We start from the raw sequence: 144,179 nt of genomic DNA on the forward strand, positions 1-144,179 counted from the left end.
TCCTTCCTTGGTTTCGAAGAAACTCCGTTCCTGACCAGGTAAAGTCCGAGACCCATGCATGTGAGGTGTGGCGGCGCCAGCCCGGTGGCCCTAAGCCCCTCTGCTCCCTTCACGCTTCAGTTTTTGCCGCTGTTTGCGCGCAGATACTTTCCCAGCCATGCGCTTTCTCACTTGGAAGTCTAGCGACCGAATGGCCTCCTTGCGGTTAAGGGACGGCGACTTCCCGCCCTCTCCGTCCGGAGTTGGACCTAGAGAGCTGCAGGGTGCAGATAGAGCCTGGGCGGAAGTTGCAACACTTGAGTTTCGAGTGGCCTTAGCGCTCTCTGTGAACAGCAAATTATGGACGACAAATTATGCTTTGTAAACCTTGGAGATTAACATACAGTTTGCATCAAAGAAACTTTTCAAATTACTACGCGCTGTCTCACCAGTACAAGTGAGTAGACTGGGCAGCTTCGATAACCTGGTCAAGTCCACTACACTAGGACACATTCAGTGGAGCTAGCATCACCTCTACCCCCAAACAGGGTGTGTGTGTGTGTGTGTCTCTCCCCCCGCCCCCTCATGTCTCTCTCTCTGTGTAGCCTTGGCTGTCCTGAACTCACTCTGTAGACCAGGCTGGCCTTGAACTCACAGAGATCCACCTGCCTCTGCCTCCCAAATGCTAGGATTAAAAGCGTGCGCCACCACTGCCCGGCTTGCATCACCTATCTTTTGGCCAAAACTATTCCTTCTCACAATCCCATGAAACTTTTCTGAGTTCATTTCGGCTATCTAAATCAAGGTTTTCATTGTGCGTCAATCAAATTATAGCGATTTTAAATGTTGCACGCTGTAAAGTTGCCTCTGTGAATGTTAGCACATACCTATACTCATAAGTTTGGAAGATCACTTATGTTTTGTGTTATTCCTTGTTTATAGTCTGAGGAGAAAGAGAACGCTTCCCTGTCGTTACTATTAGGCTGCTAGTCACGACAGCTTCTCTATGGTTACACACAGATTGCACCCTTTCCCTGGTTTTAGATTCTTAGGATTCCTAGTAAATCAACTCCTAACAGACAATAAAAGAAATAAGCAGTAGTGTTAAGTATCTGCTCATTGAAGCACTGCAGTGTCTCCTTTAGCTTTGTGGGAGAATAAAAATAGAGCATTGTTCTATGTATGACCTTATGTCTGGCTATTGGTTTACATGTAAAGTATGCCTGAAGTTAAGTGTAGGCTTTAATTTCAGTTTAATTGTTCTCAATAAGCTAAAATTTCATTTGAATGAGGTTTTGGGAGGTATATTGTGTTATTGTTTTTTTTTGTTATTGTTATTTGGGTTTTCTTAGATACTTTTAAAATAGTGTTACATGTGATATGAAGGTAGAAAGGAAAATACTGGACTTGAGGGTGGATGGTTTAAACTATCATAGGAGACAGGAGATGGGGAGAAAGCTAACCCAAATAGTAAAACACTATAAGAACTTTCCTACATTGTAAGGTAATTTAAATATAGTGTCAGCCAGACAAGGACAATGTGGGAAGTAAACTTCGAACCCCTACCTGGATGTAGGCAATTGACAGGATATTCTCCACCGTTGAGTGGAGAGTGCGGTATGACTTTCACACAAACTCTGGTGCCCCCTATTTGACCACATCCCCTGGATGGGGAGGCCTGGTTGCACTCAGAGGAAGGATAGCAGGCTACCAAGAAGACACTTGATACCCTATGAGCATATACCGGGGGAGGAGGTCCCCCTCAGTCACAGTCATAGGGGAGGGGAGTAAGGGGGAAAGCGGGAGGGAGGGAGGAATGAGAGGATACAACGGATGGGCTAACAATTGACATGTAATATGAATAAATTAATAAAATATTAAAAAATATAGTGTCATAGTAAGCTTTTTTTTTTTTTTTTAAAGAAGACTTTAGCTTTTAGTTCTTTGGTTCTGTGCCCTTTAGTGATAAATCTGAAAAAAAGATCTTCAATATCATGGAAATAGTATAAGATGATCAATATTGTATTGTGTTTTGCATTTCTTAGAAAAGGGATTATCAGTCCTTACTTTGAGTTGCCAAAGACATTAAAAATGGAACCACATTTTGGAATGGAGGATTAGTGAATGGCATGGGAAAGACATTAGCAAAAATGTGTTGTTTATGTACAGTTTCCCTTCCTTGCAATGGGGTTCCTGAGGAAAGCTGCACTTAAGATAATAGAAGAATGTATACATACACATTATCACATTATTTATTGTGAGGCACTGGGGTTTGAGCCTGATTCTCCAAGCCTCACTTGCAGCATCTGCTGAGAGAGATAATGAAAGTACACAGACTTATGAATGTTTTTGTCACAGTATCTGGTACCTGGTTGGCAGCAAATGTTAATATGGTTAATTATTAATTAATGAAATATTGGATACTGAATATATTTGGCAGGTTTTTAAAAACAAGTATCAATGGCTAGCAGAGGCTGGAAAAGCAATGTCTGTAGGTCAAAGAGAGGTAGGAGCTTTAGTTTAGGGTCTCAATTCTAAAGCAGGAAGTCGAGTGTAGACTTGTAATGGCTGACCTGTAAGCATCTGTGGTTACTACTACTAGTTTCTATTCTGCAGTCAAGGGCTTATTTAACTACAGGCTTTCAACAAATCAGCTGACTAGTTTTCCCATAGAATACTTTGCCTCTGAGTATCATGCATGAATACATTTAGTGCACACACTGGGATATTAAACATTTCTGACCTCTACTTATAATTTATTAATAGTTGTTGGACATTTTCTTTCTTTGGAAGACTGACGCAGATCAAAGCCTTTTAGGATGATATCTGAATAAGGATAGTCATTGAAGTTTGTTTCTTAGGAATAAAAATATAAATGATAGCTTATTTTCTTAAACATTTCAATCATTTATATGTTAAAGTTATTTGAGGATTTAATAATCTTAAATAGCCACAGTTTACATTATAAATGCCAAATTTGGTTAATTTAGTGTTTGATAGTGTCTAATAGTTCATTAGTTTTTAGTTTATGGTGATATATATATCTCACAGATATATACCTGTAAACTATATTTTCATTAGCAAATGAATATGTGTGTTTTAATTTTTAATAGCTATACACTTATTTTTGAGATTCCCAAACAATTCAACTATGCCAGTGAAGTTTTCTTATTCAATAAACGCGAATGAGAAGTGATTACATTTCAAGAAAAATGTTATATGGCAGTATTGCTCGAGACAAATGTTATATGGCAGTATCGCTCGAGACAAATGTTATATGGCAATATCGCTTGAGACAAATGTGATTGGGTATGAGAACATTCATACTTTCAAGTCACTGTAACTTCATGTATGAGAAATTGCTTAAACATAAAACATGGGCTTTTTTGGGGTTGTTTTGAAAATATCTTTGAAGCTTAACAGATTTTATCCAGGAAACACAAAGAGAGAAGCAAGGCGACATCTAGTGTCCATAGTACATATTGTCATTGACACGTAGTTCTAATTGATTTATCCAGCAGACCTTCACATCTTAGCATAGAAGTGTGACAGATGCTAAATGATGACCATTCCTACTGTTTGAATTACAGTGAAGTAATAAGAGCAGACATTAAATCATCACAGCCAAATATGGAACCCACAGATCTACCACTAAGCTAAGTCCAAAGCCCCACATACACCTTTTATTTAATCTCACAGATGTTATTAATAGTCAAAAACTGAAGAAAAAACTAGTTCAGTGTTTTCCAGTTTGGGATTTGTTAGCAAAGATGCCTTTGAGGATGAAATGTGGTAATGGTATGTGACGTATGGGAGTTCATTTTTAAGAGTTGCCTTCTGATCTCCACATTTGTGCATGTGTATATGCATGTGTGCACACACTCCACAAACACACCCATGCACACAGGAATCTTTGATACTTTGTTCACCCTATGTTCTCTTGGAATATAAAAAATGTATCTTACAATTTAACCCTTTGTCTCATTTTATTTTTTTAAATTTGCTTGTCTTTGATAAGCACATTTTTAGTGTCTCTTTCCTTTTTATAGGGCGTTCTCCATCCTTGTTATATTTGATTCTTCAGACCAGGAAGAATAAGACGTGTCTGTAATTTTCATCTTTCGTATTTTCAGATCAAGGTCATTATATATACATAATACTGCTTCCAGGAAGAGAAATCTAGTATTTTCTTTCTTTCTTTATAGATACATTTGCCAACAAAAACAAAAGACAATTTGAAAAACATTCTTGTGGTCACTTTGATCTTTGAGGTATAATGGTATACTGTCCGACAGTATTATTTAAACGTTTTAATTTGCTTAGTTTTCTTTCTTTAGTACTTATCAGACCTCTGAGAGCTCGTCTTGGTATTATTTATTTATTTATTTTTTTTTTTAGGGACATACAATTTGTATTCAGCGAAGAAATAAAACCCTTATATTGATTCAGAGGAAAAAAGTTTATTTAAGTACAGATTTTCTGAAGCACGAATGAAATTTAACTTCTTATGTGTTACTCAGCAAAATGGATAGAATGCATGTTTTCTGCTCAGTTTGTTGCTACTTAAGAGAGTCAGGCAAAGCTGGCTGTGGCGGTGCACACATTTAATCCCAGCACTCTGGAGGCAGAGGCATGCAGATCTCTGTAAGTTCGAGGCCCCCCTGTTCTACAAAGCAAGTCTAGGACAGACTACACAGAGAAACACTACCTGGAAAAGAGTCAGACAAACCCCTAAGCTTATTACAAAAGTAAAAAAGAAAAAAAAATTAACTCACAGAAATTTACCATTGTAAGTAATTTAATAAATATAAATTATAAGAGTAGAAATGGTGTTGTGTGGGCAACCAAAAATGGTGTGGATTATATTTTCTGGGTTATTTAGGATTTCCTGTGACTGAGCCTAATGTTTAATAACTTTTTTCTGTGTTCCTTCGGTAATTTTTAATTGTTTAGTAAGTAACTGAATTTGTTATAGTTTATCTGTCCTAATTGAACTCTATTTTTGCTTGGTTTATACTTTAACATATATTTTATTTCAGTATTATCAAGTTGTTAAACAATTTTTATTGTTCCATTTGTAAATGAAAGGCCAGTTCTAAGCTGTGTAGTGTCCTCTTACCTGGCCAGTGTGTATGACAACCGTCAGGTACGTGAAGGAAAAGTCCTCATCAGGCGTGCCCAGCTTGACTTGTTCTTCCTTCAGCTTCTCTGCAGGTAGCAGAGACATTCTGGACATGCTGCTGTTCTTTGCTTTGGGATTGCTTGTACATTTCGTGTTCTTCGCCTCCATCTTCGACATTTATTTTACGTCTCCTTTGGTTCATGGAATGACTCCTCAGTTTACACCTTTGCCTCCTCCAGCAAAAAGATTAGTGTTATTTGTTGCTGATGGCCTGAGAGCAGATGCTCTTTATGAAATAGATGAGGATGGAAACTCTAGAGCGCCTTTTATTAGGTAAGGATGCCAGCAGGGTCAGGGCATGTCTTAGAGTTTTTAGCTTGGGTTAAAAAAAAAGGCATTATACTATGAACTGATGAACAGTTGACAATCTTTAAAGCTTTTTAAAAAAGGGGTTTTATTTGTTTGCTTTTTTGTTTTTTTGAGACAGGGTCTCCGTACATAACCCTGATTGGCCTGGAACTTGGTATTTAGACCAGACTAGCCTCAAACTCAGAGATCTGCCTACTTATGCCTCCCAAGTCCTTAGATTAAGGCCATGTACTTCCATGCCTGGAATTTTTTTTTTAACCACTTTGAAAATATTTGAGGTTTTTTTTCCTCATACACACAGCTGTGAATGTGCATACTGTAGAATTTTCTCCCCCCCCACCCCGAACAATTTGAAAATATGGAAATGTGGGATTTCTACACCAAGCACTATATTACATATGTTAAGAAAGGACTTTCTTCTTATATAGCCATATCCCATCCTCAAATCAAATAAATTTTCACATCAAATAAAATTTAACAATATATTTTGTATTTCAAGTTTTTTTCTGTTTAACCAAACGTATCTGCTTTGTAGCTTGACACACTAGGTTGTAGTTTGTCTCCTGATTCTCTGTAGTAGGGCAGTGATTTCTTTGTTCCTATTACACGGGCTCCTTCGTGATACTGCACTGAATTGGTGGGCAGTATATGATCGGGCTCAACTGGATTTTGAGATTCCTTTCATCTTACAATTTAACTTTTTGTATTGATTCCTTCTATAAAAATCTTTCTTAAAGCCTTATGAGAGTTTTAATACTAGCATGTATTAACCGTTCATCCCAATTGTCTTTTAGGAATGTCATAATGCATGAAGGCAGCTGGGGAATATCTCACACACATGTGCCCACAGAATCTCGGCCGGGCCATGTAGCCCTGATCGCTGGATTTTATGAGGATGTCAGTGCAGTTGCCAAAGGTTGTGTTCTTAAACGGTTTTATCAGATAAAATGCTTGTTATATAAACACTCTTTCCCTACCATTGAATCATGATATCCATTGAAAAATCAGTGTGTTTTTCAAAGTGTGTGTGTGTGCGTGCGCACGCACGCTTGCTTGTCTGTTGGTGCACAACATGTGTGCAGTTGCCCCTGGAGGCCAGAAGAAGGTATTCAACCCTGCAACTAGAGTTACAGACAGTTGTGAGCCACCCAGTGCTGTTCTGGAAATCAAACCCGGGACATCTAGGTTTGCCAGAGCAACAAGAGCTTTTAACTTCTGAGACATGTCTCCAGTCCCAAGACTGCTTTGAGATCCTTTTGACAAGTCTATGAGCATGCCTTAGTTACATGAACACATCCTGGTGTTGATTCTGGAATTAAACTTTAGTCTGTCATCATCCTGTGCTACTGAAAAAGTATGTATGTATAAATATGGCTTTGTTAGAGATTACAATCAAGAGTTTAAAAGTGATTATTTAAGAGGTGAATTATCTACCACTTACTTTAAAACAGGCATACAGTATGCCTAAGGAAGTCTATGAGTTTTATGTGTTGTTTTCAATTACTATTTTAAGAATGTTTCTTCAGGCCATATTTTGCTGTGTACTTATTATGGTATTACTTGCTTCTTTTCTCCATCACCCAAAGGATGGAAAGAAAATCCTGTTGAATTTGATTCTCTTTTTAATGAAAGCAAGTACACATGGAGTTGGGGGAGTCCTGATATATTGCCAATGTTTGCAAAAGGTAAGAGACATTGATTATATTTCCTTAGGTACCAAATAAGTCAAATATAAGTCCTTTTATTCTTGTAGCATTGAAGATTAGATTCAGGGCTTCTCACATATTAGGCTAGTCTGTTCATTCAACCACATTCTACTCCTAGTGTTATTGTTTTGTTTTGTTTTTATTCTTCCTTTCTTTTTTTGTTTTTTTGAGATATTATGTAAAAAAGATTATTTAGCTAGGCACAGTGGTGCACACCTTTAATCCCAGCACTCTGGAATCAGAGACAGGTAGATGTCTCTGAGCTTGAGACCAGCCTGCCCTATGTAGTGAGTTTTAGGTCAGCCAAAGCCATGTATTTTGTGTGGTCATGGTACACAGGGTACTCATCTAGAAGTCACAGGCAAGTATAGGAGTCAGTTCTTTCCATCTACCGTATGGATCCCAGGGATGTAACTCAGATTGCCAGTCTTGGTAGCAAGGGCCTCTACCTGCTTAGCCATCTTGGCATAAATATATAGATATATACATAAGTGTGTGTGTATGGTGTTGTGTTGTGTTTATTACTTCTAGAGGTTTTTATCACCTCTGAAAACAGATGTATGGCCTACAATGGATTTGATTTTCAGTTTAAAAGACAAGATTTCTCCTTTGTTGTATTTTAAATATTGCTATATAACACTTGTTATCATTTTTGAATTCAGTGAAATGATCTGTAGTTCGATATAACAACCTTACAGACTTGAGCTCTAGCTTTCCTTTACATAAAATGTGTTGTAAAAGCTACAATAGTAAATACTTTATGAGTTTCTTTTAATTCATATAAATCATTATCAGAGTGCTTGTTCTCTTTATAGGGACAGTGTTGGTGTCTGGTTCTTCATAGTTAAATAATTTGTTAAAGAAGCCAGTAGATAGTCACATAAAATTTTAAATATTCAAACATTTATAATGACTAGTCTATTTACTGTGCCATAATTTTGTCATTTAATGTATATCATACTTTGTGGCATTTAATATATTGAAATACCACATACAGATCACTGCATTGGTGTTTTGATTTGTTGAATTTGTTTATATGCACAAATCCACAAGTATTAGGGCATCTCTTGATTAGAAAATTCATTTATTTAAAAAGAGGTCAGTCAGGTGAGGCTCTTGTTGCTGAACTAGGAGCAAAATGACTGATGACTTCATTTAATGGACAGATTTTATAACATTATACTTAGCATTGTGTCTTAGTTAGGATTTCTATTTAAACCAAACACCACGACCAAAAAGCAAGTTGGGTAGGAAAGGGTTTATTTGGCTTACACTTTCAGGTTATAATCCGTTATTGGAGAAAGTCAGGACAGGAACTCAAGCAAAGCTGGAACCAGGAGGCAGGAGCTGATGCAGAAGCCATGGAGGGGTGCTGCCCACTGGCTTGCTCAGCCTACTTTCTTATAGAACCAGGATCACCAGCCCAGGATGTTACCACCATATTGGATGGTCCCTCCCACATTCATCACTAATTGAGAAAATGCCTTACATCAGATCTCATGATGCATTTCTCAACTGAGGCTCCTTTCTCTCTGATGACTCTAGCTTGTGTCAAGTTGTCACACAAAACCAAGCAGTACATCTGGATATAAGTGCAACTACTAAAGAAAATATGTTCAGAATTGTACTTAAGTTGTTCACAGACTGGTATTTCACTGGACAAACCCCATTTGCTATTTATATTTCATTCTTTAGGAAGCAGTGAAGGATTATTAAGTTACTGTGGCTTGCCAAATTAATCTTCCTACTTCTGGCCACAGTTGATAAGACAGAAGTGATGCTTGGTGAGACACAACTTGATAGGAATGAGCCATTCTGCATAGTAGGTAAATAACAACTGCTTCAGGTGTCTGCATCTGTGATGTGGGAGGTAGGATGGCTGAGCTCAGGGGATGCTGTAGATGTCACTACTTTATGATGTGTTGTCCTCATGACCTATGTAAAAGTTTATCCAGCCCAGAAGTTGATTGTAGAGTCTTAATACAAGTCTTATAAATTCATAAGATTAGCATACTGGTCCACCTCGTTGTTTGGCAGTAAGGAGCATCTGGATTCCTTTCCCCAATCCTTGCTTTTGAGGCAGTGTCTGTCTGGCTTCAGACCTGTGATTTTCTTTCTCCACTGATACTAGGATTACAGATATACACTAAAATTCCAGGCTCTTTATTTCCTTGTGTTGAGACAATTACATATCATTTTAAGACAAGTGAAATGTTTGTGTTTGCTTTAGGATGGATGATGCTAGCCATCTTCATCTATCTCATACTATAATCTCTTAAGAGGCATATGTTTAAATGGAAAAAACTTTAGAACTTATTTTTATCTTATTGCATATTAGGATTTTGACTTTAGCAAGTTAAGTACGTTATTTGAAAGACCAAAGGAATATGTTGATGTATATAACATGACTCATGGCATGTAAAATAATTGTTAATTATTTCTCCTATCTATCCTTTCTCTATCATAAAGCACTTTGTAATTCATCCTGGCTATTTGTAAACTTCTTGAAGCAGAGCCATGTATGATGGGAATGTGGCTGTAATATTAGAACTCAGGAAGCCTAAGAGCAAAGACTAGCATGGCCAATACAGCAAGATGATCTCAAAACAACAACAAAAGTACTTGATTGTTTCATGTTTTATGAAGCTTAAAAGTTTATTTATTTCTTTTTAATTTGTGTTTTCCTCAAATATCCTTCTCAGGTGCTAGTGGTGACCATGTTTATACATATAGTTACGATGCTCAAAGGGAGGATTTTGGTGCCCACGATGCCACCAAACTGGATACCTGGGTTTTTGATAAAGTTAAGGTGCGTGTTGTTCTGCTTTGTTTTGAAAGAGGGTCTTGTTCTGTAGCCCAGGCTGGTCATGGTGCTGGGCCTTCTTGCTTCAGCGACCAAGTCCTGGTTTACATGGGAGGACCACTACATCTGCGGATGTATTTTCTATGCAATGATTTATAGCTGTATACATTCTTATTTAAAGTCTTGAAAGGTTATTTCTTAGTGGACTCATCTCAGGTTTAGTTTGCTGCCTATGTGAACTTGATTCAGTGTTGCATCATGCTCTTTTAAAGGATATTACCTGGTTAGTATCTCATAGCTTCCTAAACCTTATGTCCATGGCTAGCTATGGAAAAATTATAATTTAACTCAAGTAAACTATACATGGAAGTTTAAGGGTAGTTTTAGCCTTGAATAGTTTCTCTTTATTATTTCACTTATACTTTTACATACTTTAAATAATTATTTTTCAGAAATACTCATCTTGATAAAAGTTAGCATCTTCTATATACAGTTATATATATAATAATGATACCCATTAATGTAATCTGTTTATTAAAAATAATTTTAAAGCACTCTCCATGGGTACTTGCATACGTGCTCATGAATGTGAGTGGGAGAATTCTGTGTCTGCAGGGCTTATGAATCCAGTTTGCTACTGCAACATTAACTTCAGAACCTCTGAACCGTCCTCCACTGTACACCAGGAGCAGGTCCCAGTCATGGAAGAGGAAGTTCTCATAACCTAAATGAGATGTCACAATTTGAAATGGTGGTGGACAGGTTAATGAAAAATGATTGATTTCCAAGTATATTTAAATGCAATAAGTATTCTTGAACTGTTCCCACCACTACTGTTTGACATATGCTTCTTAACAAAATATTTCTTCAGTTTTAAAAAACTTATAATAGATCTGTGGTAACAATGGTATGAAATTAAACTTCCTTTCTATAATTATTTTGCCTCATTATATCAAAATAGCTCAGTGATTATTTGGACAAAAATGTCTCAATTGATCACAAAGATTTCATGCTAGTATGTTTTGAAGACAAAAATGAAACAATATAAGATGATTTCATTTTATAGTTTTTATAATTGAAATAAGCAACTATTTTTCACCTGATTTATTACATATAGGACTTCTTTGATGCTGCAAGGAACAATCAGTCTTTATTCTCAAAAGTAAATGAAGAGAAAGTAGTTTTTTTCTTACATTTATTAGGAATAGATACAAATGGACATGCTCATCGACCATCATCAAGGTAATATTAATGATGTGTTCTATTTGATCTTGTGTGAAACTTTGTTTCAATTTTTTTTGTAGTATGATATTTTCCTTATAATTATGACAATACAGCTAATACTGTAATACTCTATGTAACTGTTACTCAGTGTAGTGTTTTCAATTATACAATGTATAATTCTATACTGGCTAAATCCGTTGTGTTTTGGCCATACTGCACAGTAAAATAAGTGAAATAGATCTTACACTTACTCCACATTCTTCATTTATCAAGGCAGAGAAAAAAAATATCCATAAAATACCCATTTTATGAATATTTTCAATAAATTTCAAAAGCACAAACATTTTATGGTATAGATTTTTATAATAGAAGATGTAATTACTTTGGGTGTTTATTTAATGGGCATTATACCCACAATTGCATAAAGTTTTATTTATTACTTCTTTAGTGGTATTCTCAGCTTTGCAGGCCATAAGAAAGAAGAAATTATTTAAACTTGTATTCTTTATTTTGAATTGATTTTATATTAACTGTAATGTCAGTTGGTTTAATTACTAGCATAAATATCTCAAATTTCCCTAATTTAACAGGATGCACTGTTTCTGCCAGTGAAATATATGTTTATTTTAAACTGGCTTTGTTCAACTCTGTGGGAAGCTGGAATATAGTTTGTTCTCAACACTGTAATAGATGTAAATCACAGATATAAATCACGTTATAGGATGGAAATATTCCGTACTTTAATATTGATACTGTCGTAGTAAGGTCATCAGAACAGTGCAGTTTATAAGGGACACAAACTTGAAAGTCTTCATTATCCTATTTAGGATTTAAAAGGTGTTCACTGAAATATATTTCGTAATCAATACTTTTCTTTTAAAATGTCTGTGAAAACTATTTCAGTTTTTAAAACCCATTAAAGGAGAAAATATTAGTTTTACGAGGGTGCTCTATTTCAAAATAGTAAAGATTAAATCTGAAAGCATTTCTTTAGTTCTTGACCTTAACTGTAATGAGTCTAGGTTGGATACATTTAATTTCTCTACTTTTTTTTGTCTCTTTGTAAACAGGGAATATAAGGACAATATTAAAAAAGTTGATGACGGAGTGAAGGAAATTGTTTCACTATTCAAGCATTTTTATGGAGATGACGGGAAAACAGCATTTATCTTTACCTCTGACCATGGAATGACAGACTGGGGTTAGTCTGTCTACCTTAACCTTTCAGTGCTGCCTTAGTTAAAGTAGTGGCAGATGTAGCTTGCAATTACTATGTTCAGAAGATCAGGTGTAAGCACATAATTGTATGTTGAAAATGTCCAACCTTCTTTAAAAACAACTTTTTTTCTAATTGTAAAAAGAACACATGTTCATTTACAAATGAGAAAGTAGGAAAAAAACCTCAAGTATTTAAAATTTTTCTTCACACTTTTATATTAGAAAACAAATTCCACCTGGAATTTACATGTGAAAGGAAAGGGAGTGAGGCTAGTTAAGAGGAATTGCTGAGCACTGCCTAGGATTAGGTAAGTCTGCTGCCTTTGAGAGTCCCAAGGCAAATGTAGTTTGCACTCAGAGAACAATATGACATAAAGATGAGGTTTGAGCTCTTGAATCACAAGATGAAATTCTAGTGAGCTGGATTCCATTTTATAAAGGACAGCTTTTAGTTGCCCTATCTATAGTGAGGTGAGAAGAAAAGGATTCTGTGTCATTTACTTGTGCATAACTGTGACCAAAACGTGGGAGAAACTTAAGAGGAAATACTGACTTTGACTCATTGTTTTAGAGGCTTTGCTGTGTTTGGTTGGCTTGGGCAGAACTCTATGTGGCTGAAGGTGATTGGCAGAGGAGGTTGTTTTGTTTTTACCTTTAGCAGATAGGAAGCAAAGATAGAGCAAAAAGGATGAAGGCAGGTTATCACCCTCAAAAGCATACCTCTGGTGACTGAGCATGACCGCTACCCCTGTATCCTAATGCTTCTACAGCCTCCCAAAGTATCGCTGCCAGCAGAGCACCAAGTATTTAGTACGTGAGCCTGTTGGAAACATACTATGAATCTGTACACCTTGCTGTTATGTACATACCACTTGTTCCCAACTGAAAGATGGTATCTCTGAAAATTTCTTCCCTACTCTTTCTGTCTTTCTCTGCCCTGACCCTTTCTGTGACAATCCCTGGGTCATGGTGTATGTGTATACAGTGATACAGATGTCCCATTAATGGCCAGATGTTCAGTAGCCACCTGTTTTCATGACTTACTGGTTGTGTATCACTGCAGTTACTGCTGCTCATTTTAAGAAGCAGCTTCTTTGGCTAAAGCTGACAAAAGCACTGATCCATGGATATTAGTATAGTTATTGAGAATTTGACAGTTACATCATATCTATTTATCAAAGTAGCAGTAGCCTCCACATTTGGCCTATGACTTTCCTGCCTATATGTGGACCATTTCTTTAAAAGAAAACGTTTAGAGATTATTTTGCCATTGTCAGTGATTTTATACTTACCTAATGACTCTTGATGTCTTTGCTGCAGGTTCCCATGGGGCTGGTCATCCTTCAGAGACTTTAACTCCTTTAGTGACTTGGGGAGCTGGAATCAAATTTCCTCAAAAGGTATCAGATCAGCAATTTGATGATGAGTTTTTAAAAGGTACAAACATTTGTCTTTATTGTCACAAATGGCTATATAGCTAGCTTTTAAAATAAAACTAAAATTAAACTAAGTTGACTTTTTCTCTTAAAAAAAACTTCAAGTTGTTTTAAATCCCTCATTTTATTGTCTGTCTCGTTATGTTTGTCACTGTATTATCAAATTCTCTAAGTCTAGTTGGTTAGTTTTTTCTTTCTCTCCACACTTCACCCCCTCAAGAACCATTTGTTGAACATTTCACAAAATACCACTGGTAATAGCTATTTTGGCCTTTCTAAATGTCTATGAATTGGAAATTTTAATCTTATTTTTATATAATTATAGTTTAAAAAAATTGAATAGGAGAAAATAAGAATAAAACAAGAAAGAATACACAGTTGATTACAATTTTCCAATGTAAGCAAAACAAACAAACAAACAAACAAACAAAAAACCCCATACTATTATTTATATACATATTCCTTATACAAGAAGGAATATAATACCAAGTTATTTCTGTCTGGACCCGGATGAAGACAGAACAGCATGTCTTCATGTAAGTCATGGTGCGTATTTCATTATGCACTACATGTATATATGTGCACTCTATATATCAGTGCTGCCAGAGAGTACCAGGCCAGTTCACAGGCCCACAGAGGAAGTATTTGACAAAGGGCCAGAATACAGCAGTAGTAAACTGTTATATGATTCTTCCAGACTTATTTAAGCACAAATGAATAGAATTTAGACAATTAAAAAAAAAAATCTACTATGCTGTCTTTGGGATGGTTGTGTGCTATCACCGGGTGTTCAGGTTGTGGTCCACATGGGGCTTAGGATTGTTACATATGTTGCCCAGTACAAAATCATAAGCTTACTAGTAGGTGTTGGGATTCAGACCCAAGAAAAGGGGCTGAGGTGCCTATTTAACATAACAAAGAGGACTATGTAATCCAGACCTTTTGGTCCCACCCCTACCCCCCACCCCTGTCTGCATGCACTTTCTCTCCCTGCCCCACTCCCCTTTTCTGTCTTCCAATCTGCATGGTAACTTCTCTCACTTCCTCCTGTGACATCAGTGAACCCTCCTGAGAGCTACCCTGAAAAAGCCTGTCTTTATATACTTTAATTTGGTTGGAATTGATGCATTTTGTTGGTGGAGGTAACCTATCAGTAGGCTTGCATAAAACGTAAGTTTGTTTGTTTGTTTGAACTCAGTTGAGCCATTCTTGAGCATGTTCTTTGTAGAAGATGACATTATGTCCCAGTGGTCTGAAGCAGATATATGTTTGCACTCATTTATGCCATGGAAACTCCTGCCTTGTAGGAGATTAAAGCTATTATAAGCAGAAGTTATATATTATGAATAAGTACCGTGAGATTAAAATTATGAACAAGTTATATGTTATGAGTTAGTGCTGTATTAGTTACTTTGTATTGCTGTGATAAACACCGTGACAAAAGCTGTGTGGCAAGGACTTCAAACTAAGATCTGGTACTGACAGAAGGTAGGGAATATGCTTGAGCATAGGCACAGAAAGGACTTTCTGAACAAGAGTCCAGGAATGGAAGCCTGAAGACCAACAGCTGCCATTTGGATAAAGAAGCAGCCTACAGAATGGGAAGAATCTTTACTAATTATATATCTGACAGAGTTAGTAGCTAGATTATATAAAGACCTCAAAAACTAAATAACAGCAAAAACAAAGACTGGGACATGAAATCAAATTCTCAAAAGACGAAGTACAAAAGACTGAAAAATAACTATTTTTTTTAAGTTCAAATGCTTAGCCATCAGTGAAATGCAAATCAAAGTTACTTTGAGATTTCGTCTTAGCTGGCAGATGTGCTCCAAAACACAAACAACAACAAATGCTGGTGAGGATGTGGGGAAAGGAAACACTCACCGCTGGTTATTCACTTACTGAGAGCAATAAGGGGCTTATGCTGGAATGCAAACTGGTACAAACACTGCGGAAATCAGTGTGGGGTTCTTCAAACAGCTAGAAATAGATTGAGCCCATGAAGGGAATTTTAATAGTCACCTAATATACTGTTTTAAAATTTTGGGGCTAATGATCATAGGAGTATCAGAGTTATAGTTTTAAATACTTTGCTAACAGCTGTTAACCTAGAATAAGTGAGAGAGGGTGTGTTGTCTGCTGTGTTGCAGTTGCCTCAGTAGCTGATACACAGTGGCAAGTTAGCAGCCTTGCAGACAGTTGGCATTGAGCTTACACTTGTTTCCTTGGATGTTTTGAACATTATTTCTCTAAATGGACATGTTAAGAGCTTAATAAATCACAGAAAACACTAAAGATTTATTTTTCAGCTTTTCTTTTTAAAAATTCTCTAGAAATACTCTTCTGCTTTTTAAAACGTTTCATACATGGCTTGAGAGGTTTCCAATATGTGTCCTTTACATGGAGTGGCCAACACTCCTGAAAATAAGACAATTTGTTCTTGCTAAAAATCTTAATATGTTTTATGTCTATGTCTTTCAGAATGGAGATTGGAAAACTGGAAGAGGCGAGATGTCAATCAGGTATTCCTGTAAATTTAATTATGTTATTTAGTATAAGTAATTTTGAGGAAAATAGGCAATAATAATAGTAGTAGTAGCAAAAGATTTTCCAACATGTTTCTGTTGTGGAGGCTACTTCTAGTGCAAGTGCTTTAAAACAAAAAATACCTACAACAAAGACCAAGTGAGATTTTGAGATGGCCAAGTAGGTAAAAGGCTTGATTCAGAACCCTCACCACTTGAGTTCAATCCCTAGAACTGTAAAGTTTGTAGAAATGAACTGACTACAAAGTTGTCCTCTGATCTCCACATGCATGTTTCTGCATATATGCTTCCCTCCCATCTTCCATCATATATGCAATAATAAATAAATAATTTTTAAGCCATCAGTTGAAAACAAAAGACTCTTTCCAGGGGGCTGAAGTGAGCAAAAGTTCTTACTATGAGAATAAGACCTGAATACAAATCCCTAGCACTCACATAAAATCCCTGTATGGCTTCATGTACCTGTAACTTTAGATTTGGGAAGTGAAGACCAGCAGATCCCAGGAGCTTGCTACACGGTCAGCCTGCTCAGCAGACAGCAAGTGTCTGCTTAAGTGAGAAACCCTGTCACAAAATACAAGATGGAGAGCAATCGTCCTCTGACTTCAACTTGTCTATGCGTGCCTGCGGTCCACTTAACACATGTACATACACCACACCTTCCATCCAATAGGCTCCTTCCAAGTAACAGTAGTTAGTATTATGTAAATTGAAATGTACATGCTTATTACATTTCTTTGATTTCTATAATGGTAAAATTGTTTACATTAATCAGAGGTACACAAAAACTACTCTTAGGAGTTTCTTTCCTTTATTAATATGTACTTTGCTTTTTCACTCTATGGTAGCCTAATAAATATCCTTGCTAATGCAATGGAAAAGGTGTGACAAGAATATAAATTACATAGCCACAGATCTTTCCTTAACAAGAGAATTTATGTGGGACCTAAGAAAGCTAGCATTGGCAGTGGTGGCGCACACCTTCAATCCTAACACTTGGGAGGCAGAGGCAGGTGGATCTCCGTGAGTTTGAGGCCAGCCTGGTCTACAGAGCTAGTTCCACGAGCGCCAAAGCTACAGAGAAACCCTGTATTGGGGGAGAAAAAGCTAGACTGAATATTACCATATGATTATAATAGTGACACATAGCTTGTCTTTTAGGTCAAGTACAAGGTGACATTTTCTTATTACAGAGGGTAAACCAAGGTTTGGGGATTCAATTTCATGTCTATCCTTTGAAAATATGTTTCTCGGATAAAAATATTCACCCTCCTTAGGATCAATGCATGGTACCTAAGAAAATGAATATATATATATAATTAAAATAATAAATTTATGGAACTGGAGAGATGGCTCAGCAGTTAAGAGCACCGCCTGCTCTTCCAGAGGCTCTGAATTCAATTCCCAGCAACCACATGGTGGCTCACAACCATCTATAATGACATCTAATGCCCTTTTCTGGCATGCAGGTATAAATGCAGATAAAGCACTCATATACATTAAATAAATAAATCTTCAAAAAATGGCAGTTTATAAAAAATCAATTTACTAATTTATAATTTAAAAATTAGTCTAAAAGCTAGAAATGTTTGAGGACCGTAATACAAAAACATCCTACATTTATATCAAGAGTAGATTTTAGTAAACAACTGAATGTAGAGTTTGTTTTTCAAACCTCTAGTCTGTTGGTAATATTGGTGTGCATCTACATTAGATAAGAATCTTTGTATTCAGTCCTCCAACCAACACTCATGTGCCCACCTGTGCCGTGTGTCAATTGGGGTAGTTGTGAATAAAGGCAAACGCAAACGGTGACCTGGGATGCTTCCACTGTATAGGTGAGAACTGATGCCATCAAAGCAGTGTAGAACCAAATGTGAAGCTAGAACTGCATATACTGTAGGAGAGGCCCATAGCCGTGAGAGCATGGGATGTGTGTGTCTGGTAAACTCCTTGGGAAACGTTTCCTGGAAAGGTTAGAATTGAGCCGAGATTGAAGAATAAGCGAGAGTAATAAGGCCAGGGCAGCAGCACAGCTCTTCAGGGAGAGGAGCACCATGAGCAGAGAGCCCGGCATAGAAGGCATTTCACATCCTGTCGAGCCTTAGAAGAGGCTTGTGTTCAGAGTCTCCTGCCATATGATGTCAGGCAGAAGCAGCTAGGCACAGGTCTAGTAGGACATGATGGCCCTTGGGGACTTAATTCCAAAAGCTTGAGGAAGCTCTTGAGGTGTATGTCCTCAGCCTTCAGGGTGAATAGATGAAATGAGCAGGAGACAAAAGACTTACGGAAGGCTTTGAATACTGACAGTTGTCTTGAACTGGCATGAATCTGTTACAAACTTTACAAACTCTTATATTAAATGAGGTACTTTAAAAGGAGCACCAGAGAAACAAGAGGAAGTTAGCAATAGGTATTAATGGGGCCAAGAAGAGAATTTATCCCAGTGTCATTGAGAGGGAAGCCTGGTAAGAGCAACTGTTGGACTTGCCCTTCATTGTGTGCTACTGTGTGCTAGATACATTGTAAGTTTATCCTGCTTTCCCTTAGTAAGGGAGAAACGTACATTTAACTGATAAGAAAACTGAGGTGGGGCTAGAGAGATGGCTCAGTGGTTAAGAGCACTGACTGCTCTTCCAGAGGTCTTGCGTTCAATTCCCAGCAACCACATGGTGGCTCACAACCATCTATAATGTGATCTGATGCCCTTTATGGTGTGCAGGTGTAAACACAGGCAGAGCAATGTATACATAATAAATAAATAGATGTTTAAAAAAAAAAACCAAAAAACTGAGGCATTGGGAAAGTCTAAAACCTTGCTAAAGTTTTCCAAGCTAGTAAGCCAGGATTGAAGTTGTCTCATCCAACTTATAAATATTTTACTACTTGACAAAATTTGAGGGTAATATAAACACAGCCAATTAAATTTAGAAAAATAGAGGTTGTTAGCTCCCTTTCAGAGATTAGTCTCTGGATGATAGTAGGTCAAAGCTTACAAAAGGCTGGGGAGTGGGTAGTGAGACAAAGAGTATCAGCAGAAACATAAACCACTCTCTAAGAAGGTGGAATAGTAAAAGAAATAGCCACAGTGCCATTTGGGCTCTTTTCTTTCTCCATTGGTTAGCCAGACTTCCCTCTGATGAGCTTACCTCTTTAATGCTGTGCACATTTCTCCAGATAAAATCTACTGCTTTTTCTTTTATGTCTACCAAAGCATTCTTTTACAAGATACTGAAAACTTACACAAAACAGTCAAGTTCTCAGCTAATAGTGCAAGTAATTTTTTTTTTGTTGGATTTTGTGTTGTATTGATGACCTTTAATGGTTACTTTTGAAATGAATTTTTTGTAGGTTCATGAATTTCTAGCAATTTGCATTCAAAGGCACTGGTATATAACATAAATGCTTAAAGGTTTTTTGATTGTAATAAATAATGGTGATGTATTTAGCTGTATGAGAGGATACAATTTGCTGGTTATACATGTAGACTCACTAGAATTGAACTCCTCTGTTTCTAGGCTGATATTGCACCACTGATGACGTCCCTTATTGGAGTTCCCTTTCCTCTTAATTCGGTGGTAAGGAATAACATGTGTTACCAATGCTCCATATAAAAATAGAACTTTTTATGTGCCTCTGTATAATCTTTAGCTGTATTTAAAACTGTATTCCTTCCTGCATATCTATATCTAAATAGGTAATACCTCATAACTGATTATATGCTATATAACATGGAAGAAAGTTTCCCTTTAAATGTTTTATTTATTTTAAAAAGATAAGATTTTTATTTATTCTAGTAACACAAGCAACAGAAACTGAGTTCTTTTAAAGAAATATTAGAAAAGATAATGATGATTTGCTAGATCACATAGATGCTTGAAAATCATATTTGGCAGTCAACAGCCAAGAGGGCTCTGCCATGGCTATGCTGTTCACTGCCCCAACCCTAGGGTAGAACAAATATACTTGCTGCCCTCTGACTGTCAAGAACTAAATCTAGATTGTCTTCCTTGGGTATTCCCTACCTTTCCACAGAGAAGTACAGTGAGTGCCTATGATTACAGTTCCAAGCAGGAAGTAGTAACGCTGCTAAGAATGGGTTTGAGCAGGGCTGTGCTGTTGGTGCACGACTTTAATCCCAGCACTCTGGAGGAAGAGGCAGGTGGATCTCTTTGAGTTTCAGGCGCCAGCCTGGTCTACAAAGTGAGTTCCAAGATAGCCAGGGCTGTTACACAGAAGAGAGAGAGGGAGGGAGGGAAGGAGGGAGGGAAGAACTTCCGGCACTTCCTAAAAAAGAATGAGTCCAAGTGGTGAAAGCCAAGAAAAATAGAAAATACTGGTTACAACCACCAAAACTTTCTTGGTTTTCAAAGTCAGATTTATGTTAAAAATGGAATATAATCAGAACTTTTAAGTAATAAGATCTTGAGTGCCATAAGTATGTGTGTATGGCAATTTTACTCATAAATTAAATAGAATATCCTTATGTGTCTTATATAAGTCCTATTTATTTCCTTTTGTCTTAAAAACTAAAACAAAAAACATTATAGCTGTGGCCATTACAGTCATTATTCTTTGTGTATAGCATACTTAATTTATTGAGCACATAAGAATATACCCAACTTTAACAAAGTTCCTAGATACTCATTTTAGAAATAGCAACAAAAAATATTCAGTTTTGCCTCCCAGCCTTAAAGGTTTCAGTCTGTGGTGACCTATTGTGGCAGGAATACGTGCCAGACCACACCCAAAACTTCTTGCTTTTTGACAAAGAAACAAAAAGACCAAGATGTGGTAGTCTTATAAGAAGGTATATCCCTAGTATCTGAATGACCACCCCCAAAGTTTCTGTCACTTCTCGTTAGGTCTTACCTCTTCAGTCTTGTGCACATCACTGTAGTAATCTGCCAGTGTTAGACTTTAGTTGACTTTAATTCATCTCATTTCTTTATTTAATTCATTTTATCTGCTTTGTGAGAAAATTTTTTTTTTTTTCAGTTCTGGTTTTTAAATTTTTTTTCACTTAATCCAGTAATTTATTTTTCTGTGTATCTTTTTTGTTTCATTTCTGCTTTTTGTTTTGTTTAATTTTAGCTTTGTGTGTGTGTATGCCACATGTGCACCTGTTCAGGCCTTTGTAAGCTACCCAATGGGAGTTCAGGAAATTGAAGTCTCATCCTCTGGAAGAGTACCAAAAGCCTTTAACCACTGATCAGCGTGCACTCTTTTTAGTTTTTAAATGTTATAAATGTGTAGGTTAGTGCTTGCATGTGTGTCTGTGCAGCACATGAGTGCCTGATGCTCTCAGAAGAGTCTATCGGAGCCCCCTGGAACTGAGGTTTGAACATGGTCATAAGCCCCAAGTGGGTGCTGGGAATTGAGCTCAGGTCCTCTCGAAGAGCAGCCTCTTAGCCACTGAGCCACTTCTCCAGATCCACGTCAAGTGCTCTTATTTGCTGAGTTATCGCTAGCTCCTAAACAGAATCTTACTCTGTATCTCAGGCTGGTAAGGAACTTAACCACCTTGGCCTCCAAATGCTAGGGTTAGAGGGTTGTGATTTTTTTTTTTAATTTTTTAATTTTTAATTTTTATTTTTTTACAATTAGAGCTTCACAGTCTTTATTAATATTGTTATATTTTTGCTTTTTAGGGAACACTTCCTGTGGATTATCTTAACAACACTGGTCTCTTCAAAGCAGAGAGTATGCTTAGCAACGCAGTACAGATTTTTGAACAGTTCAAGGTGAAAAACAAACAACTGAACTATAGTATAATTTTTATCTGTGCTAAGTAAAGTATTTGGTTTTATATTCTAATGAATAATTTCCTATAACTTAGTATCTTAGGTTGTGAATATTTGCCTAGTGTCATAAAGTTTTTATTCCTGAAATACAGGTTTTATGGGTCAGTTAAAGGGTATAGAATTGCCTTTGAGTAGTGTCACTTACTATCAGATTGCCATATATGCTTATAAAGAATGTAAGTCAAATCATTATTTATTGGAATATGCCCAAAAAAGTAGGTTAGTCATGCCAGCGTTACAGACATGACTCTCTAACTGAAACTTTGCCTGTCTTTATTTCCAAAGAATTAAGGAAGAATTGTAATTACATTATAGTACACTATTTTTGCAAGATTGATGTACTTAATTCTCAGCTTACTGAGATAGTAAAATAGTATTTAATTTTTAAAAAATATTTGTTAAATAATGTAACATAACACAAAATTCCATTTATTTCCATAAAAGTTAATCATCCCTAAAGAACCATTTTAATTGATACCTATATTTCAGAATGAAATTCATTATTTTTTCTCATAATAAAATAAGTATTTTCACGCTTGCTTCCCAGGTGAAGATGACTCAGAAAAAAGAATTTACTTTACCGTTTTTGTTTACACCTTTTAAGTAAGTCTTAAATATTTTTTATTAACTTAAAGGGAATTCTTTTCACTTGTATTTAATGCCAATGAGATAGAGTAATTTATGTATAAACATTGTCATTTTTGTGTGTAGTAAAGCAAATGTCAAACTGAAGTCCTCTTCTTTACTTTCACTAAAGAGCCAAACATTGTATACGTCTGAGTGGCTAGAGGAGTATGGGAATGTGTGGTCCTGTAGTGACTTACATGGGAAGGTGTCAGCTCATTAGTTATACATAGGATCTTGAAGATTGTTTTTCATTTCACTTTTTAAGGAAATATGCTTTCAGCAAGTATTTCTAAAATGGCAGGTCTGTAGGCTACTCCAGTCATTTTGTACCAGAATAATAAGAATTGGTTAGACTTGGCCTTGGCCCCAGATGACACAAATTTAGCATTGCTGTGAATATGTTATAAGAACATGTGTTCCTGGGAGGCCTGAATGCCACCTACTTGGAAGTGTGCTTGGGAAGGCCCGAGCAGCGTAGGCTTCCAGGCAGAAAAGAGTGAAGCGTGGGATCAAAGGTTCTGTCTCTCCCAGGAACACTGGTGTCTGAGACGAGAAGGGTGGAACATGGAACCAAGATCCATGCTAGAAGATCTCCAGTTCAGCTGGAGGTTCAGGAGAAAAGATTTCTCTGCAATATGCATTACTGCGCTTTTAGCTTGGCCGCCAGCACCAGGCCAGTTGTTGCGAGAAGCTCAGGACTCCGGAACTGAGCCAGGTGACAGCAAAGGCCTGGTCTGACTTGGGCAAATCAGTGGCTGCTTTGAGAACAGCCAGTAAGGGAGGTTCAGAGTTCTGAAATCAAGAGGCAGTGGCTGGAGCCCAGTTTGGTTTGGGTGGGTAGAATGGTTGCTTCGAGAACAGCTGGCTGCTTTCACAGATGGGCACTGTGGTAGGTGGAGTGGTGCAGGAAAGATGGAGGCAGCATTCCCTGCTGACATGCCAGTGTATGGTGGAAGCTTGGGAGTTCCAAAACCAGTTGGGATCCCACAGTGCTTCAGCCCTTCCTTTAAGCTGACATACTAATGGCAGAAGGTGCTACTGAAGCCTTTGTGCCAGGTCAATTTACAGCCAGAACACAAGTGCAGTGTCTGTTCTGTGGCGGGCAGTGGTCAAGCAGGCTTCAGCAGCAGCTGAGGCAAATATGGCTGCCTGGGAGGGAGCCAAGCATCGAGGTCCAGCAGTAGATCCTCAGGGATGAGGGAGCTCTTCTCTCCCCAGAATAAATGACAAGTCTCAGATGATCTTTGGTGAAATATATAATGGTGCCCTCCCCTGTATTTCCTGTAAAACGGACTTACAAACCTTGGGACGTGGGAGGAGTTTTGAAGTGAATGTGTTTGATTTGCTGGGGTTAGGAGTTCCAGGAGTACTTTATTTACACACAGCATCCCAGTCCTATCCTAAGAAGGGGAATGCAGTACTTAATTATCCTATGGGTAGCAGGGCATGGGGGAAGAACTCCCGGTATCATTAGAGGTATGGAAAAAGGTCATTGGTCATTGGTTGAAAGCTAAGGTACCAAGACATCTCATTAGCATGGAGGATATTTCCAGGAATCCCCAGGTGCACATATAGTGAGCTTCTTATGAGGAAAGGGTGGGCCTGTAAGCTTCCTAAGGGCTGTGTGACACTCCTTAGAGGATCTGGGGTTTCCCCAGATGAGGTCGAGTGGAGAGAGCACAGCTAAAGAAAGGAGTCCCATCATTTTAGCACTGAGATCAGGGCCTATCCAGTAATGCTAGACTTTGACCTTAATAGCAGGGTGCATTATCAACGTGTATGTATTAAGTGTTTCATGTGAATATATAGTACTCAACCTGTTTTTCTTGTTTTTTAAAGATTGGTTGGTTGGTTGGTTGGTTGATTTATACAGTGCTATGCCTGCACCTGCATGTATACCTGCAGGCCAGGAGACGGCATCAGGTTACATTATATATAATTGTGAACTGCTGTGTGGTTGCTGGGAATTGAACTCAGGACCTCGAGAAGAGCAGTCAGTTCTCTTAAACTAAGCCATCCTCCAGGCCCATGCAACTCCTTTTTCAAGAAACACTTGTTGACTGAACACTGTATTTGGTTAGTTTTAATTGTTATCTTGACCCTATCTAGAGTCAGCTTGGAAGAGATTCTTAAGGAGGAATTAGCTAGATCAGTGAGCATTTCTGTGGGATATTAACTTGATTATTTTAATTAGGAGAGGAACATCCACTCACTGTGGGATGGCACCATTCCCTAGGCAGGGGATTCTGAAGGTTGTACATACTCCTCTAGAAAGGCTGGTCATAAATAGAGCTTTCTTCAAAGACATGTGCATTTGTTTTAACCTTCTTCTACTTGGCTTAATGTCTAATGCTAGTCATTACTTTGATGCTCAACTCTTGTGTGAATGTGATTATCTGTATTTAGAGACATTGCTTCATGCCATGTTGGGTTTATCCCAACCATTGGCTCATCTGTCTTGGAGCAAAATGATGAGACCTGTCTCCAAACCTGTTTGGTAAAACATCTCTTGAGATGTTTCTCAAACTTTAGATAGATAAAAATGTCAAGAACAGCTTAACTAATACTGAAAAATAACAAGATAAAGAGATTTTCTTTACTAGCCAGTAAGTCCATTCTAAGCTACTTACAAAGCAATGTTGGCACATGTATGGCATAAAGAGGTTGATATGTATGTAATATCTTATTTTGATTACAAATGGCATCTTTGTTCAATGTGAAGAAGACTTACACACAACACATTACCTTTGTACTGGAAAAATATGGCCAGGTCCTCCACTTTACTTCAGCTATAAATTAAATTCCACATTGATTAGAAATGAAATAAAATGCTTTTTAAAAAGCAGAGCGTAAAACCCATAAATAAAACAAAATATAACAGTAATAAGAAAAAAACAACTGGATAATATCAGAGCTAAATGTTGTGTTAGATAAGATAAATTGTAAAAGATTAAATTATTTTCAGATTTGGAGAAAAAATATATATAGACTATGTAGCAAGCATTATAATTTATGCTCTATGGAGAATTTTATACATCAGGGAAATAGCTCAGACAGTAGAGTGCTTACTATTTAAGTCTGAGGCTCTGAGTTTGATTTCCAGAACCTGTGATAAAGAAGAACAAAGAATGACAGGCCAGTTAGGCAGTTTGTGTTTACATTGTCAGCACTGTGACAGGCAGATTCCTGGGACTTGCTGGCCAGGTATCTTTTGCAGTCTTTCCAGTGACAGACCTTGTCTTCAAAACAAAGGGAAAAAAGATTGATCTCAGTCCCTCACCTCTACCCTTCTATACACTCCTGAACACACAAAACATTTTATACAGCAATAAAAAATATGTTGCCTTAATGAAGTAGAAAATTATACTCAAGGTCCTCTGAAAGACTCCACGGAGCAGGGAATCAAAGCAGATGCTGAGACACACAGCCAAACTTTGGTTTGGAGCACAGGGAGTCTTATGACAGAGTCGGGCAAAAGAGGGGCCTGGAGTGGTCAGGAGCTCCACAAGGAGACCAGTGGAGCCAACAAATCCAGGTGGAGGAGGGTGTGCAGAGACTGATGCACAAACCAAGGACCATGCATAGTGTGGATCTAGACTCTCTGGTCACACGTAGGAATGGCAGCACAGTCTCCTTGTGGGTCCCCATAATATGGGGAGTAGGGGTTACCTCTGAGATGGACTCTGCTACACACTGGTTGATCACTTCCCCCTGGCGGGGCAGCTTTGCCTGGCCACAGAGGATACAGGCAGTCCAGATGAGACTTGATAGGTTGAGGTCAGATGTTAGGGGAGGAGAATGCCCCCTTTCTGAGGAAGGGGAGAGGGGTTAATAAAGGAGGGAGGTGATGAGGGAGGGGGCTGCAATCTGGATATAAAGTGAACAAATTAAAAATTAAAATTAAAAAGCACTGACAAAAATATTTCCTCAGTAATTTATAAAAGAGAATATATAGATGGCTGAATGAAAAGAATATCCATATCATATTTATTGAGCATTTACTAGTCATTAAATATTGCTTTATATTTTACATGTATTTAAAAAAGATTATATTCCCTAACTCCATGAAACAGTTCCTGTTATTTTCCCTACTTTACAGGTAAAGAAATTGAGGCACAACAAAACGACTTTTCTGAGATTTCTAACCCCATTTCTAATCCTAACCTGAAACTAAACAGAGTGGCTTCAGAGCCTCCTGTACTTGTGACTGCTTGGTAGTGCCAGCTCAAAGTACATAGACCTAGACTATGTGCCTGAAGGCTTACTTATGACAGTCTCTTCTGAGTAAGTAAGTATAAGTAGAGAAATTATAGTGAGAACTGGAAACATTTATCAATAGGAGGAGGGTTAGATGACAGTAGCATTTCTATTGTGAGCCAGTTTATGGCAGTGTAAGGAAAGTGTGGTAACTGCAAATGTACTTACATTAAAAAGTTCATAAGTTGAGTACTTTGGTATATTATATAATTAATTTTAAAAGTATGCAACTGTGACTGTAGAGGAAATGCATGAAATATACATGCCTAGCTAATATTATCATGAGTTAGCATTTTAGTAGGAATTTATTAATGAAATATCATGAATAATACTATATTGAAAATGATATTTCTGTTATTTGGGCAGTTGCACAGGAGACAAGATAAGTTATACTTTAAAAGAATCTTTATTTTTATGCATTAAAACTTTATTCCTGTCTTGAGGCATTTTGAAAAAGATTTATTTGAGACCGTTGACTATATGTGTTAGCATGGGTTTAAGTGTTCAATATCTCCAGAAAAGCATTGAATGTCAGCACCTGAGTGCAATAGATGTTTTTATTTTTATTTATTAAATCCAATAAATGTCCTATATCCATTCTTTTTAATCAGTATATATAGAATGTCAATGTTGTCTTATAAGCTGAATAAAGAAATGTTTATTTATAAACATAAAAGATGAGGGAAAGTTGAGGATATCTTTCTTTTCTATTCTCCTTTTGCCCTGAGAAATACAGTGTACACACCAGTGTGTTCTTTCTGGAAGTGAAATCATTTTGTTAGTATTGACACCTGAACATTTTATAATCTTTATATTTTCACTTAAAAGTTCGATTTCACAGCATCACTTTTTTATCTATTAATTTTTGTTTACAGGGGTATGAAGTTGATGAACAGTAAAATAATTCTTGGGATAATGGAAGAACAGAGGTTTTTGTTTTTTTTTTTTTTAAACACATTTTTATTGAAAAATAAAATAATTCATATTACATCTCATTTTCTATCCCATCCCATACATCCTCCCATTCCTCCCTCCCTCCCACTTTCACCCCAATCCCCCTTCCTTATGACTGTGACCGAGGGGGACCTCCTCCCTCTGAATATGGTCCTAGGGTATCAAGTCTCTTCTTGGTAGTCCACTATCCTTCCTCCGAGTGCCATTGGGCCTCCCCAACAAAGGGACATGGCCAAATATGGGGCACCAGAGATCCTGTGAAAGTTAGTCCCCAGACTCCACTTAACTGTGGAGAATGTTCTGTCCCTTGGTTAGATCTGGGTAGGGGTTTGATGGTTGGTGCCTTTGGTTGGTGCCTTTGATCAAGCAGAACCCCTGGGCTCAGATCCACCCATCATAATGTTCCTCTTGTAGGTTTCTAGGACCCTCTGGATCCACCTACTTCCCTATCCCCTATATTTTTCTCACCTAGAGTCTCAATAGGATAGAACAGAGGTTTTAAAACAGGAAAAATAAGATTGCTAAAGTCTTATGTGTATTTTACATTTTTTTCTAAGAGTCCAGTAAGTTATTACTGTAATTGTATCTTCTATTTTATCCTAAATAGGTAGTTTTTATATTTAGTTTCAAATACCTCGGAAAAAAAGGATAAAAATTATGAAATACTCCTTTTGACAAATAGAAGAAATAAGAACAAACCCACAGGCTAGTGCTGGATGCTGTGTGTGCTGGTTGTACGTCAAAGCATGACCAGCAGGTGGCACTACATGATTAAGAGAAAATTTGAAGCGCTCCACTCACTGCCCTCAAAGCAGGACATACCTTGTATTTCCAAAGTGCTCAGTTTTTCTGGGCATGGCAGTGCAGGTCAGTGATCCAGGGCTGAGGATGAGCAAGAAACTTGCTACCAGTCCAAGGCCAGCCTGGCATACACAAGATAACCAAAATAATCAAAACAACCCAAAATTTGAAGTAAAAATAATGCCATGAAATGAGAAAGAAGACTTAGGGTTCTCTTCAGAGGCTGTTGGGGAAAGTGCAAATGGGCAGGAGCTGTGCACCCACCACAAGAGAACAAGCATCTAGAATGCCTTTTTCTTACTTTGAAACTTCTTGCAGTAATTTTCTTTAAAATGTAAATTTTATTTTAAAAACTTTTAATGTATTTCACTCTAACATGGTCAGTATTGCTTCCTTGAGTCCACAGATATTGGAGTCCCTCACTCAGCTCACATGCATACACTGGTTTTGAGAGGAGCCTTGCTTTGTATCACCAGTAAGATTTACTAATCATTTACAAGGTACACCATTTCCTCATTAAAACTGAAGCCAGTTTTTCAAAAACAGCTTTCACAAGTTACATATGTGCTTGGGAAATGATCCATTCACCTAGAAATGAAAGTGTGATTCTGTACCATTGCTCATATTAAGGAAAGAAACTTGGCCCACAAATAATTTTTGCCTTTTTTTTTTCCAGCTTTTATTTTCATAAGCTGTTTCCCCTCTAGCTAGAAAAATATTCTAAAAAGGAATGAGTGGTTGTTATAAAATATTGACTACTGCGATTTACAAGTGAAATAATTTTGTAATAAAATTTTGAACAAGAAACATGTGAAACTCCTTTTCCTCCTTCAGGTGAAATACTAATTCAGCCTGAAGAATGGACAACTTGATTATAATCCTAAAGTATACTTTACTTTCTTCTACAGTGCTCAAATAACTGTGAAAGGGCCTAGGCCCTTGAAGATCCTTACCACTTTCTAACAGTGTGAAGCTAAGGACCAAACACATATGGGCCTTTGGGGACCACTCAGCACCTAAGCTGCACCAATCTTCAAAGACTCTATTTGCAAATAAAATTACTCTCCTGAGTACCAGAGGTTAGGAACACAACACAAGGTCTTAGGGTACACAATGTGACTCCCAGCAGAGAAGGATAGCTCACATTTGTCATAATTTAGCCATTGCCAAGAAATAGTCTGCAATGCTTTTTAACTACATGAACAATTAACTGGCATTTCTGGTTTGCCTGCTTTGTGCCAGAGCCTTTACTTGATGCTAAGAACTGATCAAAATAGCATGAGCGCAGATTGTTTTTAGAAGAACCCTTGCAGAGCTTCAAACCCTCTAATAGATGAAGATGTGTAGAGACTAACTAAATATAGTAAGGTTTTGTCCCAGGCTTTGTTCTTCTGGAGAAATGTGAAGCAGACATTCAGGAAATGTAGAAAGTCTTTGCCTGTGACAACCAGCATGCAGTAATGCAGTAGCACCTTTTGACCCCCTTGTTTAGAAGTGCTACAGATCACACACACACACACACACACATACACACACACACACACACACACACACACATACACACACACACATATACAGTGTGGCAGTAGTACCCAGCTGAGGACACAGCTCTCTCTAAGGAAAAGAAAAAAGTCCTGAGTAATTTCCATGGGTAAATATTCTCATTAGTACTTGGAAGCCACCAGGATGGATCCAATAGGAAGTAGGCAGTGTAATACCATCAGTTCACTAAAGAAGGTAGGAGGGAGCACCCACTGAGAGGGGGGGCAGTAGAATCAGTAGTTGAGGTAGAGAAGACAGCAACTGCATCAGAAAGAGAAAATACATTTAATATTTGTCTTGGGTCATTACTCCTGGAAGATAATTTTTTCAGTAAATGAGAGAAACCTGCATTTGAAATGAAGCATTCCTAAGTATTTCTGCCTTAATAATGCCTTGTAATGACTTCTTGCTGTTAGCCAAATAGAGGGAAAATGTGATCCTGTTTTTGTTTTGTTGTCTCATGTTATTGCCTTAGATCGCCCTACCCCTTCCCAGTGACCCACCCGCCTGCCTCTCTTTCTTGTTTGATTCTTTAATACAGGATCTTACTTTGTATCCTAAACTGCTTTCCAACTCCTATCCTGGCTCTGCCTCCTGAGTCCTGGTATTACAGGTTTCTACCATTGTCATTCAGCTAGCCCCCTCTAACTTTTATGTTTTCCCTCCCTCCTTCCTTCCTTCCTTTTGACTTTAAAGTTTAGTAATCACGTGCTTATCTATGTATGTGCATATGTGAGTGCAGGTACCCACAGAGTCCAGAAGATGCTGTCAGATCCCTTGCAGCTGTAGATATAGGTGGAGTTCTGAACCACTTAATTTGTGTGTGGGAATCAAACTTAGGTCCTCTAAAGAGCAGCAAATGGCTTATCAACCCTGAATCACCTCTCCGGCCATATCTTTCATATTTAAAGTGTGTGTGTGTGTGTGTGTGTGTGTGTGTGTGTGTGTGTGTGTATGTGTACACATGTGTGCTGCAGGACAAGTATGGTGGAATCAGAGGACAGCCTGAACAAGTCTGTTCCTCCACCATGTGGATTTGTTTGTGTTTGTGTGTAGGGGGTGGATTTCAGGTTATCAGGCTTAGTAACAAGTGGCAAACCATCTCACTGGTTCTTAAAAGAAAAGATCTGTATATCAGAGAAAACATGATGTTTGTCTTCTGAGTAAGACAGCATTTATTCTTAATTTCCTCTTTTTTTCTTTTTTCTTTCTTTTGTTTTGTTTTTTTTTTTTTTCAAATGGCATGTTTATTTCTTCTTCTTGGCTGAATAACCCTTCATTTGTGACTGTAACACATCTATATGTAAATCAATCAGTTGTTGATGAGCATTTTGGGCTGATTCCATAACTTGGCTGTTGTGAATAGCCCACTGATTAGCACAGATGCGTTGGTATTTGTGCCATATACTCTTGATTCTTTCAAATGAATAACCTGGAGTAGTGCAGTAGATCTCCTTCTCCTTCACCTTCTTCCTCCTCTTCTCTTCCTCTTCCTCCTCCTCTTCCTCTTCTTCGTCCTTTCCCCCCTCTCTCTTTTGGGTGAAGAACCTTTATGCTGATTTCTATAACCAATCTACTAACTCGTATTCCAATCAACCATGTATAAGTTCCTATACCTCATTTCCAAATCCTAGCCAGCATTTATTGTTTTATGCTTTAATGACACTAGCCATCTAGACTAGAGAGGGAAGGATTCTCAATATAGTTTTTGTTTTTAAGATTTATTTTTACCTTCTCTATGTCTTTGTCAGAGTGTCTCTCTCTCTCTCTCTCTCTCTCTCTCTCTCTCTCTCTCTCTCTCTCTCTCTCTCTCTCTCTCTCTCTCTCTGTGTGTGTGTGTGTGTGTGTGTGTGTTTGTCATATGTATGTAGGTACCTACCTGAGGATGAAGATTGTGGTGAATCTGGTGATAGCTTTTGGTAATATAAGCATCTTAACACACACACACACACACACACACACACTCACTCACACACACACTCTAGTATTTGCTGGTTCTCTAGCTGTCATGAAACTTTTGTAACTTATTCAGAATTGTTCTGGTTTTCCAAATTATTTGTTCTCATTTATGTACAAAAGATGACAACATTGGTTAAAAGGTAAATTAATGTCTTATTAGGGGCTGAAGCTGGAGCTCCACTATATAATGCTTGTCTAGCATGTATGAGGCCATGTCCAACTCCTAACTCTACAGAAAAGGCCACAAAGATCTTATCAGTGAGTACTTACAAGCACAGCTTGTCTGTTGTATATACTTACATATGATGGAATTTATTATCTTAAATTTGTGGAAATTAGAGTAGAAATTCATTATAGTAAAGAATGGGATTCATTTTTTTTTTCACAAAAAAAGAAAAAATAACATATGTTTTCTGTTGAGAAGAAATTTTTAATTGAAGTATTGCTATAGATAAATTTTTGGAATGTAATTTGTGAAAGGAAAGGAAATCTTATTAACACAAAATATAGCTAAGATATAAAATGAATTAATATTATTTAATCTATTTTAAACATTTTTCCCCCATGGCACAAAAGACTGAAAAGAAACAGAGTATTTCAAAACTGTATTGGAGCAGATTAAACATATATATATATGAAGGGTGAAATGGCAATAAGCAGGAGGCAGAATCGTCCTTGTGTGCAAGTTCAGAACTTGCACATTGTCGGCAAAATTGTAAATTTTAGGCTTTGGCCAGATCTATATCTTACAGCTATATTCATAGCAGCCATCACATAGAGTGAAGCATGGTTCTCTTGACTCCTTGGAGGATAAAATCATCTACAGAGTCTTTTATTAGTGCACATTATGGTGTAGAGCTACTTGAATCCAGTCGGTCTTTTAATTGCAATACACCTTCCATCATCCCCTTTGCCTCAAATGTTATACTGTTAATACTTTTCATTTTAAGGGCTTGCTATCAGATGTTTTAATAAATATAATGAAATTTAAGTAGTTCATTGAGTAGTATTGGGTCTTATATCTATTTGTGAAACAGTTACTAAATTAACATCAGTTTTGTGGCATGACTGGTCTTTCTAAAATATCAATTATGCTTTGGTCTTTCTAAAACATCAATCTATGATTGCTGATGTTCTGTGGTTTATTTGCTTATTTTTCTCCAAGTGGATCTTAGTGACACTTGAGAATCATGTGGACATAACTGTAGTAAGTGTGCACTGTATATAATTATCTCATTTCTGGACAAATGCATATTTGTACATTTGTGTGGGTGCCCACAGTGACCAGAGGTGGTAGATTCCTGTGGAGCCAGAGTTACAGATTGCTGTGATGCTGTGAGCCACCTCATGACCATGCTGGGGACTGATCCTTTGAAGTCCAGATCTTCTGCATTCGCACTGTGTGCCCTTGACTGCTGAGGGAGCTCTCCAGTCCTTCAAGGTGTTTCATACAGAGTATTTTGATCACTGTTTGCCTTCCTGTTAACCTTACTTAAGCACAGGTGCCATACCTAGCAGTAGATATCTAACACAAAATAAACCCAGTAGTGTTTCTGTAGACTCTTTAGCTCATATTGCTTGTTTTGGACACTTTTTGTTAACTAGTATTTTGTTTGCATTTTATGGTTTCCAGTTTTGTATTTTCATATGTTTTGTTTTTGTTTATGTATGTTTCTTTTTTTAAGTTGTGTTTTTCTTTTTGTTTATTTGTTTACTTGTTTGTTTTCTAAAGAGATGGGGAGGTAAAGAGTAAGGTGGGTGTGAGTTAAAGAATTTAAATTTAAAAATTATTTTATATGTGTAGGTGTTGTTATGTCTCTGTCGTGCTTGAATGCTTGATGCCCATGGAAGTCAGAAGAGGCCATCCGGCCTTCTGAAACTGGAGTCACAGATGGTTATGAACCATAATTTAAGTACTTAGAATTGAACCCAAGTCTTCTGGAAGAACAGTCAGTGCTTTTAACCACCAAGTTCCCTCTCCAACCCCCAACAAATTCTATATCATAACTTGATAGAATTGTTTTTTGAAGTGCTTCCATGGAACCCAGGGCCTCGTGCATGATAGTTAAATAGTCTGCTGCGGTCCAACACTAGGCCGTAAGAGAAAATGGCAAATCCTCAGATCTATCTACAAAGCTCTGATATGTTAGGCTTCGTGGTTAGTTCATGACAATAGAATTGTAAAAGTCTTTAGAGTCTTAGCTTGACCTTCCCCAGCTTTCTGTTCCCTAAGATGTGATGCATTTGGATTTGCAGCAGATAGTAGTTCCTCTCCAGCCCTGCTGCCTTTCTTCACTGTCGGCATTCAGAAAACCACCGCTACCTGAAGTTTGACTCTCCCAACTGTTAGCCTAATGTAGGAAGCAATCATTTAGTTTTAGCTGTTTCTCACTATTTAAAGGACCTCTTTTAATACCTAAAACTAAAACACCAAATCTATTAGACACTCTCATATTCCCTGATGACCCGACGTGCTCGCAGATTCTCACTTCTACGTGCAGTAGTCTTTAGCATCACTCAGTTTTCTAACTCTTTTTTCACCATGATGTGGAAGCTCAGTTAGGTTTCTGGTGTAAATGCAAATGCTCTTTGGCAGGCTTTTTAGCCATTGAATTTGGATGTGCTTTGCCATTGTTCCAGGATAGTTTAATTTCACTCTTCAGTACCAGTGTCTTTTCTCTTCATTGAGCAATGCATTTTTCTCGTCCTGTCACTTGTTAAGGATTTAACTTCTTTTTCTACTAGAAAAAGTCAACAAAAATGTACACTACAGGTTGGGATGTAACTCAGATAGGTGAGTCTGCACAAGGTATGAGTATCACAAGAAAATAAAATGGGCAGTTTGTTCTGTCATTTGCTGCCCCTCTTCTTCTCTTCCTCCTTCCCTCCTATTCTTCCTTCTTTACTTCCTTCCCTTCCCTCTTCTTCCTTATCGCCCTCTTCTGCCCCTTCTTCCTGTCCCCCTTCCTGTCTTCCTCTTTTCTCCCTTTTCCCCTTCTCCTCTCTCTCTCTCTCTCTCTCTCTCTCTCTCTCTCTCTCTCTCTCTCTCTCTCTCTCTCTCTCTTTGTTTCTCTTTTTGTAGCAGATCTCACTGTACAGTGCAGGCATTACATAGTATGGAACTAACACATTTGTCTCCTTCCTAAGGGTCTGGGAACTAAATACTTCTGTTAATATTGTACAGATTTTAAACATCACTTATCAGAAAGTAGTATTAAAACTAAAACTTGTGTATTCCAGAAAAGGTAGAAACATAGTAAACTTGAAATAATCTGTATAATTGTCTAAACTCTTAAGTGCTAATGCTCAAGCTACTTTTTTGAAATGAAAACTGGAGTCCCTGAAAGAAAATTCTTATACCAAGTGTTTTAGTTACCTTTGCTGTCACTGTGACAAAATACCTGACAGAAACAATTTATGGAAGGAAAGATTTATTTTGCTTCATAGTGTGAGAGGGTTCAATCTATCATGTGAGCGATGTGGCAAGGCAGAATGGAATAGTTCATATCATAGCAGGTCAGGGAGCAGAGAAAACTCAACTGGCTTTCACTTCCCTCCTTCCTAACTTCCTTCCCTCCCTCCCTCCTTCCTTCCTTCCGTCCATCCCTCCTTTCCTCTTTCTTCTTTCTTTGCTTCTTTCCTTCCCTCTCTTCTTTTTTCTGCCCAGGCCCCTAGCCTGTATAATGATACTGGTAGTGCCCACATTCAAGGGTGAGTCTTACATGTTGTTCTCTCTCTTTCTCGCTCTGTCCCTGTTTCCCTCCCTCTCTCCCTTTCTGTCTCTCTCTCTGTCAGATGGCCTCACGGATACACTCAAGTCTCCTAGATGATTCCAAATTCAGCTAAGTTAGTAACAAAGATAAACCATTATGCTAATGATGTCAACTTACTTTCAAAAGTCAGGTTGGCTAATCAAGGTCTTTCTCCTCCATGTGAATATCTGAGAACACATTTCTGCTCCTAAAGCCTCTTCCCTCTATTAAATTGTGTGTCTACTTTAGTGTTTGCTTAAGGAAAGTTGATTTTTCACTCCTTTAATTGATCTTGCCAGTGCTCCGAGTTTCCTCCAAATCTAAACACTGTTTTGTGCTGTCAACCTGGAGCCACAGAAGTGATAAGTAGATGTATTTCTGAGCAAGAACGTGATAAAAACATAATACTGGACTTTAAGAGCATCATGAAAGAAATGTTTGTTGAAGTAAAAATAATATATTAAGGAAATAAAATAGAAATTTAAATTGCATGGCTAGTCTAGGAATTTTGAATTGAAAACTTTCTAGACATCCATTAAACAAATAGAATTTCTTCTAAAAAACTTGTGGCCAACTGAGCTCACTGACACAGGCCTATAATCATAGCTACTTGGGAGGCTGAGGCAGGAGGATGGAAAGCTGAATGCCTGCTAGAGCGACAGAGTGAGTTCAAGGACATCAAGTCAGTGAGGCCTAGTTTCAAAATAAAAAGTAAAAAGACAATGAGGATGCATGAGGCCCTGGGTTCAATTCACATGGGGGGGGGGGGATAAATCTGTGGTATACTCCAGGGTAGCAAGGAAGCATCCAATTAGGCTATATGCTTTGGTGTTCAGAATAGAGTATGATGCTTTGAAATCTTGTAAGAGTAAGGCTTGGAATGGCCTCTTTGACCTCTATGCCTGGCTGGACGAATTCTAAGGAAGTCTTGGTACTGTGAACCTCGCTCCTATGTTACTTATTGTAAGAACTTTTCTTAAGACCATGGTGCTTGGCCTCACGTGGTGCCAGTGCCAGTGCCAGTGCTACACAGAAAACTCTATCTTAAAAAGAAAAAAAAAAAAATCATGATGGCATTATTACTACTGGTAGTTCTTATCCCCCTTTTCTTTCTCCCCAGAAATAGCCCTGGCCTTCAACTGTGCTTTCAGTCATTTCTGAGCATTGTATTGTTAACCTCCTTATATAGTGCATCACAGAGAGTCTCTTACCCATCTCTTTCCCTCCACAAACACTCCTTCCTCTGTCTTACATGCTTCAAAGTTGATAAAATTGCAAAAATAAATTTAATATCTACAAAGAAAAGTATACAGCTCATAGCTGTATTTCTTACAAAGTATATAAACCTTAAAACAGCATCTGCATCCTGAACCCCATTCTATAAGCAGCAAAGCCAGGTCAAATATAGTTACTCAAGTTAAAAAAGAAGAAATAAGCCGATACAATACTGCCAATGTCCTTTGTTACCCTCCTGGAAACAAGATAAGGGTTGACTGCTTATCTTGAGTCCTGCTGTCCTGTATGGAACCTTGCACATAACCACTCAGACTGGCATTCCCATTGTTTCAGCTTTGTTTCCCCACTGTTATATTCTAACATCCACTGTTTAATTGCCATGCTTTGGTGATCTTCACTGCTTTACAGGATGTGTGAACCTATAATTTATTTATGTATTCACTACTGATAAACATTTGCATTGCATTGCGACATTGCATTATGTCAGTTACATATAGTATTGTTTTTTTATTGTTTGGTTTCAGGGTTTTTGTTTGTTTGTTGCTGTTGTTGATTGGACATATTTTCTGTGTAAGCTCAGTATGGCATGGAACTTGCTTTGTATCACAGACTAACGTCAAACCCTCACAATTTTGCCTGCCAAATTCTAGGATTGCCAGTACATTCCACTATGTTTAGCTTTTATTTTTGGTGTACACATAAGCACATGGGATAATTTGTTGAATCATTGTGTTAAGATTGATTTATTTCATACTTTGACTTTTCTAAAATGATTGTGCCATTATATATTCTATAGGGTAAGCAAAAATGTTTGCCTCTATTTTTAAGGTTCTGGTATTCTTGAGTCTGAATATTAAATTGAGGTATATACTGAATTTGACAAACAATAGTAAATTCTAAAACTGTGACAAGGCCTTGAGGCTCAACTAGGCTAGTTAATTTGGTGGAGAGTATCTAGAGGGATACAGACTCATTTAATGAGGTGTTTTTACATACATTTCTCTGTCCTCAACTTGCCATCTTAGTCAGAATCATGCCCTTTCTAGGTGTAATGTTATATTGCAGAACTTGCTTTTGGAATAGGGAGATAGGATATTTTCTCATGGCAATTTTCATTTTTTTGAAACAGCATAGTAATCATTTGTTTTAGGCAGGGTCTTACTGTCTAGTCCTGGCTGGACTAGAACTTACTATGTAGACCAGGCTAGCCTTAAACTCAACGCGATATGCCTGCCTCTGCTTCCAGAATGCATCACCATATCTGGCAGCATAGATATCTTTATGTTTTCTGTTTGTCTTTAACTCACAATAATCATTGTAGTAGCTCCCATCAAAAGTATGTAAGATTTGCATTTCCTCTGTCTTCCATGTAAGTTTCTGTGTCAGTCTGCCTTTTTGTCACTGTGATAAAGTACTAGAGATAAGCAACGTCAGGAATGAAGAATTTGTTCTAACTCATAGTTTTAGAGGTTTCAACTAATGGATGGTCTGCATGGTGGAGCACTGTTGCTTATCTCTTGGTTGCCAGGAAGGAAGATGGGAGGGAGAGGAGAGAATTTGAGCATGAGAATAACTAAAGATAAAGAGCTGGTAATAAAATATTTTCTAAAAGCCCAATTCCAGTAACATGTTTTGTCTAACTTGGGTCTACCTCCTAATTGCTTATTCATTTATGAACATATCAATGGCTTAGCCCATGGATGAAATTAGTACACTCAAGATCCAGTCACTTCTTGTTAGTGATACTGTATTGGAACAAAGCCTTCAACACACTAGCCTTTCAGAGGAGGTACACTCGAGCAACCATGACAGTAAGACCATTGCTTGATGAGGTTTTGCAAACTGAATACCTCTTTATAGTACCAGCCACTATGCCATTTGTGAGTTTGATTTTACTGTCTTATTTTGGTTGTGCCTGGGTTTAGAAGCTCTGAATCAGAAAGGATTTATGTTCAGACAGGCGCAAAGAATGATAGCTGTTTAGAGCCAACTCCAAGTTGATGCTGACCTCTGGTCTGTTTCTGCTGTTGGGATGCAGCTTCGCCGAGGCCCTCCTTCAGCGTTTGGTTTCTCATCTAGGTCTTTTTTCCCTGGAGATTTCTGAACATTGCTTCTCACTTTGTTTATACATCTTAACACTGGGGAAGCTCACATGGTTCTCACAGACATTGTTCATAAGCCACTTCTCCTGCCTGCACAGATGTCCCACCCTGTCCCCAGGACCTTTGCCTTGTTTCTTTATTGAATCATATTGTATGGTAAGGTATGTAGTGTTTCTTAGACAAGTTCCTTTTTCACTTTTCTTGAAACTACTTCAGAATTTGTTTTAAAGTAAATCTCAAATAAATAAATAAATAAATAAATCTTGAGACTACCTCAGAATTTGTTTTAGAATAAATAAATCTCAAGCAAATAAATAAATACATAAATAGGTAAATCTCAAAAATAAGTCATTTAGGATTGCAGGCTGTCTGGATGAGACTTGATAGATAAGCTATGGTCATATGGTCAGGGAAGAGGTCCACCTCTGTCAGAGGTCTAGGGGAGGGGAATAGGGAGGCAGAGGGAGAGAAGGTGGGAATGGGAAGATAGAAACGAGGGGATATCAATCTGGATGTAATCTGTAATCTGAATAAATTATAATAAATTTTTCAAAATGAAAAAAAGATTTTTCTTTTTTTTTTAAAGAATCTACATTTAAAAAGATCTAGGCTACATTTGCAGCCACAAATTTTAATTTTTATCATTCTCATCTCATAAGCTCTCTGAAGACCTCCCCAGATTCTGCTATACCTTCTGTCAGTAACTGTATGTTGAATTCTCAGCCTTTTACCATATCCCAAGAATAAAAAGGTTGGATGTCTTAAGAGTGATACTTGTAGAAAGTTCAGTTATTTCTTTGGCTTCCATCTCCCTGGGCTCTTAGCCCTTTAGTTCTTGATTTTCTTCATGCTCTCAGATTAACTTTTGTTTAATTTATAACTTACCACACTTTCTTGTTTCTGGTGGCCATACTGATATTCCAAAATTCACTGAGAGCCTAAAACTGTGATTAACCTTCAATATTTTAAGGATTTTTATTAAATCTTATTAGTAAAATATTAAAAAATAGCACATGTATACATTTCAAATTACAGAAGAATGATAAAAATGTTGCTCTTTCTGCCCTGTGTGCCAATCTTAGTCTTTTTCTCGAGAGAAAGCTGCAGTTTTTAAAATGTCTTTTTATACGTGTGTGTGGGCCTTCACCTCCAGGTGGAGGTAAGACACCCCTAGTAAGCCCTGAGCTCAGAAACAGGAGGGCATCTCCACTCTGCTGGTGGCAGTTCACAAGACCCTGGTCCAAAAAGTATCAAAAGGCACTTGGTGGAAAACTAAAAGGAAAAAAAAGGAATTTTAATATGAGTCTTTGTTATTAAGGTACCACAGTGAGGTTTTGATGAATCCCATAGTCTATTAGGTAGAGGTCTCTAGGGAAACAGAATCAGTACAATGCATATACTATTAAACAGGGTTTGATAAACTGGCTTACAGGATGTCCCAACAAAGGCAGTCTACATAGTGGAGAGGCAGAGAGACCTCTTAACAGTTTAATCCATCAAACTGGATGTCTCAGCATTTCCAATTCAGTCCTTAAGGAAGACCTGGAACCTCCCTGGAGAGTTGCTAGTGTGTGGTAGAAACTGGAATTTGACTGAATGCAGGACAGTGACAGCAGCAGTAGACATACTTCCTGAAAAATAAAAAGCAAAGGCAGGTGACATTACTTCTTTTCTTCATGTCTCTGACATATATTAGGAAATACCACTCACTTTGAGGGAAGGTCTTCCATCTCAGTTAATACTCCCTGGAAACACCCAGAAGGGTATGCCTTAGGTCAGTGGTTCTCAACCTTCCTAATGCCGCGATCTTTTAATGTGGCACCTCATGTTGTGATGACCTCCAATCATACAATTCTTTCATTGCTACTTCATAAGAGTAATTTTGTTTCTGTTATGAATCACCATATGTTGTCATCCCCTGGCTCCTGTTTCCTTACCTGAGTACCCCTCATGTACTGTAAAGAAGCACAAATACTTCCCCTTCAAAATGGTTTTCCTCATTCTTCTTAATTTTCATCTTTTTACTTAGTTTGTCAAATCTTTAGTATTTTTAGAATGACAATATGACTATTTCACTCCTTTTTCCTACTTACAGGTATATAGCATTTTGATAGCTTTATAAACAAAACAAGCAAGTGAAAAATCTCACGTTGTAGCTTATTCTTGCCTGAAACCTGCTATGAAGCCTAAGTTGGCCCCAAGCCTGAGATCTCTTTTCCTTTGCCCTGAGAGCTACAGGCATGTGCTGCTGCAAGAGGCTTTCTGATAGAATTTTTTGTCCATTAAAATTTATTGATTCATCCTGTGCTTAGCACTTTGCTAAGTATTATTGTGAAAATTAATGGACGTATCAGATATTATCTTGGCCCACATGAGGTTAAAACGTAATTGAATGGGAATAAACTGATTATTAACCCACAGTCAAGTAGTAATGGTATACGGAGGGATCCGGGATGGGTCATAAAGATTTGATTTTGGAAAGCTTAAAGACCTTTATGGACCAGAACTCAGATGTGAATGCAAGATAGATAAAAAAAAAAGTGTGTGTGTGTGTGTCTGGGATAATGTGGGATAATGAAGAACTAAGAGTAATAGACGTAGATTATGGAAGCTAGAACTATCAAAATAGATAAGACAAGCCATATCAAGTGCTAAGAAGTTGGAGGATGCAGTCAGTATTCACGACCAGAGTAGGTCAGAGCAAGGAAGAGGAGGCTAGTTAGCTCAGTAATTCAATTTCTAAAACTTCCAAGAAAACATTCCAAATGTTTGGTGATAGAAAGAAAGAAAGAAAAAAAAGGATTAAAGTAACATTTTGAAGTAACTTTTTTCATTTTCTTTGTATTTCTGCCTCTTGTTGCCTTTTCTTTACAAATCTAAGGAAATTTTCTGGAGGGTGGGGATGGGAGGTGCTTGGGTTCTCAGTTGAAGGAGCTGGCAGATCTTAGAATCAGAACAAGTTACTTTTCTTTATAAGTTTATTTGTATTAGTTTTAATTGTGTGTTTGTGTGTGTGTGTGTGTGTGTGTGTGTGTGTGTGTGTGTGTGTGTATGTGTATGTGTCTGTCTGTCTGTCTGGAGGCATTGGATATCCAGAATTGTTAGTTATAGGCGGTAGTGAGCCACCAGACATGGAAGAGTAGCAAGTGCTCTTAACCACTGAGTCGTCTCTCCAGCCCTCGACACAGATTCTTAATCAGGGTTTCTTGTAGAATGCAAGAAAGTTTATAGGTAGTCTTCCGAGGTTCATGAACTGTCTGGAAAAACATACAACATTTGGTATTCTGATAATTTTCTAAAGAGGAATCTCAAATAAATTTCAGACTGTCTCACCTCAGGTTACAAAAAAGTTTTACTTCTCATTGGAGTTAAGTCTCATCAGAAGTGGGAAACCACCAATGGAAGAAGACAAGTGATACGATGTTTGAAATGTATAAAATTACCATAGTCCTTGCCATACATCACACAACTTCCAGTAGCCTCCAGTAACATTTTATACGTTGTTAACTGTGATGATGCTCACTTTAGGAATGTAGGGTTAGTTAAGCAGTATAATTCAAATTTGCATTTAAACATATTTATTCAGTTCACAAAGGCAATTGTTCTGATGATAGTTCATTTCTTCTATAATGTTAATAATGCCTTTGGGTTTATATAGCTTTGGGGTTTTCTATATTTTTTAGTATTTTCTCAACACATTGTAGCATAAGAATGACGAATAGTTTGAAACTACTCATTAACTCCCATTGTGGGTTAAACTCTGCCAGAGCACTTCTGTAATGTGGCTTCTTAGACCCTGTTTGGATCAGGCACAAAAACTGTACTGATGAGTTACCCTGCTACCCTAGTTCCATGTCTAGCACACACACAGGAAGCCACTGTTCTGTTAATTACCTTGCCTTCATCCATATTTCTTTGTCATGGCCTTAAATGTCTTTAGAATGATGGTTTATATAGACTTCATAAATGTAGTTGGTGTTGGAAGCTTTGTGTCATGATTGAGGTTCAGCTCATTAGTGAGGCACTTGCTTATTATGTCCAAGGCTTTGCACTTGATTCCTAGCACTACCAAAACAATTTAAAAAGAAAAGGAAATCTGGGGTCAAGAAAACTTAAGTTTAATCATAATCTTTTCTTAGAGGCATTCAGATAGCCAGCCACAGTAATGTTTAACCTAATGTTTCCTTTCTTTTTCATTTTTATTTGGCTTTGTTTTCTGATTTCTTATTTTTTACGGTCTTATTTTCAAATAAGAATACAAAGTAAGAAATGATAGAAACCAAATGAGGAAACACTAAAACCATTCTTTCATTTTCTTTTGTAGGTTGCTCTCTGATTCTCAACAGCTGGACATTTTAAGAAAAGCAAGATCTTACATAAAACAAGGAAAATTTGATGAAGTAGTAAGTACATAAGTCTTGCGGTCAGGACAGGGTGAGCTCTGCACGCTGAGCACATCAGGCGGGCTGGGGGTTCCTTGAGGAGGGACGTTAGCCTCAGACAACCTCCCCTTACTTCAGGTAACCATGGCTACGGTTTTCTATCTTGGTTTTAGAATGGAACTACATTGCCCCCCCCTTTTTTTTTTAATTTGGAAAAACAGATTTAGAGTAACCATCAGGAGGGTATAAAGGACCACGTTTGCCACTTAATGCCACTACATTCATACCCGAACTTTGACTTTAGTCACCTTTACCCTTCTGGCTTTTGTATTGTATTGTATTGTATTGTATTGTATTGTATTGTATTGTATTGTATTGTTTGTGTAGTATTGTATCATGTTGCATCTTATCATCTCATATTTTTAATTATGATTTTGAATTTTAGACTTTTTCCCTGGTAGTCTTGAACCCAGGGCCTCTCATAAGCTAGGCCAGCCCTCTTACCACTAAACTACATGCCCAGCTCACTGAACTATTCTTATCTTCTAACATATTGTTTTTTTGATGACATTTTATAGTATATTTGCATAATCTGATATGAAAGTAAAATATAATGCATATGCACACATGCTTAATATGTATATACATATGGGCATTTCCATTATTGGGGATATATACTAGAGAACCTTTATTTCTTGTATTTTTCAACTGAGGATCATTTCTGCATAATGAATTACTTTAAAACAGTACACAGATCACAGATAAGATAATTTCCATTAAAATGCTCCATCCTCCCAAATTAAAAAGTCTGTTCTACTCTGGTACTATTTTTATGATTTGCAAGAAAATCCTCTCAGTTGAATCTGCTGCTAATCCTCCCACCTACAGTTACTTAACTCCAATCTACTGTAGTGGTATGCTTGTATGGAGCACCACTTTCCTTGCTTTCACTGTTTCACTGTATAAGTTCTATATATGTTTTGTCCCCATAGGTCTCCCTCTGTGAAGAGCTGATTGACCTAGCATTGAAAGGATTGTCCTATTATCACACTTATGACAGACTCTTTCTGGGCATCAGTGTTGCAATTGGTTTTGTGGGATGGACATCTTATGCTTCTTTGTTAATCATAAAATCTCATTCTAATATCCCAAGAGGCACCAGGAAGGAAGTTAAGGTAAGTTCAGATCTAACAAAGATTCAGACAATAGTGTCAGCAGGACTACAGACTAAGAAACTGAATCAAATCATGTGTGCTGAGTTCACTGAAGATTGTAAGCCTAAGTGAACTGCTGTGTCTTTGCTTTGCTTTTGTTGTGTCTGTTGTTTTTAGTGGCTAAGAGGCTACATTGCTTACAGTGGCTCTGTAAGTTAAGAGAAGCATAAAGAAATGGATATGAATAATTTAAGTTCTTCTGTAGTCTTAATGATGCTGTTACTGTTTTTTCAAATAACTACTCAGCATAAGCATTCCATATACTTCTAGAATAGGTTATTAGGAAGCTACCTCAGGGCTGAAGAGATGGCTCAGAGGCCGAGAGTGCTTACTGCCCTTGCCGAGAACCTGAGTTTAGTTTCTAGTGCCCGTATCAGGTGGCTCACGAGTTCCAAGGAATCTGATGTCTTCTGGCCTCCCGGGACATCTCATTTACACATGCATGGCACACAAACTTAGGCAGGCTCATACACATGCACATTAATAAAAATAATAAATAAAGCCACTTCAGGCTGGTGTGGCAGTACACACTTTTCATCATAGCTCTCAGGAAGCAGAGGCAGGTGGATTTCTAAGTTCAAGGTCATGCTTGTCTACAGAACAAGTTCCAGGACAGGCTGGACTACACAGATAAGTCCTATCTCAAAAACCAGAAAAACAAAACAAAATAAAACAAACCACTTAAAAACAGTATACTTATTGTTATATCATATTAAAAGCTGGACAAATAATAAAATCATTGTTTATTCTTTTAAAGTCATATTTATGCTTTTCTGAATTTTTCCCCTTTCAGCTTTTTGACATAAATTCCCAGAATGTTTTTTTTTTCTAATTTTTTAAAGAATGATTTAATTATTCCAGTGTATTTGAAGTTGGTTTAATGGGAATTACTTCTTACATGTTAGAGGAATACACAGAAATGACTATGGTTTGGTAATAGAGAGCTATATCCAGGGATTCTGAGTCTTTAAAATATATACTTTTTTAACCTTCATTTAAGAGTAAAAATTTACTGTGCTATCAATGAAAAGAGGTCAAACCTCTAAACAAGTGCTTGTCAGCCTTCCTAATGCTATGATCCTTCAATACAGCTCCTTGAGTTGTGATCACCAACAATAAAATTATTTCCATAGCTACTTCATAACTGTAATTTTGTTACTGTTACAAATCATAATTTAAATATCTGTGTTTTCTGATGGTCTTAGGCAACCCCTGTGAAAGGGTCGTTCACCCCCTCACAGAAGTAATGACCCACAGGTTGGAGTCACTACTCTAAACTGAGAATGTAACAGTACATATATAGTTTTATTGCATTAAAGCACTTCCCCATCTTAAACTATATTGCTGACTATCATTTACCAGGCTGCACATCCTACTTCCATTTCCTTTGCTTCATTCTTTCTAATGATTATTACTGTGTCCAAATCCTCTGAAAATTAATGTATTCTGCTAGTATATTTTTAATAATAATAGTCTATAAATAACGTTTGTAAGTAGCTTTTAACATCTTGTATTTTACTTGTCTATAATGTAGGGAAGAACATTATTGCTTAATTTCAATTGTTTATAGTTCTATAATGCATCTTAAATAATTTCTTCCAAGTAATTTTAATAATTTCAGTATATTTCGAGTTGGCTGTAGTGGGAATTATTTCCTACATGTTAAGGAAATAAACAAAAATGACTGATTTGGCAATGGAGAGATACATCTAGGAATTTTATGAGTTTTTGAAATGGGTTTTTGCACTCTTCACTTCTAACTGTGCGTTCTACCTTCTGTTAACAAAAGATGACACTGAGCTGAGGGGAATTAACTGACTTGGTAACAGCCTCCCAGCCAGCATGTGGAACACTGAGATCGGAGCCTTGGTGCCAATGATAGCTCTCCTCTTGCTGTTTAGAATATTTTTGTTAAAGTATCAAGAATTCATAGTTGATAGTTGTTTTTGTTTATTAGTTTGGTAGTATAGTCAGTATTTAATTGTATTTACAGTATTTACAGTAAAATGCTATATGTTGTACAGAGAAACACAAGATTCAGATTTTACTATAAAAAATGGTATTAAATACAGTAGGTAAGAAATTAACACACAGCCGTCTTCCATGGTATTGGTCACTATGTATCATACTAAAAATGACACTCTTAATGTATATGTTTAAGATGGTACAAGGGCTTTCATATTTTAAATAGAAGAGAATCCGTCATATTGATAACAGTAAAATAGTAAGTCCTAGTGTGAGATTATTTTATTTTTAAAGACTTATTATTAATTATGTGTATGTATGTGTCGGAGAGTATGTGCAGCTGCCTGCAGAAGCCTGTAGAAGTCAGAGGAACCAGATCTGGAGCTAGAGTTACAGGTGGTTGCGAGCCATCTGGAACTTGGAGATCTTCTGCAGGCGCAGTGTACACTGTTAACCACAAAGTCACTTCTCCAGTTTTTGCTGGAAGTTTAGACTATAGAGAAAGGGGTAAATTCAAGGAGATTGGGTTGGAGAGATTGCTCAGCAGTTAAGAGCACTGTCTGTTCTTCTAGAAGTCTGGAGTTCAATTCCCTACAACTACATTGTGGCTTACGACCATGTATACTGGGACCTGATGCCCTCTTTTGGCACACAGGTGTACATGCCGATAAAGCACTCATATTCATAAAATAAGTAAATCTTAAAATTAAAAAAAAAAGCAAGCAGATTGAATGGTACAAGCAAAAAGTGCTGGGAAGCGATATGTTTGTGCTGGGCAGCAAGTCGTCTTGATTGATCTCCATCTTTTCCAAGTATACCCTACCCTGGATGCTTTATGGATGCTGTTCAGTTAGGGTTAACCTCACTGCAGCTCTGATGGTTATGATTCTCATAATATGGAAGGGAGATTGAGGCTTAAGATAATTCTACCATATTATAACAACTGTAGGATATTGAATTGTGCTTTAGACACTCTCATATCTTTCGTTTATTATTTTACTCTTTTAAAAATGGTGTAAATAAGTTCTTATCTCTTAGAATCAATTACAGTCTTGCCCTCTTTAAATTTTAGAGCTCTCATCTATTCACACTTACTTAAATTTGCCCTACTATCCCTCATCATTTTGTTATGGAATCTCTATTTTCTTTAATTCTAGTGCTGCTGACTGAGAGATTCTGTAATTGCTGAGATAATACAAAGAAGAATAAAAATAATAGCCATGGTTTATTAAGCAACAATAACATTCTAGTTACTTTGTTAAGCCCTATGTAATCTGACTTTTATTACCAACACTGATAAACATGATTAAATTTATTGTTGCCATATTATGGATAAAACAAAACTTTGTCTAAGGAAAGCTTTGTACTTTGTCAAAATTATTTATTTATGCATTTTATATATATGGCTACTTTGTCTGCATGTGCATCTGTACACCAAAAGATGGCATCCTACAGGTTAGAGTTGACATGTGGGTGCTGTGAATTGAATTCAGGACCTTTGGAAGAGCAGTGAATGCTCTTACACTGAGCCATCTTTCTAGGCTAAACCCCCACCCCACCCCCAATCCCTGCCCAAAGGTTTGGACTGATTCTTTCCATATTAGTTGTGTAATCATGAAAATGCTGCACAGACATGCCCACAAGCCAATCTGATGGGAGCAGTTTCTCAGTTGAAGTTTCATCTCCCCTGGTGTGTAAAGTTGACAACCAGATCACCCATCACAGTATCATAGCCAGTTGTGGAAAGGAAACAAAAGAGCACTCACTCCCTCTCTCCCCTCTCCTTGCCACCCAGTTCCTTTTTTCTCTCTAGGCATAATTAACATCTTCTGAAGTCACTTTATACCATTTTGTAACCGCTGCTTCAGACCCTAGATCTCTAATTCTTATCATTGTTGTTCCCCAGAATGTGCCCTTTTCCCCTTTGGGGGACTGTGTGTCCCTGGCTCTTGCACTTACACCTAGTCCAGAACATCAGGAGGCCTTGGTAGTCTGGTATATGCGGCTAGCATATAAGGAATTCTGTATTCAGCAGGTAGTTGAGAAGAGTAGGTATCGCTGAAGGAATCAACTGTGTTTAAGCATTTGGAGAGAGGTGAGTGGGCAGCATGGCAAGTTGGAGCTTGAAAAAGCAGAAACTGTTCCAAATGAAGAGTGGTTTATTGTGTGAAATTGAGTGGCTTATGTGCTAGCCATAGAAGCCAGTCATGAGTTGTACGCATGTACGTATGTACGTACATACATACATACATATAACACACACACACACACACACACACACACACACAATGTTTCTTAGAGGAACTATGTTCTAAGTTCTCAATGAGTTGTTTACAAACCAACTTTAGGACCATTGCCAGTCTGTAGCTGAGAATTGCCTACTGGTAACCATTCTATGATGGCCACTTTCTTTGTTTATAATCTGTCACCTTCAAATAACAAAATTTTCATTTTGAAAAAACTCTAATTAATCATCTAGTTGCAGAAAATATGAAGAATGTATTTTTCCTCTTCATAAACTCTTAAAGCTATTAATCAATATGGGTTTGGATGTATTTGAATACTCTGTTTCATTTTCAGAAACCACACCATCTCCTGCCATGTAGTTTTGTAGCTATTGGTGTCTTAGTAACATGCTTCCTGCTGATCCAAGCCTGCCCCTGGACTTACTATGTGTATTGCTTGCTGCCAGTGCCAATATGGTATGCAGTTCTAAGAGAGTAAGTAGCATGCCTCTCTGTCTTGCTTTCTTCTTCACTGGCACTAGACTTCTATAGCGTAAGTCATAAAAGATGGTTGTAACACTCTCAGATGTCCCAGCACTCATTTCATTTGCAACTGCATAGTGCTGCATATTAAACATCCCTTCTGACTTCGCCTTTATTTCCTTGAGGAAGCAGCGACCCCATTTCTTTTTTTCAGTGTTTTTCAAACAAAAGTATAGAATAGAATAACATAATTATTATTACTGTCTTATGTCATGAATACTTTGCATCTTGAATTTGTTTTGTCATCTGGTGTTTCAGAGTTTCTTAATGTTTTTCAAGGATATTTATGTATTTTCTTTCCATACACTTACTTTTTCTTTCTTAGCCATAAAATAAATGAAACTTTGTAATTATTTCAAATATTATATTAATGTGTAGTAGCAGAGTCCTCACACTGTTCCCTTGTACTGTGATTCTGTCTTCATGTACTTCCTCACTGTGGTATAAAAGTGGCTTCTTACTATTACAGTCAACCTGGAAAGGAAGATGCTCAGTCAGGTTTAAGCTTACTGAGGAGACAGAAGCAGGATAACCTGCATTTCTAGGTCTGGGCTCTACAGGGAATGGCTGCCTAAAAAATGCAGACAAAACAAAGCAGCCAGCTACCATGTGCATCTTGACACTGTATATTTTTATTATAATATTTGTTGATTCTAGCTGTGACTACTTCTCCTAAAATAAAAGTTTAAGAATATTGAGATATTAAAATATGGAAATGCTTCAAATATCTTTAAATATGAAGAAAAAAAGACTGAGCAAAGAGCACACTATACTTCATCTGAAGGGAACAAAGCTGTTTATTTGCTTAGTTTGCTCTCGGTGTGTTCTGACAACATTTTTCTTGTTTCAGAATTTTCTAAAAGGAAGAAAATGCTGTTCTACTATAGAACCCCTTTTGAATTATTAAATAGCCTAGTTGTAAAGATAACATACATATATTAACATTTTAAGGGAAGTTGAGATGTAATTTTGCAGTTGTTTTATTTCACCCTTTTGATAGCTTGTATGGAAAATAAAACATAAAAAGTGAGTTTTCAAGCTGACTATATGGTCCACCGGCCAACACTCAAGGCACTTGGTTCCCATATGGTAAAAAGGAGTGAACAGATTCCTATAAATTGTTCTCTGACCTCCACTGTGGATGCACACTAGAACACATACCCACACTCATATATACACCGAATAAATAAATAAAAATTAAGTTTTTTGTTCTGTTTTTCTTTTGAGGCAGGGTGTCCTGGACTCACTTTGTAGACCAGGCTGGCCTCAAACACATAGCAATCTGCCTGCCTCTGACTCCGAGTGCTTGGATTAAAGGCATGTGTTACCATGCCTGGCTAAAATTAAATAATTTTAACACATTTTTACTAGAATATTCATAGTTGAAAATGAAAGAAGTATCCTCCTTGTGGTACTAACTTTTTTCCCCTAGGTGGTATTATTCTATTCTGTAGCCATTGTTTTCAATCAGAAAAAGGTCATAAACCAAGTGACACTACTTTTTATAATTGCCTCCTTAATGCTGTACAACTGCTGAAGTTTTTTTTCTTAGTGATGAAATGCAAAGTGTACTCAAGTATGTAATACATTTTTGGTGGTTATAAATTCTCAATTACAATTAGTGTACAATTAATGACATCTTAAATTGGGTTTGGAAAAGGTTATTTGGCTCAGTTAAAAAGTGCAATTAAGCTGGAAGTAGTGGTGCATGTCTGTAGTCCCATCTCCTCAGGAGGCTAAGGCACAAAAACCGGCATTTTGAGGCCAGCCTGAACGACTAAATAAAGTTTAAATGAAAAGACTGGGGTTTTAGCTTAGTGTCAGAGGCTATGTCTGGTATATGTAGAGCAGTGGCTTCAGTCCTCAGTACTGTAAATAAATACGTCAATAAATAAGTACAGTTAAGACTTTTCTAAGGCTAAGGGTGTAACTCAGAGAGTTTCAGTTTACATACATTTGTGTTCATTTTATTTATTTCTGATTTATCTGTAATACATGTACCTTTGTTTAAACTAAGATCATACAAAAATCACTTGTTACTTACGTTTATAAAAACTAAGCATATGCTTGTCATCATTCTTCCTAAAATACTCACAGACTTTCCACAAACAAAAGTAAGCAAAGCCGTTAAAACCAATTGCTACAATTCATCTTCAAATACTTTATGAATGGAAACTTCTAGGATTTTTAGCTTTATATATATATATATATACATATATATTTTTTTAACATTATGTTGCTAATTCTAGGAGCATGCTATGCAAATTTTAAGTAATCGTTTTGTAAATCATCTCCTCAAACAGATACCTAGTTATTCAAGACCTGGTTGCATCCCTGTTGACTTTTCCTCGGAGCCGTTTTGTTGCCTACTTGTTTGTCTTTATCTTGGGTGTTGAAGTACTGGTAAGTGCTTGGTCAGGTTACAGCTCCGGGGTCCTGCGGTTTTAGGTACTGCTCTTAGGTGACCTTACGCTTCATTTTCTTTGCAATGTATCACCAGGTGCTTAGTTTCTTCTACCGCTACATGCTGACAGCTGGACTGGTTGTGTTTGCAAGTTGGCCATTTCTCACTCAGCTGTGGACCCGAGCAAAGGTATAAGTACTCATGTTGGCAGGACAGACTAGTAATTACTTTGGGTTGATATGTTTTTGGCTCAAAGAATTGTTTAATTTTTAACAAAGTGGAATGCACCCTCATATCAAGAGCCAGGTTCTTTGAAAAATAGGCCTGGCATCATTCATATATATCCACCTAGGGAAAAAAGTATACAAGGAGACTGTATATGTCAGAATGAGCCAGAGATGTCAAGAGGCTGTAAGGCAGAGCTGGCTTGTTTGGAGCTCTCATGGAGCTTCAGTATCTAAGGAGGGAGACATTTGGGCACTGCTAAGATCAGCAGAATGGCTGAGGGGTCCACATCCCAGCTCCAGTCTGAGGAGTAACCTCCTTGTGCGCCATCCACACAGCAAGTAGATCACTGCGTTTGTAAAAAGCACATGAAGTTGGGAGGGATTTTGACCAAAGCACATGCTTAAAAACTTCAAACAATAAACACATGCAAAATAGATAGTAAATGTGATTTAAGGTAACCAGCCGTATTTGTGATGGTGGATCTTGACTGTGATCTTGATGAGATTAAGAATCACTGTAGAGATGTATGGAAGGGGGTGGGGGGAGACCACCAGGGCCAGTGAGTCTGGACCCAGGGGGCCTGCACAAGCTGACGCACCAGCCAAGAACAAGATGGACAGCTCGTGCTCCATGTGTGCGGGAAGGGCAGAGAGTGGGAACTGCCTCTGACATGAACTCTGATGCCTGCGGTTTGATCGCTGCCCCTTGCCAGTGTGGCCTTGGGGCCAGCACTCGGAGGAAGGGATGCTGGCTACCCTGATAGGACCTGATAGACTGTGACCAAACGGTGGGGGAGGAGGCCCCCTCATTGGGGGCCTGGGGTGAAGAAATGGGGCAGAAGAGGGAGGGAGGGTGAGAACTGGAGGACAGGAGCAAGGGCATGATAGTCGGGATGTAATGTGAATAAATAATAATAAAATTAAAAAGAAGCACTGTAGAAACAAGCCTCTGAGAATGTCTGAGGGGCTCTCTAATCAAGTTAAACAAGATGAAAAGTCCCATCTGAACTACTGGATTATTAAACAAAACCGAAAAGGCAGAGAACACAAAGTTAAAGCACAACGTTCATTTCTCTGCTTCCTGAGTATTTGCACTGTGCCAACTACCTCCGGTTCTTGCTGGCTGTCATGACTTCCCCTGCCATGATGGACAGAACCATGTGTGGAACTAGGAAGGAAAAACAAACTGTTCCTTCTTTAATTTGCTTCCTATCATACATTTATCATTACAAAAGTAACTAACATACTATTACTGTCCAAATAAACACCAGACAGCTTTTGCTTTAGTGTCAGTCATGTGGTGTGTGGGGTACCAAAAGCAGCTTTCTAAACCATGTTTGTCTAAATAAGTTTTCTTTCTTGATTATAGATCACCTGCCTGAGTTGGGCTTTCTTCTCTTTGCTTCTGGCGGTGTTCCCGCTGATGCCTGTTGTGGGTAGGAAGCCAGACCTTTCTCTAGTGTATGTGCAATATTGTCTTCCAGTTCTATAGAATTTGTTGTGTATTAACACTATGACATTTAAAAACAATTCCCCTCCCCGTGTGTGTGTGTGTGTGTGTGTGTGTGTGTGTGTGTGTGTGTGTGTGTGCGTGCGTGCCATATATATGTGGGTATCCATGGAAGCTGTAGGAAGATCTGAGATCCCTTGGATCTGGGTTATAGGTCTCTGAGAGCCACCTGATGTGGGTACTGAAAACTGAAATGGGATCCTTTGGTAGAGCAGTAAGGGTTCTTGACTGCTGAGCCACCTTTCCAGCTCCAGCACCATGACACTTTAAACTATTTTGGTTCTGAGCTTAACATTACCTGAATAAACTAGAAATACTAGTGTTAAATTACTAGTTACAATCTCAGCATATCACCTGAGAGTCATGGTCTCCCTGGAGGTGCTACCAGACCTTCACAGGCAATAAAATTGTACCAAGCAATAACTTAAAACTTACCCCAACTCCAAGTCTAGATTTTTAAAAAAATTGTGAGTATTATAGAATCTGTAAAAATTTTAGTTACATATGAAATTGTTCTGTTGTTCAGATGTTGCCTTTGAGTGTATCATTAACCAAATGCCATTGAAAACAAAAGTTTGTCTTATTTTAATTAAATTTTTTCCATGAGAAAAAAACCTATTTTGAAAGTATTGTGTTGTCTTGTTTTGCTTTGTATGCAGAACTAGGAATCAACCCCAGGACCTTGTACTTGCTAGGCAATTTTTTTATGCTAAACAATTGAAATTGTGTAAAAACATTTTTGTTTTGTTTTTTATTCTTGAATATAGTCCCAAGCCTTCTGAGTACTGGAATTATAGGCATGTATACCACCCATTCCTTTCTTCTCCTCCTCCTTCTAATCACACAGTCAGCATTGCTGCTTACTTCTGAGTGCTCTGGGCGTTTTAACCTATTCTTTAAAAGATGACTATATAATTTTTGACAGTAGGCAGATTAACTGAATATTTTTAAGTGTTCGTTAATTTCAACAATTCTTTACATTTCTTTGCTTGTTGGTTTTCCTGTTCTTACAACAACAGCAACAACAAACTGGATCATCAATTGTCTTAGAAATGTAGTTTATAATCAGAACTCAATAATTGTATTGATTTTTAGTATAAGCTTTACTTTCATATTACAGTATTAACTGAGTCAAAGTTTTGGAATTTTCATGAAGTTTACATAGCATGTGAGAAACTTAAATTCAAACATTTTAATTATGTGTTGTCACAGATTGTCCTGTGGGTCCATCTGGTATCTCTGTAAAACCCTTAGGACAGGGTTCATTTGTCCTGCTCAAGCAGTATTGACATAGTTAGGGAGAAGCTATGCTGAAAGGAAAATAAATTGCATAAATGATCTCCATAAAAAGTTGCCACTTCCATTTTCCATTAAAGACTGATCCAGAAAGCCAATAAGCCTGATAGAGTGTGAAAAGTCACATTTGTGTTTTTGAAAATTATGGTGTTTCTCTCCAATCTTAATTTAAATTGCTATTAATGTTAAATTCATGTTGGTTTCCTGTGATTATTTGCAGCTTATTTTATTCTTAGTTCATGGAGAAATTTCTGTCGCCATTTGATCTCCCAGAGCAGTTTCACCTTCTAGATTATAGAAACAGATATTTAAAAAATTTAAGGATAGAATAAGAAAAGAGAGAAGATAGGTATACAGGGGATTCCTGTGAGCCCTGTGTGCCAGAGCAAAGCAGTTGCCAGTGAATTAAAAGTGCAATTTATTTTTTGAAAGAAAGAGAAAAGGCGAAAATTTTTTATTCACATAGCTATTTTGATGAGTTTTATTATAATACATTGTTCAAGTGTTAATGTTTTTTCTTATGATTTCCAGAGATTACTTGAAAAATAAAAACAAACAAACGTCAACCATGTTGTTGGCTTGTAACTAATCATGCATTTGTGCTTTCTTATTTCTCTAACAAAGTCATTTTTTCTTAGTTCTCTTAGTTTGAGTTCTAGCTTGTATCTTAAACTTTCACTAATATTACTAAGATTTTTGTGAAGAAAGCAATAAAGCTAAAATTCTTGAGTATTAGTTACCTGTGACTTAGTAGCTGTCCTGACAGTCTAGAAAATGAAACCAGCTATCCCACCATATACAAGATAACTTGTACGTTGAGACCACTACCCTACCTTGTAGCCAGACCAGCTCAGGAGACACCAAGGTCAGTGGCAGGAAGGGGCTGTTTGGCCTGATGGAGGCCTTTGTCCTCCTTTGTATGAGTACATTTTCTCAGTCAGAATCTATGTGGCAGATGCTGACAGTCATTTATTTAGCTATCTTTATATTCTCCTCTGTATACTTGCCCAGTTCATGCCAGTTGGTGAATAAAAAAGAATGAATTAGAGAAATAGATAAATATATGGAAAGAAATTGTGGAATACAATTACAACTAGCCCTGCCATGTGCTTGCCCTGCTATTTCTCATCATTCTTCTCCAGCCTATTTCATGTTGGTTAAACAAAATGCTTGAGGGTCTGCATTTGAGTGAACTGTCTCATCTTTGCATATGCTGTCTTTTATATACTTCAGAAAAGTTTGAACATAAATTCTATTTTGAAACAGATTGGGTGCTGGCTTGCTAGACCTTCTGCTGTCACTGGCTCTTCTAACAAGTCTCCTAAAAAGAAAAATTACTTTGGTAAAGGAGGAGCTGTTGATACTTGTGGCACAGGTCAGTTACAAATTTTCAGTTGTGTGTCATCCTAACCATATAGTAAAGTGTATCTTCGTGTTATACTCTGTACATTACTGTGCTCCTGTCACTCAAGACTGTCAACTGAGAGGTAAGTTTTCTGTTCAAGGTAGCACACAAAAATGTGTATAAAATAACAAAAAGGTTAGGAAGGGGTAACCAGTGATGCCCAAAAAGCAGTAGTTAAGGAGACTTTAGAACTTTAGCCTCCACACGAGCTGGGAGTTCCTCTGGACTGAGATTTCATGTAGGCACCACATAGACTAAGCTGCTTTGAAGTGGCAGCAGCCTGGGAGGGAGCCTGGGACAGCAGGTGATAGCCTGGGAGATAGGCTTGCATTGTGGCTGGCTGTGCTCTAGCAAAAAGAGCATTTCTCTTGGTGTTTTAAAATTAGTTGGTGCCCAGATATTTTGTTTACAGGATGTGCAATTTTCAGTAATTTAACTCTAGTTTGTTTTTTAATGTTAGTGTAGCAAATATTTATTGGGATTACAAAAGCTAGAAATTTCACAATATTGTGTTTTATAAAATGGTATCTTTTTATAGATTAGAATAGAAAACATTTTTACTCTTTTTTTTTCTTTCTGTTTTTGGGGGTTGGGGGGTGGGTTCAAGGCAGGGTTTCTTTTTAAGTTCTGACTTTCCTGGAACTTGCTGCATAGATCAGACTGCCCTCAAACTCAAAGATCCACCTGCCTCTGCCTCCTGAGTCTTTGGATTAAAGGTGTAAGCCACCATTGCCTAGCTTAGAAATCACCTTTCCAATAGGATAATAGTCCTCTTTAATTTTTATGTTTTTAACAATAGGTTTTCTCTTTATTTTAAGATTTAAAATTTTAATTACTTGTTTTTTATTATAATTTTCCTTATTCTTGAGAATTTCAAACATACAAACAATAAAATATTATTATATCAACCCCACATTTCCTCTCTCAGCCACTCATGCCCCCATGAGTGTGTTTCCCCTTCAACTTTATGTTTTTTTCTTTTTTTAATTGTTTGAATGTTTTATACTTTCGTGCTTTGGTCAAATCCACTCCCTCATTCCTCCCCTCCAATTTCTACCTTCTCCCGCAACACTAGTGCTTGCTTTTTAAAACCACTGAGCCTACTTGGTGCTACCTGTATGTGACCATATCCCTGAAGAAAACTGGCTATCGGTCCTTGAAGCCATCAGTTACCAGTAACTTCTCTGATAAGGGTGGGGCTTTAGTGTTCCTCACACCAATCTGTGCTGGGATTTTGGCTCCATAATCTACAGGTGAATGTATGCATGCACTCACAACTTTTGTGAGTCCATGTGGGCAGTGGTGCTGTCATGTCTGACATTTGCCACCTCTGGCTCTTACAGTCATTCCATCCCCTCTTCACAGTGATCCCTTTTTCTCTACATGTTGACCAGTTGCAGGTCTCTGTATTAATCACCATCTACTGTAAAAAGTACTTTCTATGATGGGAGTTGGCAGGTGTTCTACTCTATGGGTATAAAGATAACAACTTAGGGGACAATTAGCTTCTATATTCATGTAGAAGAATAATAATGCTAGGTCCTAATCTAGGGCCTACGACCTAGCCAGCCACAGGTTTTTCACCCAGTTTACTGTACCAGAAATAAGTTCTATTTTGTCGAGGAGGTCAAGTCCAAGCAAAAAGTGGCTGGTTACTCCTATAATATTTGTGCTGCCGTTGCACCAGTGGTTCTATCCTGCCAGTCCCATCATTGCTGTAAGCTGGAAGGTTCGCAGCTGGGTAAGACTTTTGATTATTTCTCTTCTCTAGTAACATGCATAGTACCTTCCAGCATTGTGAAAGCTAGCCAGTTGGCATGGAGCTTTCAAGTTTGGACCATGTTAATTTCTCTATCTCTTCTCACTTACTTATGTGGTGTCTTGAGCAAAAATCATACCACCAGGCTCTGGAGGGTAACCAAGACCAATAGTAATAACCTACAGTGTTATTGAGAAGGGTCTTTGGAATCACACTGACCAACAGTGTGAGTACCCTCCCATGGCACCTTACTGGTTTCCTGTCATCTATTGGTACCTTAATTTAAACATATATATTGAAAGAATCAAATCTATCATCTACATATAGGAGAGAACATGCAGTATTTGAATTCTATCTATTTACCTATGGATTTTATAAATTCATTTTACTTTATAGAATAATATTTCATGGTGTATTTGTACCACTAAATCCATAGAGTGGCGCCCATGTATGCATGGGTGTGAGGCCATCCGTTAGAGCATAGGAAACCAACCAGTGGTAACATCCTCAAAAAAATAATGAGTCTCCCTCTCCCACAGCTATCAGCTTCCAATATCTCCTCACTTGAGGGTGGTTCCTGGAGAGTACCTACCCCATCTGTGCCAGAATATTGGCTGGCTTGCTCTTGTGCACGTAATCATAGCATTGGGAGTTCATGTTTGCAGTAGCCATGGCCAGTCAAGCTGAGTAATAGTTTGTGTTACAATTTTTGTACCCATTTATCTGGTTAATAGTCATACAGGCTAATTCTGTTTCCTAGCTGTTCTGAACAGAGGAGCAGTGAACATGGGTATGTAAGTGTCGCTGTAGTAGGGTATGTGATCCTTTGGGTGTATGCCCAGGAGAGATACAGCCAGGTCATATGTCAGTTTTATTTCTAGGTTTTGAGACACCTCCAGACTAATATCCAAAGTGTTTGCATTAGTTTATACTCCTGTCAACATGGGTTATTTTTTTACTTTTCAACACCAGCTCTCCTTTTTTTCTTTTAATGGATGAATAACCATATTTGGAGCTCTACCAAGCCCATATGAGTCTTTTTAAAAAGTGCTCTCAGAACAAAGCATCATAACATATTTTCATAGTAGTGTGAGCTAAAAATATGCCATGCTTATAAGATATACTGAGTTATGTTCGTTCTTGGAGAGCAACAGTGAATCAAAAGACGAGAAGAAATCCATTGAAAACATCCTATCGAGCTTTGGAACATATGCTTCATTGTAAATAGCACACTGGCTTTCCTCTAAAACTCGGGTAGTTTTGACAGAATCCACCTACAGTAATGAGAGCTTTGACAGGAACATGTGTTCCTGACTCTTGCTCTGGAGGAGTGATGTGTATCATGTTTAAATTCTTTTGTCATTTATTAGAAACAGCTGAGAATTTTGTAACTCGAGTACAACGTTCTTTATTACGTTATCTTTAGCAATTTGCATTAATTCCTATGCGCCTGACATATTTTATTGATCCCAAGGCATAGTTTTTTTTCTCATTTGGCATCTCTAAATTGAGAGTATGTTGTAGAATAGAAAAGATTCTAGGATTGCATCATAGCTGTTTGGTTTTTCAAGACAGGGTTTCTGTGTAACCTTGACTGTCCTAGACTTACTTTGTAGACCAGGATGACCTTAAATTCAAAAAGATCCCCCTGCCTCTGCCTCCCTGAGTGCTGAGATTAAAGGTGTGTGCCACCACGCCCCACTGTATTATAGCTTTATTTACAGAAAATTTTGTGTCTTAATTAGTTGCCCCAAAAAGACAAAATAAATTAATCCCTGGGATTTGATGATGAGACCATTGATCAGACTCTGACAGCTCGTTTTGTTGTAGTCATACTTTAGCATATGTCTTTAAAATGGCAACTAATCCACTAGTTCAGGCATCAGTAGTCATTTTTCTATACAGCTGGATAATATTTTGGTTGTCATGCTTACGGAATGTGTTGAAAGTGTTCAAGTCTAGCGTGTCAGCACAGAGGAAAACACTGCATACCTGAATGGGGGCAACTGTTGTAGTAAAGCAGTTTTTATGAATCATTCTTCAAGCTGCCTCCTCCCATACAGTAACTTACAATAAACATTTATACTGTTTTGAGTCTCCAGGGCCTGGTAAATATCCAGACCACAAAAATGAATTGAATAAATAGATAAATAAATAAATATATGGGTAGTACTGTGCAGAGTAACAGAGGTAAGAAAGGCAATGAACTACACACTCCCTTCCATGTGTATAGTTTAAGAAACCTTTCAACATTTGTAATAAATACTTCTAAATAGAAGCTCTGGTGAGGTATGCCATAGTACTCTTGACAGTATGCATGCCTCGTGTCATCCTCAGCCAAGTCTCTGGCTTAGCATGGCAGTATTGTAGCTCTGCAGGACAAGAAGGTAGCCAGTTCCAATTCCAGTATTTCAGCTATGCTCCAGTTTTTCTCAGCTTTGTTTAAGCATCTTTTTTCTAGTGAGTCACCATTCCTTGTCTTCCCTTTGCTAATCTGCTTGGTTCTGTGTTTTCAGATGCTGAGTACAATGCTCTCTATGTATGTTGTGTACAGCACCCACCACAGTCTGTTAAAGAAAGAAGGGCTGCCTCTTATGAATCAAATTGTGAGCTGGGCAACATTAGGTAAGTGGCCACTCACACCAAATTAGAAAACTTGACCTTTAGTCACTTGTCTTAAGAAAATGATACCTTTATGCCTTTGTCATTGTACCGAAAGAAGTAGTTTTGATGAAGGAAAACGGTAGCCATTTATTCTATTCCTTCCTGGAATGTGACAAAGAAAAGTACAAGTCTTGTGAAAACACATGGATTAATAAAAATTACTTGATAGAATATTTATGACTTGATAATAGGACTGTATACTTATGAACATCTAATAAAACTACATTGAGTAATTCCAGAGGAGAAAAGGTTTTTATGAATATTCATTCTGTATGTAACACATATATTTAATTTTCCTGTCAGTCTTTATGTTTTCAAGTCTTACACAGATTAGTAAATGATTAAATTTTATGCTTACCTTTCCAAAACCAACATTGAGTAGCTATTTCTCAGCATGATGCATATTCTATGAAGCTACAAGGGTGTTTCCCATCATGTCCCTCTGTTTGATACCCTCATTTAAGAATGTGAGATGTGGTGCTGGTGAAGTGGCTTGCTTACTGCTTTTGCAGAGGACCCAGTTTGAGTTCCCAGCACACACATGGTTGTTCACAACTGCCTCAAAAGTAAGTGCACAGATTGGGAAGGAATGAAATCCTAAGAATATGATAGGGATGGAGTTATTTGTACTTTTGCTCACAATATTTCAAGTTCCTTTGTAAAGGCAAGAGGCTCTCCATGAGTTCCATACAAGCCCAGTCTGCATACCTTTTCAACAAAGCAAAAGCAAAACAAAAACAAAAACAGTTCCCTTGGCCAAGAGTGGTTGCACACACCTCTGATACCAGCACTGGGGAGGTGGAAGCTGGTATATCTCTTAAGTTCAAGGTTAGCCTATTCTATATAGGGAGTTCTTGGATAGCTAGGGATACCTAGTGAGGCCCTGTCTGAAAAAAGAAAGGGGAAAAAAAGGCATTGTTTGTTAAGTTAGCCTCTTGTCCTAGTCCTGTTATATGTTGTAGTAGAATACTCATGCATGCTATCTTAACACCTCCCACCAAGTTGGATATCTAGAATAGCTTATTCATGTCTTTGTTGGTCACATTTTCATTTTGGAATGGTGGAGAAAATATTTAGAATCTAAATCAATCTACATAAATATTTCCATGGGAATACTTTAAATAAGAACTTACTTTCTTAGTATTGGAACAGCTAGGTATAGGCGTTAAGATTGTTACCAAGTAATATGAAGCATGAAATAGCTCATAGAAAGTTTTCAGGGTCTCAAAAGATGTCCTCCCAACCCTGATGCACCATAATGTGTTGTCTACAATGGGCATATTTTGCTTACTTTCATAGTGCCCAATTGACAGCATATTAATATGCTTATGTGACATAGAATAGACTCTTACTTTCGCTTTAATACCTTGTTATTCCTTTGATACATTCTTGTTATTCCTGTGTAGCTTTGATACACAGGGTTAAACTGAAGTGGGAGTAGCAGAGTTGGTGAAAAAAGCCAAAAGCTGATAGCTCCTGGTATCTCCCCAGAACTCTTTGTCAAGGGAGAGAAACTCTGAACTTTAACTCTTTAGGGGTCAGAGCTGATAGCTCCTGGCAGAAGCCAGAGAGAAAGAAAGAGAAAAGGGAATGAATCATACACATAACACTTGTTAGATGAAGCAAAGGCAGGCTCCAACATGTGGCAACAAATTCACACACACATGTACATACATACATACAATCAAAAAGATGCATATTTCGTGCATGGTGGATGTTGTTCCAACTCCAACAGCCACAACCAACACTTCATTTTTTCCCCTATCCTTTTTATACCTTATAACCATAAAAGCAATTATCACAAAAACATAATTTCATAACACACAAGGGACTTACAGCAGGATTATTGATTACATGTTTTTCTATTAAAACTTGTACCTAACTAAACCTTCTTTATCTACCTCTTCATTCCTCAAGTTCATTGAAAGTTCAAAGCAACAGTTTTCATGTCATAGGTTAATAAGGTTTAAGGTTAACAAGGTTTGAGGAGTTACAGCATGATTACTGTTTACATGTCTTTCCATTAAGACTCATCTCCAAGTAAACATTCTTCAGCTATAGTTTATTTCATGAGTTCACTGAAAGTTCAAAGCAATAGTTTTTTATGTCATATTAATATGGTTTAAGCAGGACAAAACCTATAGTAGCAAGTTTTTTTCCTGTTCTACCTGATTACGATCTATAGTTTACCAAGAATAGCCAGGGAAGTTATACAGAGAAACCCTGTCTTGAAAAAAAATTTTAAAAAGGACACTTTGCTTAACCTTAAATTAATAAAATACATTTTATTTCATTAGAAAATAATATATTATTCATTTGGCAATTAACATTATTATAGTGCTCTAGATTGAATAAACTTGAGAAAATTTGAGTTATTTAACCCACAATATAATTAAAATAAAGTGTAATTTAAGTTAAGAATGTAATGTTTTGTTTTTCTTACGGAAATACATGGGTGTGGGTTGCTTGGGGCTGCAGAACTGATATAGGACTGGTCTGTTTTCTTGCAGCCTCTTCCTTGGTTGTGCCCCTCCTGAGTTCCACAACTCTCTCCGAGCGACTATCCAGCATACTTCTTTCCTTGATGTCAACCTACTTGCTTCTAAGTACAGGGTATACATTTTTCTATTTAATTTGTATTTTTTGTTTCGAGAATTCTATATAGGCACTGTATTTACATTATTCCTATGCCTTTTTCTCTTCTTCCTGCTCCTCCCATGTCCCATCTCACTCTTAAGTTCATGGCAACTTCTGTAATTATTGTTACAAAATATATGTACAAACTTTTCTTAAAATAGAGGAGGGGACTCGGGCAAAAGAGAGATGGAGGGGGAATGGGAAGATACAAGTGAAGAAAGAACATTCCAGATTTAATCTGAATAAATTATTTTAAAAAGTAAAAATAAAAACCTCTTAGATTAGTTTGAAACAATGGTTCTCAACTGTGGTTTGCAACACCATTGGGGGGTGAAATTAGAGTTATGAAGTAGCAACAAAAATAATGTTATGTTTGGCCTTCCCCACAACATGAGGAGCTGTACTGAAGGGCTGCAGCATTAGGAAGGTTGAGAGCTGCTACTCTAAAATATGAAAGGGCAGGTAAGATCCAGGGTCCAGCATGGAGATACAGTATGGCTTCTGAAGAAAACAACTAGAGCCCACTGCAATAGGCCACTCAAAACGAGCAGTACTTTGCACTTTGCGAAATGAAGCTTGCTTATGGCCTTGCTCCTTGACAAAAAAAAAAATACTTTAAAAATGAATTTTAAAGTACAGCAATAGCGTGTGTTAGGCATGTGTTAGTTCACTTCTCAGCACCACCAAAGGAAAACCACAAACGTCTTCAATACTTCCATTGTTCATTATTCCTTTAGTATCTTCTGTTTTTATTCTTATTCTTAAATGTATTGCAGTTAAAAGGAACTTGAGAGTATTTCTTAAAAACTTAATTTATTTTTGCTTAAAGTTGAAATTCTCTAAGGCTGGATTGGTGGCTCATCAGTTACGATTGCTTGATGATTTGGCAGAGAACAAAACTTTGGTTCCCAGTATCAACATGGGGCGGGGTGGGGTCTATGTCTCCATCTTGAATTGATCAGTACCCTCTCCTGGCCTCTGAGGGAACTTGCATGCATGAGTACATACTGGCATGAAAACATGCATGTAAAAAGTAATCTCCTTTAAACGTTGATTTTTAAAAAAATTTTATTTATTTACCTATTTACTTTTAGAACAGCACCACGCTGTTTAGATCAGGCTTGCATAGAACTCATAGAGATCTGCCCGGCTCTGCATGAGTGCTTTGATTAAAGCCAGAATTGAGACTTTCTTACCACACAGATTAAAGTAAACAGTCTGCTGGGTTGATTTGCCAGGAACCCTAAAACATTACTTTAAAATTAAGTGAAGGCAGTTTTATAGTTTCCATGTTGACTTTAAAGGAAAGAATTCTTGCCCCCAGCACCAGTAGCAAACTGAACTCACGTGGAGTCCCAGTTGGCTTTAAACTCTAATTTCTCGTGCTATGGACTCCTTAATGCTGACATTCTAAGCATGTCACCAAGCCCAGTTTGTCATTTGAATTTTTATTTATTTCTTCCTTAAAACCTATAAGGATAACAGGTGTTTACTTTAGGACAAATGATAAACAGAACAGACAAATTGAGTAAACACCATTAATAGCTCAAATTTTGTCTAAAACATGGGATCTTGATCCAAATTAGACTCAGCCCAGAATTCACCATGGTGCTATCAATAGGTTATCCTCAGTTTAAATGATCTTGTAAGGCTATCTAGGGTCTAAGGCGTAAATCACTCTTTAGGAGTCTAGCTGCTTTAGCTAAGTATTAAACATTCTGAAAAGCTTTTTCCAGTGGACCTTAACATCCCCAGTGACCTAGACTGAAGTGTACCTTGTGGTGTCCAGGTACACAAAGTGGGTGGGCACTAAACCCCTCTCTCACCAAGGGTCCTGCACAGCTTGCTTTGTCCGTTATCTATGACGGGCATATTGTGGGACACAGCTATGAACATCTGACATGGATATTATGGAAACTTTAAACAGTTAATAATGTTTTGGCCCTTTTCAGATTCAAAGAAATGCATAAGAGAATTTAAAAATGGTGGACCATGTCTGTAATTCTCAGCACTAAGGAGACTGAGGCAGGAATTGTGAGTTTGAGACCAGCCAGTACTATATAGAAGGAACCTGTCTTTAAAAACCAAAGGCTTGGTATCTTAGATTCTTTTCTTGTTGTTGTGATAAAGTAATCTCACAAAAGCAATTTAAGGAAAAGGTCACATGCATCCATAATCACCAGTGGAGCACCAGGACTGCATGCTAGTGCTTATTTACTTCTGCATTTTGTGCAGCTCAGAGTCTCCTTATGGAGAATGGTACTGCCCATTGACATGAGCAAGCTAATTCCTCATTGGTATGCTCACAGGCCCATCTCACAGCTGACTCTAGGTTCTATCAAGTGGACAATAAAGACAAATGATCACACAGCCAACATAGAGTCTTCTCTATATGCACAGGTGCCTGCTTTAATTCTTGGCACTACAAAAATTCAATTAATAATAAAGAATAAAATATAAATCTTAGAAATAGCTTGGATTAGAAATATAGGGGCATAAGGAAGAAAGGATAGTTTAAATTTGTTGTAAGTAAAAGAAAAACTCCTAATATAGTGAGTTTATCCTGTGACTTAATTTGGAGACAAGTACTATAATCAGTCTTTCAATCATCAGTTTAATGGTCTTGAGAGACCCTTAAACAGATTATCATAATGGCATCTGGCTTATTTTAAGAAAGCTAGTAGGTTTTCATCCCACTGTCTGGCTCCTGAGTTGTTATTGGTAAAATAGAATATTGGGATTTTGTTTTAAAACACCAAATGTCAGAATGTATATTTAGCTTTGAAAAGAGGTCTTCAAAAAGTGTGGAATAGTAAGTGGAGACTTTCATGGGACATGCCTTTTGGGCTAGTGCCCAATTATAAGTGAGTATATATCATGTGAGTCTTTCTGCTTCTAGGTTAGGTCACTCAGTATGATTGTTTCTAGTTCCCTCCATTTGTCCACAAATTTCGAGATTTTCTTGTTTTTTATAGCTGAGTAGTATTCCATAGTGTAAATGTACCACAGTTTCTTTATCCATTCTTCAACTGAGGGACATTTAGGCTGTTTCCAGGTTCTGGCTATTATGAATAAGGCTGCTATGAACATGGTTGAGCATATGTCCTTGTGTGGTGGAACATTTTCTGGGTATATTCCAAAGAATGGAATAGCTGGGTCTTGAGGAAGCCCTATTCCCAGTTTTATGAGAAAGCGCCAGATAGATTTCCAAAGTGGTTGTACCAGTTTGCATTCCTACCAGCAATGAAGGAGTGTTCCTCTTTCTCCACATCCTCGCCAGTATGTGGTGTCACTTGAATTTTTGATCTTAGCCATTCTGATGGGTGTAAGATGGAATCTCAAAGTCGTTTTGATTTGCATTTCTCTGATGACTAAAGACGTTGAACATTTCTTTAAGTGTTTCTCAGCCATTCGATATCCCTCTGTTGAGAATTCTCTGTTTAGTTCTGAGCCCCTTTTCTTAATTGGGTTACTTGGTTTGGTGGTGTTTAATTTCTTGAATTCTTTATAAATTTTAGATATTAGACCTTAGTCAGATGTAGGGTTGTGAAGATCTTTTCCCAGGCTGTGGGCTGTCGCTTTGTTCTGTTGACAGCATCTTCTGCCTTACAGAAGCTTCACAGCCTCACGAGGTTCCATTTATTAATTGTTGACATTACGACCTGGACTTTTGGTGTTCTGTTCAGGAAGTTGTCTCCTATGCTAAATGTGAGAGATATGAGGACATCCTACTGGGACTCTAGAATAGAGGAGATGGGGAAATAGAAGGATCCACAGGGTCTTAGAAACCTACAAGAAGAACATCATAATGCGTGGATCAGGGCACAGGGGGGTCTGCTCAAACTATTGCACTAAGAACAATACAATAGTAAACATCGAACCCCTGCTCTGATCTACCCAATGGACAGGACATTCACCACAGTTATGTGGAGAGCGGGGACTAACTCTGACATGAACTCAGGTGCCCCATATTTGGTGACCTCTCCTTGGTGGGGAAGCTTGGTGGCACTCAAAGAAAGAATAAGCAGGCTACCAAGATGAGACGTGATAGCCTATGACCAAATAGTGGGGGAGAAGGTCCACCTCGGTCATAGACCTGGGGGAGAGGAATGGGAGGATACAAGTGATGGGAGAACAATTGAGTTGTAATCTGAATAAATTTTTTAAAAAGAGTAATAAGAAAAGAAAAGAAAAAGTGTGGACTAGTCATTCAGGTTAATATAATTTCTTGGTTTCTTACTGGTTTTACAAACTTTGTGGCTCTTCACTGTTTTGGACAAAATAGAAGTTTCTTTGAATAATTTGGTGAATATTCAGACATAAGAGATTTTTAAAGTAAGTACAGTTTTATTGTTTTACAGAAATAAAGTAAGTAATCTTAAATTCTAACAATGCATACTTGATTTATTGAGTAGAAAAGATTTATTAGTAGTTAGCCCTGAATGAATGTTATGCAAATGAAAGCTACTATAATTCTTGAAAATAGTTTCTGTTAAGTTGTTAAATATTTCTCTTTGAAATTTTTGTTTACACTATCCCTTTGCTCAACAAAATATAATGTAGATCTGAATGCCTTTTCAGCCCATTCCATTCTGCACAAGGCCAGACCAACTGACTGCAACTTAAAAGTGCAGTGTTACATTACGTTCTCTTTAAGTCCACAATGACACTTTGTTGTTATTTCTAAGTTTATTTAGACTTGCAGCGTGTATATGACATACTGTCATAAGAGATAAAATCTCTTAGAAGGCTGTTTTCACCTGATCTTGTGTGTGTTTTAGCAAAGGGCTGTAGCTCTGTTTGAAGTTCTGAGAGATTTATGGTTGTGTGTTATTAGAAAGGATGACTTTTGCATACAACTGAAACTGTTTGTAAAAGTCACAGTGCATGGGGCTGCAGTTACAGCCCTTTTTCAGAGGACCCAGGTTCAGCCCCCAGAACCCATATGGCACCATCAACCTTCTGTAATTGCAGTTCCAGGGGACTCAGTACCCTCTGGCCTCGTTCCACACCAGACATCCATGCAGTGCACACATGTTGCTTTAATTGAAAATCCCTGATCGTTTTGTTTTACCAATAAAGACTCAGGAGCCAGGTGCTGTGGGGAAAAACCTGCTAGCTCAGAGTGGCCGAGAAAGCACCCAGCTGAATTTCCTACTCAGCTCATATCCTTGTAGAAAAACCCCAAAAGGCTCACTAGTTCAGCAGACTGCCCAGGAAGAAAAGGCAAACAAACAAGACCAAAGACTTGTTAGTGCAAAGCCCTAAAAGCCAAAGGCCAAGGAGCTCAAGAGCTACAGAGCAAAAAGCTGAGAACTAAAAAGCCTCCAGCTAAAATCCCAGACACCCAAGAGCTAAAAAAAAAAAATGCCAAAGACCCCTTCTACAGGCTGTCTTGAATACCCCTCAACTCAGAGTCCCTCCTACTCTTTAATCACTCTCAGCTCAATTCTTGCTCCTGCCTCTTGACTTAGGGTTAATTTTATTAAAATATGCATGTAAGGCTGTCTGAACCACCTGTGTACAATAAACAAAGTTCTTGGATTAAAGACGTATTAGGGCTCAGCCACAAGAAACAGCTATCACAGTGGGATCAGTGACAGAGTTTTACAGTGCACAACCCCAGGGATCACAATGGGATCAACTATCCTGCAACACACACATGTTCATAGAAAATAAAAATAGGCAAATCTTTTAAATGTCATCATCTGCCTTTTCCTAGAGTATGCACCTTTTTTTTTATCTGATTAATCAAGTTTTTCTTTCACATTTTCAGCAGCCTGAGCACTAAGTAGTCAAACCGAGAGAATTATTACTGTAATACAGGCCTGCAGTGGAGCTGTTCATGGCTATAAAATAAGAATTGTGTTTTGCAGTGTTGCAGTAAAAACTGGAAAGTTGATTTTATGAATTAGGAACTGAATAGAACTGAACCGACACTTGGGCAGTGGACCTAGGTTGATGGCATCCAACCTCATGGTCACTGGACTAACCTTTAAAGAATGGCCACGGTGCAGGCCAACCTCATGTGGTAGTTGGACTAAACCTTAAAGAATTACTAGGGTCAGACATACTAGTTTTTTCCTCAGTGTTTTAAGTCATTGTAGTTTCACCACATTCTGATAAGGAGGAAGAAAGGAAGAAGTAACTAACTTTACTATTGCAGCTCTGGTATATTTCTTCATAGATGAAATTCATCTCATGAGCATGAAATTCATCTCATGAACCTGAAATTCATTTCAGAGCATGGCTGCTCTGGCTAGAGATCACAACCAAAGACCTTATAGGTATGTGTGCTCACAGACACGCCTTTAATCCCAGGAGATAGACACAAGCAGTTCTCTGAGTTCAAGGCCAGACTGGTATAGAGCAAGTTTCAGGTAAAGGAAAGCTTAGTCCAGGTGTGGTCATGCACCCTTTAATCCCAGCACTCAGGAGACAGAGGCAGGCAGAGCTCTGAGTTCCAGTTAGTGCTGTTCAATCAGTTCAGTTGTTGAGGCAGTGAGTTGAGAGGCAGTGCAGTGGATTTGAGTTTGGCAGTTCAGTTCGTGGAACTCAGAGGCAGTTTTACTGAGACAGTTGTACAGAGACAGGTTAAAGGGAGAACAAGCTAGACCACGGAATGAGCCAGAGAATGAGAATGAGCCAGAAGTTTGAGTAAGTTTGAGGCCAAGCAGAGCAATCAATGAGAAACCCAGAGGAAACAGATTGAAGTAGTCAGCTTGGAGAGGCTTTTTGAGCCAGAACGCTGAGTTGAACCAGCCAGCAAGAGTTCAGAAAGAGCTAGAAAGGGTGAGCTCATTCAGCAGTAAGTCTCAGGGGCTGAAAACATTCTAGGCCTAGATTAGATTGTACTGAGGCTAGAAACTTCCAGGAGTAGATCTAGGTTAGCAGGTAGAGGCAGTAAGCCTACAAGATGACAATTACCTCAGCTGAATAAAAGTTACTTTTAACATTTCTTTCTAATTTTAACTTTGTCTTTTAAACATGTAATTTAACATGTAATTAACCACTGTACATATAGTAGTTTCTTTTTTTCCTTTTTTAGAGGTATTTTCTCATGTGGATCATAGACTTCTTTTACTCTTTTAGCAGATGTCTAATATTTTGTGATACGAATGCACTTTGATTTACTTTGCTGTTCTTCTAGGCTTATAAAAATTATAATATTTGTTTGTTTTTTGAGACAGTGTTAGGTAGCCCAGGTTAGCCTCAAACTTACTATGTAGTGTAGCGAAGGATGACTTTGAACTTTCTGGATTTTTCTACCACTACTTCCTGGTTGCTGGGATTGTAAACATGTGCTGCTCCCTTTCCTAGTTTGTGCAGTACTTAGGATGCAGCCCAGGCCTTCATTTGTGCTCCTACTGTAAACATCTTTACAATGAGACTCGTGGTGCCCTTGTCTTATTTTCTTAGAATTGACTTTCTTAGATGTGGTTTATGCATATTTTTATATTGTTGATGTACAGCATTAGATGGCCTTCTGTAGTAGTGTGCTGCTATATACAGAGCGTGAGAGTCTTTATATCAGCGTACTCTTGTCAACACTGTGTTTTATGCTGACAAATGTGCTAAGTAAATATCTCATTTTTGTTTGGTTTCCAGTTCAGGTATTGACATGGCCAGACATATTTTCATGCATTTATTCGTCCTTTATTTTCTCATCAGGGATTTGTATTTCAGCAGAGGGTAACAGATCCTTTGGAACCGGCATTATAGATTAGTGAAGCCAGCATGTAGGTGCAGGAAACCAAACCTGTGTCCTGCATAAGAGCAACAATTAAACTGCCGAGCCATCTCTCCAGTCCCCCATCAAAATTATTTTAAGAACAATTTCTATTTTTAACTTTCAAGTTTCCTTGTTAATGTTTTCATCTGTGTGCTCCCACTCCCTTCTCTTAGGTATGAAGCTCTCTTTCCATTAGTGTTGTCCTGTTTGATGTTTGTCTGGATACACATGGAACAAGAGACCCTGCAGCAGCCGACTGTTTCCTGTAAACAGAAGGTAACTGTCCAACCACTGCTGCTTTGATTTGGGAATGATAAAATATTCTCCATGCTACAAGGGTGTTACAATGTTATTTCATCAAAAATTCTTTCTGCTTAGAGTTCTATCATTTTAAAAGCTTAACAAATTTTACTGGCTCTAATAATTAAGGTAAATAATTGACAAAGGAAAATTTGATATTGTACAGTTTTACAAGACATGTATGTATTGGGCTTTTCCTAGAAAATTATTGAGAATTAGATACAAAGTATCAATATAGAGTAAGCAACACATCTCAGGGATAAAAGTGCTTGGCACTTGCTAACACACCTGAGGATCTGAAGTCATGTGATAAAAGGACAGAGCCAAGACTTGCACATATATGCTCTGGCACATGTGCTACAAAGTTGTGCCTACACCTGTTTTCACCTGCAGTTTTCCCTTTTGACAGTTTATTTGATCCCAAGGGGATGTTTAAATACCCATTGTTTCTCTGGACATCCTATAGCATCCATAGTTTACACACTATGCTATGCTTAGAACAGGGTAAAGCCAACCACTTTTTAAGGATGTCACCACCATGGTGTGTTAGGAAGTTAATGGATGTCTCTCGTTTGTTTTGGAACTAAGGTAATTCTGAGAAACACTCACTTTTCCTGAGGTCAGGTGAAAGATGAATGCTTTTGTGCACAACTTTACTAGCTGCAGCTGCCTTCCAAGAGGCACTGCTGGTCTAGAGTCACTTCAGTACAGAAGCAGCAGAACTGTGGAATATGTGCGAAGACCAGTGTTGATCAGATCAGGTGAAAGTGTCAGGGATTATTCTTAGTGGTATCACTTTAAAACTTTACTTTTAGTTAAAAGCAAGGGTTTTGGGTTTTGTTTTTAGAAAAATACCAAAACATGCCAGTGTTTGCTGATATGTCTATAGCGTAATGGCAGCAGAGAGAGTTCTTCTCTCAACTCTCTTTTATCTTCTTTTCTGGGCTTGGGGACCTAAGCAAGACTGTCTTCGTGTTATTTAATCAAGTGACTTTCCCTTTTCTCAAAGATGGAAATATTTTGGTTTTATAAGGAAAATAATAATTTACCTGCAAATGGGATTACCAACACAAAGATAGAGATAAATGTTTACTTTGTGCCATCCTTTTAATATTATATGACTGATTTAAGAAGACCAGAACACTGGTAAGTGAGGTCTCTGAATAACGATTCAAATGTGGAACATTTATATAGGGTAGGAAAAAGACCAACTCTTACTGTAATGACACATGAGAACACCACAAGTCCATGACATATTTTTACCTCTTAGTGGATTGTTTTAAGATGTATTAAGCTATTTCACTGTTGTGGGTTTTTTATTTTGCTTTGTTTTTGTTTCTGTGTTTTGTTTCTTTTGTTTTTTATTTGTTTTGTATGCACAGTATAAGTTCTTAGCCATATTAATTTAGCCATTGTTAATTTGTCAATAAGTCTGTATATAAGTCAACTGCTAATGTGTATTATTAATACATGTCTCATTACCTCCAGCTTACCAGCATCCAGTTCACCTGTAATACTGATATAGCTCAAGTTCGACAGCTTTATCTGGATGACATCCGTAGGGCCTTTTTCCTTGTATCCTTTGCTGAGACTTTTAAGATCTTCCAACCCCATTTTAATAGAGTAAGATGATACAGAAGGTGTTTCTGTTTGTTCCTTAATAGTGGTATTGTGTTAGAGGATCCTTAACTTTCTTCTCAACTTGAATTTTCTCATGTATATAGTTCTCAACAAAATTTGGTGGATTTTAGACATTTATTTAGGTCAAGGATAGAGTGCTAGCTTAGCATGCACCAAACCGTGGGCTCAACCAATAATGCAAACAAATACTTTTTTAGCTATAGGAAAATGATGATGCAAACATGTGTACGTTCCTACCTTCCAGTGTCTTAGCAGCTAAGAGTTTTTTTCACATATGCACATATTCCTTAAAAAATACAATGTTAAAGCTTAAACTGAATTCTCCTTTCAACTCTCAATGCCTATTTAATTTCTCCTGCTCTAGAACTATTAAGAGTTTGCATTTTCTGTGCTTTACCTAAGGCTTGTTAGGTCATCCCTGTCTCATGGTTTTGGATCCCATCAGAGGCCATACTGTGGAATTACTGACAATTACAAGTTTGAAGGATGGCATGGTGAAGCTTAAGTTCAGGAAGACCAACTGGCCAGCTGCAAGAAATTCCTAGGGAGTTAGTCCCTTAAAATGTTACTTAAAATTTTAACTCTACTGAGGTAAATTAATAAAATTATGAACATTGGAGGTGTATAGTTGATACTTTTGCATACATTGCAAAATGATCACACTATTTGGATTTCTTCCATTTCTTCTTTCCTTCTGCCTTCATGTTTTTCTCCCAGTCCTTCCTCTTCCCCCACCCCTGTCCTCCCCCCCCATCTTTCCCCCCTCCCCCCATCCTTCTCCCCTTGTTGAATCATTAAGATCTACTGTCTTAGCAGGCTTTATTTAACACAATAGTTTATTATTGTATTATTATACTGTTCCGTAGCTGTCTAGAACTTATCATAGGTAATTGAAAGTTTTGTCTTTTAACTAAATCTCCTTTGCCCCTCTTCTTAGTCCTTCCAACCACCACTGTCTTCTACAACTGTTTCCTTTTCTTCTTTTTTTTTTTTTTTTTTTTTTTTTTTTTTGGTATCATTTTGTTCTCTTTTTCATCCTTTGCCTGATCTTGAGCCATAGTTTCCAGTGTCTCTCCTTAGCCTGCTTCTGATGTCTGATGAGGTGCAGCCTTTCCTCTAGCCCTGGCAGACACCTCTGACATCTACTTCTTCAGTTCTGACCTCTCTCCTGTCCGTTTTCATGGGAATCACCAGACACCTGTGTCAACTGAGGGACCACTTCTGCTCTTACCCAAAGTAGCTCCCTAGACAGCCTCCTGCCTTTGACATTACTGCTGAACCAGTTCTCTGGGTGGCCTCCTGTCTTCACATGCATAATCTTCTGCCTCTGACATGGCCTACCGTGCCACTTCAGTACGTAGCCTATTGCCTTTGTCTTCCTTTGCTTGTATATCACAAATCACATGGATTTTTATTATGTCACTTACTTGAACTGTTTGCTTCCAGCATTGTTCCCACAAAAGTTAAAGTTCAAAATTTTTATTAACGTGTTACTAAAATCCATATTACTTTCTTTAATTTTTACCACATTTCAATGAGCCATTAGCTCTTCTTACCACACTAATCTATTGTTTCATGGAGTTGTAATTTATTTTCCCACTATGTCTACCTTTTTACCAGCATATTTAAGTCACTTTATGACAATTTTATTCACATTTATTTTCTTAGCGCCCACTTCTGTTTCAGATACATGCTAGACGGTAAATGTCAGTTGGTTAGGTGCAGAGCTCAGCAAATGGTTGCATGGGCACCTTTCCTGCTCAGCTCACCGACTCAGACAGTGCCTTTTCACTAGAAGTTGTCCTGGTTTCCCTGCAGGGTCTCTGTGTGTGCTGGTTAAGTGTTTGTCAGTTTGACATAAACTAGAGTTACCTGGGAAGAGGGAGGCTCAGTTGAGGAATTGCCTCCATCTGATGCCTGTGGGCAAGCCTGTCACACATCGTCTTGATGAATGGTTGATATGGGAGGGCACAGTCCACTGGGTGCTGCTGCCTCTGGGCTTGTGGTTGTGGTTGTATAAGGAAAACAGGCTGAGCAAGCTATGGTTAGCAAGTCAGGAAGCAGCATTTCTCAGTATCTTTGCTTCAGTTCCTTCCTCCACCTTCCTGCCTTACCTTCTTCCCACAATGATGCACTGTGGTACCAATTTCTAAACCAGGTAAATCCTTCCCTCAGATGGCTGTTGGTCAGTGTTTTCTCACAGCAATAGAAAGTAACTAATACCCTGTACAAGCCTGATAACTGACTTTAGTTCTCAGAGCCCACTGTGGCAGGAAAGAACCAACTCCCCAAAGCTGTCCTCTACACAGATGAGCTGTGAGTATTCCTATGCCCATACACCTGTACACATATCACACCACACACACACACACACACACACACACACACACACACACACCAATAATAGTATTAAAATGGTTCAATAAATGTTAAAAAAAAAAAAAAAGTTTGACATTCTCTATTGAGTTAAGTTATTTTCAAGTACTTTTGTTTCTTTTTGAGCCATTTGAAGAACCTATTATGAGTTTCACATGTAGAGGGCACATGGTAAGTATATGTAGCTAAGAATGTATGATGTTCTAGGCTGACATCATTCTGAAAAAGTCATAAGCAAAAACTACAGACAGATTTCATCTTGTTGATACTTGAGAAGAGGAGGATAGGCTTCTTAAGAGTCACCAGCAACTAATAGTTTTCAGGGCTTTGATTCAGTTCTCAGACCTTTCAGGAATGTGTTCAACCATCTCTTTCAAACAATTCATGATGGTTAAACAGACAAAAATGCAAATTGCTTTTGTGGTAGAATTGGTTTTTATTTTTTCCTAAATGAAAAAGAAAGCATAGCAAACACCAGGTACAGAAGCTATGGCTAAAGTGGAAAGAAAAGCAGGCTTAAATTCTTGCCTGATTAGGGTGTAGAGTTAGAAGTCTTTTATTTGTAAATCAAGATTAGTCACTACTTGCAAGATTGTCTTGACAATTAAACAATAAATGATTTGGAAAGAAAGAAATTGTATGAATTCTGTCATGTTTTGGTATTCCCTTAACTGTGTGTAGATTTTCTTTTTATTAACTGCGTTTTTTGGAACTGGAAATATAGCTTCTATTAACAGGTAATTTCTTTACATTTATTTATGTGTGTGTGTGTGTGTGTGTGTCTTAGAAGAGAAGCAACTGTTCTTAACTGCTGAACCATCTCTCCAGTCCCTTTACCTTAGTTTATATTTAATAATAGAGCATATTGGAGTATAATATGATAATAAAGAGATTAACATACAGACCTATTTTCTTCATTCTAGTATGATTCAGCTTTAGTAAGAGTTGATTTCGGAGGATTACTGAGCATACTCTTATTAGGATATTCTTATAGTCACAGTATGAATTCTAAACTCTTTACTCTTTCCTTTATCATTGCCCAGCTTTGACCTTGCCTCGGTGTATTGCTTTCTGACTGTGTTTAGTCCTTTCATGATGGGAGCTCTCATGATGTGGAAGGTTAGCTTTCTGATTTTATTACTTGCATTACATGAATGATTTAAAGACTGTGATGTTAAGGTTGTGTAACATATGGCATTAAGATTGTAAAGTCATACTCATTGTAACAGAGATACCTTTTCAAACTTGGTGCTGGTGGAGGCAACCTTCCAAGCCTTGATTCCAGGTATCATTAATCTTTGCTTTATTCTTAAGACTATTTGACTACAAAAGAATAAGGATTCTATCAGAGGTAGTTAAAGACTGCCTAGGAGCTGTGATCAGAATTGCAGTTTTGCCAAAGATCTTGAAGCTACCTGACCCCGTGGGTCTCGAACCACAAGATGGTCACTGTATTCTCATCTTTTCTATGTACCTATAATTGATCAATCCTTTCAATAAATGTGTCAGTGAATGTTCTGTTTATTTAACATGTCAGGCACTATCTGAGTGTTCACAGTATGAAAGTAGTTTTATGATCAGGTTTCTAGAAATAAAGTTTATGGTGGAATACAGTTCATCATCTCCTTTAATATTAGTTTTAGTTGCTTTTTTGCTGCTGTAATAAAATACCCTAATAAAAAGCAAGTTAGGGAAGAAAGGGTTTCTATTAGCTTACATTCCAGAGGAGACATGGTCCATCATGGCAAGGATGTGCCAGAAGCAAAAGCAGAGAGATAACATTTCATCTGCACACAGGAAACAGGGAGAGAACAGGAAGGTGCAGCTGGACTGTAAACTCTCAAAGCCCGCCCCCGTGATGTACTTCTTCCAATAGGACTTCACCACCTGGAGGTTCATAATCTCCCAAACAGCACCAGGGGCTGGGGACCAAATGTTTAAATACACAAGTCTGTGGGTAGCATTCCTCATTCAAACCATTATAGTTGTTTTACTTACCTGTTCCCTCTAGCAATTTTTTTCCATGGTGCTTGGCATATTTTATGTAGTTAGTATATATTTATGTAAATATTTGGATATATAAGTTGTAACTGTTGAAGGTGTATATCCTCTTAGTAGCAGTTTCTGTTGTACTGACTTTTACTACACTAATAGAAAGGTAACTTAAGAAATGATAAAACGATGCCGGGCATTTTCTCATGATCCATTCTCTAGTCTCTGCATATGTTGTCAAATTATTATATTGAGTATGAGTTTATAATCATAAATAAAAATAACATCTTTAAATTCAGAAGAGCAATAAAGCTGAGTCATGTTGATGGTGTTATAGTATCTAAAACAAGCTTAAGTTCAGAGAGCTGTGTATCATCCCCAGGCCATGGAACTGACTTGCTTTAGGCATTCTTCATTTGCTCTTGGAAACATGACCTGAACGTTGTCAGGAATCAGTAGAATGTGTCGAATAGGGCAAAATTTTTATTTCAAATATATGTTAATGTTTGCTGTTATTCTCTTGTGTTAATGTTGGTTTTTAAATCAGTTCTCACTGTCCCATGGGACAGTTTCATGTTTTATCTCTCCTATCGACTGGTATATATGAATTATTTGAGAGATTGAAAGTTATTTATTAAGCAGAAATGTATTTGCTTCAAACATGTTTCAGGTGCTTGTTACCAGTGACATCATTTGTTGTTCTTTGAAACAGATTTTAATTCCTTTTGTTCTTGTGATGTGTGCTTTTGAAGCAGTTCAGATAACTACACAGCTGTCATCAAAAGGGTAAGATAACTTCTAAGAAGTCCTAGGTTCTTCATTTTTCATAAATGAGAGAACATTTGAAGATATTTCATATGATTGCTATTAAAACTTTGTAACACAAATCATTTATTATAAAATCAAGGAATTTTCCACTTTTAGATTTCAGTTGTCATTAGAGGAAATTGGTTAATTAGGGCCCTTAGCAGACAAATATGCTGTCTCTGCAGTAAAGCATTAGGATGTTATTCAAGCTATTGAAAGTTCTCTCTAGAAAATCATAGATTTTAAATACTGTCGTAAATTATTCATCTCTGATAGGCATAATGGCACCTATAAAAATACAGGGCTATCATTGCAGTGTGTTTTGGCTTATTTCTTAAAATGTATTAAACAAACTTGTTAACATTTCATTTTATATGGGCTAACATTAACATTTCTGTATCCCAATACTTTGCAAAAATACGCATCTCAATACTTTGCAAAATGCAATACATTGACAAATGGGTGGGAAAGAGTCTCAGTTTTAAGATATTTCTGAAGCAGTCCTTCTTCAGCATTCAACATTCTGAAAGAGCAGTTGTCAACCAAGTATTTGCTTTTTTTAACCCATAAAATTACCTCATCAGCAAAGAGATTCTCTGAAAAACACTTATAAATAGCAGTTTTATAAGTGAATCAAGCTGGCACACTCAGTGCTAAAAATATGAATAGCATTAACATAAATTTACATGTTTTCTTGATGAGCTTACGCTAGAACTCAGTTTAGTATGCTAGTGTGTGTGTGTGTGTGTATACTATAATTTTTTTAAAAAACGATATCTTTCTACTGCTTTGAAATAGTGAAAAATCTTATTTCTAGTTTAAAAGAAAATAGTCTTTTAGGACAGTTACATGAATTTGATAGGGAAAACATGTACTCACCAGTATCATACAGTTGACAGTTGCTTAGATGCAATAAAAGCTAAGTAACATAATGTGCTTTCCTGCATCTAAGTTTGTAGGCACATTTTCAGAAAGAATTTTAATTAAGCCTTGTATAAGAAGAACTGGGAGCAATGGGATAAAAACAGGAAGCTTACCGGTGTGTGTGTGTGTGTGTGTGTGTGTGTGTGTGTGTGTGTGTAGATGTATTTGTGTGCCTGTGTGTAGTAATTGTGTTGAGACTAATGCAGTAAAACCCTAAGCACTATGACTTTGAAGCACAGGTGGTGAAATCCAAGGTCTTCTTTTTTGACCTTTAAGCTATGAAAGGCATTGACACTTCCCCTGTATATCAGAAACTCCCGTGTTTAGTATGCCACCTATTAAACTCAATGATTCCATTACCTTATTGACAGGTACCTTTGAATCTGTTTTCTTTACCTAACCCATGAAAACCAGACTAAAACTTCCGTCACTGCTTATCTGCCCCTCATTTCTTGTTCATGTCTTTCCCTCCTACGTTATTTTATTTTTTAAATGTATATTTTATTTATTATAATTTATTCACATTACATCCTGATTGTTACCCCCTCCCTCTTGTCTTCCCATTCCCACCCTCCCTCCTTCTTCTGCCTATTCCGCTCCCCTAGGCCTCTGATAGGGGGGCCGTCCTATCCCAACTGTCTGGCTACAGTTTATTAGCTCTCATCAGGATAGCCTGCGTCCCCTTCCTCCGTGTGCCTGCTAAGCCGTCTTGCCAAGTGGCTCCTGAGTGTATATCAGAGGTTCAGCTGCAGTCTCACTTTCCCCCACTTGGAGAAAAAAGCTTCTGGAAGGCAAAGGACACTGTCAACAGAACAAAATGACAGCCTAGAGATTGAGAAAAGACCTTCACTAACCCTACATCTGACGAAGGGCTAATATCTAAAATATATAAAGAACTCAGGAAGTTAGATACAAACAACCCAAATAGTCCAATTAAGAAATGGGACTCAGAACTAAATAGTGCCCCATCTGAACAGCAGGTCTTGTTTCTCTGAATGCATTTTCCTTGCCTGATGCATCAGTTTGTGGAGGCCCGCTGTGTCTAGATCAGCAGGCCTTGATTGTCTCCCTGTGGAGATCCTGCTTACTCCCAGACCTTCCATCCCCCCACTCTTCCCTACAACCCTCAGCACTCTGTCCAGAGTCCAGCTTCCAGTCACAGTATCTGTCCTGACTTTCCCTGGGTGGAGTCTCTCAAAGGACATCTGTGTTGGGCTAATGTCCACTTGTGAGTATATACCATGAGTGTCTTTCTCGGTCTGGCTTAACTCACTTAGGGTGATCATTTTTAGTTCCAGTCATTTGCCTGCAAATTTCAAGATGCCCTTCTTGTTAAAAGCTGAACAGTATTCCATTGTATAAATGTACGACAGTTTCTTTATCCATTCTTCAGTTGAGGGACAACTAGGTAGTTTCCAGATGCTGGCTATTACAAATAAAGTGCTATGAACATAATTGAGCAAATGTTCTTGTTGTATGGTGTAGCATCTTGAGGTAGCACTATACCCAATTTTCTGAGAAAGCACCAGATTGATTTCCAAAGTGGTTGTACAAGATTGCACTCACCAGCAATGGAGGAGTGTTCCCCTTTCTCCACATCCTCGCCAGCATGTCCTATCACTTGAATTTTTTATCTTAGCCATTCTGTTGAGTGTAAGATGGAATCTCAAAGTCATTTTGATTTGCATTTCCCTGATGACTAGGGACGTTGAGCATTTCTTTCAGTATTTCTTAGCCACTTATATTCCTCTGTTGCAAATTCTCTGTGTAGTTCTGAGCCCCATTTCTTAATTGAATTATTTGATTTGTTTGTCTCTAATTTCCTGAGTTCTTTATATATTTTAGATATTAGCCCTTCGTCAGATGTAGGGTTAGTGAAGGTCTTTTCTCAATCTGTAGGCTGTCGTTTTGTTCTGTTGATAGTGTCCTTTGCATTCCAGAAGCTTTTCCATTTTATGAGGTCCCATTTATTAATCGTTGATCTTATATCTTGAGCTGTGGTAATTCTATTCAGGAAGTTGTCTCCTGTGCCAGTGAGCTCAAGGCTCTTCCCCACTTTTTCTTCTAACAGATTTAGTGTGTCTGGTTTTATGTTGAGGTCTTTAATCCATTTGGACTTCAGTTTTGTGCAGGGTGAAAAGTATGGATCTATTTGCACTTCTTTGCATGTAGACATTCAGTTGGACCAACACCATTTGTTGAAGATGCTGTCTTTTTTCCATTGTATAGTTTTAGCTTCTTTGCCAAAAATCAAGTGTCCATAGGTGTGGATTTATTTCTGGGTCTTCAATTCCATTACAAGTGGCCTATTTCTGTGTCAGTACCATAATGTTTTTTATTACTATTGCTTTATAGTATAACTTGAGATCAGGCATGGAGATTCCTCTGGAACGGCTTTGATTGTACAGGATTGTTTTAGCTGTTCTGAGTTTTTTGTTTGTTTGTTTTATTTTGTTTTTCCATATGATGTTGAGAATTGATCATTCAAAGTCTGTAAAAAATTATGTAGGTATTTTGATAGGGATTGCATTGAATCTGTAGATTGCTTTTGGTAAGATGGCCAGTTTTACTATGTTGATCTTCCCAATCTATGAGCAGGGGAGATCTTTCCATCTTCTGATATCTTTTTCAATTTCCTTCTTGAGAGACTTCAAGTTTTTTTTTTTTTCATATAAGTCTTTCACTTGCTTGGTTAGAGTTAGACCAAGATACTTTATATTATTGTGGCTACTGTGAAGGGTGTGCTTTCCCTGATTTCTTTCTCAGCCCATTTGCCATTTGGATACAGGAAGGGCCACTCACTTTTTTGAGTTGATTTTTGTATCCAGCCACTTGTCAGAAGGTGTTTATCAGCTTAGGAGTTCCTTGGTAGAATTTTTGGGGTCATTTATGTATACTATCATATCATCTGCAAATAGTGATACTTTGACTTCTTCCTTTCCTATTTGTATTCCTTTGCTCTTCTTTAGTTGTGTTATTGCTCTAGCTAGGACTTCAAGTACTATATTGAAGAGACGTAGAGAGAGTGGCCAGCCTTATGGCATCCCTGATTTCAGTGGAATTGATTTAAGTTTCTCTCCATTTAGTTTCATGTTGGCTATAGGCTTGCTGTATATTGCCTTATAATATTTAGGTATGTGTCTTATATTCTGATCTCTCTAAGACTTTTAACATAAAGAATGTTGGATTTTGTTAAATGCTTTTTTGGCATCTAAGGAGATGATCATATGGGATTTTTTTTTCTTCAATTGTTTATATGGTTGATTAAATTGATGGATTTCCATATATTGAACCATCCTTGCATATCTGGAATGAAGCCTACCTGGTCATGGTGGATGAGATTTTTGATGTGTTTTTGTATTTGGTCTGCAAGCATTTTATTGAGTATTTTTACATCAATGTTCAGAAGGGAAATTGGTCTGAAATTCTCTTTCTTTGTTGGGTCTTTGTGTGGCTTAGGTATTAAGGTAACTGTGGCTTCATTAGAATGAGTTTGGTATTGACCCATGTGTTTCTATTTTGTGGAATAGTTTGAGGAGTATTGGTATTAGTTCTTTTTTTTTTTTTTTTTAAGGTCTGGTAGAATTCTATGCTGAATCCATCTGGTCCTGGGCTTTTTTTTGGTTGGGAGACTTTTGATAACTGCTTTTATTTCCTTAGGGGATATAAGACTATTTAATTTGTTTGCCTGATTTTGAGTCAACTTTAGTAAGTGGAATGTATCAAGAAAATTGTCCATATCATTTAGATTTTCAAGTTTTCTGCCATATAGGCTTTGAAGAAAGACCCAATGATTCTTTGGATTTCCTAGGTATTTGTTGTTATGTCTTCCTTTCCATTTCTGATTTTGTTAATTTGGGTACTCTCCCTTTGCCTTTTAGTTAGTTTGGCTAAGGGTTTATCTATCTTGTTGATTTTTCTCAAAGAACCAGCTCTTGGTTTCTTTGATTCTTTGAATTGTTTTCTTTGTTTGTAATTTATTGGTTTCAGCCATGACTTCAATTATTTCCAGCAATCTACTCCACTTGGGTGTGTCTACTTCTTTTTTTTTCTAGGATTTTCAGGTGTTTCCTTAAGTAGCTTGTATGTGATGTCTCCAATTCTCTATGAAGACGGTTATTGCTGTGAACTTTCCTCTGACCACTGTTTTCATTCTGTCCCAAAGGTTTGAATATGTTGTGCCTTCATATTCATTGAATTCTGGGAGTCTTCAATTTATTTATTTTATCACTGTCCCAGTTGTCATTTGTAGAGCATTGTTCAGTTTCCCTGTGTCTGTAGGCTTTTTGTTAATTCTATTATTGTTGTTGAAGTTCAGCTTTAGACCTTGGTGGTCTGATAAAATGTAGGGGATTATTTCTATTTTTTTCATATCTCTTGAGGCATGTTTTGTGACAGATTATATGGTCAATTTTGGAGAAGGTTCTGTGTGGTACTGAGTAGAAGGTATATTCTTCTGTGTTTGGGTGAAAAGTTCATTAGATGTCTTTTAGACCCATTTGAGTCATGACCTCTGTTAGCTTCATTATTTCTCCATTTAGTTTCTGCTTCAATGATCTGTCCATTGGTGAGAGTGGATTGTTGAGGTTTCCCACTATTAATGTGTTGGTATCGATATGTGATTTAAGCTTTAAAAGTTTTTATGAATGCAGGTGCCTTTGTACTTGGGGCATAGATATTCAGGATTGTGATGTCTTCTTGGTGGATTTTTCCTTTGATGAGATTGAAGTGTCCTTCTCTATCTTTCTTGATTTGAGCTGGGCGGTGGTGGCACACGCCTTTAATCCCAGCACTTGGGAGGCAGTCAGGCAGATCACTGTGAGTTCGAGGCCAGCGTGGTGTACAAAGTGAGTCCAGTATAGTCAAGGCTACACAGAGAAAAACTCTGTCTTGAAAAACCAAAAAAAGAAATGAAAGAAAGTCTATTTTACTGGGTATTAGAATGGCTACTCAAGCTTGCTTCTTGAGTCTGTTTGCTTGGAAAATCTTTTTCCAGCCCTTTACTCTCAGACAGTGTCTATCTTTGTTGCTAATGTGTATTTCTTGAATGCAGCAGAATGTTGGATCTTTTTCCACAGCCACGCTGTTAGTCTGTGTCTTTTTATTGGGGAGTTGAAGCCATTGATGTTGAGAGATATTAGTGACTAATGATTGTTGGATCCTTTTATTGTAAAGTTGGTAGTGATCATGTGTGGCTGTGCCTGTTTTGGTTTTGCTGTTGTGATATTATGTATATACTGTGTTTTCTTGGATGTAGTTGACCTCATTGGGTTTTCCTTCTAATATCTTCTGTAGAGCTGGGTTGGTGCATAGATATTGTTTAAATTTGGTTTTGTCATGGAATATCTTGTTTTCTCCAGCTATGGTAATTGAAAGTTTTGCTGGATATAGTAGACTGAGTTAGTATCTCTGGTGTCTTAGTGTCTGCATGACATTAGCCCAGACCTTTCTGGGTTTCATGGTCTCTGTTGAGAAGTCAGGTGTGATTCTGACGAGTCTGCCTTTATATGTTACATGGCCTTTTTCCCTTGCTGCTTTTAATATCCTTTCTTTGTTCTGCATAGTGTTTTGGTTATTATGTGGTGGGAAGAATCTCTTTCTGGTCTAGCCTATTTGGTGTTCTGTAGGCCTCTTATATGTTCAAGGGCATCTCTTTCTTTAGATTGGGGAAATTTTCTTCTGTGATTTTCTTGAATATATTTTCTGGTCCTTAGAACCTGGAGTCTTCTTTTTATTATTCCTCCAGTCCTGAGATTATGCCTTTTAGTGGTGTCTTTGATTTCTTGGGTGTTTTGTGTTACAAATTTTTCTATCAATTTCTTCTGTTGTATCTCCAGCCCCTGAGATTCTCTCTTCCATTTGTTGAATTCTGTTGGCAATACTTACCTGTTCAGTTCCTGATTTCTTCTTTGTTTTCCATTTCCAGAGTTTTCTCTGTTTGTGTTTTCTTAATTGATTCTAATTCCATTTTCATATCTTGAATAGCTTTACTCATTTCCTATGCCTGTTTGTGATTTCCTGGTTTTCCTAGATGGCCTCTATTTGCTTGTATTTTCTTGTAATTCTTGAAGGATCTATTCATTTCCTCTTTATAATTCTCAAATAACTGTATAAGCATAGCTTTAAGATCATTTCCCTGAGACTCAAGTGTGTTAGAGTGTCCATTGTTGTTTAGGAATTCTGGCGGAGCCATGCTGTCCTGGTTTTTGTTGCTTGTCTTCTCACCCTTGCCTTTAGCCATCTGCTGAGGTGGCTGGGGTTTTCTGTGCTGGCAGTCCCTTTGAAAGGTAGCTACTTTGTTTACTGACTTGGCAGACACTGTCCTCCTGGAGCTAGAGTCCTCTGAGCTCTTACACCTCTGATCCTGGATTCAGTAGGGCTCCTGTGACTACTTGGTCTCCTCAGAGGGATCAGCAGCCGACTATAACAGTGGCTTGGAGGCCAGAAAGCTGTATTGGTTCCCTGTGCTGATCCTTTGTTCCCTAGGGACCCTATACTCAGTACTCAGAAGAGTGCAGGGTGCTTGGAGCTTGTGATTCCGGACCCTGGAGGATGTCTGGCCATGATGGAGATGGGGTGGTTAGCCTGATCTTCCCCAGCTGTTCAGACTGAGGAGCCCCCAAGTTGATGTTTTGGATCAGCAGCCTCTTCACTCATTGGTCACCATGCCAACGGATCCTCTGTTTTCCATGGGGCCTGCACTCTCGATTCAATATTCAGAGGCATGCAGGGTACTTGAAGTTTGTGTTTTCTGAACCAGAGTTTGTCAGTCTGTGTTGGTGGGTGGGAGGTGGTGCTCCTGGGTTGTTCCCTGCAGTTGGATTCCCAGTCTCTGCTCCTCTGCTCCCTAGACATGGGACATACTGGGTCCTGCCATTTTGGATGTCTGTTGTTTTCTTTTTATTACTAAACATCTTAGACTTTTTAGAAGTCTTGAGGATAAAGGGAATTTTGTTTGCATTCTGCTTGATCATTAGACCCACACTGCCAAGATGAATGTAGCACATGAATGAGATGACTCTACCTCCATTTTTTATTACTCACTCCTTAAAATATGTGTTAGAAAAAGTGACGTAGAAAAGCCATGTTAGCATTGTTTTATTTACATGACTTAAAACGAACTTTTCTAATTGTCATTTATTTGTCTTGCTCCTTAGTCTCCATACCTGAGTTCATCATAAAGCCTTGTTTATTTTGGATAGAGGCCACAAAAGGACACATGGATGTCCTTGTCAACTGACAGATGATGGGCTAAGAATGCTTAGGGCTATGAGCAATAAAACTAGCAGTGCAGATGCTTTCTGTGGTGGTCAGCTTGTGCCGTTAGCAGCCTTGCTTTCCAACCTTCACTCTCAGGATCTTGCTTTTATCTCCCTGGGTTACCTAGGATCCGAGGGTTTTTCATAATTGGGTCTTAATGTACTGGAAAGGTGTGCCTATTACGCTGTAACTAATTATTTCCTTTATTTTTCAGCCTTTTTCTCATTGTTCTTGTCATCTCTGACATCATGGCTTTGGTAAGGCAATATTGAATATCTGGTGTAAGTAAGATTGGGAAATAAGTTCTGTGTCCATTTAATTGGAGAAATATGAAGATATTTCTATACATGAAATCTTTATGTTCTGAGTTCTCAGTACATTCCTTTTTTATATTACTTATGCAGAAACTCTTCTTAAGTTCTCAAAATGTTTTCTCATTATTTGATTTATTCAGGCTGTCATTTTATACTTAGTCTTTCAGGTTGTTCTCTTTATTTGGGTCTGAAATGTACCTTTCATAGATGAACAGAAGAATCCAATTTCAGGTTTAGGTAATGCATCACTCATATTTGAGATAATGGTTTTTAGTCCTCAGATTAAGAAACAGAAAAAAGGATGAGTGAAGTAAGGAAAAGGGAAATACAGCTTTATCAATTCGGAAATTTTATCAGTTAATAGCTATAATTAATGAATTCTAAGTAAGGAACTTACAGATAATCTTCCTGCTTATAATATCTTAACAAAAAGAATGAGCCTGCTTTGGGTGTTTGAGGAGTTCCCACATCTATACTCAGGTTTGATAATTCTCGAGAAGCTATCACAGAACCTGCTGAATCCTGTTATATTCTCAGTTCTGACTTATGACAGTGAGACATAGATAAGTCAGCCACAGGAATTTCTATGTTGAGTGGAATGCAGAGTTCTCCTGTTTTCTCTGGTGGAGTGAGGACAGCACTACCCTCTGCACAGGTGGGGACAATACACGTGGAACATTGCCAGCCTAGGCTTTTCCTTTATTTTCTAATGGGTCTTGGTCAACACGGTGCAGTTGACTGGCCATTAATCTCCAGTCCTTTCAAGAGTAGAAATCACACCATGCTGCCCAAAGATCCCATCATAAATCATATTTTTAGACTGGTAACCAGTGCCTCAGGCAAAGTGCTTCATCAGCCATTCCAAGGGCCTAGAAATTACTTCCCAGTAGCTGAGAGCCATGCCTCTTTTAAGGTATGATTAATAACTAACTCTATATCTAATAAGTAATTTGCCAAATCTGATTGCTGGCCACTTGATTTAGATAAGAACATTTTTTTTGCTTAAGTATCTAGTATAGTTCTCAAATTGATCATATATGATGTTAGAACAAAACCAGCGTTCACAAAATGACAAATAGGTAAGAGTAGATGAGAATTTGATGTTTCTGCTTGAATTTGTATGAAGAATTGCTCGGTTTAAGTTGATAAACTGTTTCTGATTCAGCTCCAATGACTGGTATAATTTTATATCCCTCCTTCCTTGTTATCCTTTAACCTGCGTCACTTTGAACCTACTAAACTCTGGGCTCTTGGTGTTTAACAAGCCAGTCCCTTTACCCAGAAACAACTTCTGTCTCTCCGATTTCATCTCTATCTGATTCCTACTTTTTATTTAGATTTCACCTCCCTCTCTTTCTGTATCTCTCAATACATGTGTTCACGCAATGCATTTACACACCTAATAATTTGAATCATTCACTAGATTATGTTTTGTGACAAAATTATCTCTACACCCTAGCAGTGACTCTTACTGATCCATAGCAAAAAGCATCAATAGATTTGTGGATGATCGGGTGATGTGCCTCAGCTGGATCTTTGGCATTTTTAATATTTTTTTGAAGGTGGTTGATTTTTTTATTATTCACAAATATCACTTTGTGTTTATTTGATTGAATCTTAATCCTGTTTGCAACATTTGGCCAATTGCTAATTTAATACAAACAGAAGTTTTAGTTAAGGGCATATCCTGTGGATTCTAGGCAGAAAATGATTCTTAGATGTCAGAAATGTCAAATATTCACCCCTAAAACAACTTTGTTTGTAGATTGAAACTAAACAGTCTTTGTTTTTAATTGAGTGATATATTATCTTTTACAGCATTTTTTCTTCTTGGTCAAGGATTCTGGTAGCTGGCTTGATATTGGAACCAGGTATTGTATACATAGACTTCCTAAAAGTGGCTTGATAGAGGTGCCAATATGACTTTGAGGCATGTTTAGAAAGTAGCTCAGATCTTACTGCTTTGTGTTGAGATACTTTTTTCTAACTCTTGGTATGAACACACTGGCAGGTATTTTTATGGGATGCTGTGGGCAAGGAGGATGGATATTTAGTGTGGGGAGTGTCCTTGTTGGAAAAGTAAGGCTATTCACACTGCATTGTGAATTTTATATGTTGGTATAAACTTCATGCTGTCATTATCTGCCCTTTAAAAGCTTAAAGGAACGCTGTTATTTAAAGCGCAGTCTGAGCAAGTCAGTTTCCTCTCTTTCTAGTGTCTGATTATTGCTTGGAGTGATCTGTTCAAGTTCTTTCTGAGAAGAAGAAAGCAGAGTTGATCGTACCACCTTTTCCCCTCCAAATGAATTCTGAGACAATATGTTTTTATAAACTGATTTTATTACATTTAGTTAATATTTAGTCACACTTTAAGCTTTGGGTAATTTGCGTGGGTTTAAGTAAGAGTGTACATTAGACATTTCTCTCAAAACTCCCAGCTTGTAGACTCCGGGTGGAGCGCTGAGAGTGGTAGGGAAGAGTGGGCCTGCACAAATGGATGCACCAACCAAGGACAGTGCATGCAGAGGACCTAGACATCCTGCTCAGGTGTAGCCGATGGACAGCACATTCTCCATGTCGGGGGAAGGAAGGGGTGACTGCTACTGAATCTCTGACATGCACTCGAGTGCCCACAGTTTGGTCACTGCCCCTTGGCAGGACAGCCTTGAAGGCACACAGAGGAAGGGAATGCAGACTATCCTGATGAGACCTAACAGGCTGTGGCCAGACAGTGAGGTAGGAGGGACCTATCAGAGGTCTAGGGGAAGGAAATAGGACAGAAGAGGGAGAGATTGTGGGAACAGGAAGATAATTGTGAGGGGATAACAATCAGGATGTAATGTGAACAAATTACAATAAATAAAATATACATTACAAAACAAAATAAAACAAAACTCCTAGCTTGTACCTGTCTGCCTTCCAGATACACTGGTTGCCCTCAGACCGGGGGTCCAATGTAAATCTACATTAGAAGCTGGGCATAGCAACAAGTTTCTAATGCACACATGAGCAGCACTAATTGAACTGAGTGGGTCATAAAAAGAAAGTGGACATGAATTTAGGAGAGAGAGAGATGGGCATGAAAGGAAGATTAGAAGGGGAAATTGGGATATATATGATTATATTTCATTATATACAAATATGGAAAAAGGGGGGAAGCCTGGAATAGTGATTATAGGCACAGAGTGATGCTGGTTTTAATTTTGAGGAACCGCTGTACTGGTTTCTTTAATGATTATACTAATTTATCTATCAACAGTTTATAAAGAGTCATTTCCTCTACCACATCCTCACTTATTTTTTTGTATTCTGAATGATAATTGTTTTGGCTAGGAGACTTAGAATCTCGGTGTTGTTTTGATTTGCATCTCCCTAGTGGCCAAAGTTGCTGAACACGTTTCTCAGGCAGTTACACAGTTTGTTCTTTTGACAGGCGCCTTCGCAGTTCGCTTGCCTGCTTGCTGATCACATTACTTGTTCTTTTGGTGTTGATTGTTTATTTTTGGTGTTCTGGATATTTATACTCTATTGGCAGAAAAGGTGGTGAGGATTTTCTCCCACTGTGGAAGATTTCTCTTTATTCTCTTGTTTTCCTTGTTCTGCAGAAGCTCTTTAGTTGGCTGTAAACCCATTTGTTGACTCTTGCATATTATTTCCTGAGCACTACAGTCCTATTCAGGAAGTCATTCTCTATGCCTAAAGCCAGAAGTGTTTTACTTGCATTTTCCTTTGGTACTGTCAAAGTTCCAAGTCTTATATTGAAGTCTTTGGCTCATTTTGAGTTAAGTTTAGAAAGCAATTTATTTTCAGTGTTCTTCATGAAGATAGCTGGTTCCATTTGTTTGTAGGCTGTCAGTCAGAGCACAGTCCAAGAATGGAGTTGTGAAAGGGGAATTCTGAGTGCTTGTGAGAAAACTGCAAAAGAACAAGAGTCCTGTTAACCTCAGTTTCTATAAGAACATGGAGTTGAGTGGGCTGTGGTGGCATACCCCTGTAATCCCAGCACCCAGGGAGGCAGAGGCACCCGGATCTTTGTGAGTTTGAGGCCAGCCTGGTCTACAGAGTCCAGACCAGCTAAGGCTACACAGAATAACCCTCTCTTGAAAATCCAAACCAAAAACCAAGTAAACAGAAGCAAAACAAGCAAAAAACATTGAATTGTTCTTCGAATATGCTTTCATGCCACTCCCAGGTGTAGCAAATAGTTTAGATTATTCATTACAACTAGATGTTGTCATTTGCTTATATGGCTCTATGGAAAAACATGATTTTGCCATGTGCAACTTGTTCTTGAGATTCCATTCCATTGCTCTGTTTTTATGCAAACGCATGCTTTAAAAAAAAATTATGCCTTTGTTGTATGAAGTTTAGTACTGATATGCTTTTCTTCACCTTACATTAGATCTTCAGAACTCTTCACTATTCATAAATGAAGCTCTGTGTTCATTGAACACTGGCTTCCAATACATATTTCTGTTTCCCATAAGCTGGCCAACACTACCTTGCTTGTTTCTCTGAATTTGAAACCTCCAGATTATGCTGAGAACCGTCACATCAGGTGATCCTTCAGTAGTCACGTGACAAATTCCCTGCTCAAGTCATAAACCTGTTCAGCTGACAGACCTAACTTAGTGTTCTGGTCATTTGGTCTTTACATTTTATCTTCATTTATCTTGGCCATAAACTTTACAGAGTCTTGCTTACACAAGGTACATTTATTTTAAAACTAAAGAAATCTATTCCTGTGAGGTAATTTTCATAATTATTAAAGCAAGTATTTATTACTTGAATATATTTTACTAGTACATGTTAAATATATATAATAATCAGTCTCATTATGACATTTCCATAATGTACATTTTGATCATATTCACACCTCCATTACCCTCCCTTAGGATCTCCTCTTCCCAACTAGGCCCCTTCTACTTTTATGTCTTAACAGCATATATAGTTTTGTTTTTATTTTGTTTTGGTTGTTGTTGTTTTTTCAAGACTGGGTTTCTCTGTGTATCCTTGCCTGTCCTGGACCAACTGGCCTCCAACTCTCAGAGATCCACCTGCCTCTGCTTTCTTGAGTGCTGGGATTACAGACATGTGCCACCACACTGGGCTAAGAGTATTCTTAAACCTACAATCAAGACATGTTTGGAGTGAGGGAGCAGAGTCAGAATTAGTTTGATTGAGCTGAAATTGGTTCTGATAATGATGTTAATTTGTCCTTTGTTTCTTAAGCACACTGTGGCTATACCATACTAAAATACAAATGACAACTAGAGTATAGCTAATTATTTGTAAGTATTTATAAGGAAAACTCATGATCCTGTTCAATCACCTTTGACTATCCTAAATATGATCATTATAAAATAATCTCCACTCTTAGAGTAAATATCATTCTTTATTCAAACAGTGATTTCCCAACCTTTTTTGCCCTAGTACCTGTGAAAGATAAGGCCTGCTTCTGTAGCCATTGTCTTCATAGAGAAGAGTGCAATCAAGCTTTTATATTCATTGTGTGAATTGAAAATATCTGTGAGGCAAATCCTAGATGTTTTCCACCACATAAATTGCCCCCTCTGACACACACACACACACACACACACACACACACACACACACACACACACACACCAAGTAGAATTGCTGATTTCAATGTCAGCATAGAGAGACTGAAACAGCTATAATCATTTGAAGTTGACGTTTGCAATTGCTTTAATACTGCTGATGCCTAGATGACACTGGGAGTCGACTGATGCAGAATATTCTTGCCAGATGCCTGATAGTGCAGTTGTGCTGGAATGATGAGCTTCACCATTGCCTCCTACCAGTGATGTTAGTATGAACAAGCTGCAAGACGGGCATTTCAGCCTATAGTGAGAGGACCAGTGATCTGTGGAATAATCGCTTTTATAGATAGGCTTTTCATTACACTAGAAGTAGTTTACAGACACTTTTGTTTAGAGATCCAGTTTGACTTGATATTTTGGCCTGAAAATTTGATAGATTATAACAAAACTAAAATAAATGGCAAGTAACCCCACCTCATTCTCATTGCCTCAATTTTCTACATCTCCTCTCCTTTTATTGTAGTATAATTTGCATATCCTAGTTTTTGTTCGTCTTAAGGCTTTACATCAATGAATGTTATAATTTAAATTATCAAATTTCTATAGTTCTGCATCTCATCACAATATAGGTTTTTTTAAACATTTGTATCACTGCAACGTTCCCTTGTAACTGTTGGTATAGTTCTCCCTGTTCCCATAAACAGTTCTAGACAATGATAATCTGCTTCTGTCTTATGCGCAGTTCTAGACATTTCTATAAACAGAATCTTACAATGTATATTGTTAACACTTGAAGTCTTCCACTTTGTGTAATATTTTTGCATTTATTTATGCTATAACTTGAATGAATGCTTTATTCTTTTCTTTGCTGAATAGTATTCCACTGTGCTAACATACTGTGTTGTTTGTCCTTCCTAGAACACCTTTGCTATAATAGCATCATAGTCTTCATAGTTTTGTTTTTAGTGTGCATGTGTCCCACCCTGTTTGCTTGGTTGCCTTTAGAAGCAGACCAGGCGGGAGCTTCCTTGGATTTTGTCCTCAAGGCTCTGTGTTGGGCAGTTTGTACTCCCTTCCCTTATTGGGCTTGCCTCTAGTTACAAAGGGAAGCCCCCAGCCTGGGCAACAAACATTTACAATACGAAGAAGTTGTGTTGTTATATCTAGCTTACTGACTGTAGGATTTCAATTTTATAAACAGGTACAGGTTTTGAAATGTCATGCCAAGAAGTAGAAACCATATGTACTTGATGATTTCTTCATTAATTGTGAAGTCAGACTTTGGGTTCTATGGCTAATGCCTGGTAATTACATGAATATCACATAAATAGAAATGCATCAGAAGCTTATCATGGAAAGTACCAGAAGCATCTAATGATTTGGTAATAACTACTGTTCAAAGTGATGCTGTACATTTCTTTAGTCTTAATTTATGTGCTAATACATACAGGGCTTTTTATAGTAAACATGGTAGAGAGTAAGTGTAGAGAGTAGAGGGTTGGTACCATATATGGCCCTGAAGGTTATCATGAAGAATGAGGAGTTTATTCCAAGTATAAGGTAAAACACTGCACTACTGGGCAGGGAAGTAATTTGATTTACTCCAAGTTTTTGAAACACTGACCACAAAATAGAGGACATACTGTGTCGGTCAGGAGCAGGAGTCTAACTAGGAGGCTGGTATGCAAGGCAGAGCACACAGAACACTAAGAGACTGCAGCGGTGTGGGGTAGAGTAGAATCAAAAGGTGACAAGAGCCTGAATTTAGAAAGAGATTGGGAGAGTTGGTTGATGCCCAAGTGAAGTGGAAGTAGAGAAAGGACTCCATGCGTGAGTCCTAGAATCCTGTCCTGGTCAGGTGATGGAGGTGCACTTGCTGAAGTAAGGACTCTGTGAGTGAGTCCGAGGATCCTGTCCTAGCCTTTGTCATAATGACTTTCCCTTTGTTTGTTTGTTTTCTAAAATTGTTACATTTTTGTACCTGAGTCATGGCACATTTTAGTTAACCTTTGTGTCAAATGAGTGAATTACTGATTGCTGAGTAGCTCTATCAGGTGTGTGGTTTGCCATCTCAGGCAGGTAAGGAAAGTACCTAATTTCATCAGGGCTTTTCAGTGTTCCACATACTTTGATTTTCATTTTTATTTATACACAATTTTATGTTTTTTTATTTTGGTGTGTATTTGTGTACACATTTGTGCATGTACATGTATCTGTGTGTGGGCACCCATGACAAAGCATGGGTGTGGAGATCAGAGAACAACTTGTAGGAGGCAGTTCTCTCTTTCTACCCTGTGGATGTCAAGAATGGAGCTCCAGTTGTTAGGCTGAGTGCCCAGTGCCTTTATCTGCTGAGCCATCTCCCTAGCCCCCAGTGCAAATATACTTTTAACATTTTTCTACACCTGAGTCTTCGAGTTGGACATAGTGACACATCTCTCTAAAATCGTAACCCTTGAGCTGGGGAAGCAGGAAAATCATGAGGTCATTTTAGTCTAAATAGAGAGTTGTATGCAACCTGGGTTACATAATGAGATCTAGTTTTAGTAAAGCAGAAAGGCGAGAGTATATCGTTAGCCCATGGATTATGTGTAAGTATGTCATTTCCAAGTGTTAAGAGTTTCCTGCTGTTGCTGATACTTAGATTGTGTGGTGGTCGGAGAAATGATCTCTGTGATTTCAGTTCTTAAAAGCTTGTTGAGGTTGGTGTTGTCAGGATATGTATCTAGTAAGCAAGCATTCTGCTGCTCTTGAGGCTAGAGTTCTATAGCTGTAAGATGCTGCTGGTTGATGGTGCTGGTGACTTCTATATCCTTGTTGATCGCCTTGTATTCTTCCGACAAATATTGAGATAAAGGTGTCTTCACTCCCTGGTATTAATACAGCCAATCTTTTATTTTGTTAATGCTTACCTGATATACAGCTTGAACACTCCTAATTCCTAAATCCAAACTGTTCCAAATTCGGAACTTTTTGAACATTAGCATCATGCTACCAATGGTAAATTCCATCTCTGGCCTCCCAGGACAGGTTGAAATCAAAACAGAGGCACACTGAAAACACTGTGTTTGGTGGTTTGAATAGGTATGGCCTCTTAAACTCATCTGTTTGAATGCTTGGCTCTTAGGGAGTGGCACTATTAGAAGTTATGGCCTTGTTGGAGTAGACGTGGCATTGTTGGAGGAAGTGTGTCACTGTGAGGTGGGCTTTGAGGTCTCCTGTGCTCAAGCTGCATCCAGTGCGGCTCACAGTCTCCTTCTACTGCCTGTAGATCAGGATGTAGAACTCTCAGCTCCTTCTCCAGCACCATGTCTGCCTAGACCTTCCCTCCATGATGATAGTGGACTAAACTTCTAAAACTAAGCCAGCCTCAACTAACTGTTCTCCTTTATAAGAGGTGCCTTGATCATGGTGTCGCATAGCATTTAAACCCTAAACTACTGTAAAAGTCATCTCCAGGCTATCTGTATATGCAGGAAATGACTAATCCTGTGGTTAGAATTAGATCCCATCATTAAGATAGTTCATTTATATCTTGTATCTTGTTCATTTTGCTGTTTTCACGTGGTTTTATCATTATAACTGAAGTGTCTCACAAACCGCATGTTTTAATAAAATTTTAATCACCTCTAACAACTACTTATTTAGTCAATAATGTGGTTAACAACAGCTACAACTTTAGGTTTTTTGTGTGTTTGTTTGTTTGCTGTGTGTGTGTGGTTTTTTTGTTTTTTGTTTTTGTTTTGTTTTGGTTTTTGGTTTTTTTTTTTTTTTTTTTTTTTTTTTTTTTTTTTTGCTTCTGTCTTGTGTCTCCTCGGTTTTGTTGACTATTTTCTAACATTCCATTTTTGTCTGTAGTGCTCTTACTTCATCTCTTTGTGTGGCTTTTTAAATGGTTGGTTGCTCAAGATGTATTATATATGCAGAGCTATTCACAATCTGACAGTGCCATTTTACCAGTTTCCATCCTTCTGTAGCTTGCTGTCACCCCTGATGTATAGTGCAACCATCTTAAACTCAGTCTTTTCTACTTGCATTTGAAACCACACCAAAGCTATCCTTTTGTTTGAACTGCCAAATACAACTTAGAAAACTCAAGAGAGAAAGGCACGTATTTAGAGTCTGCTCATCAACTCGACACAGCTAGGAAGAAGGACCCTGAGTTGAAGAATTGCCTCCATTGAATTGTCCTGAGTGCATGTTATTGGGGCATTTGGGGCGGGGGGTTCTTTATTAAACATTTTAAATGCCATATTTAGCAGATCTCTGAAGAATTTGAGGACCAGTTTGGGCTTAACTTTGAAAATACGTAAACTTGTATGTCCTAATTATCTTTCAGTTTACTTTAGTAACTAGGATTTTATAAGGATTTTGAGACTATGATTTTAAGGCTTTACCCCTGTTAAATTTGAGCTTTAAAATTTGAGTTAAAGATTTAACTAAAAATCTTTTGCATCAAAATAAAACTTTAAATCATAAATACAGTCCATAGGGAGACTGGGGACTTGTCTGATCCTTCTATAATGCACCATTATAGAGTATCAAAGTGTTTTGTATGACTTACTTTATCCTAATACCTAAGGTTTAACAAAGTGAACAAAGGCAAAGAAGCTAAATAAATATTACTGTGAACCTGAGTAAACCTTAGGAATTCATTGTTTTGTTTATCAAATATACCTTTTTTATCAAACATATGTTTTTACTTATCTAAATTCTCTGATATTAACAAAGACATAAGTAGTAAGTAAGTGTAACTTTCTACAACAGCACTTGTTAATCTGAGTAGACCTTTATAACCTTAAATTTTTATCATCATACAAAAATTCATACCAATTCAAAATTGTTTTTGGAGACCTGCCATTGTTTCCTTACTCTAAGAAGGAAACATAATGACAAACAAAGAGATCATTAGGACTAAGAAGTTTTATAATTGCTGCTTTATGTCATGCAGTCAGTCATCTTAATAGAGAGAAGTCACATGGCATGCTCTCTCTAACCTTAGTAAAATTACCTGTTAGTCATGTGGTTGCTTTCATCTTGTTGAGATCATCTTTAGCAACAATTTTGGAATTGTGGTTTCTTTCAAATACAGAAATATTATAAGAAAATGTTGTTGTCTTAGTTCTAGGTGTGAAGTATGGGGCTGCTTTGCTTTGCAGTAGCAGACTGATAGGCCTTGTGCTTTAGCACAGGCAGGATTTTGCGAGCTTCAGCTAGTTTCTACAATTGTGTGACATTTGAAATTCTGGGAATTTTTCAGAGGGCATATAAATGCTAGAGCCTTAATAGCAAGGGTTGTTGGTTGGCTGGGTGTTAGTTGTTGTTATCTTGAAATTACAGGATGTGCAATAGGTGTAGGACAAGTAAGTTTATTATTGTGAGAAGGGCAAGGGAGAAAGGGAGAGAGTCAGAGTGAGCTGTGAGAGAAACAGAATCAAAGGGACAGCAGAGAGAGTGCAAGAAGGAAAGGTAAGAGAGGAGTGCAAAAGAGAGGTGGCTGGCAGGTTTGTCCTTTTTATCCTGGGCCCCTGGTGGCTAAGCAACCTAGAGGCAGGGTATTGGAGCTGTTTATATGCTAACAGTTGTTGGTTACAGTTTGTTAAGTAGTCTTGCACAAAGAAGAAACAACAAAAAGAAATTAGATGTCCTGACAGTGAAGGTAAAACTTGTTCCAAGGAACTCAGAGCCCCTAGTCAGCAGGAAGTAGTAATAATGTCACCCCTTTCCCACCCTGACTTTATTCAAGGATCTCTTTCCTATCATCTCTATCCTTTCTCTCTTTTTTCCCCCCAGTGTTATAGGGTTGAAAAGGTAGAAGAAAGAAGAACCAACAAAGTTGCAAAAAGCATGCTACAGTCATCAGCCAACATGGTGGAGAGCTATGGTTGCTATTTAAGAACATCTACTTTCCTAAATAAGAATTGAATCGAAACACACACTCAGAACAAGAGTTGAATCACATATAATATTCTATAGCAAATTAAGATTACTCGTGTATAGATTTTTCTAACTATCAACTTTTTGTTACAAGTTTTAAGTTATCTTTTGTTACAGAATTTACAGAATTTACAAATCTTAAGATAAGTCTGTATATACAGTAGACATAAAAGATTTCTTGGGAGTACATCACAGAGAACTCATAGAGATAAAAGATGTAAGAGTGGAAAGTTGGCTGGGCGGTGGTGGTGCATACCTTTAATCCCAGCACTGGGGGAGTCAGAGGTAGGCAAATCTTTGAGTTCAAGACCAGCCTGATCTGCAGAGTGAGTTCCAGGACAGCCAGGGCTACACAGAGAAACCCTTTCTTGGAACCCCCCTCCCCCAAAAAAAGGAAAGTTGAAACCCCTTAGAGATAAGAGGTACTTTGCTTGTACAGTAGCAGAACTCGGTTGTTCTATCCTTGGCTATAGAGTAGCTGTACTGAGGCGAAACCATTTGCAGTAAGACAGTAAGGCTTTAATAAAATCTCTGAGCCTGAGGAGAGAAGGAGAAACACTAGTGAGACAAACTTCCATAGGGAGGGTTCCAATAAGCTCCAAGAGAGAACCAAGAGATAGGTAACAGTGTAGTCATGAGGGACAGGAAGGAACAAACAGAAATTCCACCTGAGGAAGGGTTCCACTATCAGAGAATGCAGGAGGGACAAGGCTTTAGAGGCCCTAGAGAGCTTATGGACGCTTCAGGACTTAGCTCCTAGGGGGAAACAAGGAAACTCACAATATACAAGCCCAAGAGGGCACTAGGAGAAATAGAGCAGGTGGCTCCAAGGGGGGAAAGGCAGGGAAAGGGCTGCAGGCCCAGGAGGGCATAGGGAAGCTTTTAGGGGGGAGCTGAGAGGGAACAGAGTCACAGAGCACAGGAGCTCTGCCCAGGAGAGAATTCCAATATAGGAGGGTGGAGGAAGAGACAGAGCAAGCAGCTTCAAAAGGGAGGAAAGGAAAGCCCAGGAGGGAGCTGCAAACTGTCTGAGTGGGAGGCAAGGAAAGGATACAGGCCCAAGAGCATGTAAAAAAAGCTGTGGAATTTAATTTAGAAGGTCACTCCTAGTAGAAGGTGAGGAAGGAAGTCATGAGGGAGCAGAGGGCTAAGTGTCATGGTGACAGATTTCAATTCAGGGCATTCCCAAGGAGACTAAGAGATTTGTCAGAGTGAAATGTCCCAACCACAAAGGAGAAGCATCCTTTTTCGTGTGATAGGGTCCCAGTAGGCCAAGAGGAGTTTTCTGGTACACCCGCGTGGCTTTTGTAGTAAAATTAGACAAAGCAGGCAGCTCTGTGAATGCTGACCCAAGAGACAGGCTTTGAGGAAAAGGGAGGATCCCAAAAGAGGGAGAGGAGTAACTGTTTTAGTAAATAGAGAGTTGGGGTCCCGGAGGGCAAAGCAGAGAGCTGCCTATGTTGTGGGCACCCTGAAGGGCATAGAAAACTTTAGGAGCCAGAGAGAGGATACTTAAGAGAGATGGGTGGTTAGAGTAGGTGGAGAGAGAGAAAGTGGCTGAAAGGCAAACTCTAGAATTTGGAATCAAATGGGGTGGGTGACAAAAGCCCACAGAAACAAATGATCTCTATATCCATTAGGAGAGTCAAATCTGCAGTTTGGTTTGGAGAGTCCAGGGCTCATTAATGTCAATCCTGTGGTTTCAGCACCCCATGAATGAAAAAAGAGAAAAAAGGAAGGACATGACTTCCCCTAGGTATGGTGAAAGAGAAGCTTTGGTGTAGGTAAAAGTGAGAGCATAGCCAGAGACAGGGACATCTGCGGGAGTCCGAGCTGGGCTATGTGAGGAGAGGGCGAGCAGGAGACCAGCAGAGTAAAGGATAGGCAAAGGGCCAGGTAACCAAATGTGTGAGGAAGGACAGTTGGGAAAAGAGCAGCCAGCCCCTGAGCTGGAGAGGTTTAAGGTAGGGCCTGGGCATGCTGGCCATACCCTGTAACAGATAAGACTGGGCCCTGCTGGGAGAACCTGGGGCCCAAGCTCACTCTGTGTTAAATAGGTACCTCAACGATTTACTCTGCGTTTGAGACCTAACATTCGGGTTTCTCAGTAGCTGGACTGGCTGGCCAGTGAAAACACGGGATCCTCCAGTATTCACCTCAGGCATTGGCATTGCAGGCAGGTGCTGCCACATCTGAATTTTTCCATGGATGCGGGGCAGCTAAACTCAGGTCCTATCCACTGAGCTGCCTCCTGGTGACTGTTGTTAGTTAGTTAACTCATTTGTAGCTTTTCTAATTTTTTGCATCTTTTGTAATTCCATGCTTTGTACATCTACTTAAAAATTCCTCCAATTAAAAACTGGAAGAATCTTGTGGCTTTTCTTGTAAATTGTCTCCCTCTGCTACATGTTTCTTTTCTCCTTTTGCAGCATCAGCCACTATGTGATTGTCATGTCCATGACCATCTTCCTAGTTTTTCTTAATGGCCTGGCACAATTGCTCACAACAAAGAAGCTCCAACTGTGTGGCAAACCCAAAAGCCATCTCATGTGAAGTTGATGAAGCCATCAGTCAGCGTCTGCATCCTGATTCTCCTTCTTAAAAGTCCCAACAAGCCTTCAAGAAAATGGCTATTGCACCAGGCTGGTGAAAGGGCTTGTTGTACAAGCTGACAACCCGAGTTTGATCCTGGGAACCCACAGTGGAAGGAGAAAACGGACTCTGTAAAGTTGTTCTTTGACCTCCAAGTGCATGCTGTGACACATGCACACATATACTCCATGCACTTGCACATCTGTATCATGCACTTACATATCATGTACCTGCAGGAAAACACTGCAGTTGATGGATGCTACTGCATGATATATTCTCCTTAGGGCATGTCACATTTGGAATTTTGAATTTACATGTGGTCTGACACAGTGGAGCTTGTTTCTTTCCGTTAACACAGAGAATAATGTCTTACGACATTTCCAAGGAGCTTCTTATATCTAGGTTTTGAAGGCTTGGAATGATTGTATCTTAGAACAGAGTAAAGCATCCTTTGTTTTTATTTGTTTTTCTTTTGTCTGGCAGCTTCTCCCAGTAATGTTTGAGAGCACCTGCTCCTCACAGTGCAGAAGAAGCACATGCTGCTGTGGGGGTGGTACTGACATTCTCCAAAGTCATCCCTGTGGAGGGACAGGTTACGACATGAGCCCAGCACCTGGTACTCTTGTTGGAGCTCTGACTGCTATAAGTAGCATGTGATGAGCCAGGCAGGTCAGGCTGCAGTCTGGGATTGACTGAGCCTCAGTGGGAAGCTGTGCCAGGCTTTGCCATTTCTGTGCCTGCAATATGCTGGCTGTGCCTCTCTGTGCTGCTTCCAGGTTCTCATAGCCAGCCAACTAGCAGAGCTTCCACCTTTACCTTTTGTCCATTTCTTGATCATCTTAGAATTTTGGGGTACTCTGTGATTTTTTTTGGTTATTGTTTCAATGTCAAAGGCTCTAGTTTCCTGACAATATCATAAAGACTCAAATTAAAATTGCTACTCTTCTGGTCTTGATATTCTATCAAGACCGAAGGCCTATAGCTGGCTCATTAGATTGATCTTTCCCTTTGTATATTCCAATATGTGAGGTAATTTGAGAGTAATTTTTATTTGAGTTTTTCGTAAAGTGACCAATAACCATGTAGAGTTGCTTATAGAATACTGTTAAGTGCTTGGCTGATATTTTGCCAGTATGTATCCCATTTTTAAAAAACAATTGCCTTTAAGTTATAAAATTATTAAACTAAAAGGCTCTTTACAAGTTACTAAATTTTTGAAATTGTCAAGTGAGCAAATATGTATCTAGAAGAGTAAGCTCAGCTGAGCAAAATATACCTTAATTTCTACTTACAATAAAATCTTAATTTATGTGTGATAATGCTTGCTGATGTGGCAGTGAATGCATTATCGTGTATTTAAAAAGAAGTACTGGCCCTAACACGGGCCTCAGTATCACTGTGGAACAGTCTAGGTAATAGCTAAAGAGCTACTGCAACAACACAGACACTGGCAGAACAACAACTCAGTTGCCTTCCTAGACCCTCAGGTGACTTCTGATTCCATTACATAAACACTGGCCATTTACCTTTGTACAATTTGATTCACATTCATCTTCTAAATGCATTGTTAAGGGTGTGTGCGCGTGCATGCTCTTGCACATGTGAGTACAGGTGCTCTTAGAGTCCATAAAATGGCATTGGATTCCTGAAGCTGTAGCTTAAGAGGTTGTGAGATGCCTGACATGGGTGCTGAGAAACAAACTCAGGTCCTCTGCAAAAACAATACTTACTTTTAAGTACAGAGATACCTCTCCAACTCTAGAATTAATGTTTTTAAACCAGCATTGTAAATGGTGCTTACTGTCTTGTATTTCTTCATTGTGCTCTCTAAAGCACATTGTTACCTCTCGCTTGGTTCTAGTTGATAGAAGCAGTGAGAGCTTCTTCAGCTGCAGTGCTCCCTGCTGCACTCAGCCAGACTCTCGCATTCACTGGGATGCACCCTTCCCCTGGCACAGTGCATCTCACATCTTGAAGTTTATATTTTTACATTGAATAACAGAAGTAAATGAGAGGAAAAATGTATTGCTTTTTAGGGCATTTTTTAAATACTCTATTCACACTACACTATATTTCCAAGTGAAAACTTAAGTTTTGTGCCAGTCATCATTGTTTAGAGTAGAAAATGCTTTAGAAAAGTGGTCATAAAACTGGGCATGGTGGCAGATACCTGCAGTTCCAGCATTAGGAAGGTATAGGCCGGGGATCGTGAATTCAAGGCCATAGGAAGTTAGACTCCAGTCTGAGCTCTAAAACCTTGGGTTGAAAAGAATTGGCGTAGGCTTCTCAAGGTTAAAAAAATTTCTTTTTAAATATTGAATGCTAACTGTAATGGTCATGGTTTGCCAACACACTCTTTATATTTTATTATTTAGTGTTTAAAGTCTTAGAACACAACATGCTTTCTTACATTTTAGAAAAATTGTCCTATAAACTGGGTGTGGTGACACAGGCCTGCTTATAATCCCAAGCTTTAGGAGGCTGAAAAGGGGGATCACATGTTCAAGGTCAGTGTAGGCTACATAACAAGTTCAGGGAAGCATGCATTATGTGAGAGCTGTGTTAGGAAACAAAGAGGTGGTAGGAGACTGTTTTTTAGATGGATGAATACGAAGAATGACGGAACTGAACTTGAAAGTGACTCTCAGGTACAATGTGGTGTCTCATAAACACCTCATTCCAGTTTCAGGCTATTTACACATCAAGCCTTCTCCCTGCTCCCACCTGTACCTTTGCATACTGCTAGCAATCAGGGGTTGCTTTGTTCCTCATTTTGAAACGAGTTTATGGTGCAGTTGGGTCAGGGTAGTGAAGGGTTGCACCGTCCTGCTTCTAGAGACAGGCAGAAGCTAAGTGTTTCTCGTTCTTGTGGGAGCCAAGGGAGCTCCAAATAGCCCTTGGATGCTATCTCATCAGGGGGCTAGAGAGAATGGCACTGAACCAACTCAGTAAAGGAGAGTCCCCATGTCCCACTCAGTGGCTCTTTAAGATAGCCTGGTCGATGTTCATCTAAAGTACTTCGAAATGTCTATGATTATGTGCTGTGTGCTTTTAGTCACTGGTAATGTCTTGGTAGCATTTCCCATTTCTGCACTGATAGAGTTTATAAAAGTAGATGTCTGAATGTAATTCTATAAAGAAATAAAAATATTTGAGGTGTATATGTCACTAATTTTCTCTACTACACTAAAATAGATTAGGTTGTTGAGGGAGTCACCATTAGAACTATAGTATTTATGTGTACAAACAACATTTTGAAAATTAGTTCAAAACATCAATTGTTGGTGAGTAAATATATGATAATAAAAGGGTTCCCTGACAAAGTGTTTGTGAAACATCTAGGTTAGAAAAGCTTAAAAGTACATTTATTCTGTTAGTTTGTGAGATCCCGTTCATGCAGGATGCCCTCAAGTTGCACATGTTTTCTCCCTCCTGGTGAGTAAGTTTATTTTACATACATCTTCATGTACTTTTCCAAATAATTTTTACAGAAGAGTGTTGTACATCTAGTTGAAATTTTTCCTAGCAACTGTTGCTCCTTCAACCTGAAAAAATAAAATCACAACTCTTAGCTTGTTTCCTTGTCATCAGACTCTTTCAAAAGCATTAGTAGCTAAAGATTTAGTGATATTTTTTTCAAAAATTGTGAAAACAAGATCAAGGCAGCCCAGGTCTCAGCATGAGTGGGGGAAGGAAGCATGCATCCCACCCCGTTTGAGGAGCTAGTGACATGATAGCTGTTCCAGGAGGGAGCCTCTGTTTTCTTCAGTGATGTGGGCCCTGAGAGGGTACTCATGTTCCTGTAGATCGACATACAGGCATCACTAATAAACACAGTGAGTAGTTAAGAGGGAAAAAAAATTCATGAAGTTGGGAGAGAAAAGTAGTAAGGGAATAAGTGGGAGGATTGATCAAAACACATTATATACATGTGAATATTATTATTATTATTATTATTTTAGTTTTTCGAAACAGGGTCTCTCTGTGTTAGCCCTGGCTGTCCTGGACTTGCTTAGGAGACCAGGCTAGCCTTGAACTCACATCGATCCACCTGCCTCTGCCTCCCAAGTGCTGGGTTTAAAGGCATGCACTACCACACCCGACCGAATATTAAAATATTTTAAAAGAAAAATGCTGAAAACATTAGTTGTCAATTTTTCTTATAATGGCTAAAATTTTGAATTATTACTCCTAGGTGAACATATAAATTCTTTCCATGAAGTGATTTAATTAGTAGGTCGGCTTCCCTCATATACAAAGAAGTATCAGGAATTGTTCCACGATTTCTCTTTCAACACCTGGTCTGATTGTGTTGTGATTCTTGTGCCTCAATTCTGAGTGTTAGCATTACAGGTGTGTGCCACCATGACATGTAAGTTGTTTTAATCTGATATGTTTAGTAGGTTTAGATAATGTGATTGTCAGGGATAGTTAGTTGTCCTTACAGATACTGACTTTTACCTTCTCTGTGTTAATCATCCTAAGATAGCTGATATGTGATCAGTGTTTTAATAGCCCTGTGCTCGCTGAAGAGAAGTAGTGTCTTTCAAGTTTGAAATCAGAAAAATCAAATTAATTTTCTTGATGTGCCTTAGTTTATTTTTGCCCTGTCCTGGAAATTATTTTAACTGCCTTTAGCTTTTAAAACAGATGTTTTTATACCACTTCATCCAAGTAATCGAGGTTTGCAGCAACAATGAAAGCTGTGTTGACAGTCCGTACACTGGTTATGCCATGATGAAAACGACACCTTTCACAACCTCTTTTTAATCATGAGGAAAATGTCTGAATTCAAGAGTTACAGAATATTCTACAAAAATCTGATGAGTAGTCTTCAAAACTGTCAAGGTCATGGAAAAAGAGTACAGCATGAGAAGCTGTCTGCAGCAGGAAGAATCTAAGAAGATGTGACTGCTGAATGTTCTGGAAAAGATGCTGAAGCAAAAAGGGCTAAGGAAGTCTGCCTACTGTTCAGTTAATAAAATATCAACCGACCTCATTAACTGAAAAATGCACCTATGGGTGTAAGATGTGAAAGTAGGTACTGGGTGAGGGACTGTGGAGGAACTCTGCACCATTCCTGCAGATTTTCTATGAAACTTTGAAAATAAACATACTACTTAATTTAAAATTAAGTAATTCTATTCACAAATAACTTTACATAAATGCATTAGGTTATAAGGTAGGAGGAATGTGCCAGGTGTTCTGTGGTTTCTCTGTTTTTCCTATTCCTCCCTTTCCTTGCTTGCTTTCTGCTCAACTCGCATCACTCAGGCCTCTTAGTCATCTCAGTACTGGCCCAGTATGTGCACTAATGTGGTTTCTTCGTGACTATTTGTAGTGATTAGTGTACAGTATCTTGTGCAGTGGGTGGCTGTGCTCTCCCAGAGCCTGGTATGTCTGTAGGAACTAAATGGGTTGTTCCCTTATTTGTCTCTCCCCACAGCTGACTGATTCACTAGTGCACTTCTGACTCTGGCCAGGCCAGTTTGAGTCACTTGCAAGGCACGCCTTTAATCCCAGCACTCAGCAGGCAGAGGCAAGTGAATCACGGTGAGTTTGAGGCCCACCTGGTCTGCAAAGCAAGTCCAGGACAACCAAGGCTACACAGAAACCCTGTCTCGGAAAAAAAAAAATCAAAAGAGAATGAGAAGATTGTGTGTTTGAGTGTGAGTGTGTTTGTGTATATGTCTGTGTGCTCAAGGATTCATGGAGGGCAAAGGTCAACCTCAGATGGCTTTCCTAAGGAGTTGTCCACCTTATTTTTTGAGACAGGCTTACTTAATAGGCTAAGCTGGCTGGCTCAGAACTCATGGGTACTGAGGATCTAATGCAAGTCTTCACGGTTGTATGGCAAGCACTATCTCCCCAAATCGTTTGAATTGACAAAATTTCACATGTAAGATTTGAGTTACTGCAACCACTGGATCCAGGTAAGACATGAGAAGCCCAGCCTGGATTCCAGGCTTCCAAGAAGAATGTTTCAAATGCCAAGTGTTTTATCTCGTTCAGATTCTAGATTTCAGTTTTGTATCTGTGTGTAAATGTGAATGTGGGTATAGGCCATGAAAGTAGAAATTAAAGGGGAAAGGTCTTGGGGAAGGAGGAAAGGCCAATGGGATACATGTGGCAGCAGAACTGGGGCAACTGCCAAGGGGAGAAGAGGAAGGGGCCAACTTGGGTACACAAGGGAAAGAAGGGGAGAGAACCAGCAAAAATAAAGATTATAAAATTCTGTAATAAAATCCAGTAAAAAACTGATTAAGTTTTTTAAATAAAAGTAAGCTAGAGAGATGGTTCAGTAGTTAAGAACACTAGCTGCTCTTGCATGGTGAGAGGATTTGACTCCCAGCATCAACATAGATGGCTCACAGCCATCTATAACTCAGTTTCCAGGGAATCTGATGCTGCTTCTGACATCTTCATACACCAGACATGCAAGTGGTACATAAACATAAATGTAGGGATAACATTCATACACAGAAGATTAACTGACAAGTCAACCTGAACCTAATTCTGCCTGACGCCAAACTTCTGCCACACTTTGCCTAGCACTTAGGACCCTTGGAAATATCCAACTGCTCCTTGGGCATTGCTGAAAAATGGTACTGTGCACAGAAGATGGCAGTTTACATAATACATGTAGCTTTTGGTCTGATCACAGTAGTACAGTAGCTGTGGTTGTCTTAGTCTACAGGTCAGGCGTCAGCAAATAGGAATACTCTGTCCTTTTTTTGCCAGTCAGAGTGAGAATACAAAGTATAAGTACTTAGCCCTGCCCTGTGGAGCTTGCAGTAGAACTGAGACATTAGTTACTGTAAGTGTTACAGCTCTGAGAGGAAAAATTTCCCCAATGGAATTGTTGCAGCTCTAAAGGGAAAGGTATCCTTGCAGTTGAGAGTCAAAGAATACCACAAAATCACATTGCACAACAAACCTCAATGTATGTTCATTGTGTAGTTTACATTCTGGTTTCCTGTCTAAATGTTGTGTAAATTCTGCTCCCCAATTGTCTCCCTGATATGTCCATAAAGCAGCTCTCAGCCAATTGCTGAGCAGGTGAGAGAATAGGGCTAGACTTCCAGACAAGGGAGGGGGATTTAGGAGAGAAGGAGTTAGGGGATTCAGCCACCAGAGAGGTCCAAGGAAGATGAGGAAGGAAGTGGAGCCAAAGAAAGTATCACTGGGATGTTTGCTGGGAGTAAGACAAAATAGCATAGAGGGTTAAGAACAGACTTAAACTGCTTAAGATTGTGTTATGAAGCCTTGTATTATTAAAGTCAATTTTTTGTGTGTGTGATAGCAGGCTAAGAATTAAAGTAAGAGAAACATACAGTTTTTATAAAAAATAACAACACCTCACAGAAGAGATTTATTGGGAAAGATATAAGAGGGTGACTGGCTCTGCTTGAGTAAGAAGCAGCAAAAAGCAGGCGTATACATCCTTTCTTGGTAGGAGGAGGTCTCTGGAGTGGTTTCCAAGGTGGGATTATAGAGAAATTTTAATCTAGCTTCGGGAATTGAATGCAAAGATCCAGATCTGTGTGATCCTGCTGGAATATAGATGTGCTCTTAGTATACACTTCCTCTAGCTGGAATACACACCTTTAATCACTCTGGCTGGAATACAGACATGCCTTTAGTATATACCTTTAATTCCCAACAGTGATGTCTAACTGAGAGACAAAGAGATGAGTCAGAGAAAGATTTGACAGAACAAGTCAGAGATAGGATATGACTTACTTCCATGAGAACAGACAGGAAAGAGAAGCTACTAAAGAGCAGTGCAAAAAGAGTAGGGAGGTGGAGAGTACTGTACAGGAATGCAGAGGTGGTGCAGTACAGTTTGTTGAGTTCAGAGGCAATTTTCTAAGCAGGCAATTCCGTGAGAAGCCAATTTGAATCAGTCAGTTTGGAGAGGAGTTTTGAGACAAAACAGCTGAGTTGAACCGACCAGCTAGAGTTCAGAAGTGGAAAGGATGAGTTTATTCAGAGGCTGGAAACATTCTAGGCCTAGGTTAGACAGCTGAAAGCTGAAGACTTCGAGGTCCAGGCTTGCATAAGGTAAGATTGTATGTAGACTAGAAGCTTTCAGGCCTAGGTGTAGGGATATTTAGATAGAAATGCCCAGGTTTCAGCCCAAGCCATCTTTTTAAAGCTTGGGTACAGCTCTCGTGCCCTGAGCACATCTACATTCCAGCAGGATCAGGGAAAACAGAAAACAAAAACATTTACAGAGGATTGGTGGGGTTTGGTGGATTTTCAAAACCAAAGATGAGCTGAAACCTTCTGCCTCAAATTTTCTTCATTGGGGGGGGGGGGCAATGTTATTATTAGACTACTTCCTGTTGACTGTGGTGCTGGATTTCTTGAGGGTATACTGGATCATCATCACCAGGGCATAGTTGGAGGTCACAGGCTTCTGGTTCTATAACCAGGGATTCATACTCCTGTAATAGTAGGTGACTAAAATCTGATTTAAAATCTTTTGGAGCAATCATGGAGGCAGAGGCAGGCAAATCTCTTGAGTTTGTTGTTCAGAAACTTATGATTAAGAAAAGAAGAGGGAGTTAAGAATGGTAGTATCCATTTCTATGTTGGAATGTCAATGATCCACTGCCCAGAGACATGGAGCTGTTCTTTACATTTTTTTTGGAGATTCATTTAAAGTTGTTGGATCTTGTCTTTTACTACACCCAAGTGGTTAACAAGAAGTAACATTCTTCCCTAAGGAAGAGGCAAAGACCATCCTTCTATACTATTCGCAAATCAAATCCTTGAAGATCTTGTCACTATGGTGGCCAGTGAGTCTGTTTGGCCATGGACAGTAAGGATTTTCTCAGCACCTGTTGGAGATCCTGGATAAACTGAGAGGGAAACTGATAATAGTTACAGAAGTTCTTGATGAAAGCTTTACATCTTGGATGGAAAAGTATCCTGGTAGTCCAAAGCCAAGGAATACCACAAAATCACACAACAGATTTATTGGAAAGTAAAAACTCATGAGGGTGGCTGCCTCTGCTTGAGTGAAAATCAGCAGAGAACTGGGTGAAAATGGTTTATATAGAGTTTCTTGGGGGGAAGGGTGGAGCTTTCCAGTTTGGCCTGGGATTGGAGGGGTTATGTGACCTGAACTTCGGGCAAACTCGGGGATTGGTGGATTTTTTTTTTTTTTTTTTTTTTTTTTTTTTTTTTTTTTTTTTTTTTTTTGTAGGGCAGGGCCTCCTGCCTCAGGCCTGTGAATGACTGTTAAGGAACAGGTGGTCTGGAAGTCTGGCGCAGGTGCCTGGCCTTTGGATCTCCTCAGGTGGAGCCCTGGCTACTGTTGTGCTATAGGGATTTCTTTGCTGGCCACCTACAGCAGCGTAGAGTCGGCCCTCAACCTATGGTGGTTCGCCTTCATACTTTGTGCTCCATCCCCAAGCTGTGGGGGCCAGCTGCTTCCCCCAAGCTGTGGGGAGCCCACTGCACCTCTAGTCCCGCGTTCCACCCACAGCACACACCCGAAGAGCTATGTCCACTAAAATTTCAAATGGCTCCTGCCAATTCCCTGCCTCAGGGCAATCAAGTCAGCCCCTCCTTCCTGCCTGGGGGCTGTGAAAACGTGAGAGAGAAAATGGCAGCTCCTGTCAGTGCCTCAGCAAGAGCTGTCCACAGTGACTATTCCTGCCTCAGCCTACTGCTATGGAAACTGACACCTTTCCTGCCTCATAATGCCTATTGCTGCCACCATAGTAGCTGTCCATGTTGAAGACTTTTCCTGCATTAGCCTACTGCCTTCACAGTGGGCTCTTGGTAAAATTTGGACTCTGCAAACTTTATAATCCCTCGAGGCAGAAAAATGGCCAGACCACTGCCTGAGAAAGCTCCAGCAGCCCAGCTCCTCTCCCCAGACCTCTGTAACTGCCATCTCCGTCCCCTTAATAAGACGCATCCCAGATTGTGCTAAATCTGGATGAAAAGTCTAGACAAAAACCTACCAATCCCTGAGCAGAAAAACTGGCCAATCCGTGAGCTTCTTACTAAAACCCTGAGCAAGAGAACCAACCAATCCTTGAACAGGAAAGTCCACCAATCCCTAACCTTTCTCAAGCTCAGGGCTTGAAATCCCCAGAAAGCTCTGCCCCCTGAGAAACCCTATATAAAGTCTGAGTCTGTCCATTTCTCTTCTGTCTTCTCCCAGGAGCTAAGGCAGCCAGGCCTGGATTTGTCCCTCCAACAGACCTCTTTTAAGAGATTTACTGCCTGATGTGACTCTCTCATTGGATGAAAAGAGAAGAAAAAAAACCAAGAAGGAGCAGAGCTCAGGCTCCCAAGCTCACCAGCTCCTCAGGATTTGGAGCAACCCTCTCCTGGGAGCTGCAGGGCCTCCTCTCAGAGCTGTAAGGTTCCTGGGCTACCATGCCTCAGGATATTCTTAGAAACACTGTCCCACGTCAGGGCTGGAATACCTTCCCAGCCCTCGGATTTGTGGACATCCTTACACCCGAGTACCAGAAGGCATGCTATCCACCCACAACATTGTAGCATTGGCTACCCTGGAACTCCTTCTATAGACCAGGATGGCCTTGAACTCAGAGATCCACCTGCTTCTGCATTCCTAGTGCTGGGATTAAAGGTGTGTGCCACCACTGCCATGCTGATTTTACAGAGTTTTAATCATACTCAATGTGCTTACAAATCTTGAAGTAAGATTTATACCTTATCAAAAGTGTTGAGAGATTTAGGCCAAACCAAAAGTGTATGAGATGAGTAGCAATATTCTCCATTTGAATGGCATGTTCCTTTATTTTAATTTGCTCTCATTTCTATGTAACATAGACATATAAAGACATGTGGCTCACTTGCTATGGGACAGATTTTGGAGGAAACTTAAAAGAAGCGTGTGTGTCTACAGGAGAGGGAGCCATAGCCCAAGCATAAAACAACAATATTATGTCACTCATACCTAAAAAGCACCTGAATTCCTGTAAAACTTAACTCAGTAATCTGAAAATAGAAAACACAGAAAGAAAAACTTTGAGCCCTGGCTATAGACAAGGATACTGCAGGAGGGACCTGAGAGAAGCACAAGCCAGAGATACTGGCATATGAGGGAGGGGAGCTGTGTGAACACTGTAACTGGACTACTCTTTTGCTTTCTCCTTCTCCTAGGTTGGGCTCCCACTTCTCAACAAACTTATAGATCCATCAATGGTGATGTAAATGAAAGAACGTTTACACAGTGTCAGGGGAAGACCAGACAAAACCAAACAGGGCTTGAAGCAGAGAAAAGAAAAAAAAAATTGAACATAGATAATGGGAAATCTCTTTTCATTTTCCCAATCACTCACAGTATTTTTAAAGGTCCTGTTTAATATTGGGATCTAGGGTGCCATTAGGCAGCCATTTGGATTGGTTATCTAAGAGGTATCGAAGCCAAATTTGATTGCAAAAGTGAATATATTTGGGGACCCTCGATTTGGGTGCTAGGAGAAGCTGGGGGGTTTCTAAAATGCATCCCAATGAGGGATGAGTGGATATGGAAGACACCATTCCCATGCATGAGAGGTGAGAAGAAAAAACGTCACTGCAGCCTGTAGTTGAGGACAACCCCTGGACTCAGGGAGGGCTGGAGGGAGACACAGTTAAGTGGACCACCACTGCACTAAACAGGTCAGGGGCTTAGCCTGGCAAGAGATTAGGCACCTAACATCATGACTTTCATGGAAGCCAGAGGTGAGGAGGCCAGAAAGTGAGGATGGAAACCGAGCCCTAAGAGAAGTGTGTCATCCACAGGAAAGGGTCACAAGGGCCTGGAGGAGATGTGGGATTACAAGCAGCTCCAAATGGAAGGTGGGAGAAATGGGCATGAAGGAACACTATAGCCCATTTGTTGTTGATTTGGAGGTAGTTTTACTCAGTTCTTGGTGATCTACACTGACTGTCCATTGAGCCCAGGGACACACCTGCCTCTGCTTCCCCAGTGTAGATATTACAAGTGCATACTACTATTCTAGCCTCTGGGCTCTGGGGTATCAAACTCAGGTCCCTGGGTTTGGGTTTTAAGAACTGAGTCATCTCCCCAGCTATTTAACCTGACTTTTGATGTGAAACATTTTTATAAGCCAAATTGGGAGACAGAACTCTGTGTACCTTAGTAATGAACATCACACTGATTATCTGGGATCTGGCTCTTGTTAGCGTATGACCTCAGGCAAGCTTCTCTGTGTCTGAACTGAGGTGTTTGTAAAGCAGTGATATACTTCCTGCCTGTGGCACTGTATTTCTCTCAATTTAGCTTTGTCAAATTACATTTAAACATTAAATGCATTATATTACTCATGCACAGGCTATTTATCCAGATAAACTGTTACCTCTGTACTAAGTGCTTTGCATACTTACCATCCTGTCTAAATTATGGTTGATGAGTAAAGCTGGAATGAGACCTTTTCACTATGGATGACATTTGCAATAAATGCTTAGAGATTCACAAAGAGAAAGTTTAGAAGCAGTGTGCTGAGATGAGACAGGCCTTGAGACATGAGTTCAAATAAGGATAGCCCCGTGATGAGATATTCTCAAACAGGAAATGACCCAATGAATTTTAAGAATTAAATTTACATTCAAAACTAAAGGACTACACATGACTTTTACTACTTTGTGGGTTCTTCTTTTTCCCACCCTTTATTCACAACTTTAAACCCCACTTTTACTCCCTATCACTAGATAGGAGAGAAAGAAGGGTAGAGGGGAGAAAGAGATAGTGATCCCTGAATCTAATTTCTTTCCCTTTGTTTCTTATTTGAGGATGACTACTAACAAACCTCAATCAATGCCCAACCCCTAGATGACCACTAACCACCCACCTTGATTCTCTGGGTCCTAGCATTTATATACCCTCTGAAAAGTTCCCAGAATTTCAAACCACACAATGGCAGAAACTATCTCCAGCTGGCAAAACCATACTTCTGCTAGAGTACAAGGCAAGTCATAGTCAGCCACTGCAGACAGTCTGAAGCAGTCTCACACCTAGGATTAAAATGAAAGCACATTTTTATAACATTTCTATGGTTTTTTTTGTTTTGTTTTTTAAATATTTATTTATTATGTATACAGTACTCTGCCTGCATGTACACCTGCAGGCCAGAAGAGGGCATCAGATCACATTATAGATGATTGTGAGCCAACATGTGGTTGCTGGAAATTGAACTCAGGACCTCCAGAGGAGCAGTCAGTATGCTTAACGTCTGAGCCATCTCTACAGCCCCCTATATGTTTGTTTGTTTTTTTAAGAAACCAAAATCCCAGAATTCTCGCTGCATTTCCTCTTTTCTCTTTTAAGCTATTAATTGTTCTGTGTGTAGTGGAAAACTATAAACAGAGACACTTTCAATGAACTGAGCACTTTTTGGGTCAGTGGCCAAGATTGTTAGGAGCACTCTCCTTCTCAATTCTAATCTTTATATGTTTTGATTAGATCCATAGGCTTTCATTTTTGTGGAAATATAAGTCAATCCAAGTCCCCAACACAAAACTTTCACTGTTTTTCCTTCTGGTACTAACAATCTTAATAGTATATAGGTTAATTTGATTCCACAGTTTTTTCTATAAATCAATATCTCCCAGCTGCTATTGTTCCTTTCTTATTAACATTCAGGAAATTTAAAACTACAAGAGCACTATGTAGTCTATCCTTGGAGTGCTTTACTCTTCCTTTTAGTTTTATCAGCATTTCCTTTAAGGTGCAATCATCTTTCTACAACAGCTTGTTATGTAAGATTGTATAATATACTTTTAATATGCTTTAGATTATAATGCACAAAGAATTGCTTCATCTTACTAAAGACATATGCAGAGCATTGTCAGTCTTAATTTGTACAGGTATCCACATAATAGCCATTACTTCCAGTAAATGTATAATTACAGAATCCAAAGCAGTTGCCCATTGAAATCCTGACTATGTATCAATGGCGTGCATACAAACTTTAGTTTTCCAGGTTCTGTAAAATGAAACACATCTATCTTCCAGATTTTATTTATTTTGGTGCCCCTAGGGTTACTTCCAGCAGACTATAGAGGTTTTTTGTTTTGTTTTGTTTTGTTTTACAGAGAGTAAGTAGGGTGTTTTTTTATAAATTCCTTGTCTTGTTGCCAGGTTATAGAATTTTTTCTTTAAACATTTACTGTTAGCATGGCACTTTCTCATGGAATTTTCAGGCTTCTAACATATTTCCTATTAATAATTTTATCATTTCCTTGTGCCAATTGACCTGGCAAGCCTGTATGAGACTGAATACAGATGATATATAACAAATAGTTTCTGTTTCTGATTGCCTGTTGCAACTGTATAAATAACAAATTTAATTTTGAATTATGCGGAATAAACTCATCAGTTTCTATAGGCAGAACAACTCTCTGCATATTGAGTCAGTAATTATATTAAGAGATTCAAGAAAATCTAATAAACCATAAAAATTTCACATAGCTTTAATTTTTGAACTGAAGTATATGGGGCTTTAAACTACTTTGCTTATCTTGTCCGACTTACAGCCTGCCATTCTCAACTTATTTACATCAGTTGAGAATGTAATTGGTATTGCTTTTACAATACATTGGAGAATCAAATTAGTTCTTTTTATAAACTAAAGATGATTGCTTTTAGGATGGTTGCTGTTAATTTCTTCCAAATATTCACTACAAGCTCTTTGTTAACACTGATTACCCATAATAACATAATCTCAGCATTAGTACAAGGTACTGTGGTTTCTGTCAGTTCCATTTCTGACAATTGATATAATCTTATTCTACTTTTTGTGACTAAATCAGAAACTTTTTCTATATAAATCTTTAATTTTTTACTTTGTATGTATGCTAGGAAAATTCATTCCATAATATTATCTTCCCTTTGCATAATAAGCCCAGTAGAAGAATGAGTTGAAGTCAAAATAACCAAAATACAGTCAAGTTTGGGATCAATTTGATCCACATATGCATCTTGCAGTTTCTGTTCTACCAGAGTTAACTCCCTTTCTCTCTCTCTCTCTCTCTCTCTCTCTCTCTCTCTCTCTCTCTCTCTCTCTCTCTCTCTCTCTCTCTCTCTCTCTCTCTCTCTCTCTCTCTCTCCCTCTCCCTCTCCTCTCCTCTCTCTCTCTCTCTCTCTTTCTCTCTCTCTCCTTCTCTCTTTCTCTCCCCCTCACTACCTCCCTCTCTCTGCTTCAGCTCTGAGTCATTTTGGACTGTTTAAGTCCAGATCCTTTGTAACATTTGAAACAAATTACTTAACTCTTGAGTAGTTAATCCAATGATAAGCCTTAGCCAATTAATATCTCCTCTTAACTTTTGAAAATCATTGAGTTTGCAGCTGATCTCTTTATCTGTACCTTTTGTGGTCAAAATTTTTGTTGATTTATTTAATAACCCAAATACTTGATAGAATATCCTCTCTGTATTTTTTCAGGAGCAATCTGTAGTCCCCAGCACAACAGAATTTTTTTGTGTCTTCTTAAACATTTTCTCTAAAGTATCTGAATTAGAATCAGCCAACAGAATATCATCCATGTAATAACAAATAATGAATTGAGGAAAATGCCTATGAATTATTTCTTGCAGTTATTGCACAAAATATTTACATAAAGTTGGACTGTTTAATATTCCCTGAGGAAGAACTTTCTGTTGATATCTTTTTACAAGTTGAGCATTATTGTACATAGGTACTGTGAAAGCAAACCTTTCCCTATCCTGCTCATGCAAGGGAATTGTATAAAAGCTATACTTTAAATCAATTACTATCATAGGCATTGCGTTAGTTAATAAAGAAAATAAAGGTTTTCCAGGCTGTAGGAACTACTGGTTGAATTAATCTCTTCACTATGAACTTCTATATTCTTCTATATGTTGAAGCTGCTCAAGTGCCTGTAATTTTTTCTTAGTTAAGGACCATTGTTCTACCCACCCAGGCTTGCCAGTAAACCACTTTAAGGTTAGGATCATTGGTATTTCAGCAGTCTCCCCACCCCCCCTCCCATCACACACACATCTTTATAAATTTGGAAAGTCAACCCCTGTTATATCCTGTGTTTGGACAATTGACACAGCCTGATATTGTTTCTAATGACATATATCAATAACTTCCCTAGAATCATTTATCATTTAGCCCCTTATTTCATCATGGTCTGTCTATGGGATTGGAGGAATTTTAATCTGAGTTGTAATAGAGTCCTACCCCATAAAATTATGGATATGTTGGCCACATAAGGTGTTAACTTTCCTTTTTGACCTTCTTGTCCCACATATTTAACCCATCTCACACTTTGTATTATCTGAGATTACTTTCCAATTTCTAGAAACTATATGAACCTTTTGAAATGGCCATACTGAATTCCAAGATTTTTGTTAAAGGATAGTTACATCAGCTTCTGTATCCACCAAACCTTTTATTTCAATACCATTTACTTGCAATTCTAATATTGGCCTCTGATCATTAACAACTGTTTCCCAGAACACACCTATTCCAACACTTCCAACCCTTCCTGTTCTTTCTCTTGGAGAGGCTTTGCCTTCAATGTAGAGAAACAGTAACAGCTGAGAAATCCCACCACCTGCATTAAATTGCACCTCTCTTATTACATAGGCCATAATTTTAATTTATACATTAAAGTATTCACCTATAACTCCTGGATGCACAACAAATCCTTAGAAAGTCAATCCACTCCGTCCCAAGATCATCCCTACTGTCCCTGAGAGCAAAAGGCCATAACTCCAGTAGTCAGGGTTAGAATATTGTGTTTACCTGTGCCCAAGTCTAAAGCAGCACTGCCTGCAGTAGCATGCATTTACTCTCCAATGCCGAATGAAGGTTTTTCAGACTGCATATCACTCCTTGGCTGAAACAGCTTGTATTTTTTTGCTGCAGGGCCTCAATATAGCTCTCAAGACCAATTTCGACAGTAAGATATTACCTTGAATATCTCTTTTGCATCTTTACTCATTGGTCCAATGGCAACCCTTGCCACATCACCTGCACACCCCTGGAATCCTAAGGCTTCTTTCTGGTTTATATTTAGAAAAGCCATTGTCTTAAAGATGCCTTGTTCACAATTTTGTTGCACATGACCATATTTCCCACAATTAAAGTACTGGGCATTTTGAGATTTTAGACCTTTATAGCTTGGTCATAGTCTCTTTGCAAATGACCATATTTTCTGCAATTGAAGCACCTGCCAGTTTGATATTGGAGACCTGTAGCTATAGCTTGACTTATGATGTTAGCATCCTACACATTAGAACCAATATCAGCTATACCCTCTATCCAGTCTTTCGTAGATGCTGCTCACACCTTTAGTGGTCTAATATCTTTTTACATTCAGTATTTGCATTTTCATAACCAAGATCTCTATCAAGACCTGTCTTGCACTAGAGTCTGATACATCTTTGTTCACAGCTGAGACTAATCTTTGTAAAAAATTAGTGAAGGTTTCTCCAAAGCTTTGTAGAATCTTTGTAAGCAAGGTGGAGTTTTTCCTGGGCTCCTCAACTTTGCCCCAAGCTCTTAAAGCAACTAAGTGACATTGTTCTATAGTAAAAAAAAAATATGCACGCACACACATGTACATACACACGTACATACACACACACACACACACACACACACGTACATACATGCATTCAATGTAAGTTTTGGTTTCTTTGTAAACTCAGTTGTGTTATGTAACTATGTTTTTGTTTTAATCCCAAATGTGGGATTTCAGTTTGAGTTTTAGTTTGTCCACAGATGTTAACTGTCTCATTCAGGAAATGGCTTTTGCCAGCTGGTAAGGCCTCCCTGATGCATCACAGAGAGGGGTGTGTTCTAGGGCTCTGAGGATATAAATGAGAGCTCAGAGAGGACATGTGTGATGTGTGGTATGTGGTGTGAGGTGTTGGCTTGTGGCATGTAGCAGTTTGAAGAAACCAGCGATGGACTATATGGTGCTTTGGAACAGACATATGGACAGGAACATTTCAGGGTGCAGCAGCTTGGAGGAGACTGCTGGCTGTGTCTGCTGTTGATGGATTGGTATGGCCCAAAAGACCCTTTGACAATAAACAGCTGGGAGAAGTAAAATGATACCCTCTCCCCACTAACTTCTCACTCCTAGGTAGGGTTGGGAGGTTGGAATGGAGGTTCAGGCCTAAACACCTCCAATTAAAGTAGAGTTTTAAAAAAAAGTACTACACATGCATGCACACACATGTACATACACACACACACATATACACACATAAACCATACAGACACAAAATTGGAAATCATAATATGCAAGCAAAAGACCAGTGAGGTTAAAAAAGGACTAGTGAACACTGGGTCTATCATGAAGTGTGGTTTGTATACCAAGAGAGATCCCATTAGCAAAAAGTAATCTTTTCCTTTGCAAGTGTCAGCAATTAGGGATAGTTTATGGGTTAAGGATGGGCACTTGTGTCCATGTCCCCTCTCAGCACTAGGACCCCATCTGTCTTGGACCTATGCAATCACTATGCATGCTGCCACAGTCTCTGTGAGTTCATATATATGTCTTTCCTGTTGTGTCTGAAAGAGACCGTTACCTCTGGTGTCGTCCATCACCTCCAGCTTTTACGACCTTTCAGCCTCCACTTATCTATCCTCTGAGCCCTGAGGAGAAGAGTTTGATGGAGACATCCCATTTAGGACTGAGTGTTCCAAAATCATGTCAAGTATTCTATTACAAACTTTCTAATTTTTTGTGAGCATTTGGGTATTCATTATATAAGTAAACATTGTTTAAAACTTTTAAATTACATATCTATTTGAAATTTATAACCCATGAGATAAATATTATACTGCCTTATATAAAAAGGAAACATAATGTAACAATAATTTGTTCAAGTTATCTTAGCTATTAACCATGCAGCACTTATTTATTTTATTTTTACATTGGATGATTTTTCCAAAAATTTTATCATGTTATATTCAGGTATTTTCTCAGCCACAGATGCTTGCTTCTAAAAATGGAGTCACCATGCCCAGCCTGGTACTGTGAAAAACCAGGCATGTTCTATTGTATGTACGTAATATAGTCAGCTGCTGAGATTTTCTCCATGTGGGATGTTCTTGCACCAGAGTCTCAATATTAGCTTTGGAGATGAATACCAGCTGTTTTCTCATAGTAAATAAAGGAAAGAATGAGAATTCCCATTCCATAAGCTTTGAAGAATGGAAATAAGAGTGTCTATTTTCAAATCATCGAAATGTTGTGCAGACTCACAAGTCTGAAGTATGCATAGTGCAGTGAGCATGTGTGGGACCCTGGCCCAAAATGTTGGACCCTGGGAGCCCAATTCGGTAAGGGGGTCGCCGCGAGAAACCACTCAAGTCACACCAGCTGAGAGGTATAGGTAAAATTTATTACTGACACACCAGAAGTCCCAATTTTTGATGTGTCAGGGTCCCTCAGCACTTGGGAGGTGAAGGACCCGAAGTAGCTTTTACAGACTGCTTATAAAGGCTAAAACTGGAAGCCAGGGGGAGGACCTGACCTTTAAACTGATTGGTTGGGCTGCTGTATCTGAGGTATGTGAGCAGGATGATTGGCTCGGCCCGGTTAACTGGGGGCAGAGAGCAGGCCGTGTGGGGGCTTTCCCCACGGGGTGTTTTCCTAAAGCTACAGGTGGTGTTCTGTTTTGCTGGTTTCTTGGAACTAGGGCAGGGGTCAAACAGCCCTGAGCTTGGCCTTGTTTTTCAGGCTTTTCACATGCCCTGTGACTTCCAGAAAGATGGTCCAAGTCCCAACAGTATGAATCTGTGATTAGACCTCATTGGGGGGAAATATTTACAAGTGTAAAGATACTGTGATGAAAAGATCTCTAAGAAAGAAACACAAGTAGGAAGGCAGAGAAAGCTCCTAGACAATGTAAGCAGAGACTAGAATTATGTAGCCACAAGTGTGAGTGAAGCCCTCCAGCCACGGGAACTGGCTGAGGTGAGGCCTTGTTGCAGTCTTCTGGCATATTGAAACATATCTTGGTGGGAAACTTCTTAAGACAGGATGTTTACAGGTGAGTGAAACAACATGGTGTTCTAAAAGGGAGGTGAAATACTATAGGAGAGTTCCTTAAGAGTAAGTAAACAGCTCAAAATAGCTTCAGGAAGTCCCTGAAACTGACCAAATTCTCTAATTCCTCCCAACCCCGTCTCTCCCCCACCCCTTGCTACCACTGTAGCCCACATACATACATGAGTATATAACCAGAAAAGGCTGCCGAGAGTTGTTCTCAGACCAGTCAAGCTGCAAGGAGACTTTCAGGCAAGCCCAGGCTAGTGACATTAACCAGGCAACTGCCCAGAAGAAACAAAGACCAGCTGAACTGCCTGGAAGAGGCTCAGGTCAATTGAGCCACCTGGAAGAAGACTCTCAGAGCTGTTGAGCCGATTGCAGGTTGTGCTGCATATTCTATGTGTTCAGCTTTGGTGAGTCAGCTTTGATGCATTAGTCTTTGAGTCATTTGAACTCCTATAAGCAGCCCCAATAAAACCCATGGGTACCAAGTTAAACTTTGGTGGTATTATCAGCACTGCTCTGCTGTTCACTCCCTATCAGGGAAGAGCAGAGCATTCTCCAGGAGAAGCCTTTCACACAACACCTCCCCTGCAATACAAAGGGGGATGCAGCTCTCCCTTGCTTTGATTTAGGATGTCTAGCCTCTAGAACTGAGAGGATAAACATCCATTGGTTAAAGCCCTGTGCCTGTGGTAATTTATTAAGGCAGTTGTGAGAAATGATTGTATTTGGGGAGGTGGATTTTGCAGAATCATCAGCCATTTTCTTCTGACTGCATTGGTCTTTGAGACTTAGCCCTCAAGTCCTGATTTAGGTGAGTTATAGTAACACCAAAACATAAAAGAATGCAAGGAAATGGGAGTCCTTGTTTCCACTGCATGAAGCAAGGCGCAGGCTGTGCCTGTGTGTTTGGATGGCATTGTCCTTGTCCTGTCATGGTGCCTGGGAGAGGTCACCAATGACTTTTGGAAAGCCATGCTTCTTCCTGGTGACAAAGTTGTCACCCAATTTTTCAACTTCCTACAGAGGAAACTTCCACCAGCTGACACACAATGCAGTGGGCTTGGATTACACATTCCCTCTTATGTTTCCAAAGGCACATGCAGCACCACACAGGAGTAAAGAGATCACTGCCCTCCTTCCACCCCTGCCACTCGCCTTTCTGTTTTGAAAGCTCAAATCAGAGCATCTGAATGGCTATTTCCAGTAACTTTCTGGGACATGGGTTTGAGTCCTACCATTCCCCATTGAGAATGTAAAAGCATCAGCACATGAAACTGGAAAGTGGAGTCAAAGTCTTTATTAATGTCCAGAATGGTTTGGGTTTTCTAAAACATTCCAGTCATGGAATTTTGGAAATGGTGAAGAGTTTCTGGAAGTTTCCTTTTCTCATTGATAGGGCACATGCCTGGATCCTACTGGAATTAGAAAGTTGAGAGCTAGTGATGAACCTGGCTGTCCTTTATCCCCCTCACCTTAAGGATATACTTTAGAAGCACCTGGCTCTGGGTATCTTTGCAACATCCATAGCCTTATTTGTATTCAAAAGGTGATTGCTCCCAGGAGAACTGAACACACGTCTCCTCAGTCCTTACCCAGACATAGCAGACATTAGACATGTTGTCACATACCTTGTAACAGGGCCTGGCACCATAACAAGAGCAGTCTCTATCGGGGTGAAGCCTTCTGGTGGCATTTCATTTGTTAAGCCCCCAGTCTTGTGTAATGTTAACTGACATTCTGGTTTATAAGATCTTATCTCGTGTCAGTCTGATGGCTGGCACTGCTGTTCTTAGTGTTTTCTGGTCCTTGGGGGCTGACCAAACTCACTGGAGTCTGAGAGGGGAGAATAATGAGGTGAGGACCTGTATTCCATCCCATGGGTCTGCTCGTGTGAGACCTGTCTGCCAAGGGCGCACTCACTGTCTCCTTGTTTTATCTGCTAGACTTGTTCATCCAGGATGCTACAACAAACTAGTCAAAATGCAGAGAGAAACCGATGGTGACCTCCCACCCCCACCCCACACACACTTGATTATGTCTATGACACAACCCAGACACCTAAAACCCAAGAAATGTGGAGGAAGTGGGGGCAGAAAGACTGTAGGAGCCAGGTGATTGGAACATCCGCCCAGAGGTAGTGTCTTCCAAATATCACAAGGTAGTGTCTTCTAAATATCACAGGGGCACTGCATCTAATAAATCCAAACAATATGGCGGCCTAAACAAAACTTACACGTGCCTGTGCGTTCATGTGCATGTATGTGTGCATGTGTGTGCTTGCACTTGCATGTCTGTCTGTGTGTATTTTTTAAAGGCCAGTACTTCCTCCTATAAACTCTGTCCTCTCTCTTTTCAATCCTACTTGCCTTTCTAATTTCTACTCTTGCTTTTTGGCTGCAGTTTGAAACTCTGAGCTTGCTCCTGCATGCATCATAGCAAGTAGCAACTATAGTGGTAAGCCCCACTCCTTTTGTCATTAAATCATCTTTGTCAGATTGAGCCAGCTCCACTGGTTGTCAACTGCTGTGTTTTCTCCAAGAAAGAGTTTCATGTGCTCCCAGGTATCCCTTTCTCTCTGTTTTTCCCTCCACAAATCCTTACATAAGCCTCATGTGTCATTTCTGATATTAGATTAGGGAATCTGGAAGGGCTGGAGAGTGGCCTTAGGAAGGGCAGCAGGAATAAGACAAGAAAAATATGAGAGCGTCATCCAAGTGATTCTCTGAATTGCTTTACCAAAAAGAAAAGCAGAAGGAGGAGTGAGTAAGTGGTGAGAGACATGGGGATGAGGAAGGAAAGGGAGGTGTAGGCTCTGTTTCTTAACAATTAAACTTTATTATACAACCCAACTAACTTACACAAGAGGGGAAAAAGGTTAAAGGGAAAAAAGAGTGAACCTTCCGGTATCCTTACGTGTCTCCGGCCTGCATGCTGGTCCAGCCTGTTTGCTGATCCATGTGCACTCAAGCCTGGTGTCAACCTGTTGTTCTCTCCTCCCCGCCTGCCTGTGTCACGTGCAAAGGGTAGTCTCCTTCTCCCATTGAGGGTCGATTAGAAGAACAATAGTCCAAGTGGAGTCCCCAGGTCAGCTTCCTAAATTCCAGACCCAGGATGGCTCCCCTCAGTTTATCAGAAGGGTTTATCCGTGGAGGTTTATCTATGACAAAGCTTACAGTCTTTCCCACACATCCCCCTTCTCTTTTAAAAAAAATTAAGAACTATATACACAAATATACATATGTACAGAATCATCAGGTATCAAGTACATAACCAAGTCCTTTTATACTTGTTAACCTGAGAGAAAGTATTCCACTATCTTATCAAAGAGAGTCCTTTTTTTTTTAAATGAGAAATTGCAATTATCAATCTATAAATGTGTTTTTAATTCTTAAACTAAAGCTTTTAGTAACACTGTGGCTATCTAGTCTTTAATCCCATCAGAGACCCAAGAAGGAAAATATCTAATAAAGGAAGTGCTGATGGGCAACTTCCAAGTATTGATAAGACAGAGAGAGCAGACCGTTTGGACAGTCACTGGATTCTCTCCTTCAGTGGGGCAATCAGTCTTCAGCCTTATCGGCCCAAAACATCTAACAAACTGCTTTTTGAAACAGGAAATCCGACGGTCTGGTCCATCTAGTCTCTTCAAAGCTGGACAGTCAACTTTCCAGCATCACTGTTGATCATTGCAGACAGTCAACCTATCATCAGCAGTAGAGATAAGAGCAGTTTCTCAGTCCAGTGACCATTCTGTCACCTTCGTCTCTTGATGCCCTCATCTTCAATGATGCATATGGAGATGCGACCAGGAGCGGATGTCTCTCTCTGTCAGGAAAGCCCTCATCGTTAAATGTCATATTCTGTGGATCTCTGAAGAGTTTGAAGACCAACTCTTTATTTTTATAGCTATCATTCTATTCCTTTGAAGACATATACAAGAAATTAAACAAATTTGCTCTATGACAAAGTAAGTTAGTATCTAGTAGGATTTCTAGGTAATTAAATACCAACTTTTATCCCCGATCTTCCTGAACAGATTATTAATAGTTTTTCATAAGACATTAGTGGTACATGAATAATACATTAAATAAACATTGAACAAAATGAACTTAAGTTTCTAACATACAATATACAATATTTTGTCAACATATACAATACATAAGGCAAAAATGAATGGCAATATACAATTTAAGTTTTTATCAATGTGAAGCAAAAGTTGAAGTCTTAAATTTCCATCAATCAAAAGTCTTAAATTTTCATCAATCTACAATATCAATGTAGGATTTTTGAAGGTAGTAGATTCAATCATCTACCTTTTATTCTGCAAACCTATATCCTCCCTTACTTCCCCCCTTTTCTTTAAAATAAGATGGGATAAAAATTAAGAAAGAAAGAAAGATAGAAGAAAGAAACCCCCAAATGAAACTTTTATTAATTGTAACTAACCCTCTTAGGCAAAAATGAGCATTGGTAACCCACTAAAAGCACCCATCCCACCTACTGGGCATGGGGGTGTCATGTTTTTAAAATTATTTTATGTTGTTTAGGAGAAAAATCTTTTTTGGGTACCCTAGAAAAATAATATATTGGCCAAGCGCTGGAAAAGCTAGCTGTTTTTGTCCAGTCCTTTTGGGATTGATCCTTTTGGCTAGCCAATATATTGTTAATATGTATGTAATTTTTGGAAGAAGCAGTAGTTCCAGAGGCAGAAGTTCAATCTTTATCATTGTTTTGTTTTTTGTTTTGAAAGTAAGCAAACTTTTGAAATCATTAGTACAGGTATGTTAGTACATATATAATTTTTTAGGGAAACATCAGCTGAGGCACCTTGTTCCAGGTCCCAGAGGCATGCTTGTGGGGTTAAATCACCCATGCTGTTTAGTCTTCAGCATTGTCTTGTTTTTTGTAAATAATACAGGGCTCTACCTGTGTGTACACCAACAGGCCAGAAGAGGGCATTAGTTTAACAAGCTGTATGAAACAATGTCAAGTTGTAAGAACCAGGTAGATCTTAAGATTTACTTGTTATACTGTCAGATCTAATCTTTATAAGTTTGGTTGGTAGCCATATTTTTTACTCCCTGTGGAAACATACGCATACCCACGACCTCATCTCAAAACTATTGTAGGTTTTCACTTTATACTCGAATGGTTGTCCCAGCTCCTTAGTTTTTTTATTACCCAGTGTCTCTCTGCAGTTGATGTCTCTTTATCAGTCACATTAAGAAAATTTAGAGTCGACAAAGCATTATTTAATCGGTCTCTGGGTGTCTTTACCCTTTCCTTTTAATCACCTTAGTTATTTTTTTAGACTTATAACCAGCCATACCTGATTTATTTACATCAGTGAAAAAGGTGGGTGTCCCTGAGATTGGTGACCTCTTTACAATGCTTGGAAAGATCTAATTAGTTTTTTTTTTTTTTTTTATAAACTGAATACTTGTGTTTTTTGGGTATCTATTGTTAATGTCTCTCAAATAGTTACTACAAGCTTTTTGCTAATCTTCATTAATTATCCATAGTGACATAATCTCAGAATCAGTAAGAGGCACTACAATTTCTGTTGGGTCCATCTCTGATAGGTGGCGCAGCCTTATTTTTCTCTTTGTAAACAATTTAGAAATTTTTTCTATGTATGTTTTCAATTTTTTTGTTTTATTTGTCAGGAATATCAATTTTATGATTCTGTCTTCCCTTTGTATAAGAAGCCCAGTAGGAGAATGTTTCGAAGGCAAAATAACCAGAATGTAACCAAGTTCAGGATCAATTTTATCCACATATGTCTTTTGAAGTTTTTGTTCCACTAGAATTAACTCCTTTTTTGTCTCAGTGGTTAGACACCTAGGAATGTTTAAATCCGAATCCCCTTGTAATGTTTGAAACAAGTTACTTAACTCATAGGTAGCTAACCCGATTGTAGGCCTTAACCAGTTAATATCTCTCAATAATTTTTGAAAGTCATTAAGAATTTGTAATTGATCTCAATGGATCTGTACCTTTTGTGGTCGAATTTTTTGTTCAGTTATTTTATAGCCTAAATAGGTAATTGAATCGCCTCTTTGTATTTTTTTTTTTTTTTCACAGCAATCTGTAATCCCCAGGATGGCAGAATTCTTTGTGCCTCCTGAAACATTTTTTTTTTTAAACAATAGGATCAGAATCAGCTAGGAGAATATCATCCATGTAATGGTATATGATAGATTGAGGAAACTGTCTATGAATTATTTCTAAAGGTTATTGCACAAAATACTGGGATAAAGTTGGGTTATTTAACATTCCCTGTGGAAGTACCTTCCAATGATATCTCTTCATTGGAGAATTACTGTTTAGAGTAGGTACTGAGAAAGTAAACCTTTTCCTGTCCTCTTCATGTAAAGGTATGGTGAAAAAACAATCTTTTAAATCAATTGTAATTATATGCCAAGACCTAGGTGACAAGGAAGACAAAGGAATTCCAGGTTGAAGCAAACCCATGGGTTGAATCACCTTGTTTATGGCCCTCAAATCCGTTATCATTCTCCATCCACCTGATTTTTTTCTTACCACAAACACATAGGAATTCCAGGGACTGGAAGATTCTTTGATGTGTTGAGCATCCAGCTGCTCTTTCACTAAACAGTGAAGTGCCTGTAACTTTTTTTTTGTTAAGGGCCACTGCTCCTGCCATACAGGTCTGTTTGAAATTTATTTTAGGGGCAGGGCGGTTGGTATCTCAGCAGTGGCCCCTCATATAAGTTTTGACATTTTAAACCTGAAAAGTTTTGAGGTTGGACAATGGGCATAGCTTGTGGTCGCTCCTGATCACTTACATTAATCTCTTCCCCAGAAGTGTGTACCAATTTACCCCTAGTTTTCAACCTTGTTTATCTCGGTATTTGTAGGAATAGTAATCTGAGTACCCCATTGTTGTAAGAGATCTCTTTCTCGTAGATTTATGGGAATGTCAGCCACATAGGGTTTCAGCCTCCCTATCTGTCCATCTGGCCCCACACACTCAAGCCACTGTACACTTTGTTTTATTTGAGATAACTTACCAATTTCTACAATTTCTGTATAAGCCTTCTTAAGTGACCAATTTTGGTTCCAAGACTTTTGGCAAATGATGGAGACATTGGCTCCGCTGTTGGCCAAGCCTTCTATTTTAACACCATTCAATTATATAATTAACTTAGGTCTCTGATCATTAATTACTGTTTGTCAGAACACACGTGTCCCTGTGCTTTCGAATGCACCAGTCCTTTCTACTGGAGTGGCTTTGCCCTTAATATAAGGAAACAGTAGGAGTTGAGCAATTTTAGCCCCAGCATCGATTTTTATCTCCTTTTTTACACATGTCATGATTTCTATTTTTTCCTTAGAATCTCCATCTATAATACTGGGATGCACAATAAAACCATGAGACATCAGCCCACTTTTTCCCAGAACCATTCCTACTGTGTCTGAAGGCAAAGGTCTGAAAACACCAGTATTTAATTTGTAACATTCAACTTGGGGAGATAGGGTAAGAGACATATTTGAAGCCAGATCCAAGGCTGCACTGCCTTCAGTAGCATGCATTAGATCACTAATACTCAGTTCTCACATTTCTGTGGGTTTGTCACTTCTGGACTGACCAAAGAAATTCAGCTGGCATTGTTTACGGGGGCCCAAGCTGATGACCCCCTTCTGCCGTTTCCAGTTGGCAAGATATTGCCTTGCTCATCTCTCTTAGACTGATAATCCTGAGACCAATGTTTCCCTTTCCCACAGTGACTACAGTACCCTGAAAGTCCTAACATCTCATTACCATCATGGCTAGAACCTCCTTGCTCTCCCCTACGAGTTATGGTTTTTCCCGCGTTACTGAGCTTTCTATTTCTACAGTTTCTTTGTACATGACCAATTTTACGATAATTAAAGCACCTAGTATTATGATATCTGGGCTCTCCGGCTAAAGCTTGTCCCACAATATTATTTTGATACTCCTGAGAGTTTATATTAACTGTCTCCTTTACCCAGTCATCTAGTGGAGCACCTCTTTCCTTTAATGGTCTAAGCACCCTGTTACATTCAGTATTTGTATTCTCATAAGCCATGATAAGTTTTAATGTCTGTTTGTTGTCAGAATCTGGCAACACCTTATCCATAGCAGATCCTAATCTCTGTAAAAATTCTGTAAAGAGCTCTAGAGGTCCTTGGAACACTTTAGTAAATGGAATAGTTGTTTTTTCAGGTTTCTCTACCAGTTCCCAAGCTTTTAAGGCTGTCTTATAACATTGTTCAATCACTCTATCTTTAGCTTGAATTTGTTCTCTTATGGTAGTATATTGTCCTTCACCAAGCAATTGATCTCTATTAATATTTATTTCCTGTGTCCTATTTTTTTTTTTGTTTTATTTTTATAGCCTCTGTTTGCCACCAAGATAACCACTGTAACTGTTGTGCTGTTTCCAATACTGCTGAAACTAAATTTTTCCAATCTTGGGAAACAAGTCTATTTTGTGTGGTCCAGCTGTTTAACATTTGTTTAACGAAGGTAGAGTGCATACCATATTTGACGATGGAGTTCTTAAAATGTTTTAAATCCATCATGTCTACAGGATGCCAGGCAATTTCGTCATAACCCTCAGCACCATTTTGTGCGGGCACATGTCTTACAGGGCGACTGTGGAGGTGTCCTCCACTGGGACATTTTCCTCCAAAGACCTTTTGGTCTCTCTGCCTTCCTTTTTCTCTGGTTTTTGACCTTCTCCACTCTTTTTAACCAAAGATGCCTTCTTTTTTTCCAGCCATTCCATTTTTTTTTGTATTTTGTCCATTTGTTCAGTCAAGTCAGTAATTTTTTCCAAAAGGATAGAGCTTATTGACTTTTTTGGGTTTTTTTGTTTTGTTTTGTTTTGTTTTGTTTTGGCTTTTTGGTCTCTCTATTTTTTGTCCTTTATCACTCCCAATTACAAAAAATTCTATCCGCTTTTCCATCTCTTTATTTTTTTTCTCAGCCTTTCTGTCTGTCCAGTCAAATCTGTAATCTTTTTTAAAAGGATAGAACTTACTGACTCTTCCAGCTTTTTTATGTCATTAGCCTTTCTTCTAATCCTTCTAAGCATGAATAATTGTAATAAAAGGTTAACGAAAAAACAGAATTCCCTCTAAGTATAAGGCAGGAAAGAGTTTTGCAATGGCAGTTGCGACTTTGCTGATACCCTGAAACAGTATTTTTGTACCTTTGAATTCTGAATCTTCCCTCATACCATTAGGGACTGTGGAACCCATCGGGCCCCATGTTGAGCGCTACCTGTAGGCTCTGTTTCTTAACAATTAAACTTTATTACAACCCAACTAGCTTACACAAGGGGGAAAAAAGGTTAAAGGGAAAAAAGAGTGAACCTTCCAGTATCCATTCCATAGGACAGGTCCTTAGGTGTCTCTGGCCTGCGTGCTGGTCCAGCCTGTTTGCTGATCCACCTGTGCTCAAGCCCAGTCTCAACTTGTTGTTCTCTCCTCCCCGCCTGCCTGTGTCACGTGCAAAGGGCGGTCTCCTTCTCCCATTGAGGGTCGATTAGAAAAACAATAGTCCAGGTGAAGTCCCCAGGTCGGCTTCCTAAATTCCAGGCCCAGAATGGCTCCACTCAGTTTATCACAAGGGTTTATCCATGAGGTGCCCAAGGGTAAAGCCCACCAAGACTGCTTTTATCTGTGACAAAGCTTACAGTCTTTCCCACAGGGAGGGAGGGAGGAAGGACAGAGGAGGAAGAAAACATAAAACCACAAAGAAAACTGAACAGTCTTCCTACCTGTCCCCAAACTGTGCAGCTGAACAGGGCTTCATGGGCAGAAGACAAAGGTCAGTGAGGCTTACCAGTCACTAGTAGCCTCCATTCCCCTGATGTCATGGCTTGTCCATGAGTGTGTCACGCCACAAGTCCCCATGGCCTGCAGCACCCACGCTGCAATTACCCCAACATATTGAGCGAGGGACTGCGGGTTGAAGAACACTCAAGACAGCAGGTCATCTGTTCTAAGAGAATGCCCTTTAATGAGGAGGGGCCAAGGCCTTTTATACAGTACAGAGGCAGGTGGAAAAATACAAGAGGATGTAGGTGGGAAGTCCCCAGGACAAGAGGAACCATGTAACCAAGGTAACCATTGTGCAAAACAGGAACTTGTGGTCATCTCAGTGAGGCACAATGTTCACAACAGGAAGCTGCCAGGACAGAATAACAATTGCATACCAGCCATGGCATGGCCCCAGGGGGCCCAAGCCTAACAGTTCCCAACAATGACCCTTGATTCTGGTGTTTCCCTATGAAGAAACAAGATCTTCACCCAGCATGCTAAAAGACTGGTATGTGCAATGCCTTGTGGCAACTGGGGTAGCTGCCACCCACGGAGGCTTGCTCCCTTTCTCCCCTCGACTGATAGCTTCCTTATCTGGGGAAGCAGGTTAGCTCTTTTCTAGGAAATGAAGGGAGGAAGCAGAATGTGGGAGCCACTACCAGAGGAATAGTGATGCTCCTATTGCTGAGGCCAGCGGTGACTCATAATGAGAAATTGTGGGTCCTTCCCTCAGTTTCTCATCTTTACAGCACTGTGCTTTTGCTAGGACTAATTAGACTCATAACTTGGATAAAAAGGAGTAGAAAATTTTTGCTTCTAAACATTTTAGGCAGAAAATCTCTGAGACTTTGCCAAGAAGACTGCTTTTGCCTGCCGCTGCCACCAAAATAATGGCATTTTCTTTGGCTACAACATTTTTAAAAACCTTTCTGTTTGAATTTCTTCTCTTTCTCTTTACAGCAGATGGATTAAATGGCCTAAGAATATGCCAACATAGTTTGATTCATTTTTTCCAGAGAAACCATGGAAGGATAAACACTGGAATGGCTTAAGAGAATAAAGACCCCTGTCCCTCTGCTATCATGATGCTGTTGTGGATTTTTCTTGTCACAGTTGGCAGAGACTTTTCTACAGAGTCCCATGCAAAGGTCATGTGAAGACTACCATCATTTCCATTGTGAGGAGTAAGGAAAGGGCTGGGAATGAGTTGGTTAACTGTGAAGTAGGGGGACTTTGCAGAGGATATAGATTGAGTGCTGCAAGAAAGCACAGATCCAACTGGGGGTGTGGCTTAGTTGGTAGAGTACTTGCCTAACATGTAAGAAAACCAGGGTTCAATCCCCAGCGCTGCATGAACTGGACATGGTGGCATGCACCTGTAATCCCATCATTCGGAGGTTGAGGCAGAAAGATCAAGAATTCAGCTTCATTCTCAGCTACACAAGTTCAAGACTAGCCTGAGATACAGGAGACCTTACTTCAGAAGTGGTGGGGGGAGCTGGAGAAATATCTCAGTGTGCAAGAGCCTGTGATGTACACATTTGAAGGCTGGAGTTTGAATCCCTTGGACCCTTGTACAAAGCTGGGGATGGCTGTAAACACACAGCTGTAATCCAGGGTTTGAGCAGGAGACAGAGACAGGAGAAGCACTAGGGCTGGCTGAGTGTTAGCCTAGCTCCAGATTCAGCAAGAGACCCCATTTCCCAAGGAAATTCACAGGAACTCAGTGGAGGACCCTGGCATCCGTCTGTGACCTCCAATCTTGTATAGGTGCATACACACAGGTGCACAGAGATACACACTGTATGAGAGAAGAAGGGAGGATAGAAAGAACAAAATAATAACAGGGGTATTATGTATGTTTATGTAAAAATCCAATTTAATGAGACTATTTCTCCTGCTGTTTTTTTTTTCAAGCTTGTCTTGGGTAAGGGGGTTCTTCTTGAGCCATATTTCTTATGCATTTGTAGTATTTATGACTCCTTGACTGCTCTATGGTGACAAAAGTGTCACCTCCTTCCTGCTTTGCTGACACTTCTGATGTGCCAAGCCTCAGTATTCATTCAGAGAGATTTTCTGATAGAGCAGCGTGCACAGACCCGAAGCTCTGGAGGCTGGAGGACTCCATGTGAGGAGAGGGCATTTGGAGCAGTTTGAGGTGCTAGGAGACACTGCTATAGAACGAGGCGGGCCAGCCAATGGTCTAGCTCTCGCTCTAGTCTCAGTACCTGTGTACTTTTCTATTGGTTAGTTCCCAGGCTGTTCAGACAACAGAAATCAGATACATAATGGAGCCTTTGACATGTTATTGCAAATCAATGTGGGCTGGAATTGTGTGAGTTGATCATTCTTTAGACTTTGTGACTTGTATCTTGTTGAAGTTAGCCATTAAGGCCTTTCTCTCTCTTTTTAAACCCTCCTGCTAACTTTCCAGTCATCTACTGAAAGGGTCCCCAGACCATACTGCTCAGCTAGCCTTATCAGATTGGAAAGCCTCAGGTTCAGGAGAGAGAATTTTAAGCTTAAACAAGTATATGGCAAAACAGGTATGAGTATATTCTCTACCTTCAGATTTGAAGGTACCAAATTCCAGTGATGTAATCAAAAATCTCCGCTCCCAGAGAAATAATGGAAGATCAGTCTGGTAATGTGACATGAATTAGTTATTAAAAAAAAAAATAAGTCCAAATAAACATTTATTTAGAAATTGTCATATATTTTTAAATTTTTTATTCCAAATGCTTTTTTTTTTTTTTTTCCAGGTCAAATGAAAAGAGCAAGAGGCAGAGGGGTCACGTCTCTCGGTAATATTACTGTAGTGCACTGCATGCCATAGTTAAATGAATGGAGTAGAACCACTGTATGAACGTGGAGGAAAATCAGAGAAGCCTAATACTCATTGGAGACACCCAGGACAAACTGTGTACATTTATGTCCTTTTGATGACTTCCTACACCACATGGATGTAGCAGAAAAGTACACTTAAAAGAACTCACAACTTAAGCATGATATTTTCATAAGCCCTTGAGACTCACTTTTACATAAAACCCTTGCAACTGTGCTATGACCCTGGCCCACTCTCTTTCCACATCCATCAGACACTCTCTTCAAAGTTTCTGCATGTTGTGTGCAAAAGAAGGATTGGAGCTTCCAAGTCTACGTGTGCTTCCTAGGCCTCATCAAGGATAGGCAGTGTCTTCCTCATCATGGTATTTCTAATATTTGCCCAGAGGTGGCTGCTTCGACTATAACTGGTATTTGGTAGCAAGCTTTTGGTGATACTCAAATTAGAAGAATTAAGATATAATAAGACATGGGTCTAAAAAGGTAACTCAATGGTTAAGAGCAGTTGGCTGCTCTCACAGAGGCCCAAGTGCTGTTCTCAGCACCCACACAACAGCTCACAAATGTCTTCCACTCCAGTCCCATCTGAATCCAAAGGCCTTGCATTTTGGCCTGTCCCAGAGTCTCAGTGAGAGAAGTGAAGATTGTGCTTCTTGAAGAAATCACAGGGGTCTCAAGTGAGAAAAGCAAGGGGTCTGAGAAGAGCTGACATGGGCAAGGGGAGGGTTCTAGAACAAAAAGAGCGTGCAGGGACACCAAGAGGGTACAGGATGAGAAAGAGGACATGGGCTTCTTTCCCTGATCACTCAGCACCACAAAAGCCTGGAGGTTTTCTTGTGAGGAGCTGGGGTTGTAATGCTTATTAAAACCCTGTCTTTCCCTGTTGCCCCATGAGCAAGGAGGACTCAAGTGCTTTCTGGTTTGATTTATTCATTTGTGTTTAAAATCTAATCTATATCTAAAATGAAGGAATTAATATGATGCAGCCTACTCAAGTGCTTTCCAATTACCAATTCTTTGTATTCTAATTTCTTACAGAAAACATATGCTTGTACTTGCATTCTGGAAGCATCCATTTGCAGTCTGGACCAGCTCGGGTCTCAGTTACTACACTACAATTCCCAGCTGGATGTTCAAATTTCAGTGAACAGAGTGCGGTGGCTCTAAGTAATTGCATCACTGTCAGCTTGTCAGTCTACACATGGCTGTGGAAACTGCAGATGCACACCAGTGACCAATTCAGTGACCAATTGTGTTATTTGTTGGCAAGTCTGTCAGCCGTTGTCCAGTCTGTATGTGGTGCTCAGTTTAAGCTGATTGAGATGTGTAGCCGCAGTGCCTCTTTGTGTCTAGGTGACAACACCATATGATATTTTGCTAAATAAATAACTGAAAGAGGAAGTTGGTTGAAAAAAAGGGGGGGGGGAAGAGAGAAAGGAAGAATTGGTGATGCTGTAAAGGGAATGAATTCAAATATGAATGACGCTATGGGAAAACCACCTCACAGTGGGACTATTGGCATCACTCCCATCAAGGGGCACTAAATGAACAACCAAGAAAACAACATTTCAAAGTCCACTTTATTGGCAGAATTGAGGAAAGAAGTTGTGATCCAAATGTCTGTCAGCTAATGGATGGATAAGCAAAGTGTGATGATGGAGCCATGCAGTGAAATTCCATTCAGTGCCGAAGAGAAAGGAAATGCTGACCCATGTGTGGCCGGGTGACCCTTGAAAGCACTATGGTGTATGCAGGAAACCAGGCACACAAGACCACAGATTGTGAAACATGCTTACAGGAAATGCCCTGCTTGAGACGGAGAGTCGAAGTGTGCTCTCTGGGGCCTGAGGAGTGACGGAGTCAAAGTGTGCCTGTTATGTACACTGCAAGCTTAGCAGTAACAACACCCATGTATGGTAATGAGTCCCTGCCCAGTCAGCTCAAATATCAATGTTGCTTCCTCTACAGCATGCCCACAAAGTGTGCAGGCAACATATGGCTCTCTAGGGCACCCAGGAAGACTGCAGCAAAGTTACAGTGTCCTGCATACTCTCTTTGTCCCTGCATGCTTACCTGAAACCCCCACATCCAGGGATAGCTCTACTATGCTGCCCAGGTGAGGTGCAGGGCCTGCTCTCCCCAGCATTGTAGCTAGTGAGGCATAAAGTCAGCTTCCCTGATCTTATTACTCCAGGGTTACATCTACCACCTTGGGAGAGAGGGAAGGAGGGTATCTCTCCCACATCTACACCATGACAGAGGAGATGAGTGGTAGGGCCATGTCTTCTATCCTCATATCCTTAGGGACCAGATCACCCACAATTCCTGAAGTGTGTGGGGCCTTCCCCCCCCCCCAATACTGCATCTGGCTAAAGGTGGGGTCAGATCTCTTGCTCTCATGCTCCCTTGGCCAGCTCTTCCACAATGACCAGGTGATTGCTGGGGCCAGTTTGGCACAGGCCCCAGACATCAATGTATCCCTGGGAGGCAGGCCAGCCCAGGGACATCTGCCTGGCTTTTGGTGATAACAGACCCCTCATGATTCAGGGCCACAGACCTAGACAGCCCCCCCCCCATGACAGCACAGGTAAGGAACAGTTTAAATACTTGTAGGCAGGAGGATCAGACTTTGAATTCCAGTACTCATGTAAAAGCTGAATGGGTATGGTGGCTCACCTGTAAGCCCATTGAGAAAGCAGAGATGGAGTTCCCAGAGCCAGCTGGCTAGCAAGACTAGCCAAATCAGATAGCACTGAGTTCACCCAAGAGATATTCTACCTGGATGTGTAAGTGGAAAATGACCAAGAAAGACACCTGGCATCAGTATTGAGTATATCCATATGCATGTACACTTGTGCATGTGTATGCACACACATGCAAGCATGTACCCATATATTCACATACTACATACACCTTCAAACAACAACAAAAGCATAACGTGCAACCTCATCCCGTTGTATTTCTGTAGCTTCCTCCTGTCTTCCTTCTCTCACAATGCATAATAAGTTTTATATTATTATGTATATTTTTCTTAGTTGTTTCTCCTCTATTAAGTTTCCTAATTTGTTTTCACTATTGTGTCCTTTATCTAGAAAGGGTTATGACATTCATTCTATTGAATGGTATTTATTGATTGAGTTGTTTAAGAATGATAAGTTACTTTTATATGACATTTTACACCATTAAAGTCACACACACCAGAAAATATGACCCAATCCATTCCACAACTGCATTAATATTCGCTAAGCAGGTGTCTCAGTTTCCTGTCATGCTGCTGTGCTAAGCTACCACAACAAAAGCAACTTAAAGGAGAAAGGTTTATTTGGCCCACAGTTCCAAGTTATGGTTCATCTCTGGGGTAGTCAAGGTGGGGACTTGAGGCAGCTAGTCACATTGTGTTCACAGTCAAGAGCAAAGAACATTGATTAACAAAGTCATGGACAGGCTTTATTTATTCAGTTCAGGGTCCAGACTCTGGGGTTGCCACATTCATGGGAGGTCTTCTTTCAATCAACCCAATTAAGAAAACCCTTCACAGGCATACCCACAGGCCAATATTAGCCAGAGCAGTTGTCTTCAACTGCAGATTGCAACTTCTACGTGGGACTGAACAGCTCTTTCACAGAGGTCACATCTCAGATACCTTGAATATCAGATATTTACATTATGATTCATAACAGTAGCAAAATTATAGCTATGAAGTAACAATTAAAATAATTTTATGGTCGAAGGTCACCACAATATGAGCAACTGTATTAAAGGGTTGCAGCATTAAAAAGGTTGAGAAGACAATTTCCCCATTGATTCCCAAGTGATTCTAGAGTGTGTCAAGCCAACACCCAATTAAAACTAGCTGTCACAGCAGGACATACACTTTTTAGAAGAGGCCTGAGGCTCTCACACACCTAGACTGGACTCCACTTTTCCACTCCCATGCCTTCCCCATTCCCTGACCTTAACCACCAGGATGGGTGCATGTAGGAATTCTGAGTATCTTTAAAGAGATTCAGTTCCAACAGGCTTGGAGCCCTTCTGAAATCTTAATAAACAAGATAACTCTACCGTTTCTGTGTCCCCCTCAGCCCTCTAGACCCCTTTTCTTAATTCCTCTTTCCTCCACTTGCTTCCTGTCAGAGCAACAGCTCCAGAATTAAACTCCCAACTGTAAAACAAATGAAGCCAAGGCAGGAAGGAATGAATCATGAACATATGGGAGAAGTTTTGTTTGAAAGCAAATGAGCATTCTTTGCAAACAAGCAGTGGCCATATGTGATAGGGTGGGCGTAAGAGGAGTTTCTAAAATATGAGTGATAAACTGTGATAAATTTCTAAGATACAAAGCTGACTAATGACTCATTTGATAGTAAAAAGAATGTCTTTCAGGAGATAAGTCTTTATGATCATTTCTTGCTTTATTGGGATTTTAAAAACCATTTATTTAGTGTACATATACAAATACGATTGCAGTTGTGCCACTGTCCATGTGTGGAGGTAAGAGAATAACCAGTATAAGGGTTCTTGGATCAAAATTAGGTTTCCAAATTTTGTAGCATGTGTTTTTACCCACTGAGCCATTTTTTTTTTTTTTCTGGATCTGCCTGCCTCACTTTTTTTTTTATGGAATTTTTAAAAATTTTATTAATTTATTCATATTACATCTTGATTGTTAGCCCTTCCCCTGTTTCCTCCCATTCTTCCCTCCCTCCCATTTCTCTCCTTCTCCCCTCCCCTATGTCTGTGACTGAAGGAGACCTCCTCCCCCTATATTTGCTCTTAGAATATCAAGTCTCTTCTTGGTAACTTGCTATCCTTCCTCTGAGTGCCACCAGGTCTCCCCATCCAGGGGACATGGTCAGAAAAGAGGCACCAGAGTTCATGTGAGAGTCAGATCTCACTCTCCACTCAACAGTGGAGAATATCCTGTTCAGCAGCTAGGTCTTCGTAGGGGTTCGAAGCTTACTGCCTACATTCTCCTTGGCTGGTGCCTTAGTTTGAGGAAGACCGCAGGATCCAGATCTGTCTGTCATAAAGTTCTTCTTGTAGGTTTCCAGGACCCTGTGGGTCCTACTATTTCCCCATTCTTCCATGCTATTCTTGCCTAAAGTCTCAATTGGATGTCCTCTCCTCTGACCCACTTTCTTGGTAAGTAAAGATTTTCATGATACGTATCCCTTGGACTAGTGCTTTGATATAAATGAGTATATACCGTTTGTCTCTTTTTGCTTCTGGGTAAACTCACTCATTATGATAATTTCTAGATCAATCCATTTGTCCACAAATTTCGGGAATTCCTCGTTTTTAATAGCTGAGTAGTATTCCATCGTGTAAATATACCACAGTTTCTTAGTCCATTCTTCTACTGAGGGACACTTAGGCTGTTTCCATGTTCTGGCTATTATGTATAAAGCAGCTATGAACATGGTTGAGCATATGTCCCTGTTATGTGGTAGGGCATTTTCTGGGTATATTCCAAGGAGTGGGATGGCTGGGTCTTGAGGAAGCCCTATTCCCATTCTTCTGAGAAAGCGCCAGATAGCTTTCCAAAGTGGTTGTACTAGTTTGCATTCCCACCAGCAATGAAGGAGTGTTCCTCTCTCTCCACATCCTCGCCAACATGTGGTGTCATTTGAGTTTTTGATCTTAGCCATTCTGATGGGTGTAAGATGGAATCTCAGTGTCGTTTTGATTTGCATTTCTCTGATGACTAACGAGGATGAGCATTTCTTTAAGTGTTTCTTGGCCATTTGATATTCCTCTGTTGAGAATTCTCTGTTAAGTTCCAAGCCCCATTTCGCAATTGGGTTGTTTGGTTTTGTGGTGTTTAATTTCTTGAGTTCTTTATATATTTTGGATATTAAACCTTTGTCAGATGTAGGGTTGGTGAAGATCTTTTCCCATTCTGTAGGCTGTCGCTTTGTTCTCTTGACAGTGTCTCCTGCCTTACAGAAGCTTCTCAGCCTCATGAGGTCCCATTTATTAATTGTTGACATTAAGGCCTGGGCTGTTGGTGTACTGTTCAGGAAGTTGTTTCCTGTGCCTATCTGTCCCAGGCTCTTCCCCACTTTTTCCTCTAACTGAATTAATGTCTCTGGTTTTAAGTTGAGGTCTTTAATCCACTTGGACTTGAGTTTTGTGCATGGTGACAAATAAGGGTCTAATTGCATTTTTCTACATGTAGATATCCAGTTAGACCAGCACCATTTGTTGAAGATGCTATCCTCTTTCCATTGAATAGATTTGGCTTCTTTGTCAAAAATCAAGTGAGCAAATGTGTGTGGATTCATCTCTGGGTCTTCAATTCGATTCCATTGATCCACCAGTCTATTGCTTTGCCAGTACCATGCTGTTTTAATTACTGTTGCTCTGTAGTACAGCTTGAGATCAGGTATGGAGATTCCTCCGGAGGATCTTTTGTTGTATACTGCCTCACTTTTAAAAAGGAAGTTTCACTACTTAGCCCTGGCTGGCTTAGAACTCACTATGCAGAACAGACTGGCCTCAAATCATGAAGCTACCTTTGCTTACCAAATGCTGAGACTGTTGGCATGTGCCACCTCATCCACAACTTTACTCTTAGTCAAAATATCTTTAGGGAGTAGGCAGTGGGGACTGAAAATTCTTGTCATGTATTATGCAAAGGAAAGAAAAAAGAAAGAAAGAAAGAAAAGAAGAGGAAAGGAATAAATGTTCTGACATATCAACATAAAGTTTGCTGTCAACCACATCTACCACCTGTAGGCACATTCCCAGCCAAGGGAAGAGGTGTAATAAATATGTGTGGGTATATTTCATTGTTTGAGTGGTTCACTCAGTAAGTATTTATTGAACAAATGCCAACCTTACTGGAGCGCTCTCGGTATTAAATGGTGAACAGAAATTCATGGATATTAAACAATAAGGAACATTGTCACAATCCCAGCATTCTTGGAAATTCTAGTCCAGGAGGGCCATAGTTATTAATCAATGATGACACAAGCGAAGTAAAAGCAAGAGCCGTGGAGATGGCTCACTGGGTAAAGTACTTGCTGTGAAAGCATTAGGATAAGAGTTTGCATCTCGAACCTCCACACAAAGGGCCAGACAGGAGTTGTAGAATGCCTGAGATCCCAGCACATGCTTGTTGGAAATGAGATTGCTGGAGAAAGCTGACTACCTAGACTGGATGAATTGCTGAGTGATAGATTCAAGTGAGAGACCCTGCCTGACATGGTTTGAACAAGAAATGTACCCACAGCCCTGGCATTTGAGCACTCGATAACCAGCTGGTGGCATTGTTTGGGGGAAGCTTAGGAGTGTAACCTTGCTGGAGGAGGTATGTCACTGGGTCACTCTGTCTGTCTGTGTCTGTCTGTCTGTCTGTCTGTCTGTCTGTCTGTCTGTCTCTCTCTCTCTCTCTCTCTCTCTCTCTCTCTCTCTCTCTCTCTCTCTGTGTGTGTGTGTGTGTGTAAATTCCAAAGCCTTATGCCATTTCTACTTCTATGCTTCAGGCTTCAGGTCTGAAGATATGAGTTCTCATTTTTCTGTTCCTGCACCATCCACCTTGACTCCACCATCATGGATTCTTGTCTATTTGAGACTCTAAGTATCCCCAATATTTTTCTTGTGTAAGTTGCCTTGCTTATGATATTTTATTACAGCAACAAAAAAGTAACTAATGCACTGCCTCATCATGTATGATGAAGAGTGATTGAGGCAGACCTGATGTCAACCTCTTGCCTCCTGTGCATGAATATGTGTGAATATACATGTCTCTACACACGTGAACACCCATGCAAAAGGAAAATCTGTAGTTTGTGCTGCCAAAGAGCAAAGTAGGCAGCTTCTTGGGACTGTGATCGGAATACATAACCTAGTCAGGGGAGTTCACTGGGGAACAGATGGAGCCACAGCCCAGAGATGAAACATTTGGCAAAGGGGATAAGGTGGTAGTATTCATGGCAGAAAGGTTTATGTATGCACTGGACTAGACCAGATGGAGTTGTCCTCAGGATCTGAGAGAAGAAAAATAAAGGGCAGCCCCTGGAATTTATAATACAGTGTTGCCTGTAATGGGACAAAGAGGAGAAGCTTTTAAGAATTAGGGCAGGGCTGCTAATGAAGAGCATGTCTCTCCAATACTCACTCCCATGCCCCTCTATTCTGAGCCCCAGATAATATGCTAGAGAAATGTAGAAATTATAACATTGACAACATTCTGCTATCTGACAAGTGGTCCAGGTTCCAGCACATAAGGGTTGAATTACAGATTGGTCCATAATCATAGGCAATCATTCTGGGTAGGATGCAGAGTGATGGTGATAGAAACAGATAATAAACTGCAGTTCACCGACATCAGGACAGCAGTGCAGGATGCTCTGTGATCGTACATCAGCAGCCCTAATTTTGGGTGGGAGAGGCAGAGACCATGGGACAATTTCTACTGCAGTTGTTTTCCTTGAACATTTCATTAGATGACTTTGACTTTCAAGCTCCCTCCCTCTGTGCATAAATGACAGAGTAGCAGGAAGATCAAAGCTAACTTTTTTAAGTGCCATGTCCATGAGGCATTCATTGTGTCAGTGAAACAATAACCCCATCAGGTCATTGGGAAGCCCCAGTGTTGTTCTCTCTACTAATCCACCAGGAGGGTAGTAGTATCGATATTTCTAAATTAACACCCCTCTCCTCACTAAGCCAATTGCTTCCAGCGTGTTACAGTTCATCACTTTAACTACTCTTTTTTTTCTAGCCAATCAAAGACAGAAAATCCATGAGCAGTTTTTCAGTGTGAAGCTGTTTGCATATCAATGCTGCCACCAGCTTAAGTTTCATCATTCTTTGCATGCATGACCCAATCAGTTTAGGAATTATTGTGTTTATATGAAAACAAGAAGCACTGCTGTTTATGTCTGTAGCCTAGCAACCAGCCAAAGTCAAGCTGAGATGCTTAGGTATTGGTTATTCCAATATTAGTTGGACTTATTCCAGTAAGTCCAATATTAGAAGTTGTTCTGAGTTGGCCTAGCCCTTTCCTGAAGATACACAGACACTTTGCATGTCAGCAGTGAGGGCCAGACACATCTCTACACTGTCACCCTCAGCAGGCTGAGGAGTTCTCTTAATCTGTTAGGGACCTTGGCTCAAGCATAACCAGGGCTTGTGACTTCCTTGCAGAAAAGATTTTCAGGATTATTCTGAATGAAGCAGAGTTGGAGATTTTACTAGAGATACTTTAATATAGACTTTAATCATGAGGATTAAGAGAGAGGAAGATGCTGGGGAAAGGAGGTTAAACAGTCTAGTTTGGATATGGATCCCTTGAGGGAAATTTACAACTAATTTTCTTAGCATTAGACATATATGCCATTTTGGTAGCTATCGAATTGTATCTGTAAAAACTGTTAAGCAACCTTTCCTCTTTTCTTTCTTCTGATAAATGAGAGCATACTGAGGCTTCAGGGGCCCCTTGCATAGAATTAAAATCTAATGAGGTAAGACCAGGATCTGTGGGCTGGCTGCACAGTCCTTCCTGGTAAGATTCCTAGAAAACTTCAGCTGATCCTGGGGAAGGAGTAAAGCCTGTAGTTGCTGGTTGGTCAGGAAACTGTGTTCCTGAGGGCCCTTTTTCCATCTCATGTCCCCTTGATTTTCCTGTCTTCCTACCCAGCTTCATGCCTACAGTAGAGCTGTACAAAGCATCCATAAAGAACTGCTGTAGTACAGGTTTGACTCTCCAACACTACCTTCACAGTCTACATCTTGGACAGGTCCTGCCCCAGTAGAGTAGTAATAATCACACCTGCTCAGTTCTGTTCATCCACTTCTGAAAATCAGATAAGAAAATGTACATGACTCTATCAGCTTTGGTATCTATGGGTGGGAGGCCATCACTACCACAAGTGATCACATCACTTACTGTGGCTCTTTACTCTCCCTTGTAACTATACCTTTTGCCTTATAACTTTATGACTCTGTCTATGGCCTGCCCAGTGGGGATTGTTGGCCACCGGCCCACAACAAAGGGAGCAGAAGCTGTGAGCAGGGTTTGGACAGCGGTGAGTATGATGCAATATCTGTCTGGGAACAGCTTCGATGAGACAGCTCAACTTTACATACGGGAAAGGAAGAGGATATATAGGATGGGGCACTTGTCAGTGTGCTTTATTTGCATTTTGGCAGCACAGTCCTGTCATATGAATGGGAACACAATACTTAATTATCCTATGGGCATCAGGAGAGCATTTGTAGGGAACTGGGTCAGAGGTTATACCCCAGATATGGTTAGGTATCTGTGCCGAGAGATGTTCTCCAGACAGGGTCAGGCACAGAATGGGAGGCTCTGCTTAGGGGAGGAAGTATTCTATTTTGCACTGAGCTCTGTGAGCAAT

General features: G+C 38.9%; 1 protein-coding gene across 1 annotated transcript; it reads left to right on the top strand.

The window, feature by feature from the left end:
* The first annotated feature begins 5,152 nt into the window (after nucleotides 1-5,152).
* Nucleotides 5,153-101,352, top strand: Pign (phosphatidylinositol glycan anchor biosynthesis class N). The gene is made up of 28 exons (XM_051147225.1): nucleotides 5,153-5,434; nucleotides 6,265-6,386; nucleotides 7,057-7,155; nucleotides 9,879-9,985; nucleotides 11,097-11,221; nucleotides 12,274-12,404; nucleotides 13,742-13,858; nucleotides 16,342-16,382; nucleotides 19,925-19,984; nucleotides 22,058-22,150; nucleotides 22,758-22,813; nucleotides 43,765-43,843; nucleotides 44,815-44,997; nucleotides 49,582-49,721; nucleotides 52,073-52,172; nucleotides 52,270-52,362; nucleotides 53,770-53,861; nucleotides 56,473-56,581; nucleotides 60,887-60,995; nucleotides 63,545-63,647; nucleotides 71,577-71,679; nucleotides 73,192-73,278; nucleotides 76,402-76,457; nucleotides 76,764-76,839; nucleotides 78,425-78,498; nucleotides 86,918-86,960; nucleotides 88,836-88,888; nucleotides 100,948-101,352. The coding sequence occupies exons 1-28, from the start codon at nucleotides 5,214-5,216 to the stop codon at nucleotides 101,069-101,071; spliced, it is 2,796 nt and encodes a 931-aa protein (XP_051003182.1). The 5' UTR covers nucleotides 5,153-5,213; the 3' UTR covers nucleotides 101,072-101,352.
* Nucleotides 101,353-144,179: the final 42,827 nt, after the last annotated feature.

The sequence above is a fragment of the Acomys russatus genome, chromosome 6 (genome assembly GCF_903995435.1).
Source record: "Acomys russatus chromosome 6, mAcoRus1.1, whole genome shotgun sequence".
In the NCBI taxonomy this organism is placed as follows: Eukaryota; Metazoa; Chordata; class Mammalia; order Rodentia; family Muridae; genus Acomys; species Acomys russatus.

Excerpts from the sequence above, each read along its gene's own strand:
- Pign (XM_051147225.1), top strand. The coding sequence starts at position 5,214 with ATGCTGCTGTTCTTTGCTTTGGGATTGCTTGTACATTTCGTGTTCTTC. Across the intron at positions 22,151-22,757 it reads AGATTTTTGAACAGTTCAAG|GTGAAGATGACTCAGAAAAA; the intron begins GTGAAAAACAAA and ends CTTGCTTCCCAG. Across the intron at positions 52,173-52,269 it reads TCTTGGGTGTTGAAGTACTG|GTGCTTAGTTTCTTCTACCG; the intron begins GTAAGTGCTTGG and ends ATGTATCACCAG.